At 35.9% G+C, this 121,896-nt stretch overlaps 1 protein-coding gene across 2 annotated transcripts; it reads left to right on the top strand.

Moving 5' to 3' along the window:
* Nucleotides 1-28,533: 28,533 nt before the first annotated feature.
* efna5a (ephrin-A5a) lies at nucleotides 28,534-116,757 on the top strand. 2 transcript variants are annotated; one of them, XM_001337352.9, is made up of 5 exons: nucleotides 28,534-29,355; nucleotides 98,342-98,634; nucleotides 112,875-112,940; nucleotides 113,081-113,155; nucleotides 115,462-116,757. In XM_001337352.9, exons 1-5 carry the CDS (start codon nucleotides 29,231-29,233, stop codon nucleotides 115,584-115,586), a joined length of 684 nt encoding a protein of 227 aa, XP_001337388.4. In that variant the 5' UTR covers nucleotides 28,534-29,230; the 3' UTR covers nucleotides 115,587-116,757. The 2 variants fall into 2 exon arrangements, with proteins under 2 accessions (XP_001337388.4, XP_005161292.1); XM_005161235.6 differs by lacking the exon at nucleotides 113,081-113,155.
* The last annotated feature ends 5,139 nt before the right edge of the window (nucleotides 116,758-121,896 follow it).

A 121,896-nucleotide genomic window follows, 5' to 3' on the forward strand; every position in this document is an offset into this window, starting at 1 on the left:
TGATGCAGGTCATTAGACCTTGTCATTCAATTAAAGATCATGCAAATCTAATCATTGTGCTATTTGTACAGTCTGGGAGCTTCACAAGCATATGGCAGGACATTTTAGGATAAGAAGCCCTTTTTTCTGGTTGAGATCTGTGGTTGCTTCACACAGAGATTAGGAAATAACAGTCTAGCTCCAGCCGTCACATCCAGAACATGAGATTGGGGTCAGATGTGAGCTAATGCCACTGCTTAGTCATGCAAACTTACACGTATGCTCAGTGGGACGATCACATAATTTTGCCCCTGGGAACAGATGTCAACCATAGTTAGAAAATAACACTAACATTTTAAAATTGTTTACACACTATATAATGTTAGGTAAAACTGCTTTAAAATGTAATTTAAAAAAATCTTGAAGGGCACCTATGATGAAAATCATCATTTGTAAGCTGTTTGGACAGAACTGTGTGTAGGTATAGTGTGTCCACACAGTGTTTCATTTGGAGTAATAGAAATACTATAAATCATTAAAATAGGATTCAAATCCCTCCCATTTTGAGGCTGACCACAATGTGACATAGGAGTGCGGTTTCCCTGTTCACTGAATTGATTGACAGCTGCGTTATAATATGTCTCCATAGTAACGTGAATAATCATATTACCAAGACAGGACATGCGCAAAGCAATCAGGATTAAAAGATCTGGTTAGCTCGCTGTGATCATCAGTCATCATCAAATGTGATCAAAAATGAGTTACAAGCTTAAAATGTTTTTAAAACAGTGCATGTTTGTAATGAATTACAGCAATTTTATCGTCTTTACTTTATTACCACAGCCGCATGTCAGTACAATTAAAAAAGAAGATGCTTAAATCCTGGTCTGTTGACGTTAAATCTGGTTTATTTTGTACATTAACATAACAGATATCCATACAGCAGTGGATATTAACGTGTATCCTGTCACAATTGCGTGCAAAAAGTTAAATGTACGGTCTTTGTAACAACATCGTTTGACTCATTATCGCAGAAAGGCTTGAATTAACTCCACAACAAATACATTAAATAATCATTGGGAGAGTTCTTACTGTAGTATTTCTCACAAAGTTACAAGAGATCTGCTTTCTTCATGTCTGTCACTGTGCTGTTTATCTGACACAGTCGGAGATTGAGGCACACTTTGACAGGCATGTGAGACCGGTGGGTGGGGAAAACAAGCATTAAAGTCACAGGCCACAAAAACAGCTACACAGTGTTCAGAGCAGAAAATTCCTATTTTCTGAAAGGTAAAATAAATAATCTGATCAGTGTTTTGAGCTGAAACTTTACAGACACATTCTGGAGACACAAAAGACTTGTCTTAAAACTTGAAAAAGGGTTAAAATATGTGCCCTTTAAATTGTTAACCCAAAAACAAGATGATGTTATAAATTACTCACTCTCATTTTATTTCAAATCCCTGAGACTATTGTTCGTCTTCAGAACACAAATTAAAATGTTTTAGGTGAAATCTAAGAACTCTTATCCTCAATGGTTGCCAAAGATTTCAGAAAGGTACCAAAAAACTGACCACATGCCTTCAGTGGTTTAATCTGAATATTATCAAGCTACACTTTCGTGAGAACATAAAACAAAAATAACAACTTTATTCCACACTTCTCCTCACTGTCAGTGTATTGCACACATTCACATAAACTGCATGCCACTGTGCGATTTCCTGTTTGAAACGAAGCGCAAGCATACATATTTCATTATAATGTTCTTATGAAAAAAAAATGGACTAAAGAAAGGCAAAACATTTCTGAGATATTTAGACGATGCAGTGGTGCAGTAGGTAGTGCTGTCGCCTCACAGCATGAAGTTCACTGGTTTGAGTCTTGGCTGGGTCAGTTGGTGTTCTGTGTGGAGTTTGCATGTTCTCCCTGCGTTTGCCTGGGTTTCTGCCGGTTGGTCTGGTTTTCCCCACAATCCAAAGACATGCGGTACAGGTGACATTGGGTAGGCTAAATTGTCCGTAGTGTATGAGTGTGAATGTGTGTGTATGGATGTTTCCCAGAGATGGGTTGCAGCTGGAAGGGCTGTGTAAAACATATGCTGGAAAGTTGGTGGTTCATTCCGCTGTGGCGACCCCAGATTAATAAAGGGACTAAGCCGAAAAGAAAATGAATGAATGAACGAAAAACAGTTTAAAAACCATTTAAAACTGACCTCCATTTTGAAGATTATTGTGATAAGTGACCAATGTTAAAATAATGATAGGTATAGTATTGTAGATCAAATTCATTCATTTGTTCATTTTCATTCTGCTTAGTCTCTTTATTTCATCACCACAGCAGAATGAACCACCAACTTATCCAGCATATGTTTTACACAGCGGATGCCCTTCTGGCTGCAACCCACCACCACAACATCCATACGCACTCACATTCACACACATACACTGCAGCTAATTTAGTTTATTCAACTCACACAGAACTGCCAACTGACTCAGCCGGGACTCAAACCAGCGACCTTCTTGCTGTGAGGTAACAGTGCTAACCACTGAGTCACCATGTTACCCATTGTAGATCAAATATTTAGATATAAACAACTGCGACATCAACTTTCAAGTATATTTTTCACTTATCAAAAACTTTGACTTGTTTTCACAGCGAGGCGAACAGAGAAACTGTTTGGTGCCGTACTGCTGTCATGCTACATAAATACCTGAACTGATTGGGCCACTGTGTGAAATCAACAAGTAACAAGCAGATCTGGGGATTAAACTCTGGAGAATATCAGATGCAATATTTAATTGCCTTGTGCTGAGATCTGGCTGAAGTGCGGCGGTGGCCTGTTAATTAGAGGACAGCCTGCTAAATGAAGCATACCTGTGACATGTTGTTTCTGCTCACTGCTCTCTCACACTCTAATTACGGCAGAAAGAGAGAGCCGGCTCTTTGTTTTGCACCTTGTTTCAAGTGTCAGTCTGCAGAATGGTCTCTCTTCGCTGGCTGTCACGAGTAACGAACGCTCACAGACTTAAACGCGCACACACATTTGTATCGACTCAAAGACCTTAAAAGGTGTTAAAGTCCCTATTACTCTCCAATTAACCAAATTAACTTCTGCATATCATCGCTTAGCTTGCTAAATGTGTACTTTCTGTCTCTGTAAAGCCATTTTTCACATGTTTATCATGCTTGGGCTGTCAGGAGAAACTCTTTTTATCTAGCAAACGCCTGAATCGCTGCTGTGTTGGAAGACTCAATTTCCATAGCCGCATCTCTGCCGAGCCGTAGGTAAATTGAATGTTATTCTCCTGAGTAGACGAGTAATGGATGTTTAACAAGCATGTCACTCAATGGATGGCTTTATAACCCCTGTCTGCTCGTGATATAGCGGTTATATCCACCAACTTGGCTGTGCGCCACACTTCAAATAAATGTCAAATAAATTTGGCTCTTTTACGGGGGTAAAAACAACAGGAGTCCTCCTCGCATGCTGGAAACGAGTGCAAAAAAGTTTTCAATATTCAGCCTGGATCTTCGATACTTGCAGCTTGGAAGATTTGTTCAGGCTCAATGTGTAAAACAGCTTGAGGTAGCCAAGATCAATACAGTCATTTTTAACAGAGGGCTGATATTGATCACCGAGAGTGTCTTTACTCGGAGCCCAATCTCATTGTTGCAGACTAAGACGCGTATTATTGTAATCATTGAGATGTTTCGTCTGCCAATCTGCTTCAGAAATAGTTCAGAGGAGTGGAGCGTCTCTGACACTGAAGATGAGAAAATTCTATGAACTCAAATGTATTTTCCATGCCATATTTGGTGCGTTATTTCTTTTTTCTCCCTTCTCTCTCACTCTCTGTGTGTGTGCGTGCCAAGGTGCGCTGTGGATTGTGACGAATGAATCAACGAAAGCGCCGGATATGTGAATAAAATATGCGCCATGAATCGGATTCGTCTGTAAAGGCTCATTAAACCAATCCACATCCATCAGGGACCTCCAGGGAGGCAGGGGAAACTGTCCATCACTCAAAGCCTGGGTGCCGGGGAGCTTTTTTTTTTCCACCCTGACACGCTCAGCTCGACGCCAATGTCCCCTTAACAAATAATTGTCTCTGCACTCAGGGGAGGGCATGACATCAGCCAGTCTCTTATCCGTCTTGCCCAATGAACAGCTTGCAGCCATTATAAAATCCTATACAACCCTGGGTAAATACCACAGTCATTATGATAGCGCTAAATGGCAGCCTCAGCTCTCACTGGGATGGGGGGTAAATGCCACTGGGGTCATCGCAATGCCAAGTGGGCAAATAGTACTGGGTCATCTTTGAATGATCCGCCACATGGTAAAGGGCAAGAGGTTGCTTTTATACTGACTGGCGGTGAGACATCTGAACTGTGAAATTGCTCCGTAAGATGTCTCCGTCTTTATGGAGAACAGAAAAGCAGGCTTTTAGTTATCTGACGGGGTCGCTCTACTTTTACGATCAATTGTCCGTTGGCTTTAGGCACTTCAGAGTTCCTGTCGCCGCTGTTCAGGATGATAGATGTTTGGTTTGCATGTTTGCTGTCTGCTCTGCTTGCCAATGGGGCTATTAACAAAACCATGAAAACACAGAAAAGATAACCTTTGCTGTTAATAATAACTCTGGCACAATAAAACATAATTGACTTCACCATGACCTCCTTTCACCCTTTCCTGGATTTCTTTTTGTTTTTAAAGAGAAAACGCCGTACAGCTCTGTAATTGCTTCATTAATATTTGGCAAATTTATACAATTGCCTGTTGGAATAGAAAGCCTTTCGTCAGCTTGTTGGGCCAAACAATCTGCATAATTTGCTGTAATTTATTCATTGGACCATTCGCAATGGGAAGGGGCGATATATTCATAAAGAGTAAATGAGGTAGATTGAGTGCTATCATAAACTGTGTGTCGGCAACCGAGTCTATTGAATGTGATTTTTGTTCACCGTTTGTGAATATTTCCAGAGATTTCCTCTTAGTGATGGATCATCAGAGCTACTGACTCCACTCTGCTTTCCTTTGTCTGAAAGATTTCCTCCTTGCACAAAAATGTTCTAAATCTTAAAGGTTATGTGGTACCAAACTACTCTAATAAATAAATTGTTCAGTTATTTAATTATTTAAAATACTTGGGTAAAATAATTTGTTTGCTATCTTGTGTGATTTTATTTCTTTTCATGATTATGTATTCTCTGTATTAAAGAAAATATTTATTTGCTTGTTTATCATAATAAACTGAAAATTTCCTGGAAGTGGACTAAGCTAAATATATCTTTTAATTGTAGGTTTTCAGTATTTTGCTATTTTCAGTATAATGCTAACCAGTAATATCTTAATAATGCTAAGCGTAATATCTTTAAAACACAGTCCTTCCTCTGCAATCCAAAGCCAAACCTCCTGAAATCATAAATGTGCACCTTAAAGATAACAATAGAAAACCAATACATCATGTCATTGGCCAGCTAAAAAACTTAACAGTACTTTATAATACAATTCTGATCGAAAAACTTTTTTTATCTAGCACTTTTTCAGTTGCGTAGCAAGCAAAACTTGTCATAATGTGGAATATTTCATGCATGCAAGGATCACTGGTCTCACTCTCTTACATGCTTAATAATATGTTAATTAATTAATTAAATTATATTCATAATTAATAAATATTCAGAGTAGCATGGTAAACAATATATGGATCTTGTCACAGGTTGCCATTGTTCAAAAATGAACCAATGTGATGTAAAAACCAACTTGACCTCAGTAAAGCAGGCTAGGCGAGATAACGCTATTTGCTTATGTTTCGTTGTTAAACTAAATATAAAACTAAATTATCGATGCAGTAAAAGGTCCCTTATGAAATTGAAAAAAGTCACATCAATCTTTCGCCGGAATATTTCAGTGGCTAAACAACACTTCTGTGCATATAACCTATTTGTAACACAACACAATCTACATCAGCTTTGCGTGACTAAAATATTTTAAAACATAACATTACCTGTCTAAAAGAAGTACTTCAGCCATGGTGTTGTCCTGACTCCAGCGTGCAAAAGTAACTCCAATATTGATTCAGGATTTGAAAAAGTTTTGAGTCAGCATTTGTTTTTACCACTCTCATCTCTCTCGTGAACGAGGTGTATGCGCAAATGGCAGCTCTGCATGAACAGAAACACAGATGTACAAATCTACATTTGTTAACAGACAGTTTTATGCTTCCTATCAGAGTTATGGGAATTGTCGGACCGAATTTTAATTGGTTGAACATTTTTAGTCTTATGCCTTACCCAGAATATAAAAATACATATAAATACATTTAGATCATTTGTTTTAATCATTACTATGTGAATTTGAAGAGTTCCAGCACAACAAAAATCATTTCTAAAGACAATCACCTACGGTTTAGTTCAGCAAAAATAATTACAATCGATTAAAAATCTATGTGAAGTCTGTGTCAAAATCAAAATTTACAATGTTTATTTTGCTAGCACATGTTGTTTTTAGGTAAACAATTAATCCATGTAAGTTCAAAAAATTTGAACTTCAATCAAAGTCTGACCATTTGATGGCATCCATAGCAATAATATTCCTAACCATGCCCTTCCTACTGTTAGATGAGTGATTGATGCACAAAACAAAAACCCTGCCCCCTGCTCAATATTCCATATAAATTGGAAGTACATCATTCAATCATTCATTTTCTTTTTGGCTTAGTTCGTTTATTAATCTGGGGTTGCCACAGAGGAATGAACCGCAAACTTATCCAGCATATGTTTTATGCAGCGGAGACCCTTCCAGCTGGAACCCATCACTGGGACACATCCAAACACACTTATTCACACACATACACTTCGAACATTAACACGTTTTTGGACTTGTGGTGGAAACCGGAGCACCCGGAGGAAACCCATGCGAACTCTGTGAAAACATGCAAACTCCACACAGAACCAGCAACCATCTTGCTGTGAGGCAATTGTGCTACCCACTAAACCACTGTGACACCTATAAGTACATCAACATACTGAAAAAAAGTCTCAGCAACTTCTACTTCATGTAAGGGTTTCTCAGTTATTGTTACAAATTCCATTCCCTATGGAGAATTTATTATTTTTTTTCTACAGAACCTCACTGTTGTGCTAAATACAGTATTCTTCTGGAAAAATATTAGCCAATTACTGCCAGGTACCATTATTGTCTGTTAATTGACATTTGTGAAAGATTCACTTGGGAAATCAAGACACTTGGATAAAAAAAAAAAATGTTCTTTTGCATTATGGAAATGAGCGTATATAAACTTAACAATAGTTTTCTGATATTTAATATTGTGAAGTATTTTAATAAATGCTTAACTTTGGGCTGAATTATTAAATAATTTCTTTAACAGTGTTTATAAACAGAAGCAAATTATGCTTGATAAACCTGTATATTTTGATAAGATTTAGATTACCTTCTCACTCTCTTTTTAGTTCCAATATTGGAGTCATATGTTGAATTTGGCTCAGAAACTCAATTGAAAAAAAAATGCTCCTGCTTCTCCGATAACATCTGTTTGTTTAATACATGCTTTTTCTCTTTAATCGTACCCAGCTTTCAGTCTCCCCGAGATTTCCTTTGAATTCAGCTCCCGCAATCATTTTGCAATTCACAATTTTGATTCCTCCACTCATGTTCGCATGCAGCCAGAAAAACGCCTCGCCTTCACTCCTGTGCGGTTATTGGATTTGTGAAAGATGGAGGCCCATGACCAGCCTGGCGGTGTGTAGCATTGTAATGAGGCGCTCTTCCTCTCACATATCATTACGGACAGGTCTCTGGAGACCATAAATCTCATCTCCCGCACTAATCACAGTAACCCTTTCCATTCCTCCGCCTTTTTAGCCGCCACATTCACTACGCTTCCATATCAGAGTGGCTGTTTCCACAAAAGATTGGCATTGAGAAGTGAAAGGGCCCCTTGATGTGATCCAGTGTCGGCCCCGCGGTCTCATTAGAACGTCTCTATAATCCCACAGAGCACGTCTCTGCAGTTGCTGCTTTAAAAAAAAGCAGCACACTTAAAAAAAAGCAGGAAAAAAACACCTTTTCTCCAGGTCTCTTGGGAGCACAGATGGAGAATGACCATTTCACCGCTACTAAAACTGCACTCGGCCGGTGCTCGTAAACCGCTTTACAGTATGAAAGCGAGCTCGTTGTGTGTTTGTGGAAGTATGTGTGTGTTTGTTTTAGATCATATATGTAATATGTGTAGATGTGGTACACACATATGGTAGTGGGAGGCTTTGTTTGCTTTGGGTGAGTGAAACTGTCACCTGTGCAAGCCGAGGTGATTTTTTTTTTTTTTCCCCCGCTGAGCTCAACGTGTTTGATGCATTAGGTCAGCGTACATTTACCATCGCCTTCACCGCCTGTGAACACTGCTTTTTCTAGACCTTTGACTAATGCTTTAATATACTATACCATTCAAAAGCTGGAGGTCATGTTTTTGGAAGAAGTCACTTCTGCTCACCATTTCTTTGATGAAAAATACGGGGAAATCTGTGAAATCTGTTTTTTGTTTTTTTGTTTTTTTTTTACTTATTCTTAATAATGTCTAAGCTGATTTTAAGACTGTAATATGTTCTCCCATATTTGACAAAAAGAAAGACAGAATGATGCTAATTTGCTGATGTTGACCAAGAAGTAAAGTTTATTTATAAACTAATTTCGAGAGGATCACGTGCCCTTGATTAACCATGGCTGGTCCTGGATTAACTATCATGTGATTTACCAATCATACCAATCCAAGCACACATAAATAACCAGATTTTCTTACCTTAGTCATCTTCACCTTGAAGAATCCCCCCATCCACCCCTACTCCTCCTTCTCTTTCCTAGATTAATCCAGGACAGGGTGGCATGGTGGCTCAGTGGTTAGCACTGTCGCCTCACATTAAGAAGATTGCTGGTTCGAGTCGTGGCTGGGCGAGTTGGCGTTTCTTTGTGAAGTTTACATGTTCTCCCCGTGCTCTTGTGAGTTTCCCCAGGGTACTTTGGTTTCCTCCCACAGTCCAAAGACTTGCAGTATAAGTGTATTGAATAAACCAAATTGGCACAGTATGTAAGTTTTCTAGTACATTCACCCATATGCTGGTATAGTTGGCGGTTCATTCCACCATGACATCACCTAATAAGCCGAATTCGGGCGAGCTTTTGAGCTCCAACTCCCCTCTCTACCAATGAAACGGGAGGGAACCCGGACTCAAGGAACTTTTGAGCTCAGGGCTTTCTCCAGGGACAGCATGCCAAACACGCCTTATTATCAATCATCAGCTAAGTGTGAACTTTAAAAATTATTGTTAATAAAGCTGAACATTTTAATTACAGTACTAAATGGGTTATTTTTCAAGATTTATTTCTGATATTTTTGTTTGTTTGCAGTGCATTAATGTTAACAAACACAAGTCTTGGTTAAAATGTAAGTGTTAAAACTAACATTAACTAAAAAAATACTTCTAAAGTATTTATTATTCATTGTAGCATGTTAGTAGTTAGTTAGTAGCATGTTAACTCATACAGTTAACCATTTAGTTAAACAAATAAAACATAATAAACCATCACTATAAATGGTGAAATATCATTACATTTAAATGACAATTCAAATAATGACTATTTACATATTTGAGATCAGAAAGAATTGTGATATCATTAAAACTATATAAAAAAGACTTAAATAATTCTAACACTTATATTCTATAAAATAGAGTAAAATATGAATTTGGATTAACTTTTATGATATTAATGTATCATTAATCATAAATCAATACTTTTTATTTATAGGTGCCTTTCAAAACATCCAAGGACACATTACATCATGTCACAGGCACATCATAAAAATACAAAATTAATAATACAATAGTAACAATAATAATAGACAGCATATTATACCAGGAAATCATTAAAATCAATCCTGAACAGAAAGGTATTTACCTGAGATTTTAAATTGGAAATAGAGTCTACCTGACGAATGTGCAGTGGCAGGGAGTTCCATAACTTTGGTGCTGTACAACTAAAAGCCCTGCCACCAAATTAATTCATCTTAAAAAATCGTAACCAATATTAATTCAGCAGTAGAAGATCTCAGAGAACACTAAGAAGTGTACCAATGAAAAAGATCAAAGAGATATTTAAATGCCAGTTAATGAAGAGCTTTGTACGGTAAAAGAAGAATTTTATATTGTACACTATATTGTATTTTTATATTGTACACTACAGGAAGCCAGTGCAGTGCAGCGGATGACTACCCTAGCTGCTGAATTCTAAATTAACTGCAATCTTAGATGTTGCTTATCAGAAATGCGAGATAGATTTCTGAATAAATATATTCAGTATTAAATATAAAGCACCGTAATTTATGTTTTCAACAAAGATACTTTACGTTTTTGCACATTTAAATCTGTTTCTTCATAATTTTATCTATTTATATTCGTATATCACTTTAAATCTTAACTAAATGTATTAATTGTTCATTGTAACAATTAAGGTTAAACAATTATTATAGTTTTTTTTATATTGTTAATCAAATTTTTAACTTTTCCCAAGAGTTCTGTTTTCTCAACCAGTATAAAAGTTTTAAAATAACTTTCTCCTGGTTTTTGGTTTACGACATTAACCTTGCTCTGTACTTTCCGTGAGAGAGTGAAACTGTAAAACGACCTTTGCACGAAAAGCTAGCGACCTGACACTGTCCAGGCTCCGCAGGCCACCCTCGAGTACAGGCCTGGACGATTAATCCACCTCCCCATGTTTACTGCAGCGTGGATTACTGCTACATCTCTGGGATTAGCCAGAAATGCAGCACAGATCGTATAGCAGGGATTAGTCATAATTCACAGTTTTAACAGCCAATTAATCTTTGATGCAAACCAAGCCAGCTGACCGGCGTTGCCTGGATAAAATGGGACCCTGTAGGTGCAAACCGAACAGAGAGAGCGTGAGGCGTTCCAGCGCTAATGCATCCTGACAGGGTGAGTGAAGAGGCAGCTCATTATTATGCCACGCATCAGGAGTCTGGCACTGACCCCTGACTCCATAAAGACCCTCTGGAACATGAGCCTCAACCGCTCACTTCCAGCAATGTGGCCCAAACTGGAACAAAGGAAAGAGAAAATGGACCCTGTTATATCAGAGCGTGCAACATTAAACTTGAAGTTCAGACTCGATAGACACTTGGAGATATGTTAGTCCAAATTACGCTTCTCAAAGTACACATTTGAATTATTGAGCATTATTAAGTTCCTTTAAAAAAACAACATCTTGCTTACCCCCAAATATTTGGTCACAGTAAAAACTTGCTGTAGAATTTACAGTATTACCAACATATGATCATTCTAAAAACATAGCCCTATAGACATTCCTGGAGATTGCGAATTATGTAACCCAAAGTACGCATAGCTGCATGGACTATATGGACTGCTTTCCCGTTGTTACCAGTTTGTCCAGTGGTTCACAGCATACACCAACAGACTTGAGAGACGGAGAGGAGTTTACCGCGACAACAGCATTCGAGTCTGACGAAGAACAGTTCCAAAAAGTAGGTAAGGCAAAAACAGAATCCAAAAAATAAAATAAACAAGTAAATAATTGGGTGAGAATGTGGTAAAATCTAAAAAACGTGGTACAAATCAGGGGCTTTTTTTCTGGATTGCTTTGTAAACACTGTCGGTTTGGTTTAGGGAATTGGGTGGGCGCTGGTCAATCTGTGCTTTTAAAACACTATCTGTTGGGTTTAGGGAAGGGATCGGGTGGGGTGATCGGTCAGTTGGTCAGTCAGTCAGTGGACAGTGGCCTCTGGTGGATTTATGTGAGAAGAGCAGGCGTGAATGGCACTCGCGAGAGGAATTTGAGATCTCAAAAAGCATACACAGCGGCCTCTGGTGGATTCGCGAAAACAAAAACTGCAAAAAAAAAAAAAAACCTTTTGGGACATATTTAATGCTTTGCAGAAATGTATATAGGGCTACGTTTTCAGAATAAGCTTGGGTTGACTATTACTGTAATTTTTTCAGTATTACTGGCTAAATTTACAAGTGCACTGTAAATTAGTAATTACAATTGTGCCCTTTTATAAAAAAAACCCTTTTATATAATTTCACATCATCGTAATTGGTTGTAGCATCCAATGGGGATGAACTCATTATAAAAGGCAGTGACAAAGGAAGTAAACACAAAATAGGGGCAGTACAGAAAGTTTCTGTATTGTCACAACTCTAAATTCTAAAGTAACATCATTTGTTTTTGTTTTTTTTTCAACTAAGTCCCTTTATTTATCAGGAGTCGCCACAGCGGAATGAACCACCAACTTATCCAGCCACAACCCAGCACTGAGAAACCAAGTCAAGCCAATTTAGCTTACCCAATATATCTGTATTGCATATCTTTGGACTGTAGGGAAAACCGGAGCACCTAGAGGAAACCCACACATACACAGGGAGAAGATTCAAACCCCACACATAAATGCCAACTGACCCAGCCGAGGCTCGAACCAGTGACTTTCTTGCTGTGAGGAGATTGCGCTACCCACTGCGCCACCGCGCCCTTTAAAGTTACATCAAGTTAAGTTAAAGACAATCCAGAAAATGCATTTATATTACAATTTAAAGATTTGTGGCCAGTAAGATTTTTTTTAAAGTGATTTAATTATACCTAATACATTTATAGTAGTTCTTTGCACTTCAGTTTCCTGGAAGGAAAAAAAAATGTCAAGCACATCAACACTGATCTGTGAGTTAGTTCAAGTTGTGCTTAGAAGAACGGTTCAAACTAATGAATCATAGGCCGGACAGATGTCGTAAATCTTAATAAGGAAGCTATTAAACGCATCAAGCAACCAATAAATCATTTCTCCATGTCAGCAGTGTTTAGCTCCTAGATTAGTAATGAGATGAGAGAAGTCAGAAAGAAATGACAGCAGCTTTCATGGCATGACAGCGGCTGGTTCTGTGCCACCGGTAATTTGCGCTTCTGTCGTGTTTGATGCTCGCTGGACGGGCCGTGGTCACCTTGCAATGCTTTTTCCCCCCTTGTGTGTTGGATAGAAAGGTCAGCGGTGCTCACCCGTGACATGACTACACTGAGACACCAGCTGCTTACTGTTCTGCACGCCATCATATCTACTCTCAGATGTTACAAGGAGCCACAGTGCAGAAAGGGGAGTTATAGTTTAATGCAAAGAACAGCCACTGTCTGAGCTTGTCAGAGAGTGAGAGAAAATGATGGTTTTTTGGATGTGGAATGTGATAGATAGTCAAACCAAAAAATTATTAGACATCAGATATAATTTTTGGATTGTACTTTACAATTACGCTTTTTAAATTACGTTGTATTATAGGGCTGCACAATATTGAAAAAACGATATTCATATTTTCTGTTTGTGCTATTTTCTGCTATAAACAGTGCTCAGCATAACTGAGTATAAAATTATGGTATAAATTTATACCTAATTTTAAAAAATAATATTTTTATCCATTTCTCAGTGAATTTAGGCAATGTATTTTCATCCATTTAAACAAAACAGATTGATTAAATAGATATATTTATTAAAATTATTTTTAGTCACCAAACATATTTAAAAATTGAAAGATAATACAAATATATTCAAGCTAAATATTGCCAAAAGAAACAAAAATTACAACTTACAAAATTTCACCAACATTTTTTTTTTAATCTCTTGATTTTTCCTCTTTTTTTATTTGTATTTAATATTTTTCTATAACATACAAATTCGAGTGTACTAGTTTTTGGACCATTATCATATGTTATTTTGTTAGATAAGCTCCAAATTTGAAAATTTCTTCTCAAAATACTACACAATTAATGTTTTATAACTCTTTGGAACTGTCCCTTTCAGACCTTCATCCAAATTATACCATTTTGGTGACTGTCGCTTTAAATGCAAATGAGATTGCTCCCGGCCCTTATTTCAAAAGAGGGCGGAGCTACAAATGCCTGTGTGTCAGCTTAGTGGCAGTCTCAAAAACGAGACTGACATCCTTACAAGGGAGAGATGATCAGTTGGCAGAATGTAAATCAACTTGTTTCTGCAGTTTTTATGAAGTGTGATTAGAAAAAATTTAATTAATAAATTGTTTACCGTTAGAAGCTGGTTATATTCACAGACTGTTGCCACACAACTGTGTTTTAACCCCTCATAAAAGTGATTTTTGCATAATAGGTCCCCTTTAACTAATGAATCCTGATTGTAAAGTGTGACCTCATTTTTTATTTTGCTATGGATGCAGGAAACTATAAATCTGTTATGTAACTAAGAATAGCAAAACACAGTAAACTGTGACATTATACACAAAAATGTTTTATCCAGTGGGCTTAAAACCAACAAGAAGTGAAGAAAATGCAGTGAAGGGTTCCATGAAGCTTGTTAAAAGTAGAGACTACAGGCTGTCATAGAGGATAAGGTGTATGGTGTTGATAGTAAATATTGTCATAATAACAGTTGTCTGAATAATTCTTGGTTACTTGTAATCCTTCACATACTGTACCTTCTATAGAGTTATCTAATGTCGTAAAGATGAATTAATTCTGAGACAATTTATCTGAGTTCTTTTCATGTTTTACTACCATTTTACTAGCATTTAATACTAAACCATAGACCATTTTGAGGCATGTAAACAAAAACAATGGTCCCATTGTATTTCCTGTTTTACATTTTTAATTTCTATAGTTTCAGAGAATCCAAAAAGAGCTACATATTGATTAATAATGTTATGATAGCTGTTTTAACTTTAGGTTATAATTGAATTGCCTCTTGTTACTGTTATGAAATAGTTTGATAACAAGCAGTAAATGTTCATCGGCCAATGACATGACCATATTGAAATGGTCTATATGGAATAAACTGCTATTGTAAGAAATGTTGAAGATGTCAGAATAATTTGAATGTAGTATCCTAGTTTAGAATGTGGCTAAAGGAATAGTCTGGTGTTGTTACAAACCCAGTACAAAGCGCAAATGATCAACATCATTTGATGAAAATGTATTGAGTATTGGTAAATAGTGGTAGATCATGTGGACTTGAGTTGAGACAGGCCTCTTCAACCTTGACATTTGTATTGAACTGAACTGATTCTTTTTGAACTACACCAGTATACTTTCTTGTTGCCTGTCTGGTACACTGAATATGTTACACAATGTTATCATACTTTTTGTTTGCCATAAAATGACAGTTTTTGATTAAACTGTTAGAAAAGTTCTAGTTAGACACGTTGACAATGTGCAGAAAATAACAATAACAAAAACTGACCCAACATGCATAAAGGGATAGTTTTCAGCTTTATTCAAAATATCTTCTTTTTTGTTCCAACAGAGGGAAGAAACACATAAAGATTTGGAACAACTTGAGGAAGAGTAAATGGTGAGTAAATATTCATTTTTACGAACTATCCCTTAACAATGAATCTGATTAAGCACTCGAATGTGAGCTCTCTGAAGGACCACACCACTAGTATACTTTTTACCATCTACATTTAGCATCCACACAGTTGATTGCTCAGTCGCTTGATGGTGTGCGCAAACACAGGCACTCAACACGACTTTGTCAAAATACAGTTAAGAGTCCTTAGCAGCTATGCACTGACAATGCATTTTTCTTTGAAAAATAAAAAATACTAAAACGAGACAGAAAGGGGAAAAATTGAAATATGAGATGCTATTACTTTTAACGCTGGTTTTTAGAATGCAGTTTTATCACACTGCAAAAGATGAGAAACACAAACACAGTCTGTCAAATATCCGTTAAGCAGATGTTTACATAGGAAAAAAGAGAACAGGGAAAAGCATGACAGGGAATGCAAAACTGTGTAAAGAACTACTACTGTTTACTATTTTATATTTGCATTGTAATGACAGGCTAAACGTTGCTTTTATTTTATAATTTCTTTCAAATCATTTACTGTAATGTCATAAATGCCCCATAATGCCCCATTAGTGTTTTTTTTCCCTCTTTTTTTTCTTTTTGAATTTTAATTATTGATTCTTTTTTTTTTTTTTTTTTTTTTTTTTTTTTTTGTCTGCACCAAATGTTTACATTTTGGTTGAGAAATACTTTGACATTTTTCTTCCCCTAATTTTTTTTTTTGGACATTTAACATAAAACTGAAATGATTAATATGCACTTCTCAAGCTGGATTTGATAAGCCAAACGGTTTCTAGTGATACAACAATGGTCATTTTCCTCCCTTATTTATTTTTAAGCATTTCGCATTTAGGCATTTAAGCATATATTTAACTTACTGTACAATGTATGTAGGACTTTTTATTTTTAAATAAAATGTTTTTTATTAAACAAAATTCCCCGTTATTTAACAAAATTCAAAGTTTAGCTAAATCTTTTGTTAATTGATTGTGTTTATTGTAAAATTTTATGTGTATGTTTTAATAAATGCATGTATACTGCTGAATCATGTCAAATCACTCTCTTCAACTGTCATCTGTTCACGCAGAGGCTGATATTAAGTCTTGGCTGTTTTCTTTGGCTACATAGCTTCAAAATACAATGCCATACATCTCTATCACACCCCTTTGTCAAGTTTAATCATAATTTAGCCTTTATCCACAACAGATCTGGTGAGCAAAATAGGTTAACGTTACTTGAATGGGTTTATATTTGTTTGTGCTGTGTGTGTGTCTATAAGAGCGGCACGTCACAGCGGAGCTCATTAATTTTCACAACACAAGCCATATATGGTAAATCATGCACCTTCTGATTCTAGGAGTTTTTTATGGAGTAATAAAGGAGCTTATTAAACCGTTTCTGAAGATTTTTTGAACTTACCAAAGCCATACACCTACTATTTAGATATCATAGAGCAATATAACTTATTAAATCAATGCATTATTTTGCACCTTTGAGATTTGTCTTACAAAAACTTTTAGAAGATTTTTTGCTCAGAATTGGTACAAAGTGTGTTTATTACATGCAAATAATATTAGCTTGTTATTGGAAAAATACAGAAAGCTCTTATATTAAACAATGGTAACAGTTGTTTCATTGTTTGGCTTTAGAAAGTTTTACATATATATTCAGGAGAAAACCTGAGAAGTTTTTTTTTTTAAGTATGCAATCCCTTTGTAGGATTTCTTATGAAAGCTGATACATATCTTTTCTCTGTATAACTTTATAGAACTAATAACTTTGTATAAATAATCTTGTATCACCTGCTATTAATATACTGCTGGTATATTGTCATATGATGTGCCTTTATATTGTATGTGTATGTACATGCATTTATTTATATATGTAATTGCATTAGGTTGATGAACATAACAACAAATATTGGTAAAACATTGTGGAACAAAATCAGCCGTAAAACAAGCAAAGTAAAATGTCACGGATGATTAAAGAGGATCATTTGACTCATGTGTTTTTATAATCCAATAAACCTGGTCTTCTGATGCAGTATGGGAATGGAGTGAAATGTAAGAACTTTTTCCTATGAAAATTCACACGTCCATCCTTCCTTTCCTTGACACATTCATGAGAGTTAATGGGAAAAGCAGACTGTTAACTAAAGCTATCAAAATAGTGTTTAGTTATTGAAATAAAGAGGAAGTAAATTGTTAGAAGTTACAATTAAAACTGAATTAAACTGACACATAAATGTAATCTTAATTTGATAAACAAGCAACTCCTAATTATTCAAACTAAAATGAAAATGCCAAATAAATATATACATATAGTAAAATATATATATATATATATATATATATATATATATATATATTTTTTTTTTTTTAATTTAATTTACAAATATCAAAATATTTGAAAAGTAGTGACTTGTATGTGAATTTGATCTTTTTAATAGGCAATTTTTTTGAAAAACAATGTTGAAGAAAATAATGTTTTATTTATTTTGAAATCTTGTGTTTTAGAAAATATAAGGTATCACCAACTTTATTAATTCTTTGACTGTTTTTTTAATTTTTACATTTTTATTGAACTGCAAGGTTAAAATGTCTAATGATTTGACAATGCAAAACTTGAGAAAAACAACTTGTAATAATATACAAATATTCTATTACCTAAAGCTATCAAAATAGTGTTGTTATTGAAATAAAGAGGAAGCCAATTGTAAGAAGTTACATTTAAAACAGAATGAAACTGACACAAAAAAAGAGAACTTAATAAAATAAAAAAATCATTAAAAATCATAATTATTAAAACTAAAACAAAAATGTGAAATCTATATTTTTTAAAAAGTCAATTAGGAAAGTATTAGGATTGTGATCATTTACAAATATCAAAATAACTGTGAAAAGTAGTGATTTGTGAGTGAATTGGATCTTTTTTTTTTTTTCTTTTTTTTGAAGCTTGAAATCTTTTGACCCCATATCTGTATATCTGAAAAAAATACATTTGTACGCTTTCGAACAATGTAATTATGCGTGACTTATAATAACTTTTGGGTTACCTGCTCATTTCACAGAATATAAAGGCATAATATCTAAAGCTTGTCTTTTTTTTTTTTATTTTTTTTTTTTACACACTATATCCTCATTCGGAATATGCTTTAATATCTCACTAAATCTCCCTCATTTTACAGCTAAAGAACGAAAAGTCAGGTTACCATGACTTGACTGACATCTTCTCTCGATTTAGCTTCACCTATACCTTCCATTCACTAAACAATGCAAGCAGGAGTCCACCGCTATTACCTTTTATCTTCTGGAAATTCCTCTCCGAAGTGACCCTTTCCCTTTCGATGTGTCAGTCATCATCAGCGGGACATGCGGAGAATAACTCGAGTCCTTTCAGTCTGAGTAAAAGGCCACCTCTGGCTCTCTGACTTTATTGAAATACATCTGCCTGTTTCATTCACGCTCTGCGGATCCCACCGGAGGGTCAGGTATCTCTCGGAAATGAAGCCAGACATTCCTTCTTTTTTCTTCTTCTTCTTTCTGTGTATTCCCACTTCTATAGCACAAACCCCATAATGTGCAGATCTGTGTCTGCGTCAGGGAAATCCCAGTTGCTTTGATTTGATAAGGAGCTTGTTGCCTGTATTCAAGGTCTTAAATCGGCACTGCATCTGTTAATGTTTCCGCTTGTCTTTAAATTGGACTTCCTTTGTCCCTGAAGACTTGTCCTCAACAAGTGGCTTTTTTTTCCTCCAGCTGGAACACTTTCCCCATCAAAGAGTGCTGAGTGAGTGTGTCAAGTGCTTTTTCATAGAGCAGAGTTCATACACAGCTGTGCATGATTGAAATCATTGAAATCTTAATATATAGATCTCGAAGGTCTGATGAAATACTGGACTTTTTCTTATAGGAATTGATTGTTATACGATACTCGTCATTGGTAAACAGGATATTGACAAATAGGCAGTAAAATTGTTTTTGTTTTTGTAAAAGAAAAGTTTTTGAAGAAAAAATGTTATGTTTATGTAGATTGAAGTCTTTTTTTTCTTTATCTTTTTTATCCTTTAACTGAACTGTACAGTAAAAATGTGCTATGATGTGACATAGCAAAAAATTAGAAAACAACTTGTCATAATGGAGCCTTTTCACAAGACTTGTTTTGAAGCATTTAAAGGTCAGCAACTGAAATGCTTGAAAGTTTTTTATATTTACATTTTTTTTAAATGTACAGTATGTATATTTTTATGTATTTGTGTATATATTAGGGACATAATGGTATCAGAATTTCACGGTACGATAATACCTCGGTATGAATGGCATGGTACGGTATTTATTGAATAATTTACAGGAAAAACAAAACTAATGAAAAGACTCGAAAAAAGTGCCAAAAGTGTTCATTTAACTTAGCACTGAACATATCAATGACATACAAATTAGCCATCTACCTGTAAGTTTCGAAACAGGAACTTTATTTTTTCAATTTTAATAACAAAAAAACTATTAAACCATGTAAAAAAAATTATAAAGTTTCAATTTAGTATTGTTGAAAACTCATCACATTCAACATTTAGATAGAGATGTTTTTTTTTTTTTTTAAGAAAAATTATCATATAACTAAAATTTGGTAAAAGCTGGGATATCTGGGCATTTACAATGTCCCCTGCAACAGAAAAAAACCCTCTCATTTGGGACTGAGGTTTCTGGGACAGAGAGATATGATTTAGCCAAGGTTGACAGCAGTGGGTAATGTTGTGCATTGTCTTTCCACCACTTGAGAGGACAAGCCATGAGTGAGATAGAGGTCTCTTTGCAGTACAAGTCAATGTCTGCATCAATCTAACAAGTGTGCTGTGTTCTGCAGTCCCCATGACTGTTTTTAGTCGTATTCCCCGACTTATATTTCACCACAGTCTGGCAGTGCCTGCATACTGTTTTTTTCTTTGTCTGTCACCTTTTCTCCTTTTTCGTATCTTTTTAGAAAGAAACCGAAATGCTTCCACACATCCGATTTAAAACTCGCTTTAGGTTCGATCATTTCCAGCTCTTTTTCTTCCCCGCTACTAGCAACACACTCCATTTCCGCATTACTGGATCTGTAGTGACAACAGACCGCAAAGGATGATGACCACGCCAAGGCTGATGGGAATTGTAGTTCCCGCTACCTCCCGTTCGCTTTATTCGCCTAAGCAAACTTTTCTCAGAAATATAGTTTTATTGAGTCATGCGCCTACGGTATGACTGTTACATCCCTGTTACATCAATATTGTTACATCCCTAGTATATTTTGTATCATCTTTGCATCAAATTCACTGTTTTCTAGATTTTTTTCAGCTGTGGCGGCCGGCCTTTTACAGAGTTCTACCAACTACCTATAGTGTCATTTCAATGACAAATGTCATGAGCGAAGTATTCGAAATCACATTCATGTAATACCAGCATCCAAATCTCTTTGCTTGCATGCCGATTTCCTCTGTTTGTGCACAAAACTTCTTGACACCCTCAAACATACACCGCTCAAGTGCAGATTTTCTTATGCGCTCTCAAATAAACACTGCTGTAGTGCGATTTAGTGCATTTATGTAACAAGCATTTCTCCTAACATTTATTAGATTTGCTAGGAATATTTATGAATGTCTCCAATTGATCTACAGAGCGGCATTAATGCGTCCTGAAGTAAAGTGAAATGGCCTGAATGAAAAGTGAAATAAAGTAATTGTATGCAGAGCCATAGACATTTATCTATAAAGTATAATTATGGAAACTGTCTTCGTCTTAACTGAAAGCTACGTCACACACTTGCCAGTCAGACAGCATGTCACCTTAAAGGGTCAAACAAATAACTCACAGCACTACTACGGTTACAGAAATTTTGCCCAGTTATAATTCATTTAACTTTTAATACGTTTTGGTGCAATTATAACAATAAAAAAAAACGACTTAATGTTTTGAATAAGAAGCTGTAATGTAGCTGTGGCGGGATGAGTTTTGGTGTGTCGCCCCGCCATATAAGAATGAATGTAGCAGAAGCAATGAAATTTTTAAAAAGAGGCTTGTGAGAGGTGTTTCTAATAGTGTCTATGGACAGGATGGTAAATTTGACATTTTTCTCTATTCTGGCTCCCGTCATTAGTCTCGCACAATTTTTTTTCCTTTTTCTAAATGTCTTGATAAAACCATCATGGATTTTTTTCTTGTATTATTTCAGCAAATAGAAGTGTAAAAAACTATTTCTTGTACTCTCCTATTCACTGTGCTCTAAGTTTACCCAACTATAACAACTTCCTCTACTGAGAATTTGAAAAGGGTCCAAATAGGGGCGGAATTTATCCTTATTTTTTACATATACAGTATAATGCTTTATTGATTAATTGATTTTATTTGACAATTTTAACAAAAATATACAAAAAAGTCCAATTAAACTAATTCATACATATTTTAAAAACCACAGGTTAATTTGTAGGACTGTGCAATTAATCGAAATTGCGATTTGCAACATTGCGATTAGCTAATGATTTGAAGAGGCTATGATATGAAATATGTATTATTTAACCCCCCCAAACAAGTGCGTGATCACCGTCTTTGTTTGACCGTCTTACTAGCCAATTGAGTGAGTGCACTTTCATTCTGCCCAATCAGAATTGCATAACCGAACTATGTAGAACGCCCACAATAAAAACAAACAGGAAAACGCAGACGAGTGAGATAATGGCATCTGCTGCTTCAGAAGCATAAGATGAATTAATATAGAAAAACAGCACGTCGGTAAAATGGGAATGTCTTGGTTTCAAAGTCACAGACACCAAACAAAACTAGATCATTTGTAAGAGCTGTCGCAGAATTGTAGCCACAGCATGAGGAAATACAACAACCAGCACCTAAAAAAGCACCACCGGCGGCTATATGAGGAACGTCTTGCTAAAAAGTCAGCCAAAATTATTGCCAGTGCACACAATCTAGTAGCAAGCAAAGTACAATTGAAGAGTTGCAAAAACCTGTAAGAGCCATCTAAAAAATCCATTGAAAATGAATTTTTTTCTCAGCCTCCTTTGTTTACAGTTATTTCACTTTGAAAAGGAGACCATAAAAAGGACTTATTATTTATTACTTATATACTATTATTTGCATTAAAAAGTGATATTACTGAACGTACACAGGATAAAATGATCATTTTAGAAAAAAACTTCAAACAGCATTTAGAGGTTTTTGCATCTGAACTCTTCAATTTTAGAGTCGTTTGCTAATATAAGTTAATATCATTTCAGTAACCAAAACACCTACTAACACTCATTGCATTTTAGCCATAGAAATTTACAATACAGATTATTGAGCTGAAGCTTGACTACAAAATTAAAATGCAAATCAAATCGAAATCAAAATCAAAATGTCTGTCAAAACAGATATTTTCCCCAAACCGCACAGCCCTGCTTATTTTCATTGTGGTCTTTGATACTCTTAAAAATGAACGAGAAAATCATAAATGTAGTGCACACATCATAAGCTCAACAACTTACCCAACAAAAACCTCAACTTCAACCATAAAACAACCATTTTTTAATTTCCATTCTAAAAATACTTTCAAATTGTATCTCTTTAACATTTTGAGGCAATTTATTCTAAGCAACAGAACTAGTACATAAAAATAAATTCTACCAGTTCCACTCTTAAATCTACAAGAATTAATACCCCTGCTACTTACTCCTGTAGAATAATTGATAGTATTTTTTTGTCAATGGCTATTTTTTCCAGCATTTATTTTGTCTTCAACAGGTGAAAGAAATCTGCAAAAGTTTAGAAGTACTTGAGGGTAATTAAATAGTGAAGACTTTTTAATTTTCAGGTGAGCTTTGCTTTTAACATTGTGAACATTGCACAGTTATCAAGCTTATATGCGATTACCTGAAATAACCATGCTAAGATGATTAATCAATAATTGTGATAGGTTACATATTTTAAACGATACTACAGTCATTCTTAGTCTTGTTTCTTTTCTTTTTCTATTTTTCCCTCTCTTGGTAGATATAGAGTTCCTCAGAGTTAAATCCCATTTTCTTTTATTTTTCTGCCTAGTCTGCTCTACTCTACATCAAAAAAGTCCCCGAAGACTCATACTTGCTGAAAGAAATTCCTATAATACCTCCTGACATGCACTTCTTTATCTGTTAGACTGTCATCTGAAAATTTGTTCGGGGAAAGAGATTACATGAACGAAGTCAGCTGAAACTGATAAGTGAGCCGATTGCAGCTGTGTGGATGAATCCGGGGTCTTGTTCTGATCCGGTGATCGGCCCACCGCAGCCAGAGCTTCCTCTGCCTGTCACGCCTGTGATCAGAGACATCCACACAAATGTAAAACTACGGTGAGAACGTCCCGTTTTGGAATAGTTGGCATTCCGATGTCAGCGCCGCTTGTTTCGAACACTGAGACTGAACAGGGAAGGTTCTGGAGGTCACAGGGATTTGGTACCCTGCAGCAGGGGCTTGCCTATCAGGGGAAAACACGCGCTGAGGGCCGTCTGTCCTGTTAGAGGGTATTAGACGTATAATATGTGTGAACCGCAGGTCAGGCGGAGATAAGAGAGGTCAGATGGTTCACCACATTTGCACGTTACTCAAATAAATCATCCTTTTTAACAAGCTCGACATTCAGGCGTCTAGTCTCACACTAGAGATGGTGGAAATATTTCCAGAAACCGAAAATAACCTTGAGTTATTAGTTAAGGTTTTAATCATCTCATTATATGTGTGGACTTTTTTTTTTTCATTTCACTTTGTAATAATTGAATGGTTTTATTTTAGACAGCCATTTGCAATGTGCTACTAATCTTACAGTAGTTGTTTAATGTTTATAGTTGTCTGGTGAATTAGAAAGATAATTTAGTTTCTTGGACAACAACTGCTGAAATGTTAAGTCGTTCTCTTTCATTTTGTATTTTATTAAGCAGATTGTATGGGATGAGTCAAAGTGTTATGGGAAGAGATGCAAAGTATAAAAAAGAAACTTAAAAATTGTCATTTGTTATTATAGATTTCATTACATTGTGCAAATAGTTTAACATACACTCTATTAAAGGAACATAAAAATAAAAACGGGTGTAAATTGTTATTGTGCTCATCCATCATGTTGTAAAATTGATTTTAAAAAACTGAATTGCTTCAAGGATCATAAATCACCAGAAATAAGAAGATCAGTGTTTGTGTGAAATCTAGTAAGGGACTTTGGACTTTGCAATATACGGTCATTATTATATTATGTAATTTTGGTTTATTCCTTGCTATTAGAATGAGGCTTCGGGGAAGAGAGTAAACACATTCCGGTCTGATGAAAACATCTTTTATTGCTCAAAAAAATAAAACCAAAGAACCATGTAACATCATTGCAGTCGTTTAAAATCAATAACGGTGCTTGCTTATAGATCTGATGTAGAAACTGGGTAAAAGGATGCACTTATTAGAGTGTGGACCATTTGAAACTTGAAAACATCTTTAATGTGTTTGATATCATGCATCACATAAAGTTTTAATGGCGTAATTTAATTTGTAGAGCAGTGTATTATCTGGAGCCAAGGGTATTCATGCCCGTAACTAGGGGGGTCGGGTAGTTTCAGTCTCACCCCTCACTGACAAAGGTCCAGAATTTGTCCCACATGACCTCATTTGTCATTTTTTGATGATAGTGAAAAATAAATAGTGAAAATAACCCATCGAAAAAGATATTAAGACCAAATGGAATCCTCTGTTGGCTGTTGCTTCAGTGTGACCTCAACTAATCAGTTTTGACCAGTATACATAATTATTTTTCATAAGTCCAACATCCGGCTGTAACAAGATATACTATCTGACGTAGAAGTCATCTTTTGCTACTGTATTGTTTTTAAATAGAGAAGATATTTTACAAGTAATGTTTATTTTAAATCTTGAAACAAAAAATGAGCATTGAAAAGGTGTGAAGCACCAAAAGGGATCGATATTAAAATGAATTTGAATACTATTTTGGCTATTGTTGTTATCCATAAATTTTCAAATTTCCTGTTTTTGCTTATGATGACCATCCAACAGTCTATTTCAGCTAAAATAGTGCTTGTAATGTTACTAAAATGCAGTATTTAAGTCTCATTATTAAAAAAATTAGCCTAAATGAGGCCCATAACTGAAAAAGATCCACTTTTTGAGAAAAAAGAACCACCCCTTTCACCAAGCTAGTTACGGGCCTGGTAGTGTTTTTTGTTTTTTGTTTTATTATGTTTTTTTTTTTTTACTTTCCAGTAGTAGTAACTGGTAAACTTCAACCTTGAAGGCCTGAGGTTTAGATAATGGGATATATGCACACAGACTTTTAATTTCAGTCAGCCAGCCCCAGGGATTCTGGTTAATTGTCATCCCATACAAAAATGCTGCGTTTAAGATCTGATTTCTTTAAAAAAAAAAAAAAATCTTCACTGCCTGGCTAAGATACAAAATAAAGTGGGTATCAGACCAAACAAGAAGCACTGCATTAAATAAAATAATTTCCAATGCGTGTCTTTAAAATATAGAAATTAATTTTACCTCAGTATTATCAGTGGAATTTCAGTGGAATCACAAACTGAGGGGACGAAGAGAGTCGGTGGAGCAACGACGCGAGGAAGCGATCATAAATTGAGAAGCGGGAAAGGGGGGCAGGGTGGAGTGACAACATGGGGAAGCCTTCACAAACTGAGGAGCAATCACAAACTAAGGAGCAAGAAAGGAGGCGGGGTGGAGCGACGACGCGGGGTAGCGTTCACAAACAAGCGGCGAGAGCGTCAAAGTAGCCGGAAGTCATTCATATTCAAAGGGAACCGGTGGCGAGGACCAGCGCGGTGCGTCTTCTCCGGTGAGGAGGATTTGAAATCAAGTCAACTATTTGGTAATGAGCTATGATGCGGTTCGGCGGCAAGCAATCAAAATGAAGTAGTCCACCGTTTGAGAGGAGTTCAGAGAACACAGACCTGTGAACTTTGGTTCCGACCACAGTTGTTCCCAGGGGTTTGATTGTTGTGGATGCCGGATTTTCAATTATTGGGGCCCCCTAATCACGCGAGCCGCCAAAGTTGGCCCACTGTAACCTTTGATTTGGCCCACCATCCCATCTGAGAAGATAGTGAGAAGGATATAAGGTTGGGGCGAATGGAAGTTGTGTCATTTTTAATTTGACATAATCTTTTTTTATTTGTTTTATCGCTGCGCTACAAAAAACAAAAATGCTACTTGAAATGAATTGTATCAATGACATGTTGTAAATTAATGTGGTTTTTTAAGATGTAAACAATATCACTGGACAGATAGAGGACTATGCCAAAGACATCGGTGAGCCAATCAAGTCAAAAACTAGTGTAACTCCATTCTGTCTTAAATGGGATTGTTTTTGTATTTACTATAATACGTTCATTATTAAATGTTAAGGGATGATGCTGTATTAGATCATATAAACCAATGTTTTATAGTTATTTTTAAATATTATTAAATAAGTTAAAAAATCAACCATGGGAATTATATTTACCTTCAGCCCACCAGCCTCAAACAAGTTTGGTTAGCGGCCTTTAATAAGAATAGTTTGGACACTACTGGTCTAAATCCACTATGAGATATTTTACTTGAAAAATTACCTAATAAAGTGATAATTCAGTGATATTCTTTGCACCACTGCAGATCATTCTAGGTATGTGCACATATGAAAAAGAGAGAGAAAACTCAACTGTGGGCTGGCATGAAGTATCACAATAGAGCATCCAGCAGCCTTGACATGCTGAACACAAGCCCACGTGTTCTCCTGGGCGGTTTTCAGTCGCTCCACTATGGGGCGCATTAGGGCTTTAAGGTCTGCAGAGAAAGCGGGCAATGTCAACTGTTCAGGCTGAGCCATGCATTTAGTTGAGAAGAGAGCGAGTGGGAACTGCTGTGGTTTTGAGAAAATGTGCGTCAATAAATCAAAGAAAATGAAAAGACACGAACCACCCACATAAACAAATATTACATTGTGCTGAATGTATGATAGGCTTAGTTGATTTGGCTCTTTCACTTAACGTAATTTAGAAATATAAAATATTTACATTGCATTTTGTTAATATGTATATATGAAACCGATCATGAGAAACCAAATCAAACTTGTTTAAATGTTAGATTTACATAAAGCCTAAGTGAATAAATCAGACGTTCGTGGAATTTTACAAATAATAAAATAGGCATATCCTGGCGAAAATGAATTATTATTAGCCTAGTCTATTTTTGCATTATATTTACTAGGCACTATGGTAAAGTGCAATGTGCTTTTTAAAAAGAGATTTTACATTTCTACATTACTTCTATTTCTACTACAGTAAAATTATAGACTACCATTTTATTAAATTATTATATTACTCTTTTAAATTAAATTTAAAAGTATTAAATTACTCTTTTAAATATTAAATAACTGGTAACTGTAGTAAACCCATTGTTAATTTATTGTTACCATGGGTAACCTTTTTTTTAATTTGTATAAAATTTTCTTTAAAAAAAAGATAATTGCCGCATTAAAAATATAGCCTACCTATTGAAGAGTTGTGAATATGCTGTCCTAATTAAAGTGAAAATTAATATATTAATTAACCTACTAAAATGTACGTTTATTTTTTTCTACTGTAGCCCTTTGTTTATTTCCCTGTTTTATCGTGACCGATTTATGAATGGATGAGTCTTATGAGCCGGTTCTATTATGAATAAAGTGACTCACAAGTTTTAGGCATGATTTTAAAGAAAATCCTTCACGTAATCATTTTTTGTGTGTGTGTGTGTGTGTGTGTGTGTGTGTGTGTGTGTGTGTGTGTGTGTGTGTGTGTGTGTGTGTGTGTGTGTGTGTGTGTGTGTGTGTGTGTGTGTCTGTAAATTGTATATTAAATGTAGGCTGTGCGGGCCTAATAAATTGAATATTTTAAATTGTCAAGGACGCTGTTGCTTTCAGAAGCAAACAAACAAAGACAAAAATGCGTAAACGGTGATATCACCCTGGGAACATATTCTCCAGGCTTACACTGCCATAAAAAAGCGGTTCTACCACCTTCGGAGGCGGGTTGTAGTTTTTGTAACCGAGCCGCCCATCATTCAAAATGCAAACCAATGAGAAATAGTGCGAGCGCTGGAACTGTACTCTCTCTCCCTCTCTCTCCTTCTGAAACAGCATGGCTCAAGCACTCTGACCAACTCAGCTTGGAAGCGTACTGTTGTGGACTATATCTCACCACTGAACCTTGACTGCGCTTTGTGCATTTCGTCCAGACAGGTAGTTTGGTCTCCTAATCTGAAGACAGCGCTTCAGGACATAAATTCAGTCTGTGAACGTCAGGTCTGACCGCACACACAGAGCGCAGGTTTCCATTCAGATGTTGGAGAATGAGGTGCCAGTGGACATACGCTGCAGTTTTCATTCACTCCAACTAACTACATGCAGTGACCAACCGCGCTGAACACCTTCATGCTATTGGAATGGGAGATGAACACTCAAAGGACCTGAAAACTGTCTAATTATTTCTTACCTCGTGGGAAACTAACTCGCTCAATCGCACGAAAGGATGTGCTTGAGATGAACGCATTATCAGGTCGGACTACTGACAGACAGCGAGCGCATTAACCGGCTTCGTACTCTTTCTTCTAGTAATTTACATGTAAGTACTGCGAATCTGTCATTCCTCGCACTGCGGTGGTATAGCTCATCGTATTTTGTACAGTAAAAGAAACATAAGTTAAAGAGAAAAGATTCCGCACGTGGGATATTCAAGAACAACAGCGCAGTTCGTCATCACCGGATCGCTGTATTGAAGGGGACTGCGATTGAAACTTTCAGAAATGCCGCAGGTGGAGATGTTTTATTTACTGTTTAGCAGCCTGTGGATGTCTGTGTTGGGCCTGGATCCGGCGTCTAAGGTTGTGGCGGATCGCTACGCTGTCTTCTGGAACCGAACAAACCCAAGGTGAGTAAGTTGTTTGCGCAGTAAATACAGTAAAACACCGTTGCACTTCTGTCATTTGGAAACGCCGTAGTGCGCAGGAAACCGAGAGCGAAGTATAGCCTACACTGCGGCGGCGAACTGAACAGGTTCGTCTAGCCGTCGGTATCGTCTGAATAAGTTTCATTGGTGATACAGCAGTCATAACAAAGCTAGATTACAGGCGCAAAACTTCTAACTAAACGCAAGCGTGCACATTCAAACGTTTGGCACTCTTATTTTAAAGTAAATTGGCAAATTGCCGCACGCAAATTGGGAAAATAAATGAGCCACAAATACTTAACAAAAATTGCAAACATTGTAACAAATATAAGATCATGATTTTATATATGGTCGTAATCAAAAAGTGCTTTCGAAAGTATGCGAGTGGTTAGTCTATTGGCCTTTATATATATATATATATATATATATATATATATATATATATATATATATATATATATATATATATATATATATATATAGGGAATTTATTTTGCTGACATTTTTTAGGAATTATTAATATGAAAGAGGTTTCTTTAAGTTTGGTCAGACTGACAGGCGAGCTCTTTGCTCTTTCAAAGTGAAAAGTCATTGCCCTGTGTCACCAGCTTGTCCTAGACCTTGTCCTCTAGAAACATCATTAGAAATAAATATCATGGCTCGTTGTTCTATAAAATCCAATTTACTTTTTTGAATGCGGTTTTGTCTGTTATCATAATTCTAAAAGAGCACAGTTCTCGCAATTCATATTTCTTTTGAGGCATTTATAAAAATGCGTTGCTTAGAATGAGCTAGTAATGGATTTCAACAAAGGATGTATAATAAGGCAATATAACCTTTCTGTTCAGTGAATGGTGTTAATGAAAAATAGCATCAAGAGAAGTAAGCATTATTCTGAATGCGAGATGTACTTGAATAAGTTGGTTTGATGATTGTTATTAGAATGGTTGTGTTAAATGTCAGTGATTATTAGTGTTCATGACTACATATTGCTAGAATAATGTGCTAAAATGGCATATGTATATGAAATATATTTATTTAGCAATTACATCAGGCTCACTGTTCTCCTTTTCATAAGTCTGGAGTTTCCTGAAAGCGCTGTGATTCCAGCTCATCCCCATTCTCGGTTGTCCCTCTTCAGTTGCCATGGGGCTTTCTCTCTGCCCTGCACCCCAGCCCCATGCTGGCTTTACACAATGGGTCAAACCCAAAGAAGCATTTTGGATGTGGCTGATGCCCAGTTGGGTGCATGCTCATGAGAGAGAAGCGCATGCAGGGGTCACACGTTCAGTGATAACAGCACAAGGCTGCGGTTAACCATCGTCGGACAGTATTGAGCCCCGTTGAGGGTGAATTTGAGGGCGAGACCTGTTTCTATAGATTGGCACAAGTGTGTGTTTGTGCAGTCGTGAATATATCAGTGTGTGTGTTGGAGGCTCCCTGCCTGTGTTTTGTCCGGGCAAAATGAGGCCCCTCTAGCAAATAAATGAGATAGTTCAAATGAGTATCTCTCATTCACATTCATGCACTCACCCAGTGGCCTAATTCAAATCTGGCTGTGCTGTATAATGTAGCAGCACTCTCTGGCAAGACCTTGGGGCCCTCAATGTCACTCATAAGCCCCAAAAACAAGTTACTTCCTGATCAGAATGTGCATGCTCATCGATCCGATCGTGTCCTTGTTCATTTAAACATTGATTAAGTCTATCTGACCCTCCAAACACCAATCTCTAGGTAGCTTTTAAGGTGCCTGATCGGTTCATTGTGTTGTTTTATATAGCTGCGTTTTTCTCTGGTAATGTCGCTCATTAACATGCCTAAATTACGAACATTAGAAACAGCTGTGCAAGAGTCCAACTCAAAGATGTAGATAGCCATGGCATGAAATATTAATTTGTCAGATAGATTGCCTACATTAAAGCTTTAATTGAAGCTCTTAATTGCTCAATGCCCGTTAATGAAAAACAGTGTTCTATAATAACAAGAAACACAAGTGTTTATTATTATTTTTTTCACTCAAACCATGCGGGCCTGCTTATCTTTTAATCGTTATTTTAAAAGCGAAGCAATTGCACTTTAAAGCAGTGGCGAACATACTGAGTGATTGCTAGTGTTCTCACATGAGTGAGTACGGCGGAGTCTATAGAGATTCTTTAGAGGATTTAGGGGGGAATGGCTCCTTTAGTTTTTGGCCTGAGATTTGCAGCAGACCCATTCATATGTAAGCCTCCGTCTTACTCTACATATGGTGGTCTTACAAGCTTCACTGGGTTTTGGGGGCTCTTTTTTCTGCTTCGGTCCAATGCGGCCTATGCCGTTTGCAATTACAAATTCAATTCAAGTTGGCAGATTTCCTCGGAAGTTTCCCAGCTCCTTCTCAGATTAGTCATTTCTTAGTCCGAGATGTGTTCGTTCACAGGCATTACTTGGATTGGACTGAGATAGAGAGCTTATTGTTTCCTGCCTTCCTGAAAAAAGTAGTGTTTGCGTAATCCAGATATGTGATCTACATTACAAATATATTCATTTGTCAATAATTTTTTTGTCTGCTAGTTCCTGGAATTTAAACTTGAAATAGGTCTTGTGTCGAAAATGAAACCTGTTTATTTGTTGTTGATAGGCAGGATCAGTCTGGAATCAGTATTGAATTCCTACCTTAATCTTCTGGCTGTTTGTGTATGTGGTGCCATGGAAGCCGATACCGCTGTCCATCAAAGAGGTCTGTCGAATGGACCTAACAGCTGGGGAAAGGGATTTCAGCATTCTGACGGAGTCCTGTTTTAATCACTGATAATGCCTCTCAAATCTCTCAATAACAGATGTGGCACTTTCCCTACAGTTTTTGAAGCCTTCTTGGTCAGGTGGTGTAGTGAATAGCACACTCGGCCTCTTTGGACTTTTTTTTTTTGTAACATTTCACACTTAAACGCTTTCTCGGTTGTCTCATTTCTGCGCTACAGAAATGGGAAATGTCATGGATCCCCTGTAAAGCCATCTCTTTTTCACCTCTTAACTCCAGCTTGCGCAATATGACCTCAAATGGTTTCCTTTTTGTGCCGGCTCAGTTTTAATCCCCACTTTAAAAACAAAGCCCATGGTTTGCGGTTTGTGGCCAGTTGATATTGTGATAGCTGTTCAGTGGTATTGTGTGGTGTTCAGTTGGCATTGTTCTGCATGTTTACCCTGCTTTTCCCTCGCTGGCACTTCAGGCCTCCTGCTGCTTGGTTCCGCTTGGATTTTAAATGGGGGGAAAAAAATCATGTCCAAATATTGACTGGTCTGAAGACCTCGCTCTTCTCCCAGGCCACGTGAAAGGGTGCCATTGTTCCTGTCTTAGTGGATCTTTGCCAGAGTTTAAAGTATTTAGGCTCTTACATGCAGGAAGTGCATACAGGAGGGCTTGTAGAAGGAAATATAGACCGGCTAAAGAATGGAAAGACTTACAGATGGGAACCGCAGGCCTCTCTGTTTGAGTCCCACACTCGCACCCCATCTCGATTAACCCTCCAGGGCTCTGTGGTGGTGTGCTGGCGCTCTCAAAAGATTTGGGGTATCGGAAGACTCACTCCAGCGGAGAGAAAGTTTTTCCTGCAGGGTAACTAGAACATCCTGCTGTTTGATGACCCCTAACACACCAAGAGGTGCCGGGCCCCTTTCCTTCAGCGTTACGCTAATAAACTGTCATGATTGCATCGCTGAGAGAATCCTGGGAGTGTCTCGTTTTAAAATTAAAGTTAACCGTTCTTCTTTTCATTTGACGAATTCACGCTTGACTCATCACAGCGATTGCTCGTCCTCTCTGAACTTTTTGATGATAACTGATGCATTTCGGCTCTCTGTGTTTGTGGAGGTAAGCTTCTCATACTGTGTGCGCTTTTAAACTGTGAGTGGTGAAATGTCTTTGCTGGAGTCTTTGAAGGCCCGGCTGAAGGTATTAAGAGAGAGGCACTAAAGGGCTTAGGAGGTCATCGGCCCATTGTGTAAAGATACAAAACACTTCCTCTGAACCCCTTCACCCTTCTCTGTCTCCCTCGGAGAGCCACGACCTCAACAACCATTCATATTAATCAGCTTCAGACCTTAATGACCTGATAAAGCTCCTGAAAAGACCCTAAAGTTTACTAAGCCTCCTTGATAAGAATTGGAGGAAAATGTAGCATGCGGTAATGACTACTTTGCGCATTCTTTCGCCGCGAAAGTGCAGAGCAGTTTGCTCTTTGTGCCCTTCATTACGGCACATTTAATCGCAATGAGAAATAATGAAGGAAGCATTTGTTCGACAGGCTAAGCTAATAAAAATGGACTGACTTGGCAAGGGTTAGTATGAAAGGAAAACAAAAAAGAACAAGAAACCAAGAAAGAGGGAGAAAGAGAAGCCTCGAAAAACTTGTCTCCCAGATTTGAACTTGGTGTGTAACCTTAAAACTGCTTTCACCTGCACAAATGTAGGACTTTTGGCTGACGAATACCTTCATCTTTCTTTCTCATACAGAAAGAACGTGCAAGGACTCTTTGAAGCTGCTTTCCGTGTAGTATTTCACCCATTCAGAGTATTAAAAAATTGGATGGTGAATATTTTTGTTCAGTTCTGAAGGACATACATCTTTTCAAAAGCGCTGTTTGCCATTAAGCTGCTTTGGCTGCATTATTACGAACATATTGCAATTATGGCTGTGGTAGCTGTCCAAGAGAATCGTCAGATTGTCAATTAAATACCGCAGAGAAACGAAATTACACTCTGAAACATCGTTTTACATTTAACAAATAATTTATGAATGAAAATATAATGACATTATATAAAGTTTTACATTTTTTATTGACATTTTTTAAATCAACTTATAGATAAATATAAAAAGGAATGCTGTATTTTATAAAAAATGTAATTATTTTAATACATTTTTAATTTTTTTTTTTTTTTAAATAAACTCTGTTAATTGATATAAATAGTTTGGCTGGTGGTTTTGAATACTACAGATTCCTTAACACGTATAAAAAACAAAAACAAAAGAGTTAAAGGTCGAAATAAACATTTTGTAATCTAGACGTTCTCATCACATTCTTGGTTAAAGATTGTGGAGCCGTTAATAGCAGATTATCAGTCTGTGGTACGTGGTAAAGCATTTCCCTGTTACAAATTTGAGTCTGCTTCAAGCATTGGGACCCATAAAATATTAAACGCTGTTTGCGATCTCAAAGTCAAGTCTAGCCAACAAACCTTCACACGCAATGTTGAGAAAATGAGGTCAATGTGGCCGTCACTGAAAACTGAAAGGTCAGTGATTTTCGATATTGCAGGAAATTATTATTGTTATTTTTTTGTAGGAGAATCTCTTCTCTTTCACTGCTCTTTCAGTCCTGTTGTTTGTACCACAGTTCATTAGATTGCATAGTTTTAGTCATGTAATGACACCTTCGTCACGTTTTCCTCATGTATGAGTTAGGAACCCAGCCTTTTTTGTCTCAATGACTAGTCTACCAGTAGTTGTCTCGCAAACACAGGAGTGTAAACGCGGCCATTTTCAAACTTGCTTCCATTTTGTATTTTCAACGGAACAGCAGGAGATTTGGGGCTGGGTTTCTTTTTGTTTTGATATTTTAAACTGATTTTCTTCCAAATTGTGCTTTAAAAAATCTCAAAATTGTGAAGTTTATTGATTTGTACACGTTTCATTCTAGTATTGCAAGAAAGTAAATAAGTTCTAGAATGTTCTAGTTACACAACCCAACCCTTAAATACACAAATCAGATTTTAAGCCACAGAAGCGGAGACATCATAAACCAGACTCATGTGATGGCAGCACAACCATGCACATTGGTGCTCTGGCACTAGTATCACTGGTCGGGGGAACATGCTGGCAGACGGTGAAGTCATGGAGGCATCCACTTTTCTTTTATGTATCTGCTGCGGCCAGGCCTCAGTTATTCTTGTGCATAATTGATGGAAAAGTTAGAATAGCAGAAGTAATGCGATGAGAGGGTGCAGCGAAGCGGCAAGGCGGACAAGCGCACTGCTGGCAGCCGGGAGTGGGATCGCGTGCATGGGGCAGCAAACATTGCAGGGGATGAGAGGGCAGCTGGAGTAACAGGTCATCACAAAGAAGCAGGACAAAGTGTCAGCCGCTAGTCAATCAAGTAATTCCTATTCCGACAGTGAACTTCTGGCTAGCAAACACTGGGTACATACATGCAGATCAATCTGCAAACCCAGATAATGTGGTTGTATTGTCTTTTTGGCACTGGTATTAAGTCCATTTTTGCCAATCTGATTAAAAGTGATCATTTGCAAGCTTAAGAGTTACCTTGGTTAAAGTTTGTCCACGTTTGACTACTTCTAGAAGTAGTTAAAAGCATATTTGGGTGTTTTGTTGATCTCGTGTGGTTGAATGCATTTGAGCCGCCACGAAAGACTGCCTCCCCTCTGCCTACTGACCTAATTCTTAAATATTATGGTACGTTTTGTTGAGGCACGCTAGCCTGGCAAGATTTAAACTTCGCTGTCTGCAAAGTTTTGTTTGAATGTGGAAATGAAAGTAGATTCTAACACAAACACAGTGTTGAACTGAAGTTTTGTGCTAATAAAAAAACAGAAATGAAAGCTGCTGTATCTGCAAACCTCTAACATTTACCATTTCTCTTGTGTAAATTAAGGCTGCATGATATTGGGAAAAATGTACGTTGCAATTTTAGATTTTCTGCAATTAATATTTTGATATTTCACCAAATACATAATTTGTATATATCTATTTGGGAAGAATTATTCATTTTAGATTGATTGGGACAGTTTTGTATGGAAGTGCATCTGCATAAAATATAATAAACACATTACAAGCATAGATAAATACAGCAGAGCATATGAAGGAGTCTAAACAGCATTCAGGTACAGAAATAAAACAATCAAGCATACAATAAAGCTGTAAAGTCTTCATTGTCTTCATAATCAATTAGGACTAGGCGATATCGTCACCTTAGAATTATAAGGTTCTATCTGACATTTTTGTCAAAATGGAGTTATTGACATATTCTTATTAAATGACAACTTATTTACATAATAGGATGTTTTTTTTTATAAGTTGTTTACATTTTAAGACTTTTAAAAAAGAGTTTTAATAGTCAAAAACAAAATATGTAAACAAAATGGCTTGTCTCTTTATAATAATGAAGACATAAATGATAAACATAAGTGTTAAAGGGACTCTTAAACTATATAAATAAAATGTTACAAAGTGTGTGCAATGGTAAAGGTAGAAAAACATTTGTAAGGTGTCAATAATAATGATAGAGTAAACAAATCTGTGAACAAATCAGTTTATGATAATCAAATCTGAGCTTTCAGGTAAAGAAACCAACCATAATAAATCTAATACATATTGCAACATTACAAATTGTAAAGTTAGTTGAATACATAACCCCTATGCTAAAAAATCTTTCAGATGGTGTTAGTTGCTGGGATGCACAAGAAAAGAAACCAAAAAGCAACTCTGGCCACATCCTTAAATCATTTTTTATTTACAATCTCCTCACTGCTGCTATGCGGCACTCATTTTCACGTGTGTTGTTCTGACCTGAAGTGATAAGTGCAAGCATGTGCTTGCAGGTAATTAGTCATTATTACTGAAATGTGTATATTCCATACAAAGTGTGAAGCAGATTGGTTAGTTCTAGCACTCGGGCCATTCTAAAAAGTTCAGATGTTTTTTAACTAGGTGTTCCTAAAAAATGCACACGCATTACATAAAACTAGTCGTGAACGTTGCAAGCGCGCTTTTTCTTTGGAAATGCAAACAGACACCCTAAGCTTATTTACATTGCTTCTAATGTGTGTGCTTAGCAGCCACATTTTAATAAAACTATAGCACTTCATACTGAAACTAGCTACATACTGAACTTTTTTTATCGATATTGACAATGGTGTTCGGCCAATAAATACTGATATTGATTTTATCACCCAGCCCTAAAATCAATCTTTGTTAAAGCTACAAAAGTAACAATTCTTTGTTCCCAGATGCTTTGAACCCGTTTAAAGTGCTTGCACAGCCACATGCCTTAAAAACACATGCAATTAATAAACTTTCATTTTTGTTAAACTGAAATGACTCCACAATTGTCATATGCTCTGAACAGTTGTACCTGATCAGCTATAATCCATCGATGCGACTATTGCAGATTCACACATTGCAAAATCATCCTAAGGTAAATTATACAAACCTATTTCTCAATATTAGTTCTCAAAAGGCTGAAAATAAAATCTAGAAAGTGGTCAGATTTGGGCGAAAAACACTCAGTATGTTTCACTCATCCACTCTTGATGTGATCAAGCAAACACGCATCTAAATACCAGATGTAAACCAGGGCTTAATTATGCTTGATATAAATAGTGATGCAACGCTTGTTCGTTTAATTTGTATTGCAATCAAAATGTCATTTTGAATATGCAGTTGGGCGTATGCCATTGTTTCCAATCCTTTGAACTCTCATGTGACTCAGGGAAACTGCAGGCACGCTCACGTTGCTCCAGTGACAAGTTGCATGTCACACCTTGAGCAGTTACTACAAAGAGGTGCTAATGGGCGAACAGCCCTACTTTGTATAATAGACAATGAGCCACTAACCAGTGTCATCCAGTTTCAAAGCAGTCCCGTGACCATTCAGGGAGTCTGCAGGAAACGAAGGTATCTTCCCCTCAGGCTCTGCTTGAATCACCGTAAACTGTAGTTAACTGAAACTAATTATTATTGGTCCTCCCGATTTGATCGCTCTGACTGTAAAAAGTGGCGTAAAGATAAACATTGAAACCAATGCAAGTCGAAACTGGAAATGCAACATTTTTTAATAGGGTGATTAATTAATATTACAATTCTTCTTTAGTATTTGCCATCTATAGCATGAATTAGGATGTGGTCAGTCAAGCAGGAAAAAGACGACGCTTTTTTTTCTCTGTCAGCTAGCTTTCTTTTTAGGTTTGCCAAAATTTTGAAGCATGAAGCAGAGGCAATAATCCTAAATGTGATTAAAAACATGAGTTAATGGACAGATAAATCTTTCCTTTTCAGGATTAGGAAGGGAGCTTTTGTTGGGTTTAGAGCTGTTGTGCTATTTATTGTGGATTTGAATAGAATAGCTGCTTTTATAGCTACATAAGTTACACTTTAACTTTCTAGAAAGTGGAATATGTTTGCCTGGTACATTTGTATGTATATTCTCTTGATTATATATATACTACCGATCAAAAGTTTGGGGTCAGTATGATTTTTAAATGTTATAAAATAAGCTTCTCCTGCTCACCAAAGCTGCATTTATTTAATAAAAAATAAAGTAAAAATTTTAAAATGGTGAAATATTATTGCACTTTAAAATAACTGTTCAAAAGTATTTTTTAATATTAATATTAATTTAATAATTTATTCCAGTGATTTTAATGATCAATTTTTAGTTTTGTTACTCCAGTCTTTAGAATCACATCCTTCAGAGATATTTTCTATTATTATTATTATTATTATTATTATTATTATTATTATTATTATTATTATTATTATTATTATTATTATTATTATTATTAATAATAATAATGTAAAAGTAATAAAAGCAATAATAACTGGAGTAATACTTTAATTTGAAACTTCATACAATAAGAAAGCAGTTTTTTTAAATTTTAGTAAATATTTAAGAATTAAATTTTTATATATAACATATTTTTATATTTAATATTTAAATGTTCTTTAAAAAAACTTGTTTACATTTATTCTTTCTGTCATTATTTCGTTTGAAGATGCATACGATTCCCCAATGTAATAACGTAAATGCTCTTTACTTCTGTCTGTTTCATGACTGCAGTTTTTAAAAAATAATTACAGTAAATTAAAAACTGGATGTTCTTCAGTCGTTCATCAAGTAAATTAATAACCGTTCAGGCTCAGACTTCATTACAAATCATCTCCAAAAGCAATAAATTTTGCAGGAGAAATTTTGTGCAACCACAATACATGAACAGAAATACAATCCCATTGTAACTCAAAGGAAACCATCTGTCTTGGACATAAATATTATTGCGATGCCATAAAGGCTTCCGATGGAAACATAAGCACTAAATGTGCTCAGGAAACAAATAAACCATTTTTATGGCTGTACCTACGACCCTCTGGGCATTTCTGCTTCCCTGGAAAGACACAAAGAAAATCCTTCAAATCATCACCTTCTTATGTTCTCAAAGCTGCACAACTGCGAAATGAAGCGATTTTAATTATTGCAGGGTTACAATAGTTACTCACAGTTAATTCGGTGGTATTGATATTTAATGTTTTGACTGTAAGTAGGTTGTCAGAAAAGCTCTACAAATTTTATGAACACTTGAAACGATTTATATTACTTTAAATACAGCCTTATATAAGCCAATAAATATTGTATGATAAAAAAAGGCAAACAATACCGTGCAGAAATGTATTTAGTTCACTTTTGAAAATATCTAAAATGATAAAGACAGATGCATTTGGTTGTTTTGTGTTTAGCTGACCATATGAGCATTTTATTCGGGGAAAAAGTCTCAGTATTTTGTGACTGGCTGTTGGTGTGGATGAGATGTGTATGGATGTGGGAGATGGTCAGGTCTAGACACGCAATGCACATGGGATGTTCGAAGTGCTATTGCTATTTCAGAATTTTCCATAGCCTGATAGTAAGTGCATTATTATTTTTATACACATGTATTCTGTTATATCCCTAAAATGCACACCATATTATTTTTTTACCTAAGAAAATGTTCCCTTTTTTTTGTCCAAAATTTGCAATAGTACGTTACTACAGTATGTTAAAACGTGCCTGTTTACTATCGAAAACTGGGGCACGGAAACAAAGCAATGGAGGGGAGTGGTTACCAAAACCCACCAATTGAAACATCAGTGGGGGCTCTGCAGATCTGGGGAAACCAATAAGGTTTGACGGGTTGAGTATCTTCAGGCAGATTAGCGTAGTAGAGTAACTCGTGGTGGCCTGAATACAGAACGTGTTCATTCTTATCAGCCTCAAGTTCACTTTAGGCTCTGATGATTTGCATGGTAAGTTCGCTTAAAGATCGATCACCCTTAAAAGCATGCCACCGTATTTCAGGAGCGAGTAGAAGCGGCCACTGCCGTCGAATTTACAACATTTAATTGTCAGCCTGGCGCTGGTCCCTGCCAGCACAGAGTGATTCATAAGTTATGCTCTCATATTAACGTTGGTATAATTCAAGCGGGACACCTGAAGTTTGCTTGGAAAGAGTTTGCTGTGAAAGTGAGAAGGTTGCACGGGCCCCCTTATTGGTGAAATCCCTCTCCCTTCTCTTCCTCCGTCGCCAGTTGTCTGCCACGTCCACGGACTCTGTCTTAAGGGCTGATATCAGATATGCTGGGGATGAAACAGCTTACGCAGGGCTGTAGCCTGGACTCAACCGAGTTCTCACCCCTTTTTATTGTCCGCCTTACCTCTGATGTCATTTCCATCCCCTCTGGCGACCCAGTGGCACTGATAATATCTTTTGTCGGCGAGTTGCCTTGTAGGAATAATCCCGATATGCATACCAGCCTTTGAAAGCAAAGGAATATGTGTTATATGGGTGTTAGGATAGGAGCGCACAGCTCCTCTCCATTTTAGCCTTCCCACTGGGGGAATGAATCCCCGTCTGCCTCCGTCTCATCCCTTATGTCTTATAATGACTTTGTGTTTTCTCTTTTTCGGTGTTTGATTATTTCGCCTATCTCCCCACTCCCTGACCGGGTGCGATATCGCACGGTGGCCATTGAATTCGCCATATGGAGCTGGTATGGCAGAGCCTATTGAACAAATCACTCAGTCCAGATGCTTTTCAGATGATTGCGTAGCACCGTGCCTTTTTAATGTTGCTCAGACAGACTAAGCGCTAATTTCATTTGGGATGAAGACGTGCTGTTGAAGACAGAGTCCGTCGCGGTCCTGCTTATCTGGAGCGGCACGTCCTGCCACATTTGCACCCTTTTAATCTGACATCCTGAACGTGGGGGGGTTTCGTGTTATTTAATGATGCTGAAATGTGATAATTTGCACAAAACCGGCAGTTCATAATGTTATCAGGTTGCATTGAAAGCCAAATGTGAATGTTGCATTGGCCGTCTCATTTTTCACAGCTCTTTTGTTGTGGTGCAGAATTACGTTTGATTACGGCAGAATTACGTTTGTTGGTGTGGGAGTTTAATTGTTTCTGGGTTTCTCGCTGAGACAATGAAAAGTGCAATTGTGAGGGCGAATAAAAAGGTTTATACTGACCTCATGGCACGTAGTTTGATGTCCGAGCCGGAGGGGTCACAGCCGCATGGCTGCGGCTTCCTATCGTTCTGTTGACTTCGGTCCATTAGCACCTGCGGCCAATGGGCTTCCAGCTCAAGCTAATTACTTCTCGGAGATGTTTATGATGCGTTTAGGATGTTTTATCTCTCAAATAAAAGTGTTTGATAAGTGTTTGAAAAGACAGCCAAAGGTAATCACTCAGGCCATTTCACAGACTCTCGCATTTCAGTCCCGCTGTAAAGATCAAAGTCACCTACAAAGTAATTTTTTTTCTTTTCTCTTCACTTTCAAACATCTGCTAAATTAGGATTCTTGGGAGAGAAAAAAAATTGGATTTGCTTAGATTTTAGTCCTCTAAATGTCCTCCTCAAATTTGTCAGTAACAATTGTTCAGACTGTAACAAATATACAATATCGGTCAAAAGTTTAGGTTCAGATTTAAAAAAAAATATTTTTAAATAAAAATTTTTTTAATAATAAAGGTGCCATTTATTAAATGTTGAAAAACGATTGTTAAATTGTTAAATATTTATTAAAATGTTAAATACTTTCTTGTATGTAGTTTAAAATGAAATTATTACTTCAGTCATTATTGCTTTTATTAATATTAACATTAATAATAATAATAATAATAATAATGTATTAATAATAATGAAACAATGGTTATAAAGCTGAAAAATCTTCTTTAAAATCACTGGAATAAATGGTCAAATTATAAACTACTTTTAACAGTTATTTTATAGTCAATAACAGTTCACAATTTTACAACCAAAAACAAATGCAGTTTTGGTGAGCAGGATAAACTTATTTTGAAACATATAAAAATCTAACTGACCCCAAATTTTTGACCGGTAGTGTGTGTGTGTGTGTATATATATATATATATATATATATATATATATATATATATATATATATATATATATATATATATATATTTACTAACATAATTTTTTTGAATTTTGTGAGTGTGTTTGTGTGCATTCATTTAGGTCATTATTCAGCTCTGTTGGGTTCAGCTGCACTCAAATAACCCTTGATGGCACACAAATTTGCTGTGTTAAGGATAAATAAGTTTACTGTTTAGAACTCACTGAGGGCAAAATATAATGTGCTTGTGCCTCTAGACAATTAAACCTGTTTTCATCCAAAGTGTTACTACTGTGAAATTCAAATCTATCTTTATATATTTTCTCTCTGTCTTTCACTCTCCCTCTCTCTTTTTTACGTTCATACACTGCAAAAAAAGAAAGAAAGAAAAATATATTTACTCAAAAGTTGCTGCTGCATTTCTGAAATAATTATACAGCACTAACATGAAATAAACAAACAATTACTAAATATATAAGGTGAAATATTTTTTTATTTTTTTTTTTAACAGTATAATGTGCTCCACTAATCTGATTTGTTCAGAAAATCTATTCTTACAATAAATTTTTAAGCCGACATTTTGGTGTCTACTTACAAATCAGATTTTATATACTGAAACTTAAAGCTTTAATGTTTCGAAGATGAAAAAACAAAAAAAACAAATGTCAAAATCTGGGTGAAATAACGATCTTGTTTGAGTTGCCAAACATTTATTCTATAATTCATTTTCTTTTCAGCTTGCTTATCATTATTAATCTGGGGTCGCCACAGCGGAATGAACCGCCAACTTAACTAGCATGTTTTTACGCAGCAGATGCCCTTCCAGCCACAACCCATCTCTGGGAAAAGAGTTGCCAAACAGTTTAACATATATATTTATGTAAAAATGAAACCACATATTTATTTTTGACTTTATTATTAAATTTATTTTATTATTAAATGTATTATTATTTAACTTCTTTCTGATAAATAGGTAAAATGCAGTTATATAAAAGAGAATAAAGTGTAGAGAATTATGTAAGATTACAATTACATATTATTTTGGATCTGCAATGTGATCCTTAAATAATGTTATAAAATTTATATATTTTTGATATTTATAAAATTTATAAAATTTTATTTTGCTGCTTTTAAAACCCCATTTTGACTCAGAAATATAATATAGTTTTGATATATAATATAATATAATATAATATAATATAATATAATATAATATAATAAAATAAAATATAATATAATATAATATAATATAATATAATATAATATAATATAATATAATATAATATAATATAATATAATCATTCATTCATTTTTTTTTTCTTTTCCGTTTAGTCCCTTTATTAATCCGGGGTCGCCACAGCGGAATGAACCGCCAACTTATCCAGTACATGTTTTACACAGCGGATGCCCTTCCAGCAGCAACCCACCACTGGGAATCACCCATACACTCATTCACACACATACACTACAGACAATTTAGTCTACCCAATTCACCTATACCGCATGTCTTTAGACTTTTGGGGGAAACCGTAGCACCCGGAGGAAACCCACGCGAACACAGGGAGAACATGCAAACTCCACACAGAAATGCCAACTGACCCTGAATGTGCTACCCACTACGACACCGTGCAGCCCTATAATGTAATATAATATAATATAATATAATATAATATAATATAATATAATATGGTTTTGTGGCTTTAAACCCCCTATATAACTCAGAAATTTATAGTAAATTTTATAAAATTACAAAGAACCAGCAAATAACCAAGTTAAACATCAAATTCTTAAGTTAAGCAGCTAAAATGTATTTTTTTTTCATACCTTAAAGTTTAAGCATTTTTACTAAGTATTTGTAACAGTAAAAACATCATTGTAGTTATTTTCAAAATTTCTTTTTAATACAATTATTCATCACAGTTTTAATAATAGAAACAACTTTTGTAAATGAATGCCATTTTGTCAGAATGGATTGTTAAAATGTAAACACAAACCAACAGGAATCAATCACTTAAAATGAACGTTATGTTCCCAATAAAACGCAAATAACATCTAATTTGAAAGCAACCTATAAAATGAATGCACCATTGTTAGGGCGGGAAAAACCAACTGATTATTACCTGCAAACGTTGTCCAAGTCAAGACTGATGTGCCCGAAAGCACATCGAGTTCAGACCAACATAATGAGTCATTTTAATTCCAAATCTAATGTGTAATCACAGCAACAACCTCTGCGGTTTTTGTGTGTTCAAAACAAATGAGTCGGAATGGAACTACAGCACCGAGAGCAGGCCGAAGAGCCGCGCTCAACAGAAGGCTTCCCACAATTCTCCAATTAGGCCGATGATATAATTACACTGAGGAGCCCACTTTCTTTCAGGTGCTAATTGAATTGGCGGGTTTGCCAAAAAAAGACTCCCATTCTAGCGGAAAGAGACACAGAGAAACGGTTCGGGCACATTCTTGCGTTAAACCCAGGGGCGTTTGAACAGGGCGTGAGGATGGTGTTTTCAGAGCAAATATGTGAATGCTTCTGGTATGTGAATCATATGTTTTGCCTTCCTGGAGCAATCGGATGAACAACCTGGGACCTGTCGCAAACATTGTGTATAATGAGCACTTAAGAAAATGAGATTTGATTAAAAGGCATGTGATGTGGTGCTATTGATTTTCTGCGTTGTAGTACATAAAAGGGGAGTCAATGCTGGATATGTGGAGGTGAAGGATCTACCATTGTTTTGTTGATTATGTTGGGCCATTTGGTTGAGGTTAATCTACAACTACACGATTTGATCTTAAACACAATCACACATCCTTACAGTGCTTAGCATATATAAGTACACCTCTCACAAATCATTCATTCATTCATTTTTTTTTTTCGGCTTAGTCCCTTTATTAATTTGGTTTCACCTCAGCGGACTGAGAGTTTTATCCCGCGGATGCCCTTCCATCTGCAACCCATCACTGGGAAACATCCATACACTCATTCACACACATACACTACAGACAATTTAGCTCACCCAATAGCTTACTCAATTCAACTATAGCGCATGTCTTTGGACTTGTGGGGGAAACTGGAGCACCCCCAGGAAACCCACACAAACACAGGGAGAACTGAGTCCAAAAACTAGTAGTTCAAAATTATATGTTATAGAAAAAATTAAATACAAATTTTAAAAAGAGCAAAAATCAAGAGAAGCAAAAAAGTTGAAAAATTTAGTTGAAATTTTATGGGTTGTAATAGTTTTTCCAGTATTTTGCTTGAATTTAATTGTTTTATCTTTTAATTTCTAAATATGTTTGATGACTAAAATATTATTTTAATAAATCTATCTGTTTAATAAATCAGATTTGTTTAAATGCACCAAAATACATTGCATATATTCACTGACAAATGGATAAAATTTCCATTTTTAAAATGGGGTGTGCTCAATTTTGCTGAGCACACTACTTGCATACATACATGCGTACATATAGTTGAAGTCAAAATTAAATTATTAGCCCCCCCTAACCCCCCCCCCCCCCCCCCCCGTTTATTTTTACCCAAATTACTGTTTAACGGAGAGAATGTTTTTCAACACATTTTTAAAACTCTTTTTATTCTAGCCAAAATAAAACCAGAAGAAAAAATATTATCAGACATATTGTAAAAATGTCCTTGCTCTGTTAAACATCATTTGGGAAATATATAAAAAAAAAATGGGAGGATAATACTTCTTCAACTGTATTTGAAGAGTTCAGATTCAAAATCTTGACATTTCTAATATGAGTATTTTAGTAGCATGTTTATATTTAGTTATTTCACACTAAAAGCAAAAAAGAACATATTCATTGCCATAAAAGTGAGTTACTGAATATACACCCATGAGCCTGCAAAAATGACAGATTTAAGAGTAAAATTTAGATTTTAGAGTTGGCACTTAAAAAGGTTCGCTTTAGAACTCTTCATATATTAATAGTAGGCATGGGATGATAACTGGTTTCACCGTTTACCACGGTTTGGAAAGGTCAAGGTTTTAAAACTGCTACAATTTTCTTATATCTAATAATGTGTATGTAAGAGTTTTTGATGCATTTTTTTTAATGCGTTGTAAAGAAATCTGTGTTTTTAACACTAATGAAGACAAAGTCAATGAGTACGTTTACATAGACACCAATAATTGGATTTAATGCAATTAAAACAATACTCTGATTAAGAGTCTACCATGTAAACATTGATTTTTAAAATTATTTTAATTCGATTAAGGTCATAATCAAACTAAACAGAAATCAGATTAAGAAATGTGGAGTATGTCGATTTTAGTGGTATTATTAAAGTGCAGTACAGACATGTAAACATCTCAATTTTTACTTTTTTAATGATGTATGTCAAAGATTTACAATTTACATCACAAACTTTACATTAGTTACAACTAAACACACTAAATCAAGGGTTTTGTTTTTTAATAGATGTATTAAAAAGTCTAAGTAGAAAAAGTTGTATTAATTATTTCAAATTAAGTTCTAATTGATTTTATGATTATCTTTTAATTCATCTTAACCTTTGTGCTTTTCTTATGATGAGTTTTCTTTATCATTGTGAAAGGCATATTTTTTTTTTTTTTGAAAAATTGTATTTATTTTTTTAATCAGAATATTATTCTTGTCTATGTTAATGCAGCATAGAAGTAGCAAAGTGAATTTTCTTATGGTATTTATTTCAATACATTACCCCCTCTTGATGATTCATTTTTAATTAAGTTACCCCTTTTTGATAGTTTTGCCTGCATTTATGCACTCAAAATAATAATATGGCAAATATTTGGTATTTCAATATTCCAATATTCCCATTTCTTTCGGAAATAAAAGTTTTACACTTTATACAAAAAGTAGTTACTCTTAGGGACACTTAATAAAAATAAAATAACATTTAAAAAATGATTGTTTAAACCTATTAGAATTGCAAAATTATGTCCCAGATTTCTGCTAATTAAGCATAAAATCTTACATTAATTGCAACATTTATTTTATACAATTTTTTATTTTTACTTTATTTTAACTTCTTTTATTTTATTTTATTTTATTTTTTTACATTATTTGTATAATTTTCTCAGGTTATTTTGGACTGTAAGCAAATACATTTTTCCCATTTTCTGCATTTGAAACACAAATTTTAAACAATTATTATCAATATTATTATCAATAACAATAATATGCTATTGATTGTAAATTGTAGCATTGTTTTATTGACACAAAAGGGTTAAAAAGTGCAGTAAAGGCTTGTTTGTCATCATATATATTTTTCGATCAGTCATTTAGTAATTTTTCTGGTGTCGACATTAGAATAAGTAAAAATGTATTTTTATAGTACCTTTATAATATTAACCTCTTAATAATAATTGTTAAGTTTGTGTTTTAGTTCTTTCAGTGCACCTGAATTTGTATCAACTTACATAGTTGCAAAACACCACTCACCAGGCATTTAAAACACTAGAAGTTTGTAGCGAACACAAACGCCTCAATCTCAGGAGAGTTGTGCTTCAGCAACTGAGACCATAATCACGCCTGCCTTGTTTAGCTCCTAACTGAGGACTATTTCTCGCTAAATTCTGTTCAGTTATGTCTGAGCGCGTTCGTTTCCAATTGAAATAGATGGTCTGTGGAAGCAGATGAAAGAACCGTTGAGCAAAATCTTTGCAAATGAGAAGAGACAAGTATCACGTTGGTCCACGCAGTGTGCGGAGCAAGGTGTCTAATTGTGTCTGACACCTCTCTCATTGCCACAAGCAGGAGGTTTCAGCACATCGGCAGGATCTAAGCGGGAACCCAACTCTCACATGACTCGCACAACTCTTATTGTTTGCTTTATATTCACCATAATGTTATACTATACAAATTTGGGTTTGGATTGATGTCAACACCTGGTAATTTAGGGCTTTGCTTCCATTAGCTGGGTAAATAAATATCACAATGTGCCGTTTGTTTTGTCTGATAGGGACAAATAAACACAAGTCGGACTGATTGGAATCTCAGGCCTCCACTTGTGTGTGTGTGTGTGTGTGTTTTCCTGCTGAGCAAGCGGCATAGGCTGTTTCTCACAGATGGAGGAAACTACACACCGAGAGTGTGACTATCAGCACCATCACAGGGACTTTTCCTCTCTTCATGGTGTGCTCCTTCTCACCCGCGCCAGCAAGGGGCCACCGCGAATCAAACGCCCCATGAAAGCTGAGGCCAAGGTTATCTGCTGGTGTAGACATGTGATAGTTGGCAACCTCTCCTTTAAAGCCGCCTCTTTGAAATTCACAGTCAGCACCTTAAATCAGTCTGTCATATCTGTTTGTTCAGTTTATCTGCTTATCTTCAGTTTTGACTAAGCAGGCAAAAGACTTAAAAGTTTCAGTCTTTGTGTACACACATGATAGGTCTGGGCCAAAGTCTGTCTGTCGCTCTGTTTGTCTGTGGCTCTGTCTGTCTGTGTGTCTGTCACTCTATCTGTCTGTCTGTTTGTCTTTGTTTTTCTGTGGCTTTGTCACAGACTGTCACTCTGTCTATCTATCTATCTATCTATCTATCTATCTATCTATCTATCTATCTATCTATCTATCTATCTATCTATCTATCTATCTATCTATCTATCTATCTATCTATCTATCTATCTATCTTTCTGTCTGTCTGTCTGTCTGTCTGTCTGTCTGTCTGTCTGTCTGTCTGTCTGCCTTCTGTTGGTCGCTCTATCTATCTATATCTATCTATCTATCTATCTATCTATCTATCTATCTATCTATCTATCTATCTATCTATCTATCTATCTATCTATCTATCTATCTATCTATCTATCTATCTATCTATCTATCTATCTGTCTATCTGTCTGTCTGTCTGTCTGTCTGTCTGTCTGCCTTCTGTTGGTCGCTCTATCTATCTATCTATCTATCTATCTATCTATCTATCTATCTATCTATCTATCTATCTATCTATCTATCTATCTATCTATCTATCTGTCTGTCTGTCTGTCTGTCTGTCTGTCTGTCTGTCTGTCTGTCTGTCTGTCTGTCTGTCTGTCTGTCTGTCTTTCTGTCTGTCTGTCCGTCTGCCTTCTGTTGGTCGCTCTATCTATCTATCTATCTATCTATCTATCTATCTATCTATCTATCTATCTATCTATCTATCTATCTATCTATCTATCTATCTATCTATCTATCTATCTATTATCTGTCTGTCCGTCTGTCTGTCTTCTTTTGGTCGCTCTGTCTATCTATCTGTCTATCTGTCCATCAGTCCGTCCGTCTTCTGTTGGTCGCACTTTTTATCTATCTATCTATCTATCTATCTATCTATCTATCTATCTATCTATCTATCTATCTATCTATCTATCTATCTATCTATCTATCTGTCTGTCTGTCTGTCTGTCTGTCTGTCTGTCTGTCTGTCTGTCTGTCTGTCTGTCTGTCTGTCTGTCTGTCTTCTGTTGGTCACTCTTTATCTATCTATCTATCTATCTATCTATCTATCTATCTATCTATCTATCTATCTATCTATCTATCTATCTATCTATCTATCTATCTATCTATCTATCTATCTATCTATCTATCTATCTATCTATCTATCTATCTATCTATCATCTGTCTGTCTGTCTGTCTGTCTGTCTGCCTTCTGTTGGTCGCTCTATCTATCTATCTATCTATCTATCTATCTATCTATCTATCTATCTATCTATCTATCTATCTATCTATCTATCTATCTATCTATCTATCTATCTATCTATCTATCTATCTATCTATCTATTATCTGTCTGTCTGTCTGTCTTCTTTTGGTCGCTCTGTCTATCTATCTGTCTATCTGTCCATCAGTCCATCCGTCTTCTGTTGGTCGCACTTTTTATCTATCTATCTATCTATCTATCTATCTATCTATCTATCTATCTATCTATCTATCTATCTATCTATCTGTCTGTCTGTCTGTCTGTCTGTCTGTCTGTCTGTCTGTCCGTCCGTCCGTCCGTCCGTCCGTCCGTCCGTCCGTCCGTCCGTCCGTCCGTCCGTCCGTCCGTCCGTCCGTCCGTCCGTCCGTCCGTCCGTCCGTCCGTCCGTCCGTCCGTCCGTCCGTCCGTCCGTCCGTCCGTCCGTCCGTCCGTCCGTCCGTCCGTCCGTCCGTCCGTCCGTCCGTCCGTCCGTCCGTCCGTCCGTCCGTCCGTCCGTCCGTCCGTCCGTCCGTCCGTCCGTCCGTCCGTCCGTCCGTCTGTCTGTCTTCTGTTGGTCACTCTTTATCTATCTATCTATCTATCTATCTATCTATATATCTATCTATCTATCTATCTATCTATCTATCTATTATCTGTCTGTCTGTCTGTCTTCTGTTGGTCGCTCTGTCTATCTATCTGTCTATCTGTCCATCCGTCCGTCCGTCTTCTGTTGGTCGCTCTTTTTATCTATCTATCTATCTATCTATCTATCTATCTATCTATCTATCTATCTATCTATCTATCTATCTATCTATCTATCTATCTATCATCTGTCTGTCTGTCTGTCTGTCTGTCTGTCTTCTGTTGGTCACTCTTTATCTATCTATCTATCTATCTATCTATCTATCTGTCTGTCTGTCTGTCTGTCTGTCTGTCTGTCTGTCTGTCTGTCTGTCTGTCTGTCTGTCTGTCTGTCTGTCTGTCTGTCTGTCTGTCTGTCTGTCTGTCTATTTATAATTTTTTGCATGTATTGTTACAGCATCATTCTAGCTATGCCATTTTTCTTACATTTTATCATTGTTCATTCTAGAATTCTGTCAGTCATTATGTATAATAACATCTGTTGTTGTGTCATTACATCTCTAAATCTTTTGTTTTATCACTGTCTGGGGCAGCCAAAATTTAAACTTTGGGTTTCTAATTAAACGTATTCTATGCATTTCTTTGCATTTGAATTGAATTGAATTGTCCTTCTTTCCTTCCTTACATTTAAAGTCACATTGTAATTCTCTATCCTGTTTGCTGCTACAGTTCAATTCCAAATGCCACACATAGAAGTATTTGGGCTGTAATGTGCACCCACCTAATTGTGTGTGCCATTTAAGACCATTGTGGTGGTGACCTGTACAGCAAATCAAGGGGAGGGCATGCAAGTACTTAGAGTTTGCCCTGTGTGACCGCTTACAGTTATACTTTTGACACTGCAATTTACCCACATCAGGCCTCTATCAACAAAATGATCCATACCGACCCCATACAGGCCCTGAAAAGCACAAATAGACATCTAGCTGAGCACAGTCCACTCAGCGAGACGTTTATCTCTGATCAGATCCAGACCTAGACTATTGCAGCTATGACGAGAGAAGATATTACCTCTTTCCCTCAGCAGAATTTTCAAGCGGTTTACAGGCTCTGGTCTGCTGGGCTCGGGCTGATTGAGCTATGCAGTCCAGGCTTCAGTTGTGGCTGGGGATTGTCTGCTGGATGTGCATATAACAGCGGTGATTAACACGGCCTGTCATGGTGCCATGACGTTGCATGGATAGAGAGCTTCTTTTATGGTGCTGTATTTTGCTGAGTGAATCAGGTTATAAAACTGTCTGTGCTAAAGAGCCCTGCTCTCAGATCCTTTTGCAGACTCTCTTTTATGTATGTTGCCCTCTTGGCCTCGTACGGTTAAATGTTGTCTATTTATACATGAGTCAAACGCTCTGCTACTGAAACAAGTGGGATTGAAGGACAGTTCTATCAGGGTTGAGTAGATGGTTAGATTTTTGGAAGACAGGTGGTTATTTTATTTAATTATTTATTAATTCATTCATTTTTGTTTTATTATTTTATTTATCAGTTTGTTTTGTGTTTTGTTTTATTTTATTTATTATTTTATTTTATTTGTTTATTTTTGTTTTGTTTTATTCATTTATTTTTCTTTTGTTTTATTTATTCATTTTGTTTTATTTATTTATTTATTTTTATGTTTTAATTAATGAATTAATTTATTATTATTTTATTATTTATTGTTTTTTATTTATTCATTTTTATTTTGTTTTATTTTATTAATTAATTAATTTATATTTTATGCTTATTTTATTGATTGATTGATTGATCGATTGATTGATTGATTGATTGATTGATTGATTTATTTATGTTTTTTTATTTACTTACTACCTTACCTTATACTTACTTTACTTTAACATTTATCTTTACCTTTACTTTACTTACTTTTACATTTATCTTTACCTTTACTTTACTTTACTTACTTAGCATTTTTTTTACCTAAAACTTTAGAGCTGACTTGAAATACCAGAAGACCAGATGATGAAAAACAAATGAATTTCTACAGAATATATATATATATATATATATATATATATATATATATATATATATATATATATATATATATATATATATATATATATATATATATATATTATCAGAAATACTGTGAAAATTACCTCGCTCCCTTTAATATCAATTGAGAAATATTTGAAAAAGAATAAATATTTCACACTAGGGCTAATAATTATATATTTTTATATATAGCAGCCATATATTTGCTAAAATGTTTACTCAACACCTGAGCAACAGCAGTCAGATTTCTCCTCATTTCAGACCTTTGAACAATGCTATATTCAAACATTTGTGGTTATGATTAAATCTGGGAGTGTCGAGTAGAGCAATACATGACCTCATATATAGAAATGCTGTCAGTCAGCTTGTGGATCCTTGTAAATGGCCAGTTTGTTTTCGAGCGCACAGGGAATATTCTTAGAGACGCAGTGGAAAAAGGGACTTCAGGGCAAGCATGAATCACAAAATAAGCATGATCACCGAACACACGTCTATTCACAGTGCTGTTGTCATGGTCACTGTAAACATGGTAACATATTTGTTGAACTGTGGCGAGGGCGCTGTTTTGACAGACTCTTTTTCGTCAGGCCGTTCCGTTCGTTTTACTGATCCTGGACGCTGACTTTAACCTTTAAACGTTCCCCTTAAACATAACTCACCCGAATAAGCTTTACCACAAGCTGAGTGACATGCTAAATGGACGCCTCTGTGTTCATTGTGCGCGAGCATTCGATCCCAGATTTCCTGTGGGAATTACACAAACATTTTACAACAAAAAGGGTAGAATTCCTCCCGCTCTTTAAAAAAAAAAAAAAAAAAAGAAACGGGTTGGTGTGGATGCAATTGTGGTCTCAGCCAGCATTGTGAGCCGGCCGGTTTCTTTCTTTACATTTCATGCTGAATGTAGTGAATCGCCTATTAAACCTTGAGGTGCCCACAACATGAAAGGCCTCATTGTGACACCAGAGAAATCCTTGTGACACCTAATCACAAAATAAAGAGAAGAAAAAACCCTGGCACCTCACACCAATCTCCCCGGGTTATCTTGAGCGAGCGTGACCTTTGTGACATTGATAGGATTTCACACACACACTCACAGCAACGCGCCAGTAGTGACCTACGCAGACATACGCACACACACACACATGCGCGCTCACATCCACACAGACGCCTTTCATATGTCTGCGCCTCTGTGGTTTTCTATGTGTGGGACTGAACTCTTTGAAGCCGTGAGGATCATCAGGGCAGACGGCTCTGTGGTGGTGATGTGCTCTCCTGGTTTCTTTTCTGGAAATAAAGCTCCGGAATGACCTCTGGATCTGAGCTCCAAATATTTTATAATATCTTCTACACCATGTAACCCACAAAAAAAAAGCATCCATTTCTCGTTTGATGGCTACTGTGCTTAATAAAATTTGATGGGGCATTAAAAGCATTGCATGCCAGTTATTAATGTCTCGCTGCGCTGCCATTGGCTGGATGGCGCTGGAATCAAGCTGGATTTTTCCCAGCCTTTCAATCCAACTGACATTCGCCTCTAAAGTGAGGCCAAACATGTGCTTTCTTTTAACTCTGGCCCGAAGATAACCTCCTGCGCCTTGCACTCAGACGGTCCTATTTTTCCACAAGCTGTAAATAAAATAAACATTTCTTTCTGTTTTATATGTACAGATATGGCGTTTCGGGTGTGCGTGCGTGGTCAGATGAATGAGGTGTGTCCGTCCTCAGCTTTAAATCTGTCAGGACTGAAAGCGTTTAGAGGAAGTCTGCGTAAGCCGCTCGCGGTAACTCAACCCTCACCTCATCATCAGTGCAGGTGGAGTTTGGGGAAAACCTCAGCCCCTCTGGACCCCCATTTCAGTCAAATAATGGCCATCTATCTGTCCTTCACAGCCAATGAAATGGCCCGTGGCTTGTTGAGTGAGGTCACGGTAATGTGTTCTCTTGATATTTAAAGAAATGAAGGGGTTGTTCATCCAAAACCTGTGTCATAAATCTGTGATTTATTTGAACCCTCATGTTGCTCCAAATCTGAATGACTCAATTCTGTTTCCCTGGAACACAAAGGAGAACACTAAAAACTGGTTTTGTGCGCACAACACACAGCAGCAGTGCCATAGAAGAAACATTTCTTGTTCCTCAAATAACTTTTCAGAAAACAGTTCTTAAAGAGATGATGAACATAAATGTTTTCACTGTTTACCCTCAGTAAATTAGTATCAAACTTTTATGAGTTTATTTTTGTCTGTTAAACACAAATAAATGTATTTTGAAGAAAGCTGAAAACCTATATTCGTTGACTTCCCTAGTAGGAAAAACAAATACTATGGAAGTCAGTGGTTACAGGTTTTTAGCTTTCTTCAAAACGCCTTCTTTTGATTTTAATAGAAGAAAGAAACTCGTAAAGTTTAAAACAAGTAAAGGGTAAGTGAGTTACTGCAAAATTTTCATTTTTGGGTGAATTTTATTTTTAAAATAACAATTTCAGATTGTAAATAATTGAAGGGCATGTTGATTGATGCCTCATTCACACTAGCAGTGATTTTATAGCTGCCTGTTGCTCAGGGTGGCGATCTGCTGCAAATGCAGGTTTGTGTAGGTCTACTGCATGGAGAATACAACCGACCTCTGAGCGAGCTGAGAGAGGATCACATGAGCTGTACTGGTGCTTCTATTGGCTGTGCCTCAAGAAAGTTGCTCTTCATAAAGTTGAAGTGTTCAACTTTATCGTGTCGCTCGACATGCCCACCTGGGGGCCAACGGTTGCTGTCGCTCGCATAGACATTCATTCTCCATTTTAATAACCGGTCGTAGTCGTTCGTAGTGTGAATGAGGTTTGGGAAGACAAAAATTCCCAGCAGCCACCTTGATGTCAAAAAGAGATAAAAAAAATCACCTTAAAAATGCTAATTGATGTCAGTTGACTACCTCAAAATTCACATCTAATATTGGCATAAAAGAACACGTCGAAAAATGTATTACTGGACAGTCCTGTAAAATTTTTGACCTGTTTTGTTTTGACACCAAATGCTATTATCTATAAACCCATTTTTATGGGCATTTTGGTTATCACATAAACAATCGTTGATAGAAGTGCCAAGATGCGCATAAATTTTAGAATTGTGCATAAAAATTTAGGATTAACTTTTTATTCAATAATAAAATATGTGCAAAAACTACGATGGAAACACTTCTACCGAAGAAATTCCAGTATGCGCATTAAAAAAGGTCACGGGATTTTGTTATAAGATATCAAGTGATCATAAAAATGTCTGTTAATGGACAAACCAGCAGGCTGAGCACACTGTAAAACATCTGAAATGTTGTTTTGGTCATTCTAAAATGCCTTAAATATTTCAGTATTAGTATTATTATATTATTAATAATTTCCAGAATTGTCCTTTTATGTGAATTGTGCCTTTGCTCCGTGTCTCATGCCTTTAAACGCCACCTCATGTTCATTGCGTGTCGGCATTGTCATTTATTAAATAAGGAAAATATTGGCGCAGCTTCTCCTACTGCAGCAAATTCTGTTTTTACAATAATATTTGATGTCAGTAAATAAGGAAGTGACGATTTTATTTTCTTTGACTCGTTGGATGGAAACGCTGCTTTATTCGCACATCTTTTATGTGATAAACCAGTTTTGCGCAAAAAGTAATTCACATTTTTGGATGGAAACAGTGTTAGATGTCAATTCCATGTTGATTTGACATCAAGGCAGTTTACATGTAGTGTAGAGATGCAAATTACAGATTAATTTTGTAATTTGTAATTGAGGCTTTCAGATGAACATAAAATGTCTTCTATTATAGCACTTTTCTCATATTCATACACATTATTTTGATGTTTAAAAGGTCATCAATGTGTGGGTGTAAAATGGACGTTTTTTGATATCATGCTTGATATCAGTTTGGTGTTGTTTTGACATCAAAGTACCTGCTGTGTTATGGTAATAATGATGTAGCTTCTGATATAAGATAGCAGAGTCCTTACCACTACTGTGATAAAGGCGTAGAGAAAATGTTTAATCGGAATCACTGTTAGAATTGTGTTTTCTTAGTTAAAAACACTGACCATGTTAAAGAGCACAGGCCCTTCAACTGCAGCATGTGTTTATAATGAATAAGATTGCTATCATGCATTGGTGTGGTTGCTAGTTATCTTAATAGCAATCATTCATGGTGTAAATGCTTGATAAATAACTTTTTTCCTCTATAAATAGTCTTTTGTGTAATCGAAAGATTATATAGATGCTTCCAAGATGACCACAGATGTCAATGAAGAGTGAAAGTAAATGGGGTCCGAAACACATTGGACACTTCACCATCGTGCCCCTTTTTTACACACTTTTCAATACAAAAAGAATAAAGAAAACTCAATACGTATGTATACAGTATCTGTCAGTTGGCATTTGAGAAACTGAATACGCTGTGTTGATACATGAGAAATCATAAATAAAGATCAAATGTTTCAAAAGAATGTGAACACTGAGGAAGGTCATGTGTGCCTGACATATTTGTTGTAGATTTCAAATGCACTGAGCACTATAAAAGGAGCTTGCTAGTATCTTGTCATGTATTCTTTTTGTGTAAATACACAGTAAATGAATTTGAAGTATTGGGATTTTTGTGAGTAAAAGAAATCTAAATATTTACCATGCAGGTTTGGATTGACATTGTGCGAGTAAATGACACCAGCAATTTCATTTTGGGGTGAAATTTCACTTTAACTTCTGCTTATCCTCCAAAACTGAGTTCAGCTGTTTTTAAGCCTTCTTGCACACCTGTTGGTAGCGAAACCCTGCGGATGGCAGCCGCACTGTATAATCCGAAACACCTGGATGGGTTTGTGCTGAAGTAGAACACGTGGGTTATCACAATCATCTGCCCCGCTGGCAAAGCAGGCACTGGTTTTAATGTGTCAGAGGGATCCCATATGGACCAGCAGCTCAGTAGTTTCAAACTGATCCTGAAGCAGTGTCATTCCGAGCCATCCGGCTCTCATTATCACTTGAGAAGTGATGTCACAGGAAACCGGGCTGTCTGACACTTTGACCTTTCCTCTATTGAAATCTACCGGGTCTCAAATGTCACTCATCATAACATGACAATTGAGAGCACCGTCCTCCAGCGCTCGCGGTGTGAATGTCAGACACGCAGTCTTTTTCGGAATCTGTCGAGGGAAGAAAGAAGGATCAAAAAGAGATAGAGAGAGAGAGGGATCAGGTACTTGGTTGTGGTTCAGACTACTTATTCTTCTCTTGATCCTTTTGAACAGACAGTTGTTCTCATGCCAGCCTTGTGTAGATAATTAGCATGTACAACACACCACGAGCTCTTTTAAAGCGACAGTACACCCAAAAATCAACATTTCTTTCTTCTGTTGAACACAAAAGAAGATATTTTGAAGAATGTGGAAAACCAATAGCCAAAATAGATGTCAATAGATATGTTTCTATGTTCATCTAAAGATGTCAGTTAGACTTATGTGAAAAATTGGAATATCATAGGCTTAGTCGATATTCAAATTTTGATTCTGTCAAACCTCCTTCCTGATTACCTCGGCATACAGTTTTACTGTAAATAATAATAAAATTATGACATAAGACTTAAACAGCGTTACCAAGCTGTTGGCTTGTGCCTATGGAGATAATATTATGCCAAAACAATCTGTATTTGAATTGTGATAATTTGAATTATTGACAATTGTAATTTAATTAGTCAGAATTTGTATATGCCGTTTTGAATGTGAATTTCTTAAATTGAATATATATTTTTTTTATTTGAATTTCATAACTTGAATATTGAACATCTGAAATGTAAAACGACAGAATTTTTCAAGGCTGACGCATTTTCTTATTTTTCTTATTTTCTTGATTTCTTGTTAACCTCATTTGTTAAGTGCTTAAAATTTTGTTTCAAATAGTAACAACATAAGAAGTGTCAAGTCCTACATTTGTTTTACATTTCAAATGTTCAATATTCAAGCTATGAAATTCAAATTCAAATGAAGAAATTTAAATTCAAAACAATATTTAACGGCATATAAAAATTCTTATTTAATAAATTACAATTGTCAATAATTCAGGCATATTATTAGCTCCTTATGTGCCTTAACAGTTCAGAAACTGAATACCATTCAGTAATTCTTAAACCATAACCAAATAAAATGCACAACAATATTAACATCTTTTATTAGCAACTAATAGCAGTTCATAAAAAAAAAGTGCAAATACAACAGTCAAACGGAATTAAAATAACATAAACATCCAGAACAGTTTTCACACAGAGATAAATCAATGAAATTTTACCATGTCCTTAAAGGGCTTTTTTTCTAAGGTGTGGAAAGAGACAATTTCCTTTGCCAAGTAATTTGTCACTGTATCAGTACAGGTTTTCCAATGGACACTGTCCCTTTTTGATACTTTGTTGTTTTCCAAAAGGCCCTCATTATTATCAACTGCGTACTGGCGGTGGACGTAGATGTTGTTGGTCTTGCGTCCGGTGGTGTTGAAACTGTTGCACTTAGTGTACTCACTGAGTCCATCCCTTGCAGCAGTTAGCATATGGTAGATTCATATATGCAACCTCATGTTTGAGGTATTTCCATCTCTCGCGGTCACCTTTTTGTTGCACATATTGAGAATAGCCCTTCCATATTTGATGCCTTTTCCTTCTTGTTCGGTCGAAACCTGAAATACTGCCAAACTGCAGAAGTTGTGTTCTTTTTCGAGACCAAGTCACTTTGTGTGCGACTCGCCGTCTTTCCCCACCTCTCTCTTTCTCCTCCACACTGTCCTATGATGACAACCACACATGCACAATTTTAGGCATTAAATAACTTATATTTACTATTCAGTCCTTGTCTCATATATAAGTGCATTGTTTTTATGACGGTATAACGGTATTGAAACTGATAGCGTTGCTATTTTTAGATAGCCGAATATATATTACTGTATTACTGGCCAAGCCTAGAAGATCAACCTAGAACATTTAAAATAAGGCTCCCTTTAAGAGTCATAAACAAAACAATTGTAAGTTCCTGATTAAACTGGTGGCAAATATAAAAAAAAAAAAGTTGGGTAACACTTTATAATAATGGTCTGTTAATTAATGTTTGGTAATTCATACTTAATGTTATTAAATACATTATCTTGTAGAGCATTTATTAATCATAGTCCAACATTAACTAATTCATTATTAAAATCCAAAGTTGTGCTTGTTAACATCCAGTTAATGCATTGTGAGTTAACATGAAGGAACATTATGTAACTTAAATAACATTAATTAACATTAACAAAGATAAATAAATACTGTAATAAATGCAATACGAATTGTTTACTAATGTTAGTAAATACATTAAGTAATGGAGCATCATTCAAAAGTGTTACCTAAATATATTGCAGTAAAGAAGCCACTGTGGGTCTTTTTTATTATATAATAATGGTGGCTTTTGCGTGAAACACCATGTGAGACTGCTTTTTGACAGCTCTGGGAGATAATAACACCAAACTTCTTTGATGACAGATATTTCTGATATTTTACAATGTGGTCAGTCCACTGGTTTATCCGTTAATGCGATTCCATCACATCCTATTTTTATTATCATATGCCTTATTAAAAGAAAATCACATGACTTTTTTGATGTCTACACTGTAATGTATTTTATAAATGTATTTCTTAGTTTATGCACTTTTTTTCTTACTGGATAAAGAGTTTAAAGCAATTAGTTGTACGCGTAAATTGTACGTCTTTTAGGCGCATTTTGAAAATGTAAAAATATTCACATCTTGCCATTTTTTTAAAGCCTTTTTATTAGGCGATATTCCAAAAATGAGCATTAAAATATGTGGGTTGAAACATAGCTAATGACAACCAGCTACCGACATTTTCTAGAATACCTTTTGTGTTCAACAACAACAAAAAAACTGAAAAGGTTAAAGTCATTTTTAACCATCTACTCAACTATCGAACTATCCCTTTAGTTGTACTTTGCTGTATTGTTATGCAGTGGGATCACCAACATGTTGGCATTCTTCTCCACATATGTCTCCTGATCTCATTTATGTGCCGTATCAGTTTGTGAAAGCCCTCTGAGTTCTAATTTACAGCTCGATGGCATCGGGATCAGATGGCCGAGGTCTTTGCCAGCACTGCCTTAGGTGAGAGGTGGAGCCTGGCGCCGTTTGCTCAGCCTGATGCACAGAAACTGGATGAACCAGGACGCTCGCTGGCTCTCTGAGTCATGCGGTGTCATTTAAGTTCCAGCAAACCGATAGGATCAGCACCGAGGCTTTGTGTTTAGTGTGCACCAGCTTATGTGTGTGTGTGTGTGTCTGTCTGTGATCCTACACTCATTCTGCAACTCAGATTTCCATAGTAATCCCATAAAGCAGACTTAAACGCATTGTGTAGCTTAACTATTGTTGTCTGGATGAGAAAAAAAGCAGCGTATCCACTGTGATTCCCCATGTGTTTTTAATGAAAGCGCTGCTTGGACGGTTATCTGCTCATAACGGCGGAGAATATGACCCAATCTTACGCTTGTCTCTCTTATTACAGCAAAGCACCTGGATCTGATGGCTGCTTGTTATCTTAGATCTGTGCAATACTCGTGAATAAAGCCGCGTATATCTCAGTGATGCGCTTTAAAAAGGTTGCCAGTGAATTTCAGCTTTTCGTTTGGAGATGTAGGAATGAATGAGGGCAAATGAGGACGGAGGAGGTTCTGGGCAGTTGGGGAGGGGGTAAAACGGGAGGGAGTTTTTCACCATTTGGCATTACAAACGTTTAGATTTCCTCGCTCAGGCTAGTCGGTGGCGGTGCAGAGTCTGCGCTGTGTTATTTATTAGTGCTGTAGGTCTCGGTTGCTGTAGGGAATCGCCTTTGAGCTACTGGTCCAACAGAACTGTAACTTGTAACACCTTCTCACCGCACACACATGACCATGGCTGCATATTTTGAACGGTTCTTCATGGAAAACTGCAATTAGTGGAAATGTATGAATCACTGAACACAAGCGTTTTGGTCATCACCGGTGTGTGATTAGTACAGTGCTGAAGCAGAGCAACGTTTTTGCCTGCAAAGTGTAATGAGAGTAATGATGCATAATGTTTTATGAAAAAATATAAATATTAAATAGGATTTGTTATTATAATACAGTATTATTTGTCATAATAATATTATATACATATTATTACATACTACATATTATATACAATATATTACATATTGAAATATTAAAATACTTATTACAATTGTAATACATAAATATTATAAATATGATATTTAATTAGAATATTTATAATTGTACAATTGTTTTAGAAGCAAATATATGGAATTTAAAAAGTTGTATTATATTATGTTATGTTATATTATGTTAATTATATTATATTAATTATATTATATATTATATTATGTTAATTATATTATATTATGTTAATTATATTATATTCATCCAGGAATTGAGTTTGAGACCTATGATCTACATAAACTATAATAAATCAATCACAGAGAAATATTGTACAGCAACAACACTGTGCAAACAAAGTAAACAGTGCTATGTGATTTTCTGGAAGCCTAACAATATTTAGATGCACAAATTTAATGATCAAATGTAAAATAGCACCATATAGTAATACCATATATACATAAATGCAATTATTTTCCCTAAAAAAAAAAAAGTATTTTCTTTTGCCTGAATACTTTCAAACTCAATTAAATGTTTTGGTAACTTCATTGTAAAACGTAGCAAAAACTATACTAACTACAAATTATAAGCGTTTTCCAAAATTTGGTCAATAGTTATACAGATTCAACATTGCAGATCCTCAAACGGGACTATTGGAAAAGTTCACATGTATTATAAAAGTTTTATTTTATTTAACAAAAATTATTATAAAGATTAAGTTCTCCTACAAGAATCCAATATTCCAGTGTTTTCAATTAAAATATTATAGTACTCAGTTGCATATAAAACATGATACTGAACTTTTATAAATGTTATTATTTAATAAATGTCATTATTTCATAATTGTTAATAGGGCTGCACGGCATTGGAAAATACTGTCATTGAAATATTTCACTAGATGACTTTATTTGGAAAGAATTCATAATTTCACATTGATTAGGATGATTTTGTAGGGGAGTGCATCTGCATAAAATAAACAATTGTCCAAAAATATATATAGATATTTAATTGTAACAAATTAAAGCACAGATAAAAACAATAGAACAACGATAATTAAACTAATATTAAATTAAATAATTAATTATAATTAAACAAACTTAATTTTTTTCTGGAGTATTGAAGGACAGAAAATCAACAATCAACCGTAAAATCACTCTAGTCCTCATTGTATCAATAATGAAACCATTGTTCTTTGTTAAAGTGACAAACTTTATCATTTCTTGTGCCTTAATGGTTTTATTTCACTTGAAATTTTACAGTCACAGGCTTTAAAAACTCATTCAAACAGAAATCTTCCACACTATAGGAGTTCAACTTTGTTATGACTGCACAAATCACATCTTATGAACTTTTTCATGATTTATTTATAACCCCAACATGACAATGCAGATCTTGCAATATTACAAATTCAAACATAGAGATTTTGATGCTAAAACAATGTACTGTGCAGCCCTAATTGTTAAATAATTGTGATGAATTTGTGTTAAAATGTTTATCATAAAACATTATTTTTAAAAAAGTGTCTCGAAATGCGAAAACATGTTTAAAAGTGAATATAAGCGATTTCCAAAGTCGGTCATTAGAAGGTTGTGGCTTTCCTTCAGCTCTGACATCCTGCTAGCATTTAATCATCAAGTGTGTGCGGAGACAATTCAATAGAAGCTCTAAAAGTCCATCATCCATTGTCTGCGGCCTGGCTTGTTATCCCTGTCATCGAATGAACATTTATGATTCAGATTTATTAGCCTTTGACCCGTCGGGTTATCACGTCGAGCTGAGTGAAAAGAGGCCCTGATCAATACAGCTCAAGTGCTCTCCATTTAGGTAATGGACACAGACTCATAACTATCCACTCTGGATGAAGTGCCATAGGGTCACAGTTTTAGCCTTTGAGCAACAAAGGAAAAGGGATTTTCACCCACGCATTGAAGTAGAGCCAAAAAAGTCGCTTTCTGCACAAATTCCTGGCTCTCTACTATTTAACGCCATTTGCAATTGTGCTGCGACTGTAATGGGCCGTTGAAGTAACAGGAGTGTCGTTAATTTGTCGTCTTTTATTTGTTCCTATGCAATTTTCTTGAAGCAAATGACTGATATACGCATGGACACACACTTTTTTTGTTCTTGTAGAGATTAGTGTGTTATTTTGGTGGAACAGTAGTGCTGTTTTACATCGCTGTTACAAATGTTGTTAACAAAATGGAAAAGCATTAGATGATAGACTAACTATTTCTTTTCTCTCTCTCTGTTTGTGTTTCTATGTTTCCTCGTTGCGGGTGATTTGTGGAATTTCCTGTTCAGGTAAGAAAACACACATTCCTTCATGCCTAATGTACTTTGTTGTTATATAATCACTTGATATATAAATAATATTCACCCGCGAAGCACAAGGGTAAATGACTTTGTATATTTCGAATACGCCTGGTCACACTGCAGAAACAAAAAATAAATAAAACCTTAAAGCTTCTCAGTGTTAATGTTAGTTCTGTATTTAAAGTAAAACAAGCAATATTTTATTGGGTTTCTACATATTTTTACTATATGGCTGCACGATATTGGTAAAATTTGCTATTGCGATATTTTATTTTTGTGCAATAAATATTGCGAGATGAATACAGTTTCACATTGAATAGCACTATTTGATGGGTTTCTGGGGAGTCTAACAGCATTTAGGTACAAAAATTGAATAATCACTATGCTTTTCTTTGTCTTGTTTTGTAGTCCAAATATCCAAAAAAATTCTTAGACCAAGGAAAATATTGTTTAGTTCTCACTGTCAGAAGAAATAAGTGAAAATTTAGAGTTTTTCCTTAAAAGAAGCTAAATTATCTGCCAGTGGTGTACATGGAATAATCTTCTTTTTGCTTTGTAATGTAGATATTTGGACTAGTAACAAGACAATAATTGAAAGAAAAAGGTTTTTCTTGCATCAATCATGTAAATTCCATATAAATACAGGGATTGAATACAATTCTGTAGCTTCTGCTCAACTATAATTCAGACTCAACATTGCATATCTTTGTGATGTAACTATTGCGGGTGGTCACATTTCGCATTTCGAAACACATATCGATGCTGAAACGATATATTGTGCAGCCCTAATTTCGACATAATTTTGGAAGAATAAGATAATACTGTTGTTATTATTATAAAACAATTGTTACAAATGTTATAAAATATGCATTGTTTAAAAATTCCCAAATAAATGATGAAATTATAGTTAATTTTTGTAAAGAATTAACTAACAAACGTCCTGTAGCGTTAATAAATGGAATATGCCTGATCAGTTAAAGTAAAAACAAGATAAATTAAGTTTAAAATTAAACACAGATTAGTGAGGTTTTCCTTTAAAATAAGAAGCTCAAATATATTGAATTACACCAGTTGTTCCAAAAGTGGGGGTTGGGGCCCCCTGAAGGGTTACAGGACAATGACAGGGGGTCACTTGGTGACTTTTAAAATCAAATTAGCTATATTAAACTATTACAATTGCCTAATTTTAACCGAAAACCAACAGAAGATAAAAATAGTAGTTGTTAATAATAAAAAACAACAGCATGCAAAGGTAAAGCCATCAGCCTTAAATAATTTTTTTATTCTTATAGGATCGATGTGTTTACGTTAGATTAACAACACAACAATAGCATCAGCTGCAGCAGATTGATTTTATTCACCTTAATTCTCTTCATATGAGCGAGTGCAGCCATTTGAATCTTTTTGCCTCGAGACTTCCGGTCTCATTCACATCTATTCATTTTTAGATGTAAAAACAGCTCGTTCTGCTGCTTGATGTTGCAAACTGATATTTTCCTATTATATTATTCTACTTTGTCTGTATAGTCATGAACACACTTGTTTGTAGAGCAAGTAATTTGACTGTTTTCTGTGATTTATTATTCCTAGTCATTTCTATCATAGGCAACTAAATCGGAAGTTCTAAAACAAGCGCAAAAACAAGCACACTTCCACGTTGAAGAATAAGGTCAATAACACTAGTTTAAACTTTAACACCTTTGTCAATCAAATACATTAAAAATAAATACAGGCCATAACTGAACATTGAGGATGATCTTTGAGTGGTGGTCTCCAAAAGTAAATCAAGAATAGACATTGCACCAACCAGTCTCATCATTTGTGGTTAATATTAAATTATCCAAATTAATATAGGACTATAAAATAGTATGGTATTTGTGTTGTCAATATGCTCATATTTACATAGACCTATTGTTGTATGCGCAACGTTTGTATATTATATGTATATATATATATATATATATATGTTTTTTTTTTTTTTTTTTTTTTTTTTTTATTAAGAACTGTTTTTATTTCGGCTAGAAAAAGACTTTCTCCACAAGAAAAAAAATATTATCAGACATACAAAGAAAAAAAATTCAAAGGGGGGCTAATAATTTTGACTTCAACTGTATATCCTAAACTTGCTGCTACTGCAGCAGACCTAAACTGCATTTTGTTGCCTTGTACTTGTAGGTGTAATGACAATAAAGTTGAATCTAATCTAAACTAATTAGACAAATAAGTTCTATTAATTAAACAAAAATCTGATAAAGAATTGTGGCAGATTTGTTTTTGCAACTCATAATGGATTAGGTAACTTAATACTTTATTCATTCAATATATTATATTAATCAAGTCTTAATAACTTGTTCAACTTTGCTGATTTTTTTTTCTTTGATTGAATACAATGTTGACAAAAACAAGTAATATGATTTATCCCACTGCACCACCATTTTTGTTTAACCACTCATAACAGATTAGTCCATATTATATCCCCAAACAAGTATAAGATTCCCATGTTTAGCAAAGAAACACTAAAACATGTTTGCCGTTAAACAACATCTGCAGCATGTTAGCTCCATTCACTAAAAAACATGTGGAAGCCCTGTAATAAATAAGAAGGCCATAGCCGCACGCTAACAAGCCCAAGCCCCAACAACATGCATTAGCCATGCCACGCTCTCCCTGAAAGAATGCCGTGTGTTGGGAATGCCAGCCGACCACAGAGACGCAGAAAGCAGATGTGCGACTGCCAGAGGCTCATCTGGCTCCCCTCTCTGAACCTGCATGTTGGGGGAGTTATTGATGGGCAGCCACCGTGCGCCGGCAAGCGGTGCGGTCATTAGCGCAGTACTGTTGAGAACGGAAGACAGAGAGCGAGAGAGAAACAGTGGGAGGGTAAATGTGGGAGAAAAAAAACAAGACTTTCAAGACTCATTCATCAAATAAGTCCCAACAAATTCCCCTCTGGACGTGACTTTTAGACAGACCGAGAGAAATAGTGTGAATAAGAATCATTGGTACAGTCTGCGTCTAGAAATCCCATACTGAGATCCCTGAAAGAGGGTAGACGCGCCTCATGTCAATAGTCAACGGTTTTGTTCCAGGATTATAGAGGTCGAAGACAGGAAGCGAATGCACCATCCTCTGGGATTGACGCTCCATCTGTCAGAAAGCAAAGGTCTTGCGTGTCTTTATAAATGCCTCTTGCTTTAACGTCACTCCGTCAAGTTTTTTTCTGTATATGCATGTTTGTTTCATGCCAATTTGTTTCCTTCAGTGTGTTTTTATTGCTCTGTGGAATTCCTTATAAAAATCCAATCCTCTCCGTTTGAAAGCACAGCATTGTTTTATTTGGGTTCGCGTCTTGTTGAAATTGGAGCTTATTTACTATTTTGTGGTTTGTGGCTGTTTGACTCACTTTTATAGGCCTTTTTTGTCAGATTCCTTTTATTTTTTTTAATTATCAGGTAACTTTTACTTAAAAGTCCATTGAAGTGCTTTGAAATGTGCAATTTGTTATTTAATGTTTAACGTAATCTCTACTGAACCATAAGGAGAGGGCAGGGCATTGAGTAGCTCCTCCCCTTTAAAGAAACAACCAATAGCGTTTTGTTTTTAGCACAGCTCTCCCAGTGAGAGTGGTTTTGCTTAATTGCATCAAATGAAAAGCAAATGAGAAGCATCTTGAAGGGGTGGGACATCTCATATACCAAAGAGCATTTGATTGGTCACAAGATTTGATGAGAAACCGAAGTGTGACATCACAAAAAATGTTGATCCATTCAGGCGAAAGTGACAAACTTCAAGCTTTAGATATTTAAATCTTTCAAATGCAAATTTAGTCACTGTTTTGAAGCACACTAGCTTATAGAAATATCCTTAAGGCTAAAACACTAATACTAACCTCTTAAACTTTATTTTAATTTCACGGGACCTTTAAAAGTACATCTCTAAGGACTGAATTTGGAGCAACTGGTGGGCCAGCTGGTCTCCCTCGGGGCTGTGAGGAGTTTTGTCCTCTTAGGTCAGGATAGGAGGTGTGGAGAGATGAGACTTTGAGCTGAACCATAATCAGGGCTCATCGGTGGCTCCTGCATTCCCAGCAGCCCGAGGTGTCCATCTGAAGAGACAAACTGTCAACGGAGAGGGTCGTCTCCTGGGCTGCAGATTAAATTCCCACATACCAAAGATAAACGCGGGGGTCAGTCCTTAACCGTGCGGAGGCTGCAACGCATTTGCAGGTCCGCTAACAAGCTAAAGTCTAGCTATAGCACAGATAAGCGTATCTCCGTTTCATGTGTCATTGACATTATCAGTTTGTCCACCTGTCTTAAATCCTCTCAAGGAGGAGTGGGTGTTTTTGGGAAGCTTTAGCTGCGATTTCAAAAATACACACTTGGCATTGAATGGAATTGGTCACTCATAAAAACAGTGTATTTTTTATGTGATGAAGCCAAAATAGTGCTGCATTAAACACGGTGAAATGTAAATGTCATTTTATGACTTGTTTTGAGGCCACATTTAAGGTATGGTAATATAGTGCTATTGTACGGGGGCCGAGAGAGCTTAAAATGCTGCAAGTGAAAAAAAACACGTGCAATTACAAAAAACGCAATTACCCAAGTTTTTGGGTCCCCTTGAAACATTTCCGTTGTGTTCCGATGTTTTTGTGTTGTGAGAAAATACAGCGCATTTTATTATTTTTTTGCATTGTGTGAAAATGCAGTGCGTTGTGACAATTTGCAGCATGTGTGCTGTCAAACTGATGAAGATCTTTTCCCGATTTGCTGGCGTTTTTTGTAATTGCACGTGTTTTCTTAAATCGCAGCATGTTGAGCTCTCTCGGCCACAAAAGTATTGGGTAACATAAGATATAAAAAAAACGTTGTTAAAAATCTGGCTGACAAAACAGCATCTTAATAGAAAGTACAAACACGGCATAATGCCATTTTAAAGGTGATTGTAAAGAAAAGGTGTAGGGTTTAGATAAGCTCAGCGTTTATTTAGTACATTATATGGTACAAGTCTAATGCAGAATTTTTTTCTTGATTAAATACATTGTTACAATGACAAAAACAAGTAGAATGATATGATATAATATATAATATGATATACAGTGCTCAGCATAATTGAGTACACCCCATTTAAAAAAAATATTTCTCAGTATTTCTCAGTAAATATAGGTGATGTATTTTGGTGCATTTAAACAACACACATTTAATAAACAGATATATTTTTTAAAATAATATTTTAGTCACTAAACATATTCAGAAATCGAAAGATAAAACAATTATTTTCAAGCAAAGTATTGCAATTACAACCTACAAAATTTCAATTAAGTTTTTCCCTTTTTTTTGCTGCTTCTGATTTTTTCTCTTTTTTTAAATTTGTATTTGATGTTTTTCTATAACATATAAATGTGGGTGTACTAGTTTTTGTACCATTATCGTAAGCTCCAGATTTGGCTTCAGTACTGACTGATCTATTGTATATGCACAAATATAATATTATATAGCTTCCTATTAAAATATGAATTTATAGATATATAGATTTGTGTGGGGTGTACTTATATATGCTGAGCACTGTATTTGCTATAAAAGTCCAGCAAAGTTGTTAAAAATGAATGAATCGATTACACTTTCATGCATTAATTTGTATAATAGGAGACATTTTTCAGTGTTAAAATTAGTGCAGTATACAGTTGGTAAAAAAACTATATTTTTACTACATTTATTGATCTTGGTCAATGTTATGTTTTACATATTTCATTTATTGAAAAAAATAAGTTATTACATTATTAGCTAACAATTGCTAAATGTTCTAAATAATAACAGTTGGAGTCAGAATTATTAGCTCCCCTTTAAAATTGTATTTTTTAAAAATATGTTTCCCAAATGCCGTTTGACAAAGACAAGGACATTTTCACAGTTTGTCTGATAATATTTTTTTATCAGAATAAAAGCAGTTTTTAATTTTTTCATTTTAAGGTTAAAATTATTAGCCCCTTTAAGCTATATATTTTTTGATAGTCTACAGAACAAACCATCATTATACAATAACTTGCCAACTCTACTTAACTCCTCTAACCTGCCTAGTTAACCTAATTAACCTAGTTAAGCCTTTAAACTGTATAGAAGTGTCTTGAAAAATATCTAGTCAAATATTATGTACTGTCATCATGGCAAAGATAAAAGAAATCAATTATTAAAAATGAGTTAATAAAACTATTATATTTAGAAATTTGTTGAAAAAACAAAATCTTCTCTCCGTTAAACAGAAATTGGGGAAAAAATAAACAGGGGGCTAATAATTCTCACTTCAACTGGATGTTTGGTTAGAAATGCAATATAAAAGTTTAAAATTATTGTACTTTTTTTTGCAAGATATTAACTAACAGCCTTATTGTAACATTATCAAAATAATAAACTTTACAAGTAGTTTTTCCTTGTGTTTAAGTAAAAACAAGATAAATTAAAACAAGTTTTGCCAACCTATATATAAAAAAATTCAATTAAGACATTATTACAACAACAAAAATTTTAGATGAATATATTTTTGCACTGCTGTTCCGTTTACATTCTGCCATTCATAACAGCTTAGTTTAGCTTATCCCTCACAAGTAGAAGATTCACAAATTTCTAGCAGGAAATTTTATTTGACACCTGTCACTGATAACTCAGCATATTTGAACAATGACATTGGAAAATTAACCTCTTTTTTTTGCCAGTACCCGTATGACCACTAATATATCATACATCAGTGCTATTTACTAAAAACCTTCCACTCATCCCTGGCTTTTAAAGCATCGTTTGTGCTTGTGTTCATTTCAAACAATCAAGCATGCACGGTTCGTCATACTCAGCCTTAGGGCATCATAGTAGTATATCAGGTTTAAAAAACAGCCATGTCCAGAACGACATGAAGCTGAGTAAGCAATTCTCATTTTTTGCGAGTAGTTCCTTTAAAGCTTTCAGACCTCTGCAGCATTTGATTTACACAGTATGCCACGGCTAAAACGCCTGTTCATGATTCATGCAGATAAAAGTATGCTATTGTGCTTATTCACTCTTTTAACCTTTTGCACCCTCGCATACCTTTATTCATCTTCGAGCGTTCATACAAGGTCGCTCCTAGAGTTAAATTACTGGAAATTGTGAGCCGTACACGTCGCTAGCTTGAACACTGAATCACACTGACATATCACCCTCAAATTTTTCAGCGCCTTCGTCTTTGGCACACCTCGGTTTCTTCCTCGTTTCCTGTTTTTTTTTGCCTGCAGCGACGTGGAATCAGATCAGTTGGTTTAGGAAAAATTCACACCTGGAACAGTGCTGTATTGTTCTACCACACCTACAGTACAAGCAAAAAAGAGGCTTCCTCTTCTCCGTCTGGATTCTGGTCCCGTGAGGCCAGAGCGTATAGTTCATTGATAAAACGCCGGGTTTCTGTCTCAATGCTGAGCTCATCCCTTCGGCCTGGTCTGACAACTCCAACTCGGTTAAGACTTTTTCATGGCATCGATTCCTGTTAACTTACGAGTGTATGTGTGGAGCACGGCTTATTAGCCGTGAATGGAGGCCGGGACGTGCTGGGGAATGTGTTTGTGTTTGGAAGGCTGCCTGACACTCATTTGTGAGGCAGTGAAAAACATTGGCAGCCTAGAGGTGCCTGAGCTGACTTCCCGGTCTCGTATTTCAAATCCTCTTAGATGAGGAAGATGATAGTGCTGTGAAATGGAGATGATTATGTTTACTCTAAACAATGCCTAACAACATGCACAGGGATTTGCTTTAAAGCTGGGAGTCTATGGCATTCTGTCCTGTTTTAATGTGGTTCGGAGTGTCACATGTGGTGTTCTCACCCATTACTGGTGGTACGTTGTTTTTAGTTGACTTTACAGTGTAAACAATCCTTTAAGCCTTTAAATCTGCATAGAAAAAGAGCCATTTATCTCTACCTGTTGAGTGACAAGTCTACACTCAGAAAAAAGGAGTGCGCTAAAAAGACTAAGCACTTTCTGTGCATGCTATGGTGTTTCTTTCAGCCCGCTGTCATTTTAAACACATGTTGGCATTTTCAAGTCCTTCACAGAACTGGAATTCACTAAAGCTCTTTTCATTCAATCTGTTTACGCTTGGATTTGTTGAGGAAAATGGCTAAACATGCAGAGTTTGTCCTCAGTAAGAGGTGTGTTTGTCTCCTGGTTGACGTGTTTGGTCGAAATGGTGTTAAATGGCTCAGCAGGAATGACTGGCGGAAAGAAAGGCACGACAACCCACATATATGCCAGCGCACAGCACACAGATCCTCATTAGGCTTCAGAAGCGACAGCGTCTTAAGAAACACATGAAGTGAAAGCGAGGGAGAGACTTGGCTGTACCGACTCTATATGGGGTCTGGTCAATGGCGTGTGCAACTGGATCCTTCGGCGTGGGAATTTACTGTAGCTTGAAAATAAAATAAGAGTAGACTTTTTCACGTTCCTTAACGTGCCCTACATCTGTTTAGCATTTAAAAGTTGAGACTTTAGACTGTACGTTTTCCCCCAAATGCACTTCAGAAATAAATAAAACATTTGGGCTTTACAGCTGTGTCTTGGTTTCTTGTTGCCAAGCTTTATTTTGAAAGGCCTGAAGGTCCAGAACCTGAGCAGGAAGTCTTAAATTCAGGGATATAGAAGAGGAGGAGGAGGAGTTTGTGCAGCCAGATGGTGCTAAATACTGATTAAACCCTGGATCTTTGAACCCCGTAGATCTCTCCAATTAGCCATTGTGTGGAGGACAGAGTGAAGTGGAGAGGGCCAGGAGGCCCCCTGTGAGTCTTTAAGCCCGGCTTTGTCACCTGACACTTCCCCCGTGCTAACAGGCCTGCAAGAGACTCTTCAGAAGACTTTAAAACATTCGAGTGGGTGAATTTCAGTGTGACAAGTGTAGAGGGACAAGAGCCAGCAGGCACCAAGGAATGCTGGGACTCTGCGCTCAATGCTGGAGAAGCCTTGTGAGTGTGCGAATGCGTGTGTCTTTGTGCGCTTTCCTCCGTGTGGGAGTGAAAGCTCAATGAATGTTTGGATACCGCTCTTAAGTTGATACATCTTTGATTCTTAACACTGGTTTAAATGATCCCACATAAAATCCAAATCCAGTATATGGGTGATTCTATGAAATTGGTACCTTTTTGACTTTGACAAGGTTGTATTTATAACTTTATACATCATCAAACAGAGGCTGTTTCTTAATTCCAAGATCGCAGACAATGAACTAGCATTCTTGTCAAGACTTTTTCTGGCAAGTTACCTCGGAAGAACGAACATAAAAGACTACCGTAACAGAGAACGCGTCCTCTTGGAAACGCGATGCTGCGTTATTTCCTGGTACTTCCTGATGGTCACATGACCTTTATGCGTTTCTATTGGAAAATTATATAAACATTACGGTATTTGTACAACGGTTTATTGTTTTTCCTTCTTTCACAACATATACTATGCATAAAGACCTTACAAATAAACGTTGCACAATACAAATAAAACAAATTTTAACACGAAATCATCTAGTAAGCACCATTAATGTGTTTATGCCTTTATTAATATTTTCATTTTCATGTTCTGTGACAAATCTCTGAGAATTAATAATAAATCTATATAAAATGCTGCACTTTACACCTCCTTTTAGCCGCAATGACTTCTGTGACTTCTCCAGCGAGTTTTGCGCTCAAGTTTGCATCGATGCGTCCTCGATATCAAGAACAAATCCTGGAACTCTTACGCGTCCTCCATTCTTGCGGTGTTGAGTTTTGGAACTGCACTTTGGTTTATGATGAGGATATTGAGGAAATAACGCATATTGATGAGGATATAACGCATATTGAGAAACTGCCAATGTGCTAAAATTTGTAAAACACTTGGAAATATTTCAAGAATTTGCCAAAATCTATAAATAAAATATCATCTATCGATCCATCTGGACAGATAAATAATCTATATATTTATACTTTTTTTTTTTTTTTCCCTTTATTTTTTATGCCAAGAACAAGTTACATTATTTATACAGAAAATTGACATTTTATATACATTTTATACATATAAAACCCACTTTAACAACCCCTAAATACACTGCCTAAAGAACAATAAAAATAAATAAATAAATAAATAAATAAATAAAAAATGAAGGGAAAAGTAATTATATAAAAAAAAATAATAGTAATGAATTTTTAAAAAAATGTAAAAAAAAAAAAAAAAAAAGTACTATCAAATCTTTTTTTTTTTCAAAATAAAAATAAAAATAAATAAATAAATACATACATAAATAATTAAAATAATTATAAATACATATAGAAATAGAGTGACAACAGTAATGGGTGATTCAATGAGGGATAAGGCTGTGCTATCTTACAATGGTAAGTTAACATAGAAAAAGCTTGAGATTCTGGACAGAGAAAGAAAGGACAAAGAAAAAAGATTCCAGTTACATACAAGACAGTCACATTATTCCCCAGGAAGTACACTTATAGCAGAGAAATATGTTAATAATGGTTGCCATACATATGAGAATTTGCTAGAGCCTCTAATTGAATATTTAATTTTTTCCAAGTGTAAATATAACATCAGATCTTGAAGCCAGTGTGATGCTTTAGGTGGATTTAACGATTTCCAGTGCAGTAAAATTTGTCTGCGAGCCAGCAGAGATGCAAAGGCTATTATGTTTTGTTGTCTTTGAGTCAGACTCAGTTCGTCAGGTGGAATCCCAAACAAAGCAAATTCTGCACATGGCCTAAGCTGTACTTCACACACTTTAGACAATGTATTAAATATAGTTGACCAGTAAGGATTAAGCTTAGGGCACGTCCAAAACATATGAGACAGGTCTGCTACGCCTGTGTGACATCTTATACAGGTCTTGTCAAAAGTAGAGTTAAAAGAGGCTATCCGAGATCTGCTTAGATGTATTCGGTGTAACACTTTAAATTGTATTAAACTTAGGCGAGCACAAGAAGTGCTACCGTTCACCCTACTTAGGGCATTGCTCCAAGATTCCTCTGAAAGTGCTACTCCCAGTTCTTTTTCCCACCTAATTTTAATCTTTTCTGTACTTACAATTTTCAAAGACATAAAAATTGTGTATGTTCTAGAAATAAAACCTTGTAGATTAGAGTGTGTTTCAAACAGAGAATCAACAGAGGACTTTAAAGGAATACTAGGAAATGTTGGGCTTTGAGCACTCACAAAATGGCGTATCTGAAAGTAACGGAAGAGGTCATTATGGTTCAGATTAAATTTGGAGCGGAGATCATTAAAACTTGCAAAGACACCATCAATGTAAAGGTTTCCAAACTGTACAATGCCTTTATCTTGCCAACGTTTAAACCCAAGGTCTAGTATGGCGGGGAGGAATGCATGATTGTTGCATATTGGGCTCTGAAGCATAAGGGCTTGTCTTAATTTGAGATGTTGACGTAACTGAGACCATATTTTAACAGTGCAGCAGACAATTGGATTTTGTGTGTGTCGTGTGGTTTTAATTGGTAAACTAGATGTCGCCAGGGCTTGTAAGGAGGTTGCTGTGCATGATCTGGATTCTGTTTCGTGCCAATCGTCGCTACCTGGTGAGCACATCCAATAAACAATTTTTTGAACATTAGCTGCCCAATAATATGATAAAAAATTAGGAAGAGCTAAACCTCCATCACCCTTATTTTTCTCAAGGAACTCCTTCCGGATCTTAGGAGTCTTTCCATCCCATAAAAAACTTGAGATAAGTTTTATATATTTATACTTAATGCAGAAATTTCTTTATCTTATTATTTTATTACCTTATACATATATTACTTTTTATTATTTATTATACCTCCTTAAATGCTTTTTTATTGTACAGTTAGTAATTTTAAGTTGGGAAAAGTGCATCTTCTTCATCTTAATGCTAATAAGAGGTGTGAACCTACAGTGGTCTCACGGTTCGGTTTGGTTACGATTATTAATGCCATTGATTCGGTTCAAATCAATATTTCGGTGTATCCTATTGCATTGACGATGCTTTCTATAAACAGTTTGATATTTTACTTAGCAACACAATAATCCTTGTATTAAAATGTATCATTTATAAATATATTTATATTTATATATTATTTGTAATGCAATTTTGTCCTCTAATTCAAGCAGTCAGATAATTGTACTGTACCTTTAATTTGACCTGCTCAAAGAAAACACTCTTTTTGAATCTATCAATCAAAACTCATGTATATGCACGGAACAATATGAGCATTTATAGCAAATAAGCTAATGTAAATGCTTATGATTGATCATGCGCTCAACAAAAAAGGCTGTGATTGGCCCTTAAAGTCAGCAAATAATAATTACATAATAACAGGTTATGATCATTACTGAAGCTATACAGAATTGTTCGCGTCTGCATCGCGGTGCATGGAAGAAACAATTAATTTTGACTAATATTTCATTAAATATCAATTTGTATAAATGCTCTATTCTCACTATGTCTATTTATTGGGAAATTCATACAAATATGTGCCCTGATGACAAACCTAAACCTAAAACATGGGGAAAATATCAAGGATTTTTTTCTTCATATGCTTAGGAACACATCAGTATTAGCATATTGCAAAAGGTTTGCATCACCAATTCATTATTAAATTGTAAAAAGAAATAGATGAGACACACATATGGCACCCATTTCGAAGAATTCCCAGGTTTTCCCATGCTTCATGTCCCTCTTTGACCTCTCCCTTTTCCATTTATGAATCCTGACGTCAATCCTCTATCTGAAGGTTTTACCATAGTGTCAGATCTCTTGTTAATGCTGACCTGCTTTCAATTAGTTTGGAGAGAAAAGAGGATTAGCTCTGTTTTACCTGCAGCGGGGAAAAAGCCACATCATTGGACTGCCCGTGACAGCGCTGCTTAAGATCTTTCACTGAGTCCATCAATATTGCGCAGGGCTGCTTGCCAAGACCTGTTCCTCAAATAAGTCCTATACCCATTCACACTCGCTCAGAATGCAACCCATACCTGCCTTTGTGCGCACCATGCTCCAAGTCAAACACACACACACATACAGGTAAATCCCACTTACCACCCATCTGTAAACTTCACCCTCCCTTCAGTGTGCTGACTGTGAGTGATCGCTTCTCCTTCTGGGCCTGAAAGTAATTCCTCTGAAGGGTAAATAAACCAGGAAAGCCTTTGTCTAGTTAACTCAAGGTCTGCAGAAATTGCCCAACAGCCTTTTTTATACCTGTTGAAAGAAAAATTCACCCTGCGGAACAAATAGGGATGTTTCCATTACCCTAAGATCATGCGTATTCATCGAATGTTGTTTAAAAGGGCCCTAAAGCCTTATAAACCATCATGATAACATCAAAATTGCTCTTAGAGTCATTCTACAACTGATCAAGGATCTCCACGTCGAGTTCCTGTGTTGATAGACGCTTGACCAGCAGCCTGTTGAGAACCACTGTATGCGTGTTAAGTGCGTACTAAAAAAACTGTGCTGAAAATGTCTGCTGACTGACGCCTGTTCACACTGTTTTCACGCTCCCTGCAGCCCTCTGGATGCTGCGGTTTGCAGAGCAAGGCCAAGCTGCTATCTCTTTATACATCACTAACAGCTTGTGATGACATTGAACCAACACAAAAGCTGATGCGCGTTCTTTCTTTAGAAACATATTATAAACACAACTCCCCCACTGCATATGATCATGCCTGAAAAGCAAACATTGTTAGTAAAAGAGCGATTGCACAGCCTGTTTATTCATTGTAGCATATATATTATATATAGAGGGACTTCACTCTTCATAGGTGATTTTACAAACAGCCATTACTCATTTACTCCTACTCAAGTGGTTCCAAATCTTTATCTGCTTTTTTTCTTCTGTTGAGCAAAAAAGAAGATATGTTGAGCAAAGCTAAACCTGTAAACCAGTAGGAAAAACAAATACTATTGAAGTCAGGATTCCAGCTTTCTTCAAAATTTAAACATTTTCTCAACATAAGCTCATTCTGAAAATGTAGCCCTTTATACATTTCTGTTTGTTTGTTTGTTTGTTTGTTTGTTTGTTTGTTTGTTTGTTTGTTTGCTTTATTTATAGAGCACATTTAAAAACAACAGATGTTGACCAAAGTGCTTTACAAAACGACCAGCATACAAAATCTATACCTATATATAAAAAAATTTGCAAAATATATAAAACAGATTAAAATTAATTACAATCAAAGGCAAGAGACAGAAAGTGATTTTTTAGATGAGACTTAAAAGCACCAAGTGAAGAACATGACCGGATCTGTAAAGGCAGACCATTCCACAGTCGGGGGGCTGCAGCAGAAAAAGCCCTGTCACCTCTTGATTTCAACCGCGTTTTGGGGACAACTAGCTGAAATGTGTTTTCAGACCTGATTGGCCTCAATGAAGTGTGCCAGTGAAGAAGCTCAGAAATGTAAGTCGGTGCCAGACCATTCAAACTTTTAAAAAGTAGAAGCAATAATTTATATTTAATTCTAAATTGGACTGTGAGCCAGTGAAGAGACAATAAAACTGGTGAGATACTAGAGAATTTTTTTGTCCCAGTTAAAAGCCTAGCAGCTGCATTTTGAACCAGCTGCAGGCGTGCTATTGATGCCTGTGAAACTCCAGAATACAAAGAGTTACAGTAGTCCAGTCTTGACATAATAAAAACATTAATGATCGTTTCCAGCTCTTTAAAAGAAAGAAAAGGCTTCAATTTGGCAATGTTCCTTAATTGATAGAAACCACTTTTGACGACTGAGTTTATTTGCTTGTCAAACTTTAACTCAGTGTCAAAAGTAACTCCAAGATTTTTTACGTGACTGTGGACCTTAGGCTTGATCGAACCTAATTTATTAATTGTAGATTCAGACACATTTCTGGAAACGGTGAATTATGTTGCTAGAAGTACGTATGGCAGTATTTCATTTCTAAAACAAACTCTAATGGACGGTATGATGCCATTTCTTTTTATGCTTATCAGCTGGCCGCTTACTTTCGCTATTGCCAGTTTGTCATTTAGCTCGCTATTTAGTCTATGTCTATGAGTTCGCTATTTAGCTCGTCATGTACGTCGGCAGACTTGAGACACAGAGGGGAGTTAACTACAATGACAGGGTTCGAGTCTGACCCAGAACGGTTCCAGAGAGCAGATAAAACAAACAAAAGCCAAAAAACAAAATAAACTAGTTAATAACAGAGTGAGAATGTGGTAAAATCTAAAAACGTGGTAAAAATCAGGGGGCTTTTCTTTTTCTAGATTGCTTTTTAAAACTATCAGTTGGATTTAGGAAAGTGGGTGGTCAGCTGTGAGAGAAATTCGAAATCTGTAAAAGAGTCCACAAAGCCACCTCTTGTATCCAAACTATCATTTTAAGATTAATCTTTTCATTACACAAAGATTTTTTTTCCCAACTTTTTCCTGTGCCACATGCTGATTTGCTTTGTATATTATGGAAGTACCTTCTGATAAACCGAATAAGCAAACAGTGAGGTGATTTTAGAAAAACTTAGGTGGAATTATTCCCCACACAGTTCCCTAATCAAACATTAAAAGACACTTATTACAATTAACAAATTACTATCAGCAAACCATGAATATTTCCACAAGCACAGAAGTCATTCTGCAGCAATATAGAGATTTGTTGAATATTATTGTACTATAGGGAGTACAAAGTAATCTGGAGAAACAAACTCTAGTGAAAGGGCTTTGGCCACAGATTTACTTGTGATACTAACATCACATTAAAACACTAAGCGAAATATTATTTTTTCATTCCTTTATTCATTTTCATTTTGGCTTAGTCCCTTAATTAATCAGGGATCACCACAGCGTCAACTTATCCGGCAGTGGATGGGCATGTTTTACGCAGTGGATGTCCAAACACAGTTTGGACTGTGGGGGAAACAGGAGCACCCGGAGGAAACCCACGCGAACACGTAGAGAACATGCAAACTCCACACAGAAATGCCAACTGACCCAGCTGAAGCTCAAACCAGCGACCTTCTTGCTGTGAGGCAATTGTGCTACTCACTGTGCCACTGTGATACCTATGTTATTTTTTTTATTAAACATAAAAATAAAGCGCAACCCCAAATGCCCCCCTTTATTAGTTTTTACTATATGGATTATTTGTAGCACAGCCTTTCCATTTAGGATAATTTGTTTCAGTTATTTATAATGGAAGTCCCCCAAGCAGAAAGTTCAACTCATAATTTGAAGCACAGTAGTCCCGATGAATGGTTTTAAAAGCTTCTTTGTAATATTCATTGCTGTTAAACCCCCCTTTAAACCTTTTTTTTTTCAAAGAACGTTGAGGAAATAGCCATAATACAGTCATCTCTTCTATTCCATGTGGGGACGAACATGCCTGACATTCACAAAGGTGGTGTATTAATACACCGCACTAAGTGTTAGCCTTGTTACCTCCCCTCCTTGCCCCCTTTCATGCTGTCTGTGGGCCAAGGCTGTTCCATCAGTCCGTAAAGCGACAACAGCGGCTTTCTAACAATAGCAAGGTAACTACTGCATACCAGGAACACGTACATGAGACCATGGATTATATTCGGTGGTGTGCTGGGATGGTAATCACTTTTGCAGGCCCAGACAGGCCACTGATGACACAAATATGGATTATGATATTGACAGAGGACATTTGTAAGGGTTGACGCTTGATTTAATGTGACTGATAATGAGGCTGTGAGCTATAGATGGTTTGTTAATTTACATTTACTTTTTCGTCACCTTTAATTTTCGTGTCTAATTCCAAAGTAACCCCTAATTAAAATAGAATGGAATTAGGGATGAATTGAAATCTGGGCTGGAATTGAAATTTCAGAATGCGTTTGGCCAAAAAACGAAAATACTTTTTTGTAATAATATTTTATTTTGTTAAATAATATAATATTGTCAGACTTTTTACATTTAATTCAAAAACTTAATCTATGCTGATAAAAAACAAGACAAATAAAATAACCACGTTTAATGACAGTCAAATTTTATTCGCAATGAATGAATAAAAAGGCATAATTTTACAAGTGTTGTAGAGACAAGTATATATTACAGCACCAAGATTCCAGATTGGATTATGTGGCAGATCCTGATTGGCAGATCACCAATTGGTTCAATGCAAATAAATAAGAGTTGTTGTGCTAGCTTCCCAAGGACAGTTTGGCTGTTTGGAAATCCTCTTGTCAAGACTTGCCATCTCTTTGACTCGTTAACCTTATGGTTTTCATTCATTCATTCATTCATTCATTATCTTTTAAGCTTAGTCCCTTTATTAATCTGGGGTCGGCACAGTGGAATGAACCGCCAACTTATCAAGCTTTTCACGCAGCGGATGCCCTTCCAGATGCAACCCAACACTGGGAAACACCCATACACTCCTACATTCACACACATACACTACGGCCAATTTTAGCTTTTTCGCAATTTTAGTGGGGGAAACAGGAGCACCCGGAGAAAACCCATGGAAACATGGGTAGAACATGCAAACTCCACACAGAAATGTGAACTGACCCTGCCAGGGCTCTAACCAGTGACCTTCTTGCTGTGAGGCGATCATGCTAACCACTGCGCCATTGTGCTGCCCTTTATGGTTTTGTTTTGCATTATTTGTACGTAGTTAAAGTTTTGTTCTTAAAGTTCTTACCTTCATTATTTGTTTCTAGACAATTGTTTGCTTTGCTGGATTGTTGTTCTATTAGTTTAATTTACCATAAATAATTTCAGTTATTTTGTTGTTTGAACTCTCTTTTATGTTGTGACTCAAACAAGTGGGTCGTAACAAATAATACTAAAAAATGTCCTGGCAGTGCTTTGAGCAGGCTTTACCTTTCCATTGAGCATGCAAGGTTAATGCATAGATAAGTATGTGTGTATATCAGTGGAATATCCACATAGCACAATATTCAGCTATTTTGAACTTTGACCATGGCTCACGTGCAAGCTAGTCTCTTTTGAAATATAAAATTATAGTTGAAAATGGCATTTTCAGTTTTTTGTACAATAATGTTGATCGTTTAGCACAAAAAAGTTCTGAAATGTAATAATAACAAGGTCACACTTTATTTTTTTGTCCGTTTGTTAAATTTGAGTTACATTGCATCTAAATGCCAACTAATTCTTATTCAAGTTGACTGATATGTTGGGGTTAGGGTTGGGGTTTTGGGTTAGGGTAAGTGTAAGTTGACATATACTTGAAAAGTTTCTTACAGTCAGTTAAATGTCTGTTGAAGGAGCAGTACCAACAGATATTAAGCAGACAGTCTACTTATACTCAACTGGACCATCAAAATAAAGTGTTACTGAAAAAAAAAAGTAAATATAACAAAAAATATGAGGAAATTAATATATACATAATATTGAATAATAAACCAATACATTCACTATAAAATACTATATTAGTGATGTGCTATATTTAGGGATACACCAAATTTTTGCCACTGAAAATTCATAAATTTATATATTAATATCCCAATTTTTTTTATATATTTACCTTGTACACTGTAAAAAGTGATTACTTTAAAAAGTGAGTCAACAGATTGCCTTAAATGAATGTAAATTACTTTTAAAAATGTATTTCTGTTGTAACTTAGAATTCTCAAGTTCGCTTAACGTAACTTTTATAATTATGCACAAATAGTTCATTCACTGTAAAAATTCTGGGTTCCTCACAATTCGATCATGTTGTCCTAACACAAATCGATTAAGCTAACTTATTTGTTTTTACAAATTTAAGTGGACTAAACATAAAACAATTAATTTGTCCCAAAAAAACAAGAATTGTGTTGATTCAGCTCAATTTAAATAAGTAGTTTGAATAACCACCAAACATCTTTTTTTGAGTGTATACTTAATAATGACTTTTTCAACTGATCATCGTACCATTTAATTTAATTCATGTTTTAATTTATGATTAATTCATTCATTCATGTTTATTTCTATAGCACTTTTACAATGTAGATTGTGTCAAAGCAGCAATTGAAACTGTGTCAGTCCAGTTTTCAGGGTATAAGTTTAATTCAGTTCAGTGTGGTTGAAATTTCACTGTTAAAAGTCCAAACGATGAAGAGCAAATCCATCGATGTGCAGCTCCACAAGACCCAACCAAACAAGCCAGTGGCAACAGGAAAAAACTTCACCAATTGACTAAAGTGAAGGGAAAAAAAACCTTGAGAGAAACCAGGCTCAGTTGGGCATGACCATTTCTCATCTCTCTCTGTAGTTTTTAATTGGATTTCATTCCATTTCAGAACACCCTGTGCCAAACAGTCAACACTAATGTACAACTAATAAAACAAAATGTCCTGGCTTCCCTCACAGCAACATTTCCATTTGTACCAAATAAATTTTTGTGTCTGCACTGATTTTTGGTTCAGCTTGACCTCATAATTAGAATCCAGAAAGCCAGTCAAACAGAAATTCGGCGAATTCACCATGACACTATCACCTTCGCCAAACATCACTCGCCTTCGTTCAACAAAAATATCTTCACCGTGGACTGGTTACCATCACATAGCAGCCTCTAATTCATAACTTCAAAGAGCACCGCAACATTCCATATTCCATCATATTCCGCTCCATAATCCAGGATGTTATGTTATGATGTCAATCACACAACCGCAGCCCATGATAAATATTTTCCTCACAAGGACTTGTTGAACTTGGACCTCGTGGCTCCTGAATGAGATAGCAGAGGAAGCACCCGGAATGAAAGGAAAGCTTTCCCTCCACTAAAAACATAACGTTATATACTCAACTCACTGTTTATTAGCTCGATCATGAAGATAAGAAACATCTGCACCACAGTCTTGTCGCTTCATCATGGCTGGGACTGAGGCAGGAATACCCCGCTCTGATTTATGGAGAGGTTATCTTCTCTACTTTAATCACCTGTCATCAAATGGAGATTATAAATCCTGCTGATTATATGGGCTGGAGCTGCCCATACCCAGTCTGCCTCAGCAGAGGGAAAATCAACTTCTGTCCCAGAATGCTATTTTGCTATGCGGTCTGTACAACACAATATGTGGTGCATCAGTGAGCTAATCCATCCAGGCCCTGGTATGAGGCGAATTCAAATGAGGTCTGGAAGTGTTTTGAGTCCAAGGCTATGAGACCATATCTAGTCAATAGCATTGGTGCGACATATGGAACGTGTATACATTTCTTCACTCCAGGGAATTTAGCTGACTTTTTTTCTCCCTTCATTGCAGGGTGCAATTTTTATGGTGGTGTTATGACATAGAGATGATATCAGATAATAACACAGGGGCGCTTTTTCATTAGGAATGTCCCTGGACTGTACAAATAGATTTTAGATGCAGTAAGGTCATATGTCCAGTAAGGCTAGCGTTTTTTTTTAATGTATTTGTATTTTTGTTTCTGGTCACAGACAATTGAAGAATGTTTGAAAATCCAACTTTTCAATTAGTCATTCAATCCCAGTGGAGGAAGGGAAGGGCAAATATCACAAATCTATCACAACATTCTTATTACAGTTGAATAATGAGATCAGCAAACACTACAACAGGTTTTTAAATAATTATTTTTTAATATGTACAAAACTGTTTAATGGTGAGTTGTTTTGCCACCGACCTGCTGTTGGGTTATTTTAACCGAATCCATTGAGGTTAACCCAACAGTCAGGGTTACAAAAATAACTAATTTGTTGTTTTTTTTGCCAAAAAGTGGCTTAACCACTATGTATTAATAAATTATTATTATTATTGGGTTGATGTCTCCGCTGGGTCCATAGGGTGAGAATGACAATCTGTGTAAATGAACACGTTGATAGAGAAATTGATTTTATATGTATATAGATCTGCTATGAAGTGCGGGTTTGTATCATAAAATTAAGAGTGCTGGTGAAACGCATATAAAAAAAACATGACAACGAGAGGTAATTTGATTAAAAAACATCCCTATTATTGCATTAGAGCTTGAAAAAACTTTATAATGCAAAAACAACATTATGCACACATATTAATACAGCTGTTCTGTTTCAGTTAAATCAGTTGACTATTGAAATTCAAAAATTTTAACCCAACTGGTTAAGTTATTCAATTAATAACCCAATAAAGCTTAAAAATAACCCAACAAAGCACCAAATATTTAACCCAACTGGTTGAAGTATTAATAAATCACCCAATAAAGGTTAAAAATAACCCAACAAAGCACCAATAATTATTAACTCAACCATTGGGTAAAATAAATCACCCAACGTTGTTTAAAGTGTAATAACAAGAAATTTCCAACTTAAGCTCATTCTGAAAATGTACACTTGTATGTGTTTCTGGAGATTGTGAATGATGTAGCCAGAAGTACATATGGCTGCAATAAATGTTTTCAATATATTGCTACGGGACAGTATGACACCATTCCTTTTCACGCTTACCACTGTTAGTTTGTCCAGTTAGCTCGCCATGTACAAGACTTATTGAAGTCTTTATGTTTTGGGCATCTTTGCCAGGAATGACATAATTTCTTCTGAATATATGTGAACAAAAACACATAAACCTAATCTACAGAGATATTTTTAGAGTCACTTTAAAAGAGTTTAACAAAAATATTTGATATATATATAAATTTTAAAATAAAACTGTAATAAGTTATGGCAGAAAAAATATATTGCTATTGTAATTTGAAAAGATATTTTTTTATTTAAAAACTTAAATTGTGATTCATGTTTGAGAAAAAAAAATGTATGAATAAAATAATTATTTAATCAATGAAATTACATTTCTGTTACACTTTAAAAATAGGTTCCAGATTTTTGGAAATTGTTTGGGTTTTAGTCAATTGTTTGGGATATTTCTTTATTTCAATTTCAGTAATTAATTTGTTAGACAGTTATTCATGACAATTTTGTATTAAAGTTTAGAACAAAAAAATTAAACAAGTAACCAAATTGAGGAGAAAAGGTTTTTGAATGGTGCATTGAATTAAAAGACAGTTTCTCCATCCTAAAATAACCTAGCCCTACTGCATCACCATTTCATCTAGTAACACATTATCTATGAAAGCATTTAAAGGTAACATTAACACAGACATTCTCTATCATAGGAACCAGACGATTCAACTTCAACAAAAAAAAATGTTGCGCCATAGAAGGTTTTTCAGAAGAGCTCTGGCATTTTCAGCTGCCTAAAAGGCATTGATAGACACAGATTTGATGTTACTTAAAATGGGCCGTAGGAGGATTTCAGATTTACATTATGTCTTGACAACTTTTTAAAACATCTTCCTAAATTATGACTACATTCTTTCAGCTTTAATCAAGGTTTCAGTGTGTGAGTGTGCATGTGTACTGGCTCTGGGCCCTGCAGGCTGTGTTGTCTGGCTGATGGAGGAGGCTCTGACAGGCTGCTGAGGGCTCTGATGGACTGGGCTGGATGGAGGAGATTGAGAGCACCAGGTGTGGGGGGCCTGAGCACGGCATGCCTGGCACTCTGAAGGGCTCTATGTTTAGATGTTACATTACTTTACATGTGCTGTTTTTTCTGGCGCTGCTGCGTTTGTTGAAGGTAAAAACGCTTCCATGCCAGCCTGTAGGCCACCCTCGCTCTCTGACTCTGCCTCCAATTCTAATTTAAAAACAACATAGTTGCTCAGCGTATATGTTGTGTTTTAAATGCTGGTGGTCCTCATGATGGGATGCTGATGTCTTCAGCAGACTGCATAACTAGCTTCTAACCAACATAAATATTTTTTTTATTAAAACGTAATATTTTGGTCACACTTTACAATAAGGTTTAATTAGTTATTGTTTATACTAACATAAACTAAGCACTGTATAGCATTTATTAATCATAGGTCAACATTTACTAATGCATTATTAACATCCAAATTCATTAGTTAATGCACCCTGAATTAACATGAAATACCAATGAACAACTATTATTTTCATTAACTAACATCAATAAATACTTAAGTAAATGTATTGTTCATTGTTTGTTCATGTTAGTAAATCATTAACTAACCTTTACTAATACAAACATATTGTAAAGTGTTATCAATATTTTAATACAACATTTTAAATTAACTTCACATTAGGATCTGTGTGTGCACCCTTAAAAATAAAGGTGCCAGGAAGAACCGAAAAGGGTTTCACAATGATGCCATTTTTTCCCTGAATAACATTCTTAGCAAAATGTTCTTTAAACAATAATTTTTTTAACATTTATTTATGTGATTTTTACATTTTATAAAACTACAACAAAATATAGAAGAAAAAACAACAGCACAATACAATAATAATATACATAAAATACTACATAATCCCCTTTGGCAGTACAGTACATTTATTTTTAAGAGTATACCATTTAAAACTTTGACATAATTGAGATTTTAGGTTTTAATTACTAAGGTTGAATGGAAAGCAAGTATGCTGTAGATTGACGAATTGATGCTACATTAAAGTAGAAATTCTCCCAATAAAAAAACACCCTGGTAATTCTCCCACACAGCACTTTTAATAGGACATAAACAAAACGTGTTGTGCTCTAGACTATTCTAAGTCACCCATAAATCAGTGGGAGAGCATTGCGGACAATTAGCGAGGGTTGCTGATTGAAGCCAGACTCTGTGGCTTTCTAACCGCCGCCGCTTTACTTTTAATTGATTCAACGTTGTCTTGATTGGGTGCAGAGTTGCTTTGCCCAAGGCACTGTAAAATGACCCTGGCAAGCCGAGGCTAGCAATGGCCCCTCTGGGAGAGGTCAGATCTCCAGCCTGCTGTGGGACGCAGGTTCATGTTTGCTTAGATGTGCGTAGTCTGACTCTTACCCTTTCTTCCTGGCTGAGCTGTTGCTTGTTTGTTTTTCCTCCATAAATCATTTGTTCTTCTTCTTCGTATTTGTCTTGAATTTGATGTTATACACCCACTAGATGAATGACCCCGGGGTCAGCGCTGTCATTTTGTTCGGCCTCTTTTGAATATGGAGGCCCTCATTAATAATGGGCGATCCGTGACCTCCGATCCTGGTGTTGACCTCACGTGGTCTCAATGTTGCATTAGGGCCACTAGAGTATATTTGGTGCCAAGCGCTCATGTCAATCTAGTTATATGAGATCTGTAAAGCATCTACTCAATATTCAGTTGCAGCAGTGAAGAGGATCCACTCAGGATAATGAGATTTTCAGTCTAAACAAGTATGTTATTTGTAAGAAGTACGTTTGCTCGAGCTTGTCCGTGAAGTTCACAAGGCCACAGGGTGTCCCGTTTTGCCAATTTCACACTAATAATCTTCTGGATTTTCTCAATGTCGAAATGAACATCTTGTCATCATTTACTCACCCTCATCTCATTCCAAATCAGTGTTACTTTATTTGATTCTGCAGAACAAAAACTGTGTTATTTTTTGTCTCCATACAAAGAAAGGCAGTGGGGTTCAATGTTGTTTTGGACCACATTAGCTTTAATATGATGGCCAAAAACAGTCGAAGCTTTCTTCTTTTCTGTTCTGCTAAAAAAGTCAGGTTTGGTTTGGTTTGGACTGACATGAAGGTGAGTAAATGATTGCAGGATTTTCATTTCTGGGTGAACTATTTTACTGGCTTTTATTTTTTTAACCGTGGTAGCCTGATTTCCTAAACAAATGACTCTTGTGAGCTGTTTTTTTAAGACGAGTTAACAGTTTGATCTGAAACACAACCAAGAGGATATTATTAATGAAGTATGTCCTGTGCTGGGTCGTATCTGACTACATGTGATCTTGATTACGTAATAAGATTTTTAAAATGTAGTATTCATTCATTCATTTTCTTTTCGGATTAGTCCCTTTATTAATCTGGGGTCACCACAGCGTGATGAACCGCCAACTTATCCAGCATATGTTTTACGCAGCTGATGCCCTTCCAGCTGCAACCCATCTCTGGGAAACATCCATTCACACGCCTTAAAAAAATAAAGTATGTGTAATTGAATTATAGTTCATTTTTAAATTGTCCATAATCAAATTATAGTTATTTTTCTAAGGATTACATGATTATAGGGCTAGGCAATTTGACCTAAAATCAAAATCTAGATTAATTGGACATTACTCTATTACTCGTAACTCTATTACGATTAAATGACAATTATTTTATTTATATATTTATTTAGTTAATGACAATTTTTGTACAGTTAGCATGCATTTTTCTTTGATATAAGCTGCTCATGATTATAGGGCTGGCCAATTTGGTCTAAAATCCAAATCTCGATTAATTTTAACTCGATTACGATCAATGAACATTGATTTATTTATTTTATTTATTTATTTTGCTAACAATTTTTGTACAGTAAACATGCATTTTTCCCTTGGTAAAGCTACTCTTTTTGCTCAGTTGTTTCAGTATTTAAGTTGTCCATGCTCGACATGTTGACGGCATAACATAACGGAGCAGAGTCACATGACTTCAAATGCGATAGGGAAAGTAATAAAAAAAATTGACCTAAAAAACTTAAATCGAAGGTTCTGACTGTCGATTTCGATTAGTTTTCGATGAATCACCCAGCCCTACATGATTACAAATTACTCACAAAATCTTTCCTTTCTAAAAACTTCTTCTGTATGTCAAAACCTTTAACTTTGAATATAAATATAATAGAAGGTTATTTAACATCATTTGTGACCCTGAACCCTGTATTAAGTGTCCATTTTTGGATATTGAGATTTATGCATCACATGAAATATGAGATGATTAAATAAGCTTTCAATTGATGTATGGATTAGTCAGGAAAAGATAGCATTTGTCTGAGATTTGAAAATCTGGAATCTTTAAAAAATCTATTTACAAATATTGAGAAAATTACCTTTAAAGATGTCTAAATAAAGGGCTTAGCAATGTAGATTACTAATAAAATATTGAGTTTTTATACATTTATAGTAGGAACTTTACAAAAATCACTTCATGGAACGTCTTTACTTAATATGGTAATGATTTTTGCCATAAAAGAAAAATTTATAATTTTGACTCATTTATTGTATTTTTGCCTATTGACAATAATATATCTATGCAAGGTAAGACTGATTTGTGTTCAGAATCATATTTGTTTAACCTATTATTGTAAATTTAGGCACAAATTAATAAATAAAATGAAAAGCAAGTTAGTTCAGAGTACATCACCCAAAATAAACAATCCAGATACATGACTGACTACAATGTTTAAGTAATCTACCCAACCCTGACTAAACCTAAATAAATCAGAACCCATTCAAATTCTGAATCAGCCATTTGTATTTATTTATACATGTGTGTGTGTGTGTCTTTAGTAGACCTGTTCCTTGATGAGTGATATATAACACATGACACTCCACTAATCACGACAACACGAGAGCGGGAAGATTAGCCAGTGGCACCGTGAATACTTTCCACACATCATACATGTTAGACAAGCAACAATCTCACCCAAGACCGATAGTCGCGTTCTCACTCACTCATGTTTTCTCGCTTTCTTCTCTCCGCTCATCCATCCTCACACATCTACCTAAAGCAAAGCCTTTTTTTCCTCTGATCCACTAACCCTTCGCCAATGTTTCTGAAATATAGACATGCCTCCCACAAACACCAATATGTTTTTAATGTAGCAAGTCATATATCTTGTCTCTTCAAGAAAATCTCACACCGAGTGTTTTCCATGGGAAACTCGCAAAGAGGCGGCTCTAGTGCGCCTTTTTCCCCCTCCCCTCCTTCACCTTCATCCGTCTTTTGAGGCGTTTGCCAAGCCAGCACAGCTTGAAGTCCTGGCAGGCCATTGTTTGTCTGTGATGTTAATGCTTCTGGGCAGACATTCTTTTGGAAGGGGTGAATGAGTGATATCTGAGGCGTTGGGAGATGTACCGTTGCCTCCCCATTGAATGATGGGACAACTGCTCCACGGCTGGCCTGAGAGCTGTAACCTGAGGAGGAGATCCTCCATCTGTGCCACTGTGAAAGGCCTGGAGGGCTCAAGGATTAGCTGACCTACACCCCTGGGAGTCACGTCAGTCACTGCCTCAAGAGCGCCCTCTATAGGAAGGTGTAAGCTAGTGCGTTCCCCCAAAAATCACTGTTGTGCCAATCCCGTGTGACTTCCTTTCTTGTGGAGAACACAAAGGAAGAAATTTTGAATAGTGGGTGTCCAGTCAATGAGGTCCATTGAACCACCGCGAAGGACAAAATACAGGCACTTTTAAAATAACCTCTTTTGAGTTTCACAGAAGACAAATGGAACATTCAAATGTTATGTCAAACTGTCCCTTTAAGAATCCCCATTGAAAATAATAACGCTGGTTTGTCCAGAGGCTTGTCTACATCTTAGCTGGATATTTTTTGCCCGTTCAATGGGAAATCAATGGCAGCTTCTCAGAGTTCTTTGGATTTAATTGGCCTCCGTTAGAAAGTCTTGAGTGGAGAGCCTTCTTCATTTTTCATTCCATTGTTAAGTCTGAGGAGTCTGACCTTGGGATGAACCAACTTTTAATCATGAACTCCTGGAGCCCGCTGCCTCCCGGTGTCCTGCCTTTCTTTAGACTCAGGTCTGCCCCGGTCATCACCCATCGCCCTGTGTTTGAACACGTAGAGAAAGAGCGAATGGATTGAATGGAAGGATTATCGTTATGGGAGGTTTTTGTTGTAAGACTTGTTCTGATGCAGCAACGTGCCATGTTTGTGTTCGTAGCCCTGATAGATACAACTAATGAGCTTCTTTTTTAATCCCAATGATGAATTGGCACAGCATTGTGCGGTTTATTGACCAGCTGGCCCATCGCTCTTCAGGCGAATGAAAGAAAGCCCAACATTGATGAGCTGTTTGTCTGTTATTGGGTTTAATGGGGTCAAATCTCTTTATAACTCACTGGAGCTCATCTGATACACATTGAGGATGAATTGCTGAGGTGGCATTTGATTTGGGGACTACGTAAGAATATTATAAAGTGACACAATGTGACTCAATCCTCTCGCTCATTGATTTTTCTGACACTGACATAGAAAAGCACTCTGTTGCCTTTAGGTGTTGTTGTCCAGAGAGCTAATATGTTGTTGTCTGGTCCTTAAGCTTAGTGACCCAGGGAAAATAGTCATTTCATATACTCGAGCGAAGAAATTTCACTTGATAGACAGGTGAAAGGTCATCATCTTTGACTAGAATCACATTTCTCAGAATAGTTATTTATCTGGCAGATGTTTTTATCCAAACTGACTTGCACTGCATTGAAGATGCACTTTTTAGCAGTTCTCACATTCCCTGTGAATTGAGTTTGTGACCTTTGTGTTGCTAGGGCCATGCCTCTGTTTTATGTCTAAATTACAGTTTGCCCTTACAAAAACAAGTATACTTCAAGTTTATTTTTCAAGTTTGTTTAAATAAAGTAAGTATACAAAGTTGAAGTTCAAGGTGAAACAAAGTTCAAGTTTATAAATATTTATTTATTGAAATGTTTTAGCACAGGGATATTTAAGTGTACTAATGTGACTGATTTAGCACGTTTACTGTTTAATTACTAGTTGGACTAAATCGGCACACCTTTATAGTTTATAACTTCTTTTTTGTAAATATACTTAGTGTAATTGTAAAATAATTATTCTAAGAGCACACTTGAGTAAATGTTTACTCTTTACAAGTCTTGTTTTAGATGTTGAATGAAAATGGAATGGCACGTTACAATGATTAATATTAACATTAACACTAGGGATTTTTTTTCTACTGGCCCGATTGGATCAGTGGTTCAAATTAGTACTAGCCTTGTCAAAATTTTCACTTGCCCCACTCCCCCAATAACGTTTATAGCTATTTCTTAGCCACATATTTTACATAATGTTTCAAAAAATGTTTGTTAATCTAGAATTGAAATAGTTTAAAAATGTTAAAATATTTAGCAGTAAAATATAGCAGTATGAAAAATGTGCAGGTATTTTATTGCAAAATAAAAAAAAGATGACTGACTTGCTAAACTGACGGCAAACTGTTCAGAACATAACTTCATTTTTATTGTCAGGTTGTACCCACGTAAATGTCTGTCTTCTTGACGTCAGAAAAAGACTTTTCTTTTAGCCTCATAATTTGATGCGGCCATCATGTTGCCGTCTCTTTGCTGTACTGGCTTTACCAGGTTACAGAAAAAAATAATGTGCTCACAACATCCAATCAGATAAGAGGAACCGAAAAGCAATATGGTGTTTAGGCTTCACACAGTAGGTAGCATTAAAACGTGAGTTTCTGCAGATTTTGTGTGAAACGAACATTTAGAAATTAATCTAAATAGACAGTTGTTGTTTATTTTATTGGTTATACGTAATATGAAATGTAATCATAAGATGGGCAAGCAGTTGTGGAGAATTTGTTGTTTCCCTATTCATGCAGAATGCCCGAGCATACTGCCCGAGAGGCGTTTCAAAGATGGCCGCCGAGCATCTCTTACACTGGCCCTGGTCATGTTAACTTTATTGTTGAGCCCTGCTAACGTTACTCAATGCTATCGGTATCATGAACTAAATATTAAACTAAAATGGAAATTTAAATATTATTATTAGGGGCGGTACATAGTCTGAGTGGTTAGAACAGTCGTCTCACAGCAAGAAGGTCACTGGTTCAAGTCCTGGCTGGGCTAGTTGGTGTGGATTTCTTTTGGGTGCTCCGGTTACCCCCACAGTCCAAAGACATGCAATATAGGTGAATTGGATGAAATAAATTGGCCGTAGTGTATGGGTGTTTCCCATTACTTGGTTTCAGCTGGAAGGGCATCTGGTGTGTAAAACGTATGCTAGAATAGTTACTGGTTCAATCCACTGTGGCAACCGTTGATAAAAAAGAGACTAAGCCAAAGGAAATTGAATGAATGAATGAAATGTAATCTCGGTTAATGTTAATTTTTTTGTTGTTGTTTTAGTTTCTCAGTTTATGGTTGTTCATAATATTTAAGTACTTAAACCTTTTTGAAAAGCATTGTACTTGTTTTGCATCTTTCCGTGATCACACAGTACGTTCTGGACTGTGGTTTTGGAAAACATTATTTCTTTTCAACACTAGATTGAATCATTCCACTTCAGAAGATGACAGGAAACACAAGAAGCCAATAAATTTAATCAGGAAATAGTTTTGTTTTTGCCAGTGCCCAATGACGAAGTACAAAAAAAAAATGTTTTCATGTTACACACTTTCAAATGCCAGATTTTGTGCTGGAAACACTGGACTGCGTGATCACTCAGGAAGTATGTTTTTTTCACAGCCTAGATTTTGCTTTCAAATGATGTAGCTCCCAAGAGTAGTAAACAATAGTTGTTCAAAATAGCCCTTAAGTGCTTGCAGATTTCCAACAGCATCGATACACATCCACACACACTCTGCGTACACAGACCCACACACAAACCTCTGCCAAAACGGCCAAACCTACAGGGAAACTCAGTATTCCAGCAGTGCGTTTGAAATCCACATAATGATAATCTGATAGGTCTCGAGCTCCATCTGCTCTCAATAGTCTTTTATTGTCCGTAATGAGTGGAAATCTTTGTGTCAGCGTGCCCAGCTGTGCTTCTGTCCACAGCAGGATCGCAACGCTAACTTCACATTAGCCTGGAAGCTCATCTGGCTCTCTCCAGGGTTCCTCCTGAGTGTCCACTGACTTGCGCCCTAAAAATTCCCACAGAATCCTGAGCACCCTTCACGTTTAAGCCGAGTCACCAAACCGCAGTCACGTTCGCTGGCGTCACCTAACTCAGCGTTGATGGAAAAATATTTTCAAGTGATACTGAAGCACAAGTGTACAGTGTTCATTGTACACACACTGTAAATTAAGGAAAACGTATAATTAGTTTTTAATATTTACATCTGCGTATGCTTACAGCTTTTCAAAGTATACTTAATTTGACTTAAACACATTACAGCTACTTTTAATTTCTCTCCTGGCCTATAGTGGTGTTTAGTGGATTCATAGTTAATGGTTTGTAGTTTGTTAGGCCAGGGGTTCTCAAACTTTTCAACCCGAGACCCCCAAAATAACAATGTCAATGACTGGCGACCCCCACTACTTTCGAAAGTGGTTATAATCTACAAATGTTGCCTGCAACTGCTCACACAAACCAATATGCCTATAAACACAAGTATATTGACAACACAAAAAATGCAACAGTCTAACAACTATATCTATTTTTTTATTATTATTTAATATTAACCCTACCTAATGAGACTGGTGGGTACAATATTTAAGTTACATCACAAGTCTTTTCTTGGTTTAATTTTGGAGACTAATTCAGTCGTGTCTGTATTTATTTTAAATGTACATAAGTTGCGTAAAGGTGTCAAAGTTTATCTAGTGCCGTAAAATCAATCTGCTGCAAGTGACGCTATTGCTCTGTTGTTAATCTAATGTAAAAATCCCAGGGCTTGCGATCCAATGGGGAAAAAATGAAAGGCTGATGGCTTTTGGTTTGGATGTTGCATTTTATGTAACTATTTTTATCTTCTGTAAGTTATAGATAAACAATGGTAATTTAAAACATTTATTCAAATTTATTAGATTTTTCTAAATAACCAAGTGACCCCCTCTCATTGTCCCGCGAGCCCCCAGGGGGTCCCGACCCCCACTTTGAGAACCACTGTGCTAGGCCACCATCAACCATTTTCTCAGAGGATGACAAGCTGACAATACAATGCTGTCACTCTGATACAAGTTTTATTATGGAGAAAGCACTGCAGTGTTTGGGTGTTCTGTGTTTGTCTGAGATAATTAGTCTTCCAAAATGTGCACATTCCATACAAGCTGAAGCTGATCGGTCAGTTCTTGTCACGTGACTTATGCTCGCAGCATTCATTTAACTAGGGGTGACTGGATGGCGCAAGCCATGTACCTCCGATGAAAATAACAAACTTTTGCGTACTCTAAGAAAGACGTGATATGCTCCATCATTTGCGATCTCCAATAGTTGATCTTCTTGCAGAGACATGATGGATTAACCTGATTTGTGGACAAATGGGTTGAGAATACATTCCTTAGCAGTTTGTGGGTCCTTCACTGGGCCTTTTCTCTTTAGCAAAGAAATTTTCCAAAGACGTCTGTTTCTTACTTATTTTGCTACTTGTGGGTAAAAATTTGCCGCTTAAGTGATTGAGATGTAAGCGAGCAAATACAGTTGTAAATAATTAATGTAAATGATTTTTTCCAAAACAGAAGTAATTAATGATTTCTCGTGCGGCCCAGTAGTAATTGGTCCAGGGACCGCTACTGGTCCGCAGCCTGTTGCTTGAGTACCACTGCCCTATCACATGCACTAGTCCACACAGGCATCTTTTTGCTTTATTTTTTTCTATATAAAACAATAGCCCATTTAAGTGTTTATGCTTTGTTTTAGTTGTGCTAACACTATTCAAAGTGTCCAGGAAAGTTTGATTGCATGTAAGGCCACAAAAATCAGATGGTGATTTGCTTATGAATAAGTAAACTTAATCTTTAACAAGTACTCAAGGGTCAGAGTGACATGAGTTTTGTCATCAGATGTTTGTTTCTTCATAGTAATTAGTTTATCCGCAGGTGGTGTCCGTGCCTTTGGGCATCAAAGAAAAACTGCATAAATGAAACATACTGGAGCATGGATCGACAATGGATGTCTATGTTGATGGGAAAGTGTTTGAAGAAAGTACCTTTATTTATCTCTAGCATGAAAAATTACAATGCTTTTTATATAAGTTATAATTTGTGGCACACGGACAGAATTCTGTTGGCCTGGAGAGATATGAAAAGTTGTCAACAATTCACATTGCCTTGTTTTTGACTTGTTTTTAGTATCAATATCTCTACATTCCTAAATCAAGAAACATTTTCTAGACTACACTCTCAGAAATAAAGGTATGCGAGCTCTCACTGGGGTGGTATCTTTTCAAAAGGTACAAATTTGTACCTAAAAGTCCATATTAATACCTCTAGGGTACATATTAGTACCTAAAAAGACAAAAGTGTTCCTTTTATAAAAAGATTTGCTACTAAAATAAACTTTTGAGTTACCAATATGGACCCTTTAAGCACAAATGTGTACCTTTTGAAAAGGTACCACCCCAGTGACAGCTCGCGTACCTCGAAAGTAGCAAAAATATTGTCTTCTTTTTCAAAAACAAAGTTACTTTTTTTCCTTAAAACAAGCAAAATAATCTTAAAATAAGTATTCTAGTTTCAAAGCAAAAACAAGATTATTTTGCTTAGCCCAGTGGCAGATTATTTTGCTTAATTTTGCTTAAGTCAAAACTTAATTTTGATTTATTATTTCTGAAAACAGCCCATATTTTTTGCTGGTTTATAAAATGCTTCTTGATGTAAGAATTTTTAGATATTTGGATTATAAAAAAGTAAGAAACTTTTTTTTTTTTTTTTTTTTTTGGCAGTGCTTATAATAGTTGAGTCAAATTTGAAAGGTTGTGCATTTGACTGTGTGTCTACACTTCTAGACAAGTGTGTTAGAGCTGTTTGGAGGAGAGAGAGGTTTGGGTTCCAGGAGCAGGATTGCTTTTTCTCTAAACCAAGCTGAGCATATCCATCTCCACTGAACTCTTTTATGCACCCTATGAGAGTATATGTTTTTAAATTGCTTCCTTGACGGAAAGAACATTCCGTTGACATTCATATTTGGTTAGATCCTCTCGAGGTCATCTCGATTTACAAAAAAACAACTTGTAAATCTAGAATAGTTGGCCGCTTCGGCCCTAGAGATGCACATTTTTTTCTTCTAAAACATTCCTCCGAGTGCCATATTTCAAGCTGTCATCTCTCACCCATGGAAATCTCATTCTTTCAGGCGTATTTAAAGCGTCCACGTCAACGGCAGGATTATGAATTTTCCTCGCGATCCTCAGTGAGCCCTAGCGGAGCTTACGAGATTGGATGATTTACGTGCTTTCACATTTGCGGTAATTGCCCTCAAATAAGTGGCTTCCTCCTGAAGTGGCCTTTCTGTGAAGTAGGGGCTCGATGGCTCGTAAAACATGCACACGAGAGTAACTGCATTGCTAATATTTCATATCATATATACTCACCGCGGCCTTTCTTTTTTTGTCACAGGTTCTACCGAGGAGACTACCACATTGATGTCTGCATTAACGATTATTTGGACGTATATTGTCCGCACTACATGGACACTGTCCCTGAGGAACGGACAGAGCGTTATGTCCTCTACATGGTCAATTATGACGGCTACAGCTCCTGTGACCACACGGCCAAAGGCTTCAAGCGCTGGGAGTGCAACCGACCTCACTCACCCAACGGGCCTCTAAAGTTCTCCGAGAAGTTTCAGCTTTTCACACCGTTCTCACTGGGTTTCGAATTTCGGCCAGGCAGAGAATACTACTATATCTGTGAGTATCATGTTGACTGCTTTTTCTCTTTCTTTTTTGTCTGTGTGCAGCGGTGATTAGTTTCGCAATGGTGGTTTTTGTATCCTAAACCCAACCGCTGCATGTTAAATAGATTTGTAAGGTCGGTTTTCAGTTTATACCCGGGAAAAAAAAACAAAGTTGCACTGCCTGGAAAAGGATGTTGTATTAGCGTCCTCACGGAGGATAACACAACTCCAGTCTTACGTTTAACAGTATACTTTTAAGACACGTATCTGATTACGAGTATTAAGGAAAGGAAGTCATTGCCAAGTCCGACTTTGTTTAGCAGGAGTCTTGGCAAACAGGCTACAAGGAAAACATGAACCTCAGGGAAAAACATCTCGGTCTTCCTCTAAAGACCCTTTGTTACAAACTCCTGGTCTCAGCTTTCGTTTGCTCGTGAGAGGGCTCTTAAAAACAAGCATCTAAACCCATGTTTTTACAACTGGAGTCAGATCCCTACAGGGCGGGAGTGGGAAGACAAAATAAGGCACAGGAGTGGTCCGACTGCTTGCACTTCTCAGGGCCGCGATGGGTTCATTTATGCAGGCGCACGCAGGCGATGTGGAGCATTTGATTTGGAGGAATCTGACCTGATGATCTGACAGATCTCATGGGCGCATAAAGCGATGGACACGTTTTTTATGAAATGTGAAAGAAGGGAATAGGGGCAGGAGGAGGGGGAAGTGGAGATAAGTACATGGAGACTGTGAAAAGAGGCAGATAGGAATGCGCGGTACATAGCATTTAGGGGTTAGATCGCAGCAGGAGATATGGATGTTTTGCATGAATGTGGGTGTCTATCGGCGACACTGCAACATAGGAAAATGGACCTTTTTCCCAGAAGGCTTGTGAGTAAGTATAATAGGATAGGAAACATCTCCAGTCAAGTGATGGAGCTGTCAGGTACAATGAGCGGTTTTACGGTTAATGCGAGTTAGAAAACAAGGATTCATAGCGCCCATGTCTTACTCCGTATGTGACTCAGTGTCATGATTCAACTGTTACAGGCGCCCTCCGGAGAAGAGGAAGTCTCTCCATTTGTGTGAAGTTAAGAGTAAAGGAAACGTAAAGTGAACAAAGTGTCAGTCTTTTTACTGTAACTGAAGCGTAACTATTTGCACAATGTAGCGGCTTTCACCTTGATCGTATCAGGAGCTGATGTAAGATAGAACCAGAAAATATTTGAATGTTGTTTATTTTTTCTGTTGCTTCGTAACATGGAAATTTGACTGGGTTGTTAACACATTAAAAACAAAATGTATGATTTTCAAAGTAAAATAATAAATCTAAATATAAAGTGAATTAAAAAACTATTTACAATAATCAATGTTATTATAGTGGCATTTATTCATGTTAATGTTAGTAAAAAAAGACATAGTTTGGGTTATTTCAATGTACATTAAATAATGTTTACAAATAAAATCCTTGATTTTAATACTGTATTAGCAAATAATAAAATGATTTATAGTTTTAAGATGTCGAATAATTTGCTGTTGTTATTATTGTGTCAACAAAAATAGGAATAACCTATAATGTAATGTAATGTAATGTAACCAATTAACTACAAATTAGGAATTGCAAAATTATTTTATAGGGACAAAATGTGTTCATTGTTACAATATAATTGTATGTATTTTACGACAAAATAATAAAAAAAACACAATTTGATATTCAGAAAAATTCATTTTTGTGTGGGAGTATAAAATACTTTAAAAAATTGTATTTAGAATATATTTTATATAACATATATTTTTATTTAACCATTTAATTTATGCTGTATTTAAAAGAATGTTATAAACAATCCAGGCTTATTCTGAAAACAAGCTCCAAATTCATCCCAGGAGCTAATTTTTTTTCTACCAGGGGGTGCTCTCCTTGAGATCTCACTTTTTTCTCGCTAGTGCCATTTGTGCCTGCAGTTCTCACATAAATTTACTGCTGGCCGCTGTTGACTCACTGACTGACTGACCAATCGACTGACCTGCCCTCCTCCTTCCCTAAACCCAACCAATAGTGTTTTCATAAGCTACGACTGACCTGACACCAGACAACAGTTCAACGAATTGGGCTTGGCTCAGTCGGAAGCAGGATTGAAAGCTTTCATCATTCAGGTACCGTTTCTGGAGGAGTTTAGGAACTCACAGAGCAGGGTGCACCTCAGAATGGATCTAGTGTACTTAGGCCCGGCTCTAAATGAATCAACGCTGTTTTTCAGCCTTCATAAAGCACAGCTATTCTCTCAATAAAATTTATGTTAGCCATTTAACAACAAAGCTAAAAGCTCTGCCCATGTCGCAAATCTGCATGTGATAGGAAGTGAATTTGACCCTCGAATGAAGCGCTTGTGACGCGCGAATGAAGCAAGTAAACTCAAAAGCTTAACGCGTGAATTTATCTGCGCATGCTGCATCTGGTGTGAACACAGCAATACCCTGCTATTTACTTGTTTATTTTATTTTTGGGTTTCTGTTTTTCGTGAACCGTTCTTTGCCAGACTTGAACCCTGGTTTTGCGGTGAACTCCTCTTTGCATTTTAAGTCAACCAATGTGGGAAAGCCGTCCACATGGTGGTAAGCGGTCAGCCTGTAAGCGTGAAAAGGAACAGCATCATACCACCCCATAGCATTAAAGAAATGCAGCCATACGTTCTTCTGGATACATAATTCGTGATCTTCAGACATTTAGATAGGGCTACGTTTTAAAAAAGTACAAACTCGAACTAGGAACTTGAAAAGCACAAGATGAAAAAAACTACATTCAAGTTCAGTCTGTGTATTATTTTAAACAAGTTTGAAACAAGTTTTCCTGAATGATTCTCTTCATTTGTCTGATGTCTGCCTGTCATGATTTAGTTAGACAGAATGTCTTTGTTAGCGGTGTGGCGGCTAATCATTGTGAGTGAGGGGTCGCTCCAGGAGAGCAGAGGGTGACGAGCTCGGCCTCTGTGCTGTCAGTCAGTGCGCCCCGTCCCGCTCAGGAAGCCATCAGGGGGGGATCAGAGGCCCCGGCCCCGCAGGTCAAATGTGAACATGCTCTGGTGACTGCAGTTCAACTCACAATCCTGGACAGCTCAAGGCAGCATGTTTTTCCAATATGGCCGATGTGGAAGTCTGATCTTAATCTCAGAGGATAGAAATCCAATTTCAAGGGAAAGTTTTTTTCGCCAGCCTCTCCCTCCTGCGTGAGCGAGGCCAACGGCAGCGCAGGCTGTCTGATATCAAAAGACCACGACTGCTATTTGTAGTCTAGTCCCTCAATCTTCATAATGCTGTAAGGTAAACCAGAAACATTCCCACTTTGTGCTTTAAGCGAGATCTGATTTGTAGCTTTGATAAGGATCCTGTACTTTGCGCCTTCTGCTTAGCAGTCGCTCTACCTGAGCCAAAACTATTCCCCGCATTACAAAGAGCTCTCAAGAATGTGCAAGAAAACAGATAGGTGTGTGTCTTATCTCAAAGACGGAGCATCAATCCATCTTTCCCTCATTTATCAGGCTTCTCGGTTACATCATATCTGATCTCTCGACCCATAGCTGGAATACTGGTGTCTGGGAGGTTTATTGCCCCCCCGGCCGCATGCGGATCTGGTGTCATCTGTGTGGGAAAGGAGACGTGGATGAGCTGCCCGAGCCGTGACAGTCTAGAGTGTCTTTGAATAAGCAGAGCTGGTATAGTAGTCTAGTCCTAATGTCTGCCGATGAGAGGTCAGTTACATGCCGCATGCTGACAGCGGGGGAATTCTGATGACTGACACAACGAGAGTTTGTCATGTAAGCCACCCGTCAAATCATCCTAATACAGTTGAGGCTGTTGATTATTACTGAAGAAATTTGGTGGGAAATTAGAGAGCTGTTTATGCACTTACATGTACTGTATCTGGGTTTAAAATTCACACAAAATTGCTTTGGAAAATTGGCAATTGGAAAAGTGGAAATTGGCTGTGATGAGTCGCTTGCCAGTTATTTTAGATGGAAAAAAGTATACTGAAATAAAAGGGGGAAAATTTTTTATAGTTTATCTCATGAAATATGCCATGTAAAATAGGTTAAAAACAAATCCATCTGTCTAATTGTATCACAATTTTACATTTTATAAAGTCCACATGAACCAAAAGCTGAGCCTTTTTTTGCATATCATTCCCTTGTAGCTAACTAACGGCAGAGGGGCATGGTTAAGATTATTGTAGCTGAAGCTGTCAAACTGAAATCAAAAGAGAAGGAAAGCCACTCCGAACACAAAAACAAATGGTCAGACTTTGAAGATTACAAAAACATTTTTTTTTCTTTTTAATGGATTAATGGATTAATTGTTAATCTAAAGAACAACAATGTGTGCTAGCAAAATAAACATTGTAAATTTTGCTTCATATGAGAAAACCTTTCTTCTATCACAAAATATAAAAAATATGACTGTCTCACCTTTCCAGCAATATGTGTTTTGTCTAGATTAGAAAAGATTACAATTTCTAAAATAGAATGTAAATATTGTAATATGTAAGTTGTCACTGCCCACTACGGGTAGAAGCTTCACAAGTTTAGAGTAAATTTACAATATATATAGGCCTATATTTTTTTTGGTAGCACTTTATTATAACTACACACTATGAATCATTTAATAAGCATTAGCAAATAGTGAATTCATTATCTGTTAAGCATTACCTCTACATTAACAGATGCTAGGAAGCACTTTATAACTGAAGATACAAATGCTCTATTCTTGACATATAAGCACATATATAATGTGCTTAATGATTGTATTTTCATACTTTGTTAATTATTATTTTTTCAAAACTAAATTAAGTATCGAATCATTCATAAACCAGTTATTTCAGAAAAGTTGCTGGTTTTTAAAAATGATTCAGAATGCGAAATAAATGATTACTAAACTATTCAAATTAATTCATTCATTCATTCATTTTTTTGGCTTAGTCCCTTTATTAATCTAGGGTCGCCACAACGGAATGAACCGCCAACTTATGCAGCATATATTTTAACAGATGCGTATCCAGCTGCTATCCATCACTGGGAAAACTATTCAAATTAACATTTATATATTATATTATATTTTTCAGGATTGTGTTAATAGTTAATTTGTATGTTAATAAATGCTTTATTAACGCAACTTTATCCAGCTTTGTGACCTAATCTAAAGTTAGGACTATTTATCCTTTATAAATGATAGTTAAAGGCTCAAAACAAAAAAGAAAATTAACGACTTTATGCATTTCTATTCATTTGAAGACAAATGAAGACAAAACAAAATAAAATAAAGCTGTATCAAATGAAAAATAAATATTTGCAATCTTATCTGAAATAAAATTACTGCACAGTTTAAACTTCACCAAACAACATTGAAATGTTGCATCAAAATATATTGGTAAATTATTATATTGTTGTTGTTTTATCCAGTTTTATGTTATATTTCGGCACTTCTGTTATTTGGCAATGTTTAAACTTTACAGTAATTTTACTTTTTAGACAAGATTCAAAGATGTATTGTTCATTTGATACCGAGCCTTTGATTACCATTTATTAAAGATTTATAAAGCATAAATAGTCTTCACTTTAGATTAGGTCACACAACTGCATGAAGTTGAGTTAATAAAGCATGTTTTCACATACAGACGAACTATTACTATATGCCTGAATAATAAGAAATGTAATGTTGATTTGAATAGTTTATTAATCATTTACTAACTCAGTCTGAGTGATCTTAAAAAAACTACTCTTAAATACAATTGATTTGTATCAAAATGATTTAATTTAGTCATCAGTAACAAGGTATGAAAGACCAACTATTAGGCACATTTTAAATGTCAAGAATAGAGCATTTGTAATTTGTATCTGCTAACGATAAATAGATGATTTGTGTGTAGTTATTATAAAGCATTACCATAAAAAATTAACAGAGATTTTAATTATATTAAATGTTAAATGATTGCAAAAATATTTGAAGGGTTAAATATAGACATAAATATTTTAAATGTGCAGTAATTTAAGCTTTTCGTTCTATTAGAACACCCTTCTTTTTCTTTTTTAAACTTTCTCATACCGTGAAATAAATTGTTGGTCATACCGCTCAGCCCTTCACTCCCCCTTCACTTCTGCACATCATTCACCATCAGTCCACTTTCCCACCCCAATTATCCAAATACCCACCCCGGGATGTCATCCTAGTAACGTCTCTAGGCAAAAAGTTAATTTCGGACTCTGACAATACTTGTACAATATTCAGTTTGCGCACTCACGCTTGGCAGCTATTTATTGTGGTAGCAGCCGATGCTGAGAGCAAGGTCGAGATGTACACCGCATTTCAGAAGTGGTGTTTCCAATCAATACTGGGATCCCGCTCCAAACTTGACCAGACTTGAGGAACGAGACAAAAGCAATTTCACCCAAATCAAAGGAAATATGCTTGTGGGGACGTGATTAAGGGTTCACAAGCGCCCAGTATGTCAGTGTAGACAGCACATAAGCACATTGATTTAACCCAAGCTCTCCCCGCAGTCATGAGAAGAGAGACAGCAGATTAAGTGCAGCTGGAGACCCCACACAGCAGGGAACCATAGGGGTCAAGGCTGGAAGAGCCACGCTGCATTATGGGAATGTCTGCGAGCTCCAGAGATGAGCCTGCCAGCTAATGGGGGAAAAAAGAGTTATAATTCTTTTCTTCCGACACATCTTTCTCATGTTTCTTTTTCTTTCCAGATCCCGTTATAGCTTTATCTTGACACTTTCGTGGTGGTTTAAAGTGTTCCAATGATATATGAGGCACTGACAAGACACTTATAATGCTTTAATTTGTTTAAATATATATAATAAAAGCAGTTCACTGATGCAGTTTGATAAATGGTGATGATCAAGGTCAAGAAACAAATTTTAACTTTTCACTAAGTTTTATATGATAATATAAAAGGAGGTGTTTCAATAAACTAGCAAAAAATTGTAGTAGCATGTTTCAGATGTGTACACACTTAAATTTTACTTTTCTAAACAGTGGCTTTATATAGTATATATTTATATATCAAATTTAAGTCAGAATTAATAACCCCCTTTGATTTATTTTTTTTTACTTTAAATATTTCCCAAATGATGTTTAACAGAACAAGGAAATTTTCACAGTATTTCTGATAATATTTTTTCTTCTGGAGAAAGTCTTATTTGTTTTATTTTGGCTTTTATTTAGAATGAAAGCATTTTTTTAAGGTCAAAACTATTAATCCCATTGAGCTATATATTTTTAAATTTTCGAATAAATTTAGTCTACAGAACAAACCATCATTATATAATAACTTGCCTAATTACCCTAACCTGCCTGGTTAACCTAAATAACCTAGTTAAACCTTTAAATGTCATGTTAAGCTGTACAGAAGTGTCTTGAAAAATATCTAGTACAACATTATTTACTGTCATCATGGCAAAGATAAAATAAATCAGTTATTAGAAGTGAGTTATTAAAAATATTATGTTGAGAAACGTGTTGAAAAAATATTCTCTCTGTTAAACAGAAATTGGGGAAAAATAAACAAGGGGGCTAATAATTCAGGGGGGCTAATAATTCCGACTCCAACTGTACATACATTTTTTTTCGGTCTAACGCAGTGGTTCCCAAAGTCAGGGTTGCATGACAATGAGAGGGGGTTGCTTGGTGATTTCCAAAAATCAAATCAAATTTTTAATAAACTATTAATATTACAAAATTGTTTCCATAATCTACTGAAGATAAACAATTGTTTTAATAAAAAAAACAACAACATGCAAATAAAAAGCCATCAGTTACCTTTTGTTTTCCACTGGATTGCAACTCCTAGGGTTTTTTTTTTTTTTTTTGTAGTTGTTAGACTGTTGCACTTTTGTGTTGCCAATATGCTCCTGTTTATTTAGACTTATTTTGATTTAAGATTTTAAGATTTTAAATTTGCTTTAAATCTTACAGTCACTGGCCCTAAAAACATACAAATCAATATAATAAAATTATAATAAAGTTCAACTTTGCAATGACTTCAAAAATCACTTCAAAAAATGCACTTTTGTGTTGCCAATATGCTCATGTTTATTTAGACTGTGTGTGTGTGTGTGTGTGTGTGTGTGTGTGTGTGTGTGTGTGTGTGTGTGTGTGTGTGTGTGTGTGTGTGTGTGTGTGTGTGTGTGTGTGTGTGTGTGTGTGTGTGTGTGTGTGTGTGTGTGTGTGTGTGTGTGTGTGTGTCTGTGTGTGTGCGTGTGTGCGTATATGTCAAGAAAACATTGTTGAATTTATAAAATCGGTCTAGGGCTACACAAACTGACATCGCAATATTTATTTTTCCTGTTATATACTGTATTGCAATATAAACATAATTAAAACAAGTTAACCATAGTTTAACTTCAAATGGGATCAATTTGTAGGGGAGTGCATTTGCATAAAATGTACAGAATCATTGAAAACATTTGACAAAATAATTAAAATGTTATATTTATATTTGAACCTGTGGTTAAAATACAAATACTCCAATATGAAATATATATTTGAAGGCTAAATATAAAATAAAAAATAATTTTTAAGTTCGATATATATGTAATCTATCATCTTTGAACCATCGTTTTCAATAAAGATTTTTTAAAATAAAATATATTTATAGGTAATAATAATAAATAACATTTTAATAGTACTATATATTTACTAGTTTTTAAATGAAATGCTGAACTATTTTAATTTGATAAGTGCTTGCAAAACTAATAAATTCAAGACAAAACCCCAATGTTAGCCAATTGCAGTTAGAATTTTTTACACTTTTTTATGACAACCTCTCAAAAAAGGTGATCAAAGCTTCACTGACACAAGACCACTATAGGATCATTTTGTTTCAGGTTTAGCCTAAATCTTCAATTGTTACCTGTCTGAGCAGTTTGCGCCTTTTCACATGCAAAGGCCTCATTTAAATGCTTCCACCGGCCCCAGAAAGAAGCACAATCAGCATTCATTTTGCTTCCTACTGATATATGCAAGCGCTGCTACATTTGGCAGTGCTGTTTCCCTTGTCATCTCAACCATGAGCCATGTTGCTCAATTTATCCTCCCCATAAAGGAAAGCAAATTAGCGATTTAAGGCAAGACAATGCAGGCTAAAAAACCCTTTTTTTCATGCATCTGTTAGATTTGAGATTTTGTTTTTGTTTTTAGCCTAATGTAAAGAAAGCATGGTTGATTTTATAAAGTTGAGTCTAGGGCTGCATGATATTGAAAAAAAACTGGCGAAATTTTGTTTTTCTGTGGTATATATTGCGATATGAACATAATTTCACAAGATGACACTGCTTGAAAAACAAATCTTAATTTTAGTTATTTGGGATGAAGAAATAAATTAAAGCACAGATAAAAACAATAGATCAAAGAATAAAATGAAAATGACAGTGCTTTATAGTTTTTAGTTTATAGTTCATAGTACTGAAGAATAGAACTTCAATCATCAATTGTAAAACAATAACTCATAGTCTTTATTGTATAAACAAATACAATATTTTTGTAACAACGGCAAACTTTAGAATTTCTTGTGCCCAATTTTGCTTTAAATCTTACAGTCACTGGCCCTAAAAACATACAAATGAATATCTTAATATTAAAATTATAATAAAGTTCAACTTTGCAATGACTAAAAAAAATCACTCTATAAATTGTGTGTTCTATAAATTGTGGTTCCTGGTTAATTATAATCACAAATTACAGATCCAGCGATGTGACTATTGCAGATTTGCACATTGTGATATCAATGCTGAGACGATATATTGTGTAGCCCTGATTGGAACTATAACGGAGAAAGGAAACTTTCACAATATGTCTGATAATATTTTTTCTTGTGGAGAAAGTCTTATTTATTTTGGCTAGAATAAATGCAGTTTTTAATTTCTTTAAAAACCATTTTGCGGTCAAAATTATTAGCCCCTTTAAAATATATATATATATATATATATATATATATATATATATATATATATATATATATATATATATATATATATATAATATATATATATATATATATATATATTTTTTTTTTTTTTTTGATATGATGTGTTGAAAAAATATTCTCTTTATTATAATTATATAAAGTAATAAAAGCACATCCTCGACATTTCCTTTGTAAAACACCTTGACACTTAATAAGTCAGAAATAAAACTTCTTCCGATGTTCAGAATTTTTGTCCTGGAAATGTAAGCAAATTAACACACATTTAATTAAATAATGCACAATTTGCATATATAAACAACATTTAAAAAAAAAAACATTTTTTTATGAAATAATTGTAATTAATTTTAAAGAATTAAAATTAATATGAATAATAATATAATCAACCATCAGTGTCTTCCCTTACAAGGATAGTTTTCCCAAAATTGAAAATTCTGTCATCATTCATTCAAAACTTATTTGAGTTTCTTGTTTATTTTAATCAAAACAACTTATTTCAAAAAATGCTTATTTAAAAAAAAAGTTTAAACGGTAGCTTTTTACTACCATATATTTATTTTACCTACTATGGATGTCAAGGGTTATCAGTTTCTAACATTCTTCAAAGTATATTCTTCTGTGTTTAACATAAAAAATTTACATTTTCAAGATTTGGAATCACTTGAGAACAAGTATAGTGCCATACATTAATTTATTAATTTCCTTCGGCTAAGGCCATTCATTCATCAAGGGTCACCACCACAGCGGAATGAACCGCCAACTTATCCAGCATATGTTTTACACAGTGGATGCCCTTCAAGCTGCAACCCAGCACTGGGAAAAGTATAGTGACATTTTTGGGTAAACTATCCCTTTAAGAAGAACAGGTAGACAGCCTTTCTCTCCACTGTCTCCTCTTTATGCAGTTTGTAATGCAATCTGGCACAGCCAAAGAGAGATGCAAATGTACACCGGTGGGGTGATGGGGGGGGGGGGGGGGGGATGGGGGTGAAAGTAAGCCTTGGTGTTTTTTCCAACAGATCACACTAGACGTAAAGGTGACTAAGTAATGAGCAATGCGAAGCACTTCAATAAATCCCCTCTTTCACCGCCTCAGCGTAATGAGTACGGACTGCCGAAAATGCAATTTCCTTATAGCCAACACAATATGTTCTTGATAATTCAATTGTCGGAGCTCGCTTTCACTGATGTGGACATGCGATTTTAGCTTTTCCTTACCAACAAAATAAACAAAACTGAAATGGATGTCTTGTTTTTCTGGCTGAATGCTGGAAATTTGGAGTATTTGACAATGTAATTCGGTGTAAATAAACTAAGACTAATGTTCCCTGCACGCACGGTTCATTAGTGGCAGGATGATGAATTGCTCTTTCCCTTTACATTTGTTTACTGGCGGCAGATATTTATTGAACACTCTTATCTTGACCACAAGCATCACTTACGGCAGGTTCTTTTTCACCGGACAGCAAATTTACGCTTTTTTCCTGAGGTCCTTTCACTAACCTCTGCTAGCTGTGACCTTTCCACGAGCCTCTTAGATGTTGATTGGTCACTACATACATCAACACCCTCTACTTAAAGCTGTTCTGGCGGCTGGTAACATCAACAGCTGCAAATGACAGATCACAGGCCCAAAGAAACACCTGCCACTAAAAGCTCCGTAATCAGCTGTGATGATACAAATGACTTCTGTTCGGCCCATAAGCCATTTCAGCGATGACTGCTGAAGCTCACATCTTCTGCTCCTCTCACAGCTCTCACAGTAGTCCACAGTACTGCTCTGTTCGGGAGATATAGGGGGTGATGAGAACGGAGAGGACAGGTGTTAGGAAATGGACTTTAAAATGCGTGTGCAGAGATCTTAGAAATGTATAGTCATTATTTGGGAAAGGCTCAAAATTATGGCTACAAATATATCTTACGTTCTGTAAAGATCTGATAATATTTATTACAAAATTCAGATAACAGTTTAGGAATTGTTTTAGATTTAGAGATATGAATTCAAAAAATATTGATTATTCTTATGAAGGAAAACTTTGGAATTGTATTGTCTAGAAATGAATATAAACATGAATGGAAACATTTTTTTTTTTTTTTTTGCTTTTTGGTATTTAATGCTAAAATAAGGCAAGGCAGGTTTATTTATATATCACATTTCATAGATAATGGTAATTCACAGTGATTTACATAAACAAAATGAAAGAAACAAGAACATATTATTAAATTAATTAAAAATGATTCAAACAGATTAAAATGTGTTAAAACAAGTTAGAAGAGAATGAAAAAGAAAAGAAAGGCATAACAGTTTGATCTGTCAGACGTAGCATAGTGCTCATTCAGTAAAGGCACAGCTAAACAGATGTGTCTTAAGTCTTGATTTGAATGTGTCTAAAGTTGGAGCACATCTGATCATCTTTGGAAGCTGATTCCAGCAGTGGGAGTTGTAGTAGCTGATAGCGGAGTCACCCTGCTTTGACTGAACTCTTGGAATTTCTACTTTATTTGATTCTATAGATCTGAGTGATCTGTTAGGTTTGTATTCAGTGAGCATGTCTGTTATGTATTGAGGTCCTAGGCCATTTAGTGATTTCTAGACATGTGGCAATACTTTAATATCTATTCTGAATGTAACTGGAAGCCAGCGTAACGACCTGAGGACAGTTGTGATGAGCTCTGATTTTCTGGTTCTGGTCAGAATCCTGGCAGTAGCGTTCTGGATGAGCTGCAACAGTATTTAGGAAGGCTAGTGAGGAGTCCATTACAGTAATCCACCCTGCTGCTGATAAAAGCATGAACAAGTCCTCACTGGAAACAACGCAAGCAAAGTATGCTCTAAATGACAACACTTATATTTAATTGTGAATAAATGTCAAAACATAAATTATTGCTATTATCAAAAATTGTAAATCCAAGAAAACAGATTTTTTAAGTGGTCTCTCCAGAAGTGTATCTTTGTGTTTATACGTACAGTTGAAGGCAAAAGGTTTAATTCTATAAAAAAATATTTTCCAGCTTCTGTTAAACAAATATCACACATTTTTAAACAATAGATGTAGCTCTTTGCCGCTCTACCAAATGTTTGACAATGTTTTTATTGTTTTTAATAACGACTGTTAAAGAATAGCTGTTTTAAATAATGGCTTACACACACAATATTATTGGTTTACAAAAAAATATCAAACAAACATAATCCTGTTGCAATAACTCACTTGATTTTGTTTTTATTGTAAAAAAAAAATGGCATGTTAAATGAGAATCTGAAATATTTCATGGCATACCTTTAAAAATATAATGATTCAGTATTCAAAAATGTTTTATTTTGATTATGTTTTTAAATAAATTGGTCTTACACTTAATATTTTCAGATTTTTGTGTGTATTAATTCCAGTACTTTTACCAAAAACCGACATATATTTTACCAAAAACCGACAAATATTTAACCAAAAACCATTTGGTAGAGGTTGATATTTTAGAAATTATGGGATGTGTTGAAAAAATGCACTGAGTGTGTTAACTAGTGACATTAAGAGTTAAGAAATGGATTCCAAAAATTGATCTTGGTGGGGTAGTTATAGCATTAATAACAAGTTTCTAATAACTCATTTCTTATTTTAGAAATAAGTAGTAATAAAAGCAATAATGACTGGAGTAATATTTTCAGTTGAATCTACATACAATAAGTAATGAATACATATTTAATAAATAAAAATGTAACAATTTAACAGTTTTTAACATTTAATAAATGCCGCCTTGTTGAACAGAATAGTTATCTTTAAAAAGATTTTTTTTAAACTGACCTCAAACTTTTGACCGGTAGTGTACATCAATACACTGAAGGGTATTTTAGCTGATGTCTTTTGTAGTTCATGTTAGAAATGTAAGATGTCTATTATTTTTCACTCAGAAACAGTCAAACTGATGGACCAAAAAGATACCATAAGCAATGAATCTAAACTATGGCTCCTCTCACAATAATACAGATTTATCTTAAATGCTGCTCTGCATCACACTTGAAACACAGCATTGTGAACATCGTTGTCTCTCCTGATAAATGGCTTGTTGTACCTCATTTGTAAGTTGCTTTGGATAAAAGCATTTGCTAAATGACTAATGTAAATGTAGATGAAAATGTTGGCAGTGCGTGTAAAGCTCTGGCTCGACCAGGTATAAAAATGTTTTACTGTTGTCTTAAAAAAAGGACTTTGATTTATTAAACAATGTGTGCAGCATGAATCGATCGGCCCTCATATTGATCATCTGAAATGTTTCCACAGCATCTACACTGGCTGAAAATGGGAGACGGAGCTGCTTGAGGCTGAAAGTTTTCGTCAGACCTACGAGTAAGTTTTACAGGCCCCTCAGGAGAGATCCTGGCGTGGCTTCTGACAAAAGCTGCTTGCAATTGCATCGTTTATCAGCTCTAGAACAGTTCAATGAGTTAAAGATGATGACAACACCCTGTTTTATGTTTCTCCCACAGACAACTGCGATAAAAGTCACGATCGCGTCGACAAATTCGATGATCGAAGCATTAACTCTATAGAAAATAATAATGGTTTGTATTGAACGTTAAATTATAAATTGTATTTTAGGGTGCTTTCACGTCTGTAGATTGATTTTGTTCCAAAACAGCGATTCAAATTGTTACAATGCTTTTATTCTTGGTGCAGTTTGCTATCACACGACAAAGTTTCTAAATGGAACAAAATTGTTAAAACTAGTCACGTGCGAATAAACTTTCCACATTGGTCAGTTTCACGGTTTATTTTCTGGGGTTTTGCTCATAGCTGTCACTTCAATATTAAATGGTCATACCCACAGACATCCTCATTAAAGATAGGTATAAATCAGAGATCAACCTTATTTCAATTGTAAAGGGCTGTAAACATTTTGCCATAATCTGTTGTCCATCATTTTTCTTAAATTTATCTGTTACTTTAAAATTAGACATGTAATAACTATTGTTTTCATTCACATTTTCATTATTATCTATGAGCTTTTAGAATGAGTTGGCTAGAATTATGCATTTATACATTTACGTATGGGGAAAATTAACAAATGAACTGAGATTGCGTTTAGAACATGATTCAGATGAATGGAGGATCAATTGAAGTGTCAGTGTTAATATGAACAAAACATTTATTCACTCAATCATTTTCCTTCGGCTGATCCCTATATTTATGAAGGGTCGCCACAGTGGAATGAACCGGCAACTTATCCAGCATATGTTTTACACAGCGGCTGTAATAACCCTTTCAGCTGCAATCCATCACTGGGAAACACCCATATACTCTTATTTACTCTCATACACTATGGCCAATATAGCGTACCCAACTTACCTACACTCACCGGCCACTTTATTAGGCATACCTGTCCAACTGCTTGTTAACACAAATTTCTAATCATCCAATTACATGGCAGTAACTCAAATGCATGTAGACATGGTCAAGACGATCTGCTGCAGTTCAAACCGAGCATCAGAATGGGGAAGAAAGGTGATTTAAGTGACTTTAAACATGGTGTGGTTGTTCGTACCAGATGGATGGGTCTGAGTATTTCAGAAACTGCTGATCTACTGGGATTTTCACGCACAACCATCTTTAGGGTTTACAGCGAATGGTCAGACAATGAGAAAATATCCAGTAAGCGGCAGCTCTGTGGGCGCAAATGCCTTGTTGATGCCAAAGGTCAGAGGAGAATGGCCAGACTGGCTTGAGCTGAGAGAAAGGCAACAGTAACTCAAATACCCACTCTTTACAACTGAGGTATGCAAAAGAGTATCTCTGAACGAATAACACGTAAAATCTTGAGGCAGATGGGCTAAAGCAGCAGAAGAACACACTGGATACCACTCCTGTCAGCTAAGAATGAGAAACTGAGGCTGCAATTCGCACAGGCTCACCAAAATTGGACAATAGATGATTGGAAATATGTTGCCTGGTCTGATGAGTCTCCATTTCTGCTGCAACATTCGGATGGTAGGGTCAGAATTTGTCACTGTACTCAAATGGCCTCCACAGTCACCAGATCGTAATCTAATAGAGCACTTTTGGGAAGTGGTGGAACAGGAGATTCACATCATCGATATGCAGCCGACAAATCTGCAGCAACTGCGTGATATCATGTCAATATGGACCAAAATCTCAGGGGAATAATTTTAAGAACCTTGTTGAATCTGTGCCACAAAGGATTAAGGCAGTTCTGAAGGCAAAATGGGGTCAAACCTGGTAAGGTGTACCTAATAAAGTGGCCAGTGAGTGTATAGAGGATGCCTTTAGACTGTGGGGAAACCGGAGCACCCGGACGAAACCCACGCGAACACAGGGAGAACATTCAAACTCCACACAGAAACACCAACTGACCCAGCTAATAATAATAATAAATATTTTCAGATGTTTCAATTTCCATGTGTAAATTGCAGCAGTGCGAACAACAAAACATAATTTCTATTGTATATAAAAGGCCTAAATAAACAGGTTTCACATATCACAAATTATGCATTATTAGTTGTCTCGTTAATGAAACATTTAGTTGTTTATATATATATATATATATTTTTTTTTTTAAATAGTTAAACTTATTATTTTAGTTAGTTATTAATTTATTTAACTTAAGTTAAAATATTCAGTTAAACATCATGCTTTCATCTTCCAAAAGTCCACTTTTAACTGTGCAAAAGAAAAGTTTTGGCGTAAATTCGAGCGCGATTGTAATGTTCACATATGACTAATTGAACAGAGCTATGGGGGAAACGTGCCAGGTTCTGAAGCAAACACCTAGATGTGAAAGCACCCTTTAACTATCAGCGACTGAGGAGATTTGCAAACTTTAATCATTCTCTTTTCTTCTTCCTCCATTTAGATGGAACAAGTCACGAATCTGCCGAGCCATCCCGAAGTGACGTGAACAGCGCGGGACGTGTTCAGACTGTAGGGCCTTTGTTGGCTTCAGTTCTGGTGCTTCTTGCCTCTCTCTCATCCTTATAGCGTCCCATACAGACCTGAAGAATACAGGAGGACTCGTGATCGAGCACTTTTAAGAAACATTAGAGATCCTTCTCTCGACTGAAATGTAGTTTCTTGCTCTGGAAGATGCACGCCGATATAACTAGATGGTTTTCGATGAATACAAGTTCCCCAAAACCGTCTCTCGTAGACCCATGAAAAAACAAGCATACAAAAATAGGTCTGTGTCCTCTCGGTGCCCCCATGTGACGCTGGAGAGGGCCTTGTAATTGGGGGCAGAGGAAGAAAAGGACTCTCTTTCACAAAGACCTCTTTCAGTGTTGCTGAAGTCTTCTAACAAGAGCGAGAGGACTATCTGAGGGATCTCTACAGGTGCATTGTGGGTAAACGTCGTCACTATGGACTCAACTGCTGACTCTACTAGACATCAAGGCACTTTGTTGCCTGATAGCATAAACCTCATACAGAGGGAGAGCAGGGAGCTTTTTAATATCTCAACCAGAGTAGTCCGCACGGACTCAGGTGCTCAGGTGAACGGTGACAATTTTTGAAGAGTTTTCGTAGATTAAAGAAAAAGAAAAGCACTCGTTTTTTGTACATTGTGTACAGGTGGGACTGAAACGCAGATGTGGTGTTCTTGAAGTAAAAACGCTCAAGTGTAGCTGCCAAAATCGATGTTTTGTTAGGAGTACGAAGCCTCACGGATCAGTGGTTTGAGTGAATATACTAATTTGTTTGGTGAATCATCGTTTTTTCTTATTTATTGTTCAGTCTTAGTGCTCTTGACACTTTGTTTGTGATAGTCATCTGCCATCATTTGGGAGAAAGGAACACAACTTAGCTTCAGTCAACTTACATTGGTTTAGATGGCAACTTGTCATTAGGAGTAACGTTTTAGCAAGTCGATCCTTGATATGTTATCAGGGAGAAAAGTTATATTTTCATATCACGTCTGTCAGCGGTCATAATACTCCTAACAATCTGGAGTCATTCAGTTGTTTTAGATTTTATTTTTTAGAAATCTCGTAACTTCATCATGTTCAGTCCTGGTCACTTTTGCGACGCTTCACAAAAAGTGAACTTAATCCTGAAAATCTAATTTTGTTTTGTTTTGTTAAATCAGATCCACACTTTATGTTGCTTGCTGTCAAAAATGCCATTAAATAAATACTGCTCTTTCATAACCTCGAAATATATATCAACGAGACACTGTTTCGCTTAACTTTATTTTATTATTTATTTAGAGAGAGAAACAAGCCTCTATTAGAAATGTATAATAATTAGGTTGTGAATATTTTTTAGTAAAATGAAAATCCTCTGAAATATCACCCACTTCGAATGCTCTCATTCAATTGAATGAGCGTTATCAGTGGTTATCAGCCGATAGATATGGGCTAGTAGGGTCCCTCTGCTCCTTCTCTTGGGCTCAGAAGGCTGTTATAATCCATCCACATGGTTAATCATCTATACTAATAGAGAAAACTGCAGATCCAGATCAGCTTTGACAGTACTGTAATAGTTGGGTTTGGGGTTGATGTTGGGGTAGACCTTAATAAATACAAATAATGGGAAATTTAACAAATAATATAAATAATTATTGAGGTTATTCATCTATACTATTAGAGAAGACTCCAGATCTGCTTTTACATTACTGTGACAGTTGGGTTTAGGGTTGGGGTAGAGGTAGACATTAATAAAAACAATTAATGGGGATTTAATAAATAATATAATAATAAATAATAATAATATTTATTTATTTATTATAATAATAAATAAATAATTGAATAAATAATATATCTAGTTAACTTCTGGCCGCAGTTGTATGTGAACTATAGATGATTAACCATGTGGGTGGATAATAACAACCTTCAGAGCCTACTAGTAGGTGCAGAAAGCCCCTACCCTGCAGCCACAGGATGTCAACATGACTTCATATTGATGTTGTACCTGTACACCAACGTCATGGGGATGTTAGAGTTTGTTTGTAAATGATTTTAGGTTGGACATTGACATTGGCCTGATGTTGGGTTCTGACGTCAAACCGATTTTCAACCTAAAATAATCCAAATATCAACGTCTGTTCATGTTACACCTTGACATTGTTTGGACGTTGCCACTATGACATCTATCAGACGTTGGATTTTGGTCACTTTCCAACACAACCTAAAACGTAATTTGACATCGTTATTGGACTTCAAAATAATTTTGTCCTTAGACTCTGGCTAGACATTGAATTTTGGTCAGCTGACGTCACTCCCTAAATATAACTTCATTTTAAACATCTTATGATGTTGTGTGCCTGTGCTGGGTACTGGCCCATATCTATCAGCTGATAACCACTGATAACGCCCATTCAGTCGTGTGATAATAGTCGAATTGTCTGGAAATATCCAAATATTAAAGTAAAATGTAATGCATTAATGCTATAAACACTGAAGCATTTTACCGTTATGCCTTCTAGCCTGTAAACAACACAAATGTGTCTCCTAAATGAACAAAACCAGAAGTTTAAAGTTCATTATTACAGATGAGCAGAAGGTAGGAAGTAGTTGAAATTCATTTTTGCAATTGCTTCCTGTCTTTCTAGCCTAAAGTAATCACAATGAACAGCATTAGCATTTTAATTGGGTCAACAAAAACTGCTAATTTATGTTAAAAAAAAAAAGGAAACATTTTTAAGGATTCTTCTTCTTTCTAAGCATGAACTGAAAGCAATTAAATTATTTTCTTACATCCTCGAAGCGAATTCTCACACAGGCTTTTCTTTAATTAACATGAATTGTGCTGTTTTTTAATTAATTTTTTTAAAACACAAAGTCGACCGCACTAAAAGCTCATCTGAGATGTCCTGAAACAGTAGCGGGACGCTGCTTCCACCCGGGTGGCAACTGACACCCTAACATGATTTAATAGGCTCTTTGATGTTGTCCAAAGTGCCTGGCACGCAGACCACATACTGCGAGGCCTCATGTGGGTTATTTCTGGAATTAAAAAAATCGACAGCAGCACAGGAGGAGCGCGGTGTCCAGTTCAGCCGCAGGCTAGCGTTACTCCAGTGAACTTGGCCAGAGATGGAGAAAGATGAGATCTCCTGCTGGGATCAATAGTAATGGCCTTTACAGACACAAAAACAGGGTAAATATTTGCCCCGCTCCTTGTTCTCCTTGCTTGAATGCTTTTCCTGTTTTCCATTCACATCTACGTGTCGACGTCTGTATGGATGCTGTGTATCCGTATGTTGTCTAGCAAAGCATATCATGCAGTGATTTTGAGCATAAAAGAGATGAGATGAAGCCTTAACCTAGTCAAATCAGATATGTTTGGTCAGACTACATTTACTGATTAAATTTGATTACCTTAGATTGTTTGGTAACCATTAAAAATAAGACATTTAAAATAGTAATTACTTATAATAATGTGCTTTGAAAGACATCCTCATTCTTTAAAAACCTCCTGTGGAACATTTTATGGCTCCACAAAGAAATGCTGTCGTCCATTTATTGTCATGGGAACAAACCTAGAAGGACATTGTTGGGTTTAATTCAGGAAGGGTTATTTTTGTAAATGGCCTGTAGTGTCTGTCTTTGTCCATATGCAACATTTTACACGGAGGTCAAAGGAATCTCATTGAACGTCCTGGGTTTTTTCCACCACAAGGCAGTTGTGTTCCTGTGTTCTCTCCTCATTTTGGTCCCGGTGTTAGACATCATTTCCTAATTCTCTCCACACCTGCTTCTTCATACAGCTGTGAAGACCATGATATCTAAACCACCATTTCCCTTCACTTCTTGGCTGTGTTGCCTGAATAGTAGACATTTGCTATGACGTCGCCGACGGTGCAGCGCTGACTTGCATTATGATATGACACCTTTTTATATCTTCAAATGCCATTGTTTGTAAATACACTTGCTGGAACAGCTCAAATAAATGATTCAATAAATTTGTCATTGTTGTAAGAATTACCTCTCTCATTATTTTTAATTTATTTTTTTACAGTTATCAAATTTATTCACTTTTTTTATGGGGGCAACACACCTACTTTTTCCACACTGATTTTGGTAAATGACACAGTATTTAACTGTAATATGAACTGCATTTTACTGTAGGACAGTTATGCAATGTGTTACTGTATTTTAAAGTTGCAGTGTGAAAATTACTGTATATTTTACTGTAAGGATATACAATACTGTAAATGCATATACAGCAAACCTTGATTTACTGTAAGTTACTTTAGATTCTACAAGAAATGGTTAACAGTGGCTTATTATTCCTCCACAATAATGTGTATAGAAGCCTATAAAACCATATATCTTAAGAAGTTTTGACATAGAACTAGGACAGTCTTATTGTTAACCACAGCAAATTTAAAGACTCTAGCTCAATCTTTCTAACGCCATCTACTTTCAGAATTAGCATTTTTGCTCATGCTAACTTTTAAACCTTAAGGCCTAAAAAAAATAATCATCTTTCGTCTCAATTCCAGACTGGAGAGGATTCAGTTGCATTTCGCCAATTGCGTTTTATCCATGAACAGTTTTACTTTTTGAATTGAAACACATTTTTTTGGTCGCACAGTGTTTTTTTTTTTTTTTTTATCAATTATGTTGTATGGAAGTTTGAAATTTTGGATGAAGCCTTACTGTGTGTTTGACATTCATAACCTAAGGTTGTCTGCACAACTGGCATGAGATTTGAAAAATGACAACACAATTTCCAACTTTGATTTAGTGGCTAATTCGGATGAATTCATACAATCTCATTTGCACAATTTATTATGATTCGCTTATTTCCCAATGACTGTTGGGTTTAGGGGTGGGGTTTGGTGCCACACCTCCTTTTTATTTTCGTTTGACTGAACTTGTATGAATTCAAATAAATTAGCCACTAAACTGATAAAACATAAAATAGTTACGTTTCCTCACAAGATCAGGCTGGTTTGGCCAAAAGTCTTAAAATTTCTTTTTGAATTCATAGCAGCATATTGATATTAAATAGCAATATAAATTTTTACTTGTTAGCCATTATGAATTTCGCCATAAAATGCTTCATTTTCAAAAGATGAAGTCCATAATCTTCTGCGCTGTAGGTACTCAAAAAGATGTAAATATATTTTATAGTTTGGCCTGTTGTCAAAAACAGATCTTATTCTTAAAAGATTTCGTGGAACAATCTGAGAACAATTAACTCGCTTTTCTAACTGCTAGATTATCTGTGTTCAATTACAGATTACAAAAATTTGCAAAATTTACACCAAACTTTGTCCACCATTAGCCAAATTTGGATTTTCACATAACTTTTATGCAAAAATGTAATCCATAGCTTTTCCCTATACCCTAAACCCAACCATAACTGTAAATTATTCCCAAAGTCAGAGGGGAATAATAGTTGAATAACAATCATGTAGAAGTACATAACCCTAACCGTAAGCCGAAAATTAACAGAAACTGTAAACGCATCCCTTAATTCTGATTGGCTGATTGGAATGTTGTTCCACGATCAACATAGTTGTTAATCCACGAACGTGTCCGTGGTCAAATCACACTAACTTTAAGGATATTCTAGCTGAATCCATCAAACAGAGAAGGACAGCTACTTCAAACACCGAAAAAAAATGGTCAGACTTTGATTAAAGATTACCAAATTTTTTTATTTATTGATTTATTTTTTTTTTGTGGATTAAAGGATTAATTGTTCGCCTAAGGCAGTGGTGCCCAAACTTGGTCCTGGAGGCTTCATCTTGTCTCAACACCTCTACCTGGAAGCTTCTAGAATGAAAAGTAAGTGCTTGATTAGCTTTTTCAGGTGTGTCTGATTGGAGCTAAACTCTGCAGGACACCGGCACTTGAGCATGTGCTCTAGCAAAATAAACATAGAAAATTTTGATTTCACACTGACTACTTTAATTTCTGCTTGCAGCCGTAGTACAATTATTAACATTATAATTTTGGGATAGGATTTGTGGGCGAATGTATTCCTTTTGGATATTAAAATAATAATATTTTCCTCCCTTTTAAAAGAACTGACAGTGTGCAAACATTATTTGACAGCACTTTGTTTTGGATAATTCAGCTGAGCCTTAAGAAACCTGCTCAATTTCATTTCAAATCCTCATTAAGCACAGAATTACAGCAAGGCATGGGATTTCTGATAACAGATCGCTCTGAGTGAGGGATAGAAATGGTCAAATTTTCCCATCATTATTATTACACTCAGGAGTCGATGAATATTAATGAGCGAGCGCATGCTCTTGGGCATTGGCCAGTTTAAACAAGAATATAGGCTCGAGGGAGATTCCTGGGTGACATGGTGCTGAATGGTGTCTACTGTTCTC

The sequence above is a fragment of the Danio rerio genome, chromosome 21, assembly GCF_049306965.1.
Source record: "Danio rerio strain Tuebingen ecotype United States chromosome 21, GRCz12tu, whole genome shotgun sequence".
Taxonomy (NCBI): domain Eukaryota; kingdom Metazoa; phylum Chordata; class Actinopteri; order Cypriniformes; family Danionidae; genus Danio; species Danio rerio.

Bases quoted from the DNA above. Each gene is read 5' to 3' on its own strand.
- efna5a (XM_001337352.9), top strand. From the start codon at position 29,231: ATGCCGCAGGTGGAGATGTTTTATTTACTGTTTAGCAGCCTGTGGATG. The intron at 29,356-98,341 runs GTGAGTAAGTTG...TTTTTGTCACAG, and splicing joins TGGAACCGAACAAACCCAAG to GTTCTACCGAGGAGACTACC. The intron at 112,941-113,080 runs GTAAGTTTTACA...TTTCTCCCACAG, and splicing joins AGTTTTCGTCAGACCTACGA to ACAACTGCGATAAAAGTCAC.